The following is a 144,179-nucleotide window of genomic DNA, read 5'->3' on the forward strand; positions in this document are numbered from 1 at the left end:
GAAAGGTTCTTCACTTCAGTAGGCCACAAATTATCAAAAGAACAGACACCTGAACTTCAAGCTCTTTCAGATAGGGGACACCATTTTTCATAAATAAGCACAATTTGCAAGCTCTTCCTGACGAGGCAGTTCTGTTGATATATGATTCTGGTCCAGGAACAAAAGCAAAGAAACAAGTCTTAATTTTTAACATTTAAGAACGATTTTTAAGAGGCTATGGAACAACAAAATAAAAAAATGGGAACATTTTCTAAATAAGAATAAAGAAAATGTCAAATTTACTCTTTTTAATGAGGGTGGTAGCAACATTGCTTCATCTGTTTGTGGAATGTCTTTCAGATCTTAATAAAATATGTGGTTTTTAAAAGTTCAAGTACAAGCCTGGATCAAGCAAATACTAGGTTGACGTAGTAACCCAACCAGATTGAATTCCAGATTGCCTTTGATTCTAAGCTGTTTCAGAAACAAAAGGAAGGGGGGATTTTAAATTCCCAAGGAACTAGAAATTCAAGTTCAAAGGCACCTTGCTGAACTCTGTGTTAAAGTCACTTACAAAAGTCTACAGTTTCATTTCTGATTAACAGAGATTAAGTCCGTACTGACCACCACCATCTGATAACCTCTTCACCATATTTTTCCTCCCTTGTCAGAAAGAACTTACTCATTCTTTATTCATTCAGCAAATATGTATGAATTGCTGTGTTACACCATCGATTCCTCTACGCCTGCAAATACTGACGCGAGTAGCACAGGTTTCTGACTTCACAGCGCTCACAGTTAGTGGAGGGCCAGATCAGAACACCCCCCGTGAATCATCGTCTAACAGCCCACAGATGAGGACAAGCCCGGCCAGCAGGGTCAGGAGGGCCCCGAGGAACGGACACATGGGAACTCAGGCTGAAGGACGTGTGGCAGTGGGCCTGACGGAAGAGAGCCTTCCAAGGAAAGGGAACATCACGTTCATCCAAAGGCAGGGAGTGCGGAGAGCCCGGGGATGATCAGCATTCCAGGGTGCGTGCACTTGGCAACGGGAAAGAGAAAGAGGCAGGAAAATGAGACTGTCCATGTGTGGAGAGAGCGTCCCAAAGACCGACTTCTGCCAGAGGCAAAAGATGAGGCTTCAGGAAACAAGAAGCAGAATCTGATTATTGTTATGGTTTGGATCCAGAATGTCCCCCCAAGAGCTCATGTGTCAAGCAATTGAGCCATGTCCAGAGGTGGACCTTTGGGAAGGTGATTGGACATGAAGGCTGGAACTCAGCAGTCGATTAGTCTGCTTGATGGATTAATAATTGGAATGGACATCTGTGTGGTGACTATAGACAGTTGGGGTGAGGCTGGGAGAAGTGGGTCACTCGGGGTGTGGCCTTGGGACTACAGCTTTCCTCTCCTTTCTGGATGCCGTGACCTGAGCAGCCTTCCTCTGCCACACCCTTCCACCGTGATGTCTAGGGGCTGGCCAACCAACCATGGCCTGAATCCTCTGATTCTGGGCTGACATGGATCTTTCCTCTTCTAAATTGTTCTTGTCGGGCATTTTGGACACAGTGATGGAAAGTTCACTGACACAATCATGAGTCTGCAAATTCACATGGAAAGCCATGGGACACCCAGAACTGTTATTTAATAATTCAAGTCAAGATTGAGAAAGAAGTGTTAGAAATGTTATTCTGGGCACCCGGACTCGGTCACCTGGCTCTGACACAGGTGGGGACCCTTCAGAAGTTAGGATCCAGGTTTTCTCAAAAAAATAATCAAAAGTAGCACCCAGGGCTGGGGATGTGGCTCAAGCGGTAGCGCGCTCGCCTGGCATGCGTGCGGCCCGGGTTCGATCCTCAGCACCACATACCAACAGAGATGTTGTGTCCGCCGAGAACTAAAAAATAAATATTAAAATTCTCTCTCTCTCTCTCTCTCTCTCTCTCTCTCTCTCTCTCTCTCTCTCTCTCTCTCTAAAAAAAATTCATCTGGAGAATATCTTTAAAAAAAAAAAAAAGTAGCACCCAGTTGCTTGGACAAAAGGTGAGGTTGCGTAGCACCAAGCCCAAGGGGCGGTTTGTGGTGCAGGGCAAAGTCATGGTTTGTGGGTTGGGCAGACACAATGCCAGGTGTCCTCAAGTTTACAAAAGCAGCAGGAAACAAAGCCAAGTTCCAGTCCTAGATCTCCAGGGTCCAAGCCCCGTACTCTCCTCGCCGTCTTCTTGCTACAGAAGTGGTCTCACATAACCGCTGGAGCTGACGGTGTGATGACTTCAAGTCACACAACCTGAGTTCAGGCTCTAATCATGCCATTGTTAAGTTTCCTTGTCACCAGCGACTTTCATAGGGCTCAACCTCTTCGTGGATAAAAGGAATGGATCTGGGCTACAACATACTAATGTGGTTTAGAAATCAGATCATGTCCCCGGCACCACTGTGGACACGCATGCCTCCCACTGCATGCCTGGAGGACTCTAACGGGGAGGAGTCAGGTCAGACTGGCTGGACCCTGGGTGGCCAGTTCAGAAGGCCATTGCTGACAGGAGGCAGCAACCTCAGCTGCCAGAGATCCACAGAGATCTCTCCAGCACAAAAGGAAGAAGGAATGCACATGTTTGTCCCCCACTGGTACGTGGGAGCTGTCCCATGACTTCAACTAGAAAGAATCAACCTCACGTGAAAAGCACAGGGAGGTCAGGAGAACAGGACAGGGACCCCGAGGGGTGGCAGGCAGGGTGGGAGGGATGTGTTGGGAAGGGATATCGGCCAGATTCACTGTTAAATTGTGTGCTACAACAAGCCACCATTATCTATGACTACCACACACCAAGAAATTTTTAAAAAAATAAAAAAAGAAATGCTAAAACAAAAAATTGATCCTATAACTGAGGGGCAGTAAAGGGAAATTAAGGATTAGGTTTCAACATATAAGTTTTGGGCAGACACAAATATTCAAGCCATAGCACCATTTTACAGATTTTTTTTAAAAAAAGCCTCAAAATCTGAGTACAGTTGGCCCTGCATATCCAGAGCTTCCTCATCCTCAGATTCAACCAACTACAGATTGAAAATACTTGGGGGGAAAAAGTCATTTCTGTAGTCAACACATACAAACCTTTTTCCTTGTCATTGTTCCCCAAATAACACAGCACAACCTCGGTGTTCAGAGCACTTACACTGCATTAGGTATTGTAAGTAACGAAGCGAGGCTTTAAAACACACAGGCGGTGCCCACAGGTCATATGCAAATACTGCACCGTCTTACAGGAAGCCCTTGAGCATCCACAGATTCTGGACTCCACAGAGGTCCTGGAATCAAACCCCTGCAGACACCAAGGGCTGGCTGCGTCACTAACTTGCCCGGGACCACACAGTCATCACGCAGCCAGCCAGGTGACAACCGATGTCACGTGATTCTGGAGCTCCCTGCCCACCCGGCTACTTCACCCAAGTGAGAAAATGAAAATGTGACACACAAACAGGAAGCGGGGACATGGTTCCAGGGAAGCAGAGTGCGGGCACAGATGGTGAGGGACTGTCGTCACAGTCCTGACTCGTGTTTGCATGACACTTCATAACTTAAAAGCGCGCTCGGATGCGTCTCGCTTGCTTCCTTTCACCCCGCGAAGCAGGAACGTCATGGTGACCGAGGGAGAGGGCTGGACCTGGCCTCCCTCTCTCTGCGCAGGTTGGGTCAGCGCAGAACTGGCGCTGCCTGCAGGCACGTGGAGCTCCTGCGCACACCCCCACCCAGGGCCAGGCTCTCAGAGGCACGCGTGTAAGTGTGTCCCTGGCCTCTGTCCATCTGTAAAACAGAGATAATACTTCTGCAGGTTCTACTGAGAAGGAGGAAAGAGACATTCAAGTGCCTAGCACAGCTGGCTGGCACATCCCGCATCACCAAACATTACCAAGGGCCAGGCAAGTGAAGTGTAGCTCTGCTCTCTCTGGGGGGGGGGGGGGAGAATTAACCTAATGATCAATAAGAGGGAAATGGCTAAGTAAATTATACTAGGCAAATTCAGTAGATTTAATAAACCTTTTTAAAGGGTAGATTTAAAAGGCCATAACAAATTTTAAATAATTAAAGTAAAAAGGCACAAAATTCTAGATCTACTCTAATATTAAACATAGTCTGCACTGAAAATACACATGGAAAAATGAAGAGTGGTGAGATTATGGACTTTTAAAATATTCATAATGGTGCCCAACATCATAAGTTATTAGGAAAATATGAATTAAAACCATAGTGAGACAACACTATCCATCTGAAGTTAAGGGGCAGATAAACACATGGCAAGGTTGAGGGGCAATTCCAACTTGCATATATTGATGTAGACAGATAGATAGACTCATTCACCAGTTCAGAAACCAATTGACAGTATCCACTAAGCTAAATAGAATTATGATCTCTGTTCTGACTCATTCCTAGGTATAACCCCATGAAAATTGAATGGCTAGCATTACTAAAAGAAGAAAAAGAATGTCCACAGTAGCACTGTTCAAAATAGTCCCCAAACCAGAAACAACCCAACTGTGTACTACAGAAGAACAGAGAAATAAATGTAGTATATTTGCAGAGTGGAATAGTACACAGCACTGCTGCACACAAAGAGGATCTCACAGGCATAATGTTGAATATAAGAAACTATTCACAGAAGATTTCCATTTGTATTGTTCAAAGCAGGCAACAGTAATCTATAGGATAGGAAGAGGCCAGAGAAGTGGGTTATTGTAGGAAAGGATTGACTGAAAGCGGTATTAAAATTCTGGACAGCTGGAAATAGTTAATTAACCACTTAAGACTTATTCAAGGCTGGGCACAGTGGTACACAATTGTAGTTCCAGCTTCTCCGGAGGCTAAAGGCGAAAGATTGGAGCTGGAGGTCAGCGTGGATGACATAGGTGACCTAGTGAGATTTATATAGCTTGGGGTACATAAGCCACATACACCTCAATTTAAAAATCAGGGCTGAGGGTACAGCTTAGTTACAGAGCACTTGCCCAGAATACACGAGGACCTGGGTTGAATTGCCACCTTGCCCTTAAGAAAACCTAAAACTCGGAAAAGTATTAAGTTAGTATCAAGGTTTTTAAAACTCAGAATCAGGCAAAAATTTAACATGAAACCTGCCTGACTTCCTCGCCTCTTTTCCCTTGAAGTTCTTTGGAGAATTACCTGATGTGCTACTCAGTAGGAATATATTTCTGAAACAAAAACAGTTGGACAAATAAAAAAATAGAAAAAAAAGTTGGACATTTTAAAAATATTATGCAGAGCATAATGTGGTGCAATCTCTTTCTCTCTCTCTCTCTCTCTCTCTCTCTCTCTCTCTCTCTCTCTCTCTCTTTGGATATCACCAGTTTTTCATTGTATTCTGCAATACTGGACAGTCTTTTCCTGTCCTTTCTCTCTGAGCTGCAGTTTGTCCACCTCCATGAAGGTTGAGAAACTGGCCTCATCTGGGCCATAAGGATTTAGGAAGGAAAGCCTGGTGGCACTTAAAATCCTCAGATGCTTGAAATGTGTCCATGTTGGTCTTTCTATTTAACCAGATCCCAGTTCTACCAGGAGTTCCCCTTATGTAACCTCTATCTTTTGAACATATACAGGTTGAAGCATTCCTAATCTGAAACCCCAAATCCTAAAACATCAGGTGTTTTTTATGTGTGCGTGTGCTGGGATCAGATCCAGGGCCTTGCACATGCTAAGCACATCCTCTACCGGTGAACATGCCCCAGCACAAGATCTGTCTAGAGTGCCAACATATTGGTGGGAAATCCTACACCGTGAAACTTTGTTTCATGCATAAAATTTAGAAAAATACTATATAAAGTTACCTTCAATTTACATGTATAAGGTATATACGACACAAGTAAATTTCATGTTTAAACTCAGGTTCCATCCCTAAGATATCTCATTTCTTATATGCAAATATTCTAAAATCTGGGCGGAGAAACAAAATCCAAAACACTTCTGTTTTGCTAAGCATTTCAGATAAGAGATAAGGGATTCTTAATCTGTGCTACATAAATTCTTAAAAAAAAAAAAAAACACGGATGGTTGGGGGTATTGCATGCATGTGAAAGGCCCTGGGTTCAATCCCCAGCAACAAAAATAACAGGAGAGAAAAAGAAAACAACTTCTGATAATTTACTGAAACATTCTAATGGTTTCCTGAACTCATGCTTCTCTCCTGGAGTGAAATTTATGGTGGTATCTCAGCTCAGGCTGCTATAACAAAACGCCCTAAACTGGTGACTGACAAAGAACAGAAATGCATTTCTCAGAGTTCTGGAGGCTGCACAGTCCTAGATCAAGGCATCAATAAATCCCCAGCTGGTGAAGGCCTGCTTCCTGGCTCACACAGGGAACCTTCTGACCATTTACAAACACAAGACAGAGAGCGAGGCAGCTCTACGGGGTCTCCTCTATAAGGGCACCAATCCCCTTCATGAGGGTTCTGCCCCTGACCTCGTCACCTCCCAAAGGCGCATGTCTAACACCATTCATTGCCTTGGGGGGTTAAGAGTTCAGTATGTGAACTTGGGGGGGTGGGGAGCATAGACGTGGAAGCCATAGGAGGTGGAGTTCAGAGATACACATCAAACTCCACGGTGAAGTTCACGCGTGTGTGGTTTAGATAGCTCTGTGCCTTAGACAGAGGCTGGCCTTCAGGAATCCTGTCAATCAGGGTCAACAATTCACCCCCACCACCTCAGGGAAGGGTCCAGTAGGGAAGACTTGCTCCTGCGGAGTCCTCTGCAGATACTCGGTAGGTGGCATCTCCTGACTACAATGACCTCACCCACAAATAGACTGATTGGCTATTACCATTTCTTTTTCTTTAATTTTTATTGTTGGTTGTTCAAAACATTACAGAGTTCTTGACATATCATATTTCACACTTTGATTCAAGTGGGTTATGAACTCCCATTTTTACCCCGTATACAGATTGCAGCATCACATCGGTTACACATCCACTGTTTTACATATTGCTCTACTAGTGTCTGTTGTATTCTGCTCATGGTTATACAAAATTACATACAAGAGGAAGTGAGGAGAAAGGGGAAAAAAAAACAGGGGGAGAAATGAATTACAGTAGAGGGGGTAGAGAGAGAAGATGGGAGGGGAGGGGAGGGGAGGGGGGATAGTAGAGGATAGGCTATGACCATTTGTTAGGAGCTAGAATGGTGTGGCATTCCCCCAATTCTTCAACAAATTCAATTTACATATTCATCTCTCTATGAGATAAAGACTACAGCTCTGACCAGTTCCCCTAATGAGATGTCTCCCCGACTGGGGAAGGAAGGCTGCACCCCAGCCGCCCCCCTGCACATTCTTGCCTGGCCCCCTCCTGCCTGGAAGCCCCTTGGTCCTAGGGCTCCTGCTGCGGCTGCTGAATGAAGGCACCCGGTGACTTAGCGAGGGAATAAGGGCATTGACCATTCCTGACTGGTTTGCCATCAAAAGGCCCTAAGCCTGGGGTCCTCGGGAATGAAGCTGTTGATAGAGGTTACCATGAACACACCAATCCTGGACTAGAATTTCCAAAGAAAGCCGCAGCCCTCTGAATAACTGTTACCACAAGTGCAAAATCCAGAGCGCCAGACTAAGGCAGGGATTCAAGGGATGGCATGGGCTTGCAGGCCCTCGGGGCTGGCAGAGTCCACACACTGCCTCTCTCCCGGGGCTTGTCCCCGACACACCTGGGCAGCCAACACCACCAGGAGCAATGACAGGAGGCTCGAAGGTGTCACTTCCTGACATCTGCAGGCTCGAAAATAAACAGTCTTGAAAACCTGCAGCTCAGCCCCCGGCATTTCACCAGAACTCGCCCAATGCCCACAAGCCAAACTTGGTTTTTATTGTGCCTCATTTATCTTTCCCAGGAGAAAATGTGATAACGACTAGAGACCATGATTAAGAGGATTCATAATGGACAGGTAAAATGATCCTGGAATCATAGTTGCTTATGAAAATTCTGTCAGGCCTCCGTTTTTCTGGATAAGGAATGATCATCTTGTTCTCCAACTTTTATTGTATTTGATCTCCTCATTAGTTAGATTACTCAAATGTCAGGTACAAGCAACACAGCTGAACAGAGAGACCGGAGACCACACGTGTCCTAGTATAACTCATTACAGAATCATGAAGATAAATGTCAAAGTATTGGTAACAGCGTACTTTTAACCAGGAGGGACAAAAAGATTTGGTGCTGTCTTTATAGCACATAGAAAATTCATTTTTGTTTATCAAGAAGAAAAGCAATAAAATTTGATTTGACATAGTCCTTTTAATTAAAAAAAGAGAAATCTTCACCATGACAGGGAAAATCTTAACAACTTAACATTGTGTTCTTATTTACATGTTTCCTTGTCGAAGCACAGATTTCAACTGGCCTTGTGTGGTCAGATTTATCTCCATGAGACGCGTCTGTGAAACCTCTGTACGAAGGTGCTTCACCACGGAGGTGCAGCGGCAGCAGGCTGGCCAGCGAGCTGTTGGATTTTAAGCATAGGTGTGTATAATTTTGACCAAAGTTTAAATGCTATCAAAATATTTTAAGATATTCAAGTCAAAACCAAATTATTATCATTTCCAGGAAGTCCTAACAAAATGGGATGACCTCTGTCATCTGCTTGTCAAATGACCCAGCTATATCCAGCTGCAGGGGCTAAGCATCTTCCTCTGTAAGCATTTGAAAATGTCCCCTGAGGTTAACAGGTCACCCAGGCCTTGGGCTGCCCAACAGCTCCTCCAATTACTGCTTTTCCAAGTACATGCAGGCACTGAGCAAGAAAAGCAGAAAGCTGTCCTCACTGAGACCACCTGTCCTTAGAGCAGGTGTTAATACTGTCACCACCTGATCGGAAAACAAGAAAGCTCACCTGGTGGCGGTGGCACCCATGTGGATCCCATGGAACCGTCCTTCCTGCCTGACTTGCGCTACAAAGCGGGTTCCTTTCACAGGTTCCTGACCAAGAGAGCGGCCGGACTGGATGCCTGGTTCCCAGAAAAGCCCAGGTCACCCCGGCCTTTACACACACATTGACTCAAAAGACAAAAGAGCTCTGGCAAGGCTGGTGGAAGCCACCAGGACCCATCACAATGACACATAGGACAACTCGGTCATCACTGGGGAGGCGACAGCCTAGATCCCAAATCTGTGCCTCTCACCTCCAAGGTGGGAAAGCAAAGGCCAAAGGACTTGCCACCAACCTGGGATGAAGGTATGTTGCCTTTCCTGTACAAAAATAAAAATTAAAATGGCCTTAAAAAAAATCAGCCTGATAGGAAGTCTCTTCACTCTTCAGATCCACGCGGTGCCTACCCTGAACACACAAGTTCATGAGCATGTACGACCCGCTGTCGTTTATTAACTGGGTTAATGTGGGGGACCTGTCTTCTCTAGCTGGTTTACAATTGACCTTCCCATGAAATGGACTTGTCCTTCCGCCTTGTGTTCTATGGAGGAGGCCTCTCCTGGCTCTCTCTCCCGATAGACTGCAAGTTCACCGAGGGCAGGCCGCGTAGGGTGCTCGTCCTTGGGCTGAGATCTTTCTGTGGTCGGTGGTTAGCTCACACGGTGACCCAGCACAGTTCTTCCGGCACAGTGAGGTGCAGAGGCTAACACAGGGCCCCAGGGAGCTCCCCCTGTGCCCACATCTACATCTACCCAGAGCCTCTGCCTCTGGGTGCTGTCTAACACAGGGCCCCAGGGAGCTCCCCCTGTGCCCACATCTACATCTACCCAGAGCCTCTGCCCCTGGGTGCTGTCTCGACTCTGCAGTTGGTGAACTGGCTGGCAGTTCTCAATTCTGCCACGGTTGGCTGTTTGTTCCACTCTCCAACATCCATGTTGAGACTAAATCCCCAGCGTAACAGCAGGATGAGGCGGGATCTAGAAGAGGTGACTGGGTCATAAGGGCGCCTTCCTCATGATTGGGAGTTAAGGCCCTTGTAAAAAGGCTTCCCACGGGGTATGGCCCTAATGCCTTTCTGTCTTCTGTCACACAGCAGAGAGAACAACCCTCACCAGAGACCAAACCTGCTAGCACCTTGATCTTGGGCTTCCAATCTCCAGAACTGTGGGGGAAATAAACTCATGTTCTTTATAAATTACTCCAATTCAGGCATTTTGTTATAGCAGCACAAGTGGGCTACAGATGTAGAGACAAGACTATTAATGAGAGTTAGCCTAACACTGGCCTGTGCTGCAGTAACAAATAGATACCCAAATCTCAAAGGTGCAGCAGAGCCAAAGCTTCTTTCCTTTTCACAAAAATGTCTAATGTGGGTTAAGATATCCCCAGGGACATGCTCCTTCCTGTGGTCATCCAAGGATAGAGGCTATTTCCACCTGTGGCTTCTCCATATTCAAAATGGTCACCATCAAAGGGAAAGAAGATTTTGGAAATCCTATGCTTGTTTTTAACTGCCTAAAACCAAAAGTGACAAAAGTCCTTTTTTTTTCACATGATCCATTAGCCTGATCTAGACACAGGGCCCCAGTTCAACTACGAGGGATAATGAGAACTAGGGACTATTTGGTGAACATTGCTGTTCCAACCAGGCAGATCCAAGAGACCACTTTCAGATGCTCTTGTATAGGGAACTGGCTCTGCCAACAAGGTGCATGATAATAATGTACTTTTTATTATTTAATTGAATCAAGAACTCTCTGTGTTTATATTAAAATAAGGTCTCTGTTTATGTGATTGATTTTTTTTTGTTATTTTCAAGAAAAGCAAGTCCTGTAAAGAGAATGTGCTTTATAATTCATACAAAGCAACGAGGTGCTGTGCCTTGGCTCTGGAAGAAGGTTCTTAAAATACTATATCAGGCTCATCTGTTGAGGCCGTCCCTTCTGCTTGCTATTGCCCAGTTTTCCATCTCTTATAATAGTAACCAGCTTTGAAGCCAAAATAAACTCACAAGTTCTCGAGAACACCCCATCTGCCTCATCCTTCAACACCAGGAGTCCTTCCAAGGCGCTCAGTGGCTGAGGCCACGCATACTATAAATCAGTCGTCAAGTGGCTTCCTTCCACCGGGGCTAAAAAGATGTGCCCATTTCACTCTTGTTGCCAGAAGAAATTTTTAAATCTCATACAATGATTTTTCCCAGATCACTAGCTTAAAGACTATCTTTGGGATGGTAAACAAAAATAGTCACTCCCCGCGTGGGAAATAATCTGTCTCTCTAAAAGCTTCTCCATTGGGATCAAAATAATAGCCAAAGAGAACAGTCACAAAAATAAGTGTCACATCTATTAACAAACGCACCCATCCTATTCATATGCATACAACAATCATCTCATTATGGTCCCTTTCTTAGTTCATGCAAAAACATAAAGAATTGCAAAGCTCTGTTTTGTAACTTATAAGTAATGGGGTTTTTTTTATAACTTGTAATTCTGATAATTCCTTAAAGGCTATGACCAGAAAAAAAAAAAATGTTATACAAATCACACTGATGCTTTCCCAATAGCAGAGAAGTTTTGAAATTCAAAGAGAAAAACATAATCATAAATGGCATGCAGTCAACTCTCCTGCCTCTGATGAGGCTCCCTGGGGGCTCAAAGGGAATTTCAGTCCTTCTAGCATCTTGCTCTGTGTTGCACGATAGCATGGTATTCAAATCAAATAACTAGAGTTAAGAAATGCTGGCAGCTGGCAGCATTTATCCAAATTTCAGAGCCACTAACATTGGGAGATGGTTACCCAGCAGCAGAGCTAGGTGAACACACACTCATACCCACAGACACTGATTAAACATGTATGTGCTACAAAAAGTGTCTCTATGACCTCTTTGTCTTTTTACCAAATCCACTCACTGTCGGCCAGATGCTTTTGACCTTGAATTGGAGCACACAAACCCACATTGTCACAAACTATGGGGAATTAATGGACTCGCACACTATTGACCTCTAAAGCAGTGCTTCTCAAAATAGCTGGTGAAGAACCGTGTTGCTGTCTTCTTCATTTTTTTCCAATCCAGTGCAGACTGCTGTGCTGTCCACATGCACAGGACCTATAGGCAATCTGCATGACCTGCAGCTGACCCCTTGGCTGGGCAGCGCCCAAGTTGGTCTACAGCTGGTCACACTCTTAGAGGTGACAGCAAGGTCAAATGCCTACACAAGCTTCTAGGCACTTACTCTCAGTTTCTGTGTTTGTGTCACTGCAGGGTGTAACACAGTATTTGGGGTGGCACTGACCTGGAGATAGGGTAAGCCTTGGCATGACTCTTGCTCCTTCTCCTGGCGTTCTCCAGGTTGCCCTCCTCTCTGTTCCAGCTGCCCCCTTGGGCTGGTAGGGAGGGATGTGCGTTGGTTCCAGTCTAATATGTATCAACGTCCAGAAGAGAGATTGCTTCAAGGCTACAACAAAAGAGCAAAGAACTCCGCCTGGAGGCTCTGGCAAACATCTGCACACCTCCCGCCACTTGTTGGGTTGCATGCCTGTTTCTGAACCTTTAACAGGTGAGGAAAAGGGGGCTCCTCAACAGCAATTGGGCCCACTCCTGGAGCTTGGGGTGGGGTCCCGTTCTTCAAGTTCATGGACTGCACAAAAGGAATAACTATTAGACATTAAAGTGAGTTTATGTGGTGGAAGAAGGAGAGAGGAACACATGCTGTGTAGATAATCGACAGTGGGAGAGGCATTCGAGCTAAGCTGTTTGCATGATTATTAGTTAACCAAAGGGTATTAATAAATAGTCGTTAATTCAGTAGCTACGTATTGACCCTGGCACAGAGAGCCCGACTTGTCCTAAAATCCCAAACAGCTGATGAAAGAATCGATTGACCCAACTTTCTCCAATCAGTGTGAACAAAGGGACAGGATTTCATAAAACAAATCTGCTTAGGAAGGGAAGTGAAAGGGAGGGGGAGGGCACCCTCTGGATCTGAGAGAAGGAAGTTCCTAGGGAACAGGAAGACATGTGAGTCGGGCGGATGCTTCAGAAAGTGTCTCCTGCAAGAGTACAAAAATGAACCCCACTGGGGCTATCGCTCGGTTGGTAGAGTGCTTGCCTCACCTGCACAAGGCCCTGGGTTCAATCCCCTGCAGCACAAATAAATAAACCAATAAGTAATTCCACAATTATCTCCTCCTTCAGCGTGAGCTTTGTGTACTGACTTCCTCCTTCCCAAGTCACAGATATGGAAGGGGGTGGAGGAGTGGAGAGTGACTGTAGAGTGGAGAAACTTCAGCCAGGTGGCCAAGGTCAAATCAACAGTTATAAATCCTATTGATATCACGGACCCTCGATGTGCTATGACTGCACCGCTGTGGTCTTGTTCCCAGTGACCCACAACCCCAGTCCACCATGAGGACAAAATTAAACAAACCCCCGCTGAAGATTCTTCAACTTCCCCGATACTCCTCAAAACTGTCCAGACCAACAAAAACAAGAAAACCCTGAGGGACTGTCACAGCCGGAAGGCACCCGACAAATTGTATCCTAGATGCAATCCTGGAACCAGAAAAGATCATTAGCTAAAACCAAGAAAAATCTGAATAAATATGAACTTTAGTTAATATAATTTATCAGTATTGGCTTAGTAATTTAACAAATGTATCATACAAACGTAAAACACTAATTAACAATGGGGCGGGAGGAGATGGGCATTCTGTACTATGGGCTCAAGTTTCTGCAAATCTTAAAGGTCTATTATTTTTTAAGTGCCTGCTTCTAAATAAATGGTTAAAAGTTATTGTTTAATAGATTCAGAGTTTCAGTTTAGGATGATGACCAAGTTCTGAAGACGGATATTTGCACCACAGTGTGAATGTCAGTTAATGCCCTGAGCTATGCACTTTATAAAGGTTGAAATGGTCAATTTGATGTTAGGTACATTTCACCAAAATAAAAGAAGCATCACGTTAAGTGCTCTAGTCTGGATCCTGAATACCCCACAAAGGCCCATGTATTAAAGGATTGGTGGAAAGAACCTCTAAGAGGTGAGGCCTAGATGGAGGTTTCAGGGCACTGAAAGTGTGTTCTCAAAGGAGATTGGGGAGCGCTTATCTCTTCCTCTTTCTTTTGCATTTCAGTCATGAGATGAATGGGCTTTTTGCTCTGCCTTGATGTGCTGCCTTGTCCCAGGTCCATGACCAATGGGTCCAACTCACCATGGGCTAAACCTCTGAAGCCATGAGCCAAAATTAAGGTTTTCCTCTTTGTAAATGGATTATCTCAGGTTATTTTGATATAGTGACACAAAGATAACACAGTATGTGTTGGTCAGCTTTTCATCTCTGTAACAAAATACATGAGAAAAATGTCTTAAAGGAGAAAAAAGATTTGTTTTGGCTCCAGGTTTGTGAGGTTGGGTCCATAGTTGACTTGCTTCACTGTTTCTGGGCCTGTGGTGAGACAGGACATCATGGCAGAAGGTGTGGCAGAGGAAAGCTGCTCAGCTCATGGCAGCCAGGAAGCAGAGAGAAAGAGGGGCCAGGGACAAGAAAGACCCCTCCAGGGCATGCCCCCAGAGACCTACTGCCCCCAACTAAGTGCCCCCACAGCCCCTCCCAATAATGCCATTGGCTCCAAACCCCTCGATGGATTAAGTCACTGAGGAGGCCAGAGCCTCAGGGTCCAGTCACTTCCCAGGAGCCTCGGATACTGAGCCTTTGGGGAACATTCCAGACCTGATCCTTGGCAGGACGGCACACGTTGCTCTGGTGGGATTGCTCAGTTTCGGTGACAGGTTTCACAGGTATCAGGTAAGTTCCCTGCTCCACGCAGGTGGGCGTTCATGTGATGTGTACCTGAAGGCTCAGAAGTGCTGATGGTCAAGGTCAGGGAAACTTCCCAGGAGCAGGGTGACCTGAGGTTCTTCCAAAACCAAGAGAACTGCCACTGAGAGGAGGCATGGGTGACGCAGGGTCCAGCAACAGTCTGAGAAGAGTCAGGCTTCTCACTGGCTCTGGATTTGAATTAGACTGCGGAGGACTCGTCCTCAAAACCTGGTACCTCTGGCTGACCTGTGGCTGCCCACCCCCGCCCACGCCTGTATAAGCAAACCTTGGAGTGGCCCAAACGCGAGTCTTGTTAGAACCCTGACTGACGCACGGAATGAAATCGTCAGCCCCCAAGTTTGGGTTCAATCCTGAAAAAAATGAAAAAGAAGACCACAAGTCACATGTGTTTCACGGGAAGCCTTTGGGGCAATCCCACGTTGACATCCAGGCACCAGCGTGTGCTCTTGTCGTAGGATGAGGAGACAGAGAGGGGGCCATGGGGTGGGGTGGAAAGGGTGGAAAGCGGATCTGGAGGGGCCCAAGGAACTTACCCAGCACATTCTACAAGCCTGGCCCTCCAACTCCTCCCCACGGGAACCAGGGCTTCTGCCTCCCCACAGTTTAGGGAGGGCATCCATGCTGATCCTGGGGAAGTGACGGGGAAAACATCACAGAGATCGTAAGGAACATCAACTGTGACACTTTTGACTATAAGAAAGACTAAACTTAATAAAGGTAAATAAATAAACAAATAAATAAATAAATTTAAATAAGAAGTTTATTATTTTTCAATAAGCCGCAGGTTCAAGGCTGGGTAAACCAGAATCCTACTGTGTGCATGGGGGCTGTGCACTTTTCTACCTCATCAACATGAGAAGGTCTCCTCTTAGTGCAAGATGGCTGTAGGTGTTCCAGGGTCAAACACCAATCCAACGACATCTAAGCGAGACAAGGAAAATTTTGGTCCATAGTCTACTTTTAGCAAGAAAAATCTTCCCCCCAATCTTCTAAGGGGATGCCTTCAGATACCCTTGGCCAGAAGTAAGGCTCAGACCATTCCTTCACAAGGCGAATGAGGGTGTCACTTAAGTTAATCATGATTTACACCCTGGGGCCCTGAAGAAGCCACCGATTCAGGGCTCTGCCAACAGGAAAAAGAGAGGGGTCATGTCCAACGTGCCCACCTCAGGAGAGGATGGTACAACACTCTTCCTTCAAAGAGGATTCCCTGTAGCTTCATCCTGCCCCACCCCCCACAAGTAGAGACCCCGAAGTCAAGGAAAACACGGTTGTAAGAGACTAGAAATTCCTCTGCCCTCCCTCATCCTGCCTTGAAGGAGGTGCCCACCCACGGGGCCTTTGCTTCAACTTCTCTTCTCACACATTCATTCAGCAAGTCTCTGGTGACCACTTACTGTGTGTCTGCCTGTGGGGATAAAGAATCAGTGAGGCAAAGTCCCTGAAGGCCAGGAGCTCGCAAGGGATGTCAAGAGGGGGAGAGCGGAACCGCTCTAGGTGCCGAGGAAGGAGACCCAGCAGAGGCGGCCAGTAGCGCCTTCCCCGCTGGAGAGCCGGGCGGGGCCCTGGCTGTCCACAAGGAAGTCGGAGGCAGTGGCTTTGGACACCGCCTTGAGAAGGACGAAGGGAAGGCCTATTGGGCAGGAGGGTGGCGGGGAACGGGGCGAAGCTGCGGTGGACAATATTGGGTGTTTGACAGAAGCCCTCCTGAGCCCTCCGGAACCCAGGAGGAACAGTGGTGACTCATGAGGACACGGCAGGGGTCATGGAACACGCCAACCCTCAGAGCCTGTCAAGGGACCTCCCAGAGAAGGGACCAGGAGCAGCAATGGAAACTCAGAGCCAACTGCACACGTGTGAAGCATGCTTGTGACACAACAGAGGGAAACGACGTCTGCTACCACACCATGTGCCCTTCGCCCATAAAGGAACGTGCTGGTGGTGACAATAGTAACAACCCAGCTGGTGGCTGCCGTCCCCCTTCTAAGTGGGTAGGTTCGTGTTGGATTTCCCTTGACCACTCTTACAGTGCCACCTACAGGTCAATTTAGGAGAGATGTGGCCCTCTCCATGCCTTGACCCATGAAGTCTAGAGACCTGTTTGATGACTGCAGAGCAGGGCACTGTTAAACATTTGGAGAAGGCTTCGCAGTTGGGTTTTCATCCACACCGACACAAGCACTAACATTCTGCTTTTCAAATGCTCTCAGCTCAGAAAATTGCACCATCCCGCAAGTTAATCGGATTTTCTATACATAGTTTCTTCCAGTGTGTAATTACTGGCCCGGCTTTACATTATTTTAGGATAGTGTCAGCAGCTAATTGTGGGACAGTCTGAATGCTTTGAAATGAGCTCGGCTGAGTGTGGGAATAGCTCAGCAAATTTAGGGCTGCGTGTGCATCATTTTAAAAGTCTATTGTTGAGCAGGAGCACGGCAGATGAAGGCTAGAGTCCAGTTCAAAGGCGAGCGCCTGGGGAGTGTGACCTCCTCACGCACTGAACTTCCAGAGCTGCCCGTGCTCTGTGCGTCCGTCCGTCCTTGACGCACAGAGTCCTGCTTCAGCCTCCCAAGATGCTGGGATTGCAGGCGTACACCACTGCAGCCAGCTTCTTTGCTTCTTTTAGCAAGCGTCAGGACTCCACACTCGTTTCCCAGTGGACGTCTGAGCTGCCCCAAGCAGGGAGGCCTGGGCCCTGGCATTCCACTGGGTCCCTATCATGGCCTCAGGCTCACAAAAATCAAACCATTTGACCTGACGGGAGAGGAAGTTGTTCAGCACCTCAGGCTTCCATGAAGGGGAGGGACTTTCCTTGCCATTCCCCTGGAGGCAAAAGGTCAGGAAGAAGGCTTCTGGCCTCTGGGGCTCACTCCCTCTGGGTCCTGCCGGGCACAGGCACACAGCATCTGAGGGATGAGCACCGCTGAGTCGGCCCCTCCACTCCCTCTGTCCTTGTTCTGTTCTCGCGATGCCGATGTCCTCCTCTCCACCGGCCCAGCGACTCTCCACAGCGGCGAGGCCTGCTTCACTCAGGTCAGGTTGCCTTGTCTCGACAGTTTCACTGGTGATTAAGAAGGGGATGTGAATTCCGCAAGTTGACTTAACCAAGCGTTGTAGCTCCAGTGGGAGGATGGGAGACAGGGAGCAGGACCCCAGGGCTAAGCACAAGAGGAAATTAACAGGTAACGTCTAACGTTAATGAGCCAAAAGGAATCACCTGTCCAAAACCGCAATAGGATAAATAGCAGGAAAACAACAACAACAACAAAAACAATAAAACTATCTTAAATGGTCGCCACTGGGGAAGGGGATTAAAGAGAATGGGAGAGGTGGTTTTGCCAGCCTGTGGGGCTGCCACAACACAATACCACAAATTGGATGGCTTGTGTGGACATTAATTTCTCCAAGTTCTTGAGGCTGCGAGTCCAAGGTCAAGGTGCTGACCAACTTGGTTCCTGGTGAGAGTCTCTTCCTGGATTGAGGACAGCGGTCTTCTCTCTGTGGGGTCCTGCGGTCTTTCTTCTGTATGCACAGAGGAAAAGCGGGCTGGGTTTCTCCTTCCTCCATGAGGACACCAGTCCTGTGGATTTGGGGCCTCATCCCCATGTGAGCGCTGCCATAAACTGCTGTTTTCTAGCAAGTCAAAGGGGTTCCAGAGACACAGAGATACTAGCAGAGAGGCCAGGAGTCGAGAGGGCTCCCTCTTAGTGAGCTTTCAATAGGCTCCTCGGAGCCCCTTCCTGACCAATCCTTGAGTCTGGCGTTAGCAGGAATGCTGCTAAGGCAGTCCATCAGGAACCCCCACTCCCCCGAGATCCAGTCAGGCACCTCTCCCTCCACCCTAGAAACTAACCAGTTCCTCTCCCTCACCCACCTTTTAATTTTCTTCCTCCTCTCCCTCATCCTCTTGACACCTAAGGTAGCCTCATGGTGGTTTTCCATTCTCTGTGCCCATTGGCTGTAATCCCCTCTTATCCCTGTTGTTTATGGAGTTGAGCTTAATACCTCACCCCCATCGCACTAGTCTTGAAGAAAGTCTTGCTTTTTTTTTTTTGTACTGGGGATGGCATCCAGGGGCATTTGACCACTGAGCCACATCCCCAGCCCTATTTTATTTGGAGAGAGAGTCTCAATAAGTTGATGAGGCTGGCTTTAAACTTGGGATCGTCCTGCCTCAGCATCCCAAGATGCTGGGATTACATACACCACCGCAGCCAGCTTCTTTGCTACTTTTAGCAGGGGTCAGAATAAACTCTCCATGATACAACATAAAGCATACTTTCAATTGCCATTTGGTTGCAACCAAATGGTAAGAAAGAACTTGTAAATTAAATGTAAAATAGAACTAATTCTTCTTCTGTCACCAAAATAGCCCCCTCTCCAGCCCCATATGCCTATCTCTTGCTCCTTCTGTGGCATGGGGCTCTTAAAATGGCTCTCAATGATCCCACCTCCTGGTATCTGCTACCTGGTCTAATCCCTCCCTTTGTGTGCAGGATGAAACCGGTAGCTAGGTTCTCATAAAAAGAATATGGGGAAAGTGACGGGATGTCACTCTGAGCTGGGATTAAAAGACTATGGCTGCCATCTTGCTTTCAGTCGTTCTTGTCTTCTTGGTTTGCTTGTTTTGATAAGGCAAGCTGCTGTGCTGGTGGGACCCATGAATCAAGGAACTAAGGGTGGCCTCTGGCCAACAGCCAACGTGAAACTGATACCTCCAGCCAACAAACAGCCCATGAGGAACAGAACCTGCCAACAACCATGAGTGTGCTTGGAATGGTCCTCCCCTAGCTGAGCTCTGAGACAAGCAGAGTCCTGGCCAACACCTTGCTTACCACCTGTGCGAGACCCTGAAGCCCAGACCTGGCCAGGCCTCTCCAGGCTCCTGACCCACAGAAGCCATGAGACTGCAAGGGAATGCTTCTTAAGCTGCTGTACTATGGGGTACTTGGCTACACAGCAATCGATAACTAATACTCTTCCTTGGCCTTCTTATCATCGACCAAACAAAGCCTTTTGTGGATGACTTAAGTAAAAACAGAAACCAGTGCGACACACATTTTGGGTAGTTTGAGGGCACGTAAAATCCACTCCACCATCTTGGGCCAGCAATATTCTGATTTAAACCTGTCTCAAAAAAAGAAAATGCTAGAGATGATTTCAGATTCCAATATCTCAGTATCTTCCCTGGTCCTCTCTGAATATGGTCTCTTTCTGTCACATGAAAATGCACATTTTGAAGTAAGGGTCTAGGGTTGGGGGAATGGGGAGATCTTTAACATCCCTCTAGTACCCACAAGTCATCCCTCCATCCCTTGCTGTTCAGAATTATGTTTATTTATCCAACACTTAGTAAGCACTTAATAATGTGGCACTGTTCTGGGTAGGGGGACGCAGCAAGGGGTAAAGACTTTGCCCTCACAGAGCTCATATTAGTGAAGGGGACAACAAGAAAAAAATATATAAAATATATGGCAGACTGTGAGATATGCTATCAATAAAAATAACTTGAGGGGAGCAGGACAGTCGATGGCAGAATGGCTGTGGCAGCAGGCACGGGTGTTTTGGGAAGGGTGGCCCCAGAAAGCAGTTCTGCTAAAGGACTCTTTTAGCAGGGACCTGAAATAATGGGACCAGACATGAGAAAATCTGCCAAAAATTATTCTAGGCTGATGAAAAAAACAGGCACAAAAATTCTGATAATGGATCAAACTGGGAATGTCAAGAAACACGGAGAAAACCATCATGGCCAGAGTGGGGTAAGCAGTTAGGCTGAGGCTGAGGCTAAGAGATGGGAAGGGCCTGTTGCAGAGCTCTGGTGGCCAGTGCAAGGTTGAGGTTTCACTCTCAGCATGACGGGAAGGCTGGAGAGAATCTGGGTCTAGGTGATTCCAGACTGCCTGACTTTTACCTATGGAGGGAAGTGGGTTCCTAACCCTCTAAGATACCTCTGGTTGAAAGGAAAATCAGAGATTTTGGTAGGCTCTGAATAAATTGAAAATGTGCATGATCTATGATCTAGCAATTCCATTTACAGTACATGACAAAGAATTCACCATGCTTTTGCACAAGGAAGTAAAGGATGTTCATCATGGTATTACTGTAATAATAACACAACTGAAGTGATAAGGAAATTATCACTTAGAATACATTGACTATACAGCTTTTAAAAGCAAGGAATAAGATCTATCAATACAAACATGTGCCAGGCATGGTGGTGCACTCCTGTAATCCGCGTAATTCAGGCAGCTAAGGCAGGAGGATCACAAGTCCAAAGCCAGTCTCAGCAACTTAGCAAAGGCTCAGCAACTTAGTGCTCTGTCACAAAATAAAAAGTAAAAAGGACTGGGGATGTGGCTAAGTGATAAAGTCTCCCCCCCCACACACAAACACACCATTCAATTCCCAATTACCCCCCCACACACACACACACCAAAATAAATATATATGAGAACATGGATATGTTTGAAAAACAATGTTGAGCAGATAAACCAAAATGTAAGTCATTATGTATTCTATGACATCACTTATAGAAATTGAAGGCAACACCCATTTGGGTTAAGTGTCACAAAGCTTACTGTAATATTTTACTTACTACAAAAACCAAATGACAGAAATATCCTCTGTTGATTCTAGGTGGAAAGAAACTAGTGCTTTTTATATTATTCTTTCCACCTTTCTATCCACGTAGGAAATAGCTCAGCTATAAGGAAAGGGTTTTTTTGCAAATGTATGGCCACATGAGATTATTCTCCCTGGAGGAGATAATATCAGATCTCTGTTTAAGACTCAAGAAAAAATTAAAGTGTTTTTCCACTTTTGTGAGTAACAGTCCTCATAATTCACATGAGGCCTGGCGTCCTCGGCAGCCCCCTGGTTCTGTGACTAAAAGGCCCCACCAGAACAACTGTAGAGGAGGTAAAGGGCTCACGGTTTACTTTAAGGCTCACAGTTTCAGAGGTCTTAATCAATAGCAGAACATCATGGTGGAAGAGTGTGGCAGAGGGAGGCAGCCCACATGGTGATCAGGAAGCAGAGAGAGACTCCACTCATCAGATAGAAATGTCTACCCCAAAGCCATGCCCCCAATTCCCACCTCCTCCAGCCACACCCCACCACCTCAGTTACCACTGGGTTAATCCCTATCAGGGGACTAACTCACTGATGGAGTTAAGGCTCACAACTCAATCATTTCTCCCCTGAACCCTCTTACATTGTCTCACACGTCAGCTTTCGAGGACACCTCACCTCCAAACCATAACACCCCTCTTCTCAGCACTTCCCAGCAGAGCTGGGGCTCCACCCTCAGCACCAGGGTCAACAGCACCCCATAGTTTTATGTGGAGTGCTCTGTTCACAGGGTCCTAAAACCTACATCTAATGAGTCCACTTAAAAGAATAAAACCTCTCCCTCCCCGCATGAGATCCAAGGGATCCTGTGGGCTGAGAAAGTCAACCTCACCAACAGATGTAAGCTTTTAAGCCGCTGAGTTCATTCGGCTGGAAGGCCCCAGGATGTGGAGAAAGAAATGAGCAGATTGAAGTCCACGTCCACCTCGACCCCAGCGCCCGATGTGATCCAGGAGCACCCGAGGGGAGGGAGGGGAGGGCGTGCACCTGGAAGGGCCGGTCAGCCATTTCCATTTCTTCCTCCAAATGTGTTTTCCCAAAACTCTAAATTTACTTAAATTGATTTACAAACATGACCTCACATTCCTTGAGCTTACCTCAGTCACATTTCTACCAGATGCTAAATGTTTTATGCTAAGATTTCAACTTCCACTAGCAAACTGCTCTGCATCATCCCAGCGCTCAGTTCCCACCAGTAAAGAGGAGAGGGAGGAAGAGAAGGAGGGGGAAGGAGGAAAGGGAGGAGGAGGAGAAGAAATGCTCACCTGCTCTGAGACTTTGTAACAATGGTCCACTTTATGCTTTGAAGATAACACTTGCTGCTATTGCAACTTACTTTTTAAATGGCCATGTTTCTTTCTCTTCCTCTAATCTCAGGGGAAACAGAGTTATCTTTCTTCCCCATCCTAGGCCCAGTCATCTGTCCCCCAGTCCACACCCACCATAGGAACTAAGTAATCTAGACTTTGGGGATGGCACCAGAAGATCTCAGAAATGACAAGTGAACTGCAACTCCAACAGAGCCCATGAGTCACCTTTTTGAAAGCCCCCTGTTCCTGCTCATGGGCAGAATCACAGCCTTTGGGGCAGGAGCCCCCTGTGTTTCTCCTTTGCTAGAAAACCAATAAATCTTCTTTTTCCTTCTTCTCAAAACCGTGTCCTCATTATTAGATTGACATCGGGGACAAGAACCGAGCTTTCGGCAACGACTTTTACTGCTCAGAATTCAATTCAGGGAAACTTCACATTTCTCTCCTTTTCCAAGTCAGGTAAACCCACTTTTTCTGAGCCAGGGCAATCCTGCCCACCCCTCAGTGGGAGAGGATGTCTCCCACTTTTTACAAAATTATGTAAGAATTCTGGTGCCAGAAAATCAGGACAGGGCTGGCCTGGGTCCAGAGCTTTTGCCTCCTCGCTGGAGCACTGCCTGGGCTGCTGCCCACGTCCTCTGGCAGTGGGCAGCTCTAGATGTCACATGGACGCCAGGGTCTCCAGGCAGCCCACCCTGTGAGGAGCGATTCCTCCCCGGAGCCCTGGCTGCTGCCAGGCTTGGCTGCCCACGGGTTCTCTGCACAGAACCCCACTCAAAATATGCCAGCAGGTCCGTTCCCTCCAGGAAAGAATCCTGCCATGCCATCTGTCTCAGTCCCTCCAGGCTGCTGTAACAAAGCAAGTCACACTGGGTAGTTTGTAAACAACAGAAATTTATTATTCGTGGTTGGAGAGGCCGAGAGTCCAAGCTCAAGGTGCCAGGAGACTCGGGGAGCCGTGGGGGCTGTCTGCCTGGCAGATGGGCCTTCTGGGAGTTTTCACCTGGCCTTTCACAAGGCCCAGGGGAAGGAGGCTCACTCCCTCAAGCCCTCTAGTGAGGGGCCTCCTCGAAGGCAGAGCCCTGGCTCCTAATCCCCTCCCGGAGCCCCTGTTCCCCATCCTGGGGTTCAGCCCCGGTCCTGGAGGCTCAGGCCACGACTCCTCAGCCCCAGCCCTTCAGCTTCCCCGGCTCTGGCCCTTTTGAGGAAGAACGTGCTTATCTCATTCCTGTTCTCACCCAGGGGAAACGGGGTTATCACGGTACACCCAGCCATTGAACCTGCTTCTCTAAATGTCCTGGACCTTTTTTTCCCAGACTCCCACCCGAGGCCCTGGCTCGAGAGCGCTTTCCTCCTTTTTAGGAAGGACGGCAACTCCCGGCTCTTCCCACAGGGTGACTGCTCCACACAGCGAGAGCACCACAGGCCCCAGAGCTTTATCCTAAACAGCCCGGGCCTGACCCTGCGCTCCACAGCTGGAAAGGACTTGGGTGTAAAGCGTTTCTGCTTCTGCAGCGGTTCAAGTGCCTCTCTTTCAATCCAGCCCGAACCTCTCTCTCCTTCCTCATCCCCCAGAGCCCCTAAACCTGCCTCCATTTCTCTCTCTCTGGGATAATTCTAACAGGCCCAAGGCTCTCTGTGGGGCTTTACAATAAAACACAGCACACGGCCCCTCCCCGGGAGAGCAGCAGCAGCTCTGGCAGGGACACCCAGGCAGGTCCCTCTGGATGGTGTCTTCTGTCGGTGGCCCCCCGCCTTCACCTTCCCTCTTCTCCTGGGACCCCTGCCTCCCTTGGCCACAGCTTTGACCCAGGTGGCCCCCAAGTTGAACTGCTTGGGTTCACGCCCACCTCTACCTCTGGGGGCCTTTGAGCAAGACACTCACACATCCTGCCTCTGGAAAATGAAGTTGATGATAAATTAATAAAATGATCATTAATAATGGGTGATTCATTATAAGTAAATTATTAATAATTAGACCTTTCATAAGGTGGTTGTAAAATCCTTGGAGAAAAAGACAGTGAAACACAATGTCCCTGAGTGTCCTCCCTGTTCTAAACAATCCAGCCAAGTTAAGGAACAACGAGAGTGCGTCTGGGCCAGAATGTGCAGATACACATTATCTTGAAGGACAGGGCTCTCTCCCGCAGGCTGGGAATTAGGACAAACTGGTGTTATCTGGAGAAAGCTGCTTTCTTGTGTGCACACCAAGTTCCTGGAGTGCTGGTCTGGTGACGTCACTACATCTGTAGCCCAGGTTATAAAACCCACCTCCCTGTGGTGACTGGCACCAAACTGAGGACACAGAGAGGGCAGGTGTCACTCGTCCAGCCGGATGCCACTGGAAAAAGAGTCAACAGAGACGGAGGCACTGTTTTCTGGAGTCATGTCACCAGAGACATTACTGCACTGCAAGGGACAGAGGTGCCCCACCCATTGCCCTCCCTGCAAGCATTGTTCAACAAAGTTCAACACCCGATGTCTCACTTCCCATCTTCTTTGGTCTCTTAGCACCCTATCCTGCTGCCCTAGCACAACCGGGCTGTGAATGTTACAGTGGTGATAAGAGTTAAATTAGCTAATGCTAATAAACAACGAGCGATGATTGGCACTGGGAAAGCTATGCTACCTGTGTTAGCATTGCTACTGTCGCAGCTCAGCTGACCTTTTATCTCCCCAGAGGATGCTTCTCTCACTTGTCCAGACTGCCTTCAGCATCCCTGGACTGTTGAGAGCCACAGCCGAAGGGGCAACTTCTAGCTGCCAACTGATTGACTCCTCTGCGGTGATGCTCATTGGGCTGTTTCCCCGCCCTTTCAGACCACGGAGCTGCTCATTGGGGGACGTTTTTTGGCTCCGCCCACACGACCCAGCCAATCGGCCTCAAGAGCAGGAGGAGTGTGGGAGGTTGAGAGGCTTGTGGGAAGCCGGTGGTGGCAGTTGGGCTCTGAGGGTTTTCCTGAGGAGCTGTGTGGTTTGGTGTGTGTGTGTTCTAAAAATAAAGTTTATTTCTTTTGACAAGTGGCTCCTGAATTGTGCCCAGCCAGACTGCGGCACTGGACGTCCCCGGCTCTGTGGCACTGTGGTGGTTTGCTTCACATCAGACAGTAGGTTCCCTCAGATCAGTAACTTCTTTGTGACGAGCCCTGTGGCCTTTAGTGGCTGGGATGGCAATAAATACAGCATGGAAACCTCCCTGTTAACTCCAACTGCACAGCAGAATCACTTGGGGAGCTTTTAATACACTGCCTGGGCCCCAAGCCAGAGGATCACACTGGCATCTCAGGGTGAGGCTCAGGTTCCAGTATTGTTGAAAGCCTTCCCCAGGTGACCCCAGTCTTCAGCCAGGATTAAGAACCACTGACCCACACCAGCTCCTTCCCTTGGGGAAGTTATTTGAACTCTGAGTCTATTCCCACAAGGGCAGGATGTGGATTAAAATGTCCCCCTGAAGGTCAAGAGCAGAGTGTGCTGCCTTCACCCCCCGCCCCCCCCCACGCCAGTGCTGGGTGGGTGGCTGCCTGTTTGTCCCCCGACTTCCTGCCCTCCTTCACAAATCAGGGACAGACCCAGGAAAGTCAGGGTATTTCTTTCCTGCCTTCCACCCTGCAGGTCACCACAGATGTCCTGTGTCCCTGTACCAAACGGCACAACCACCATGGGGCATACCTCCCCTGTGTGAAGCAGGCGCCACGCCTGCCCTGGTCTCCTCAGGTGCTGGGGGAATGGCCTCCCCACACTGTGTTCTCTGTCCTCTTCTTCCCCTCACTCTGCTCACACATTCATAATCATCCCTTTATTAAACTCAAGTCGTCCCTCCTCAACTCATTTGAGTGCTCCCTCTGCAATCTGCCCCATGCCGACAGCGAACCAATCACCCCAGAGAAAGAAGAGGGGAAGAACTAGATCAGGTAGAGAAATCCTTAAAAAGCAAAAATGAAAGTGCCAGGCCTCTTCCTTCCAGTCTTTTCCTACAGAACAACCCCAGGAAGCCCCGGAAAGCTTGGGAAGTTCTCTGGGTGTCTGTGGTTCCCCATCCTCAAGTGTCTCCGCGACTGTGTCTCAGGCCTCTGTGTGTCTAGTTGTTCACTTTCTTTTCTTCGAGCCTTTTGTTCTTTTCATAGTCACAGAAATCACCCTAAAGGAGTCCTATAAAGATTGAATGATATAATCTGGGGGGAAAAAAAGCTCTCTCTGGAACAGTATAGTAGAACTGGCTCATGCCAAAATAGACCTGAAATTTGAATCACACTCTTGGTTCTGTAACTAGGACAAATCGCTTATTGCTGCTGAAAATGGGGAATTAATTTTACTAGGTTGTTGTAAGAGGCCACGTTATGAGAATCATAATGGTTTAATAATGTTTAGCTATTTTATGTATCAGACTTTGCTGGGGATTACTGGGGATTGAACCCAGGTGCACTTAACCACTAAGCCTTTTTATTTTTTATTTTGAAAGAGGGTCTCACTAAGTTGCCTAGGGCCCCATTAAGTTGCTGAGGGCTGACTTTGAACTCGAGATCCTGCTGTCTCAGCCTCCTGAGTCGGTGGGATTACAGGCCTGCTCCACCGTGCCCAGTTTGTATCAGATAATTTGATAAAGGCCTTATATGCATTACTTCACTTAATTTCTCACAAAAACCCTATGAAGTCAGTGTTATCTTTAATCCTTATGTTATAGATAGGGAACTGAGGATCTGAGATGTTAATAATTTGCCCAAGGGGCTGGGGATGTGGCTCAAGAGGTAGCGCGCTCGCCTGGCATGCATGCGGCCCGGGGTTCGATCCTCAGCATCACATACAAAGATGTTGTGTCCGCCGAAAACTAAAAATAAATAAATAAATATTACAAAATATAAGGGTGTGTATGTTTTAAAAAATAATAATAATAATAATAATTTGCCCAAGGTCAAAAGGCTACTAAGTGAGAGCTGAGGAGGTCATGTATGAGGCCAAGTGTCTAGAGTGCATACTGGGTACACACTGATGACCTTCTCTGATATTTTGGTAATGATTAATATCCCTCCTCCCCACACACCCCCTCAAAAAAATAGGCTGGGGATGTTGCTCAGTGGTACAGTCTATGCTTATAAGTTATGCACAAAGCCCTGGGTTCAATTCCCAGCACCACATTAAAAAAAAAAAAAAATACAGGGTGAGTTTGAAATTCCACTGTGACCTTGTGAAGTTTCTGAGCTCAGTAACTGCCCCCACTGTTTTCTTAACTCAACCATCCAGAATCCAAGGGCTTCTATTTAGAACTTCAAAGTAAATGTAATGCCCAGTATTTTCCCTCCTAGGAATTTTCCCAAGAAAAACAGATCCACAAAAACACATATACAAGAAGGTTCACAGTAGCCTTAGTCATTTTGTTTGTTAGTTTTTTGGTGCTGTGGGTTGACCCCAAGGCCTCTTGCATGCTGAACACTTACCCAACCACAGAGCTACTCCCCTGGTCCGCAACCTCAGTCTCTACCATAGGTCTTGAAATTGTTCTAAATCCCCACAAGATGAAAAGGTCAAAGAAGTGATATATTGATACAATGAAATACTATTCCACAATGAAAAGAATGAATTGATACACACATCCATGGATCTCAGAAACAGTTTACTGAGCCAAAGGAATCAGCTAGAAAAGAATTCCCCTTGTGTTATTTCTGTATTATTTCATTTATGTACAGTTGAGAAACAAGTCAAATTAAACTGTTGATGGAAATCAGAAAGCCTGGGTCAGGGCGGAGGGGTCGGCTAGAAAGGGGCCGGAGGGCCATGTGTAGGGTAATAGAAATGTCTTGTGTTTTGCTTTTGGTTTGGGTACAAAGTTAACAATTGTCAAAGCACATCCAACTGAACTGCCAAGGCCAATGTCTCGGCTTGGCACCAGAATCACGAGCCACCACACACACCTTTGTAGGTTCAAACAGCAATTCTTTATTCCCGCTCTCACACCGCCTCCACACAGGTCCAGGGGCAATCGCGTTCTGCCGTCTCCCGCACAATCCACCTACTCCACAAGGCTCTCTCCAAATCCCATTTTAATCTCACGAGAACTCAACGGGAACAAGCAACAGGAACACCCTAATCCCAGCAATAATCTTCAACCTCTAACTTCCCTAAAACCCATTATCTTAAACTGGCAACGCCTTAAACTCAAGGAGCCGGTTACTTCCTCAAACCTGATGAGCTCTAAACCCGGATCAGCCTTGGTCCTTGAGCAAGGTCACCTTATTAAAGCATGCATGCAATGTCCCATCGAATGTCCTCTAAGCAGCATGGGGTACGCTTGGCAAGGAAATTTCGATGCGTCATTCCTACTTGGTAATGGTCCTCAGCACTGAACATTTAAAATCTGAGCGTTTTATTATGTGAAAATTATATTGCACTAAAAAGAAATCCAAAACAAAAGCAGTGAACACAGGAGCTATGTAACTGCATTCTGGGCAAACGGAATGCCTTGGAAGTTTTATTTCTTAGACACTCTGCCCTGCAAGTAATCAAAATCCAATGGAAAAAAAAATAGGTGGGATGATAAGGAATTGTGACCTCCTTGCTGCTGCCCAACTAGAGAGAGTGTGGGGCTTCCGTTACTCCCTAAAGCACAGACAGAAGGCTTCCCTAGAAGTCTCCAGAACACCCTCTTGGCCACAGTTGGGTCACTCACCTGTTCATGAACCAAAGCACTGGTCAAGAGGTTAAAGTATTCTTACACCCATGAGGCCCAATCAGGCCTCCCAAATTGTACTCAGGCCACTCAAAGGAGAGGAATAGGTTCTGTAGAGACAACTGTGACACCCACTAGGGTAGCCGCAGAGGGTAAGGCTCATGGGTAAGGTTAACCCAGACTTTGGGACACACATAACCACCACCTGCGGAATTTAACAAAAGTTTAAAGAGAACAACAAGGTCACCTAACACGTCTTGAAAGACGGCATGGGTTTGAAGTCCCAGGCTTGGCCCAGATCTGGCTCTGCTGCTTGCTCACTGCATGAGCTTGGACACACCTTGGGCCACCTTTCCCTGTCGGTAAAGTGAGAAGAATAATGAGGAATCCCTATGACGTTATGCTGTGGCTTATCCATGGAGTGTATCTGGAAGACTCCTGTGCTGCAGGCTGGGTCCCCTGCAGCAGTGTTCAGAGGTGGGGCTCCGGGGAGGGGCTGGACCTCGACTGATCTGACTCATGGGTGGATGAACCCATCGACAGCCGAGTGGACTATCAGTGCTGGGGGAGGCTGGGGAGCGGGGCCAAGTCGGAGGAAGTAGGTCCCCTGGGGGGTGGGGGGGTGCCCTGGAAGGGTATTTCTTGTCCAAAGTCCCTTTCTCTCTCTTTCCTGGCTGCTATGAGTTGAGCAGCTTTGCTCTGCACACCGTCCACCATGATCTTCTGCCTCTCCTCAGGACCAAAGCCATGGCGTTGGCCAACGTGGATTGGAACCTCTGGAACTGGGAGCCTAAATGAATCTGTCCTCTTCTAAGTTGCTCTTCTCAGGTATTTGTCACAGTGACAGAAAGCTGACTAATGCACATTTTTATGAGAATTATCAAATGGCAATGATACTTATTATCAATCTGCATTGATCAATGATTTGTTAAACACCTGCAAGCCAATTGAATCACACGGAAGAAGAACAAGAGATACAAAGAACCGAGTCCCTTCACCGAGCTGTGGTTGGCTCCCACTCTGAAAGTCACTTCTGGCTGTGCATCGACGCTTGGACTAAACCGAAGCCAGCAGTCTACGTTTTCTGCATCCTTAAAGAGGAATGTACCCAGGCGCTACTCCAGCACCACGGGGGAGGAGGAGAGCCGCTCTACACTGGGCACCAGGGTTCGGTCACCAGGACAGTCTGACCCCCACTCTCAGAGCAGAAATTGTGCAAAGAGGGCCCCAGGAGAAGGACGCGGAGCAGGCCACACTCCCCTGTAATCGCTCTCCCTTCCCTGGATGAGAGAATTTCACTGTGAGGCCCATGGATACTGAAGGGAACCAAATCTGGTTTTTGTTATTTCAGAATCTCTTTAAGGAAAGAAAATTGAAAGGCAAGCTTGGGCAGTTTTCCCTCAGCACACTTCCAAAGCTGAGACTGAAATGAAATACAATCTAGGAACTTCCTGAAGCTTGAAGGTTCATGGCATTCAGGACTGAAATATCTGCCTCCACAATATGACGGAGCAAAGAAAAACAGCCAGAGGGTGAACAGTAATTAACAAAGCAGGAATTACAAATGACCAAAGGGGGCAGGGTGGGGGCCATGCACAGAAGAATCCCAGCTCTATCCTAATCGGAGAGATCCAAATATAAATAACAATGAAGCATCTTTTTTCACCACGCAAATTTATAAGGATGAAAAAATACAGTAATGCCATGTAGGGGGATTTCCGAAAACAAGAAGTGGGTCTTTATAATTATCTATTTTCACAACTACGGCTTTAGTGCCAGAGCTATAACATCAGTACAGACTTTTAGAAGGCAATTTGGAGTAAGTATCAAATTCTTAAAAATATGTATACCCTTTGTACCAGCAATTCTATTTCCAGAACCATGTAATAAGGAAATAACCAGAAATGTGGCTATGTTTATATTCACAAAGCTAATTCATTGTAATTGCTATTTATAAGTGAAGAATTAGAAACTAAATATCCAATAATAAAGAACTGTAATGTGTGATCATTAAGTGATCACAGTGTAAGAGAATATTTTGCAATAACATGGGAAACATACAAACAAGCCTTTTAAAAGCTAAAAATTATGTCAAAAAACGTGACTGTGTATATGGGGAGAGAACAGAACGGAGGAATCTAGACAGAATGCTATCCTTGGCTACAAACCTAGAGTATTAGAATTAAAGAAATACTTCTTTTTCTGTGATGATTTGGATAAGTGACTCCAAAGTTGCATGTTAAAGTCCTGTCCCCAGCCTGTGGTGCCGCTGGGAGACGGTGGAACACTTGAGAAGCAGGGCCTAGAGGGAGGTCGTAAGTCATTGTGGGAATGCCTTTGAAGGAAATTCTGGTGCCCAGGCCCTTTCTTCTTCCTCACTCAGTCATGTGGAGAGTCCTCCACCATATACTCCCACCATGATGTATCTGCTACCACAGGACCAAAGCAATTGACCATAGGGCCAGTCATAGGCGGAAACTTCTAACATTATGAGCCAAAACAAACCTTTCCTCCTTATTAATTATCTCAGGCATTTTGTTACAGTAACAGAAATCTAACACTTTTTTTTCTTTTGTATGTTTTTCAGGTTTTCTACTATGAATATGTTTATATAACAATGGGAAAACAAAGAATACTTGTTTTTTGAAACATAAGGCTGTGATTCTTAAGATTTTTGTAAAATACTTCTTTGTCTCAACCAAAAAATACAAAATGAAGTTTAAAATAAGACAATAGCTCATTATTATGTTACTTCTAACAGTTTCTTGAGGAAAGGCCCAATTCTTACTACTACCTGCCATGTTGTAGCTCAGATTCTTTTAAATTTATGCAATGGGATACACTCAGTCCTCAATATCCACTGGTTTTGCATCCACATGTTCAAACAACCCTGGATGAAAAATATTTGGGACAAAAAATGCATCTGTACTAAACATGTATGAACTTTTCTTCTTGCCATTATTTCCTAAATAATACAGAATAACACCTATTTACATTGCATTGGGTATTATTAGATTAGTAATCCAGAGATGATTTAAAGTACAATCAGTGTACCTATGTTACATGCAAACTATATGCCATTTTATATAAGAAATTGAGATATTCAGGTTGGGTATCCATGGGGGGGGGTTCTGGAACCAATACTTCTTGAACACAAGGGATGACTCTACCGAGTCTTCCTGTCTCTTGTATCATCTGTACCCTCAAACCCATGGTCCACTCTACTGCCAACATTATCCTTTTTTTATTAAATTATTTGCCTGTACTTTAGGTGTGTAACATGTGTACTTGGTACAAATATCAAACTATTAACAGGTGGCTATGCATCTGAAGCATTTACACAGCTATTGCCTTCAAACCTTTTTGCACAAATGGTAGCACTTACCTTTTATCACGTGGATGTAGCCTTGCACTGGTTAATCCTAGCTTGATGCCACTGCCAAGTGTGAATTCCCTACTTTTCTGGTTCACTCTGTTTTCAACTGTTTCTTATGAACAACTGAGTTGGGTTTTATATTGTAATTCAAAGTCTTTTATTGTTATAAGTGAAATTAACACACCTACATTTATTAACATGGGAGGTACGTTTGGTCTCAATTCTATCATCCTGTTTTGTTCTATTCTCAACATTTTCTTGGCCTTAAAAACACTGGCGGGCTGGGGATGAAGCTCAGTGGTGGCCACTTGCCCAGCACACATAAGAAGGCCCTGGGTCAATTCCCAGCACCTCAAATAGAATATTTTAAAAATTTCTTTACATTTTTGGTGTGTATTATATAAGAATTGAAAAACATGATGTTTTTGTTCTAGTCATGATTGTATTCATTACCATATTTTATCTTTCTTGTTAGTTTTTATTTGCCTTTTCTTCTGGTTTTTTAATAGCTAACGTATAACATGGCACAAACTCAAAAGGTACAGAAGAGAATGCAGTGAAACACAGGCCTCTCTCTTCTCTCCCAGGCACCTAGTTCTGCATTTTAAAGGCAGTTATAAAATACTTATACTCTAAGCTTATGCAATTTACCTCATCATCTACTTCGTAATAGGAGTACTCTGGACTCCCATTATGAGTAATAATAAAATTAAATACATTTCCTTTTTTTTTTTTTTTTTTTTTGTCCTGGGGATTGAACCCGGAGGTGCTTTCCCAATGAGCTACATCCCCAGTCCTTTTTATTTTTATTTTGAGACAAGGCGTCGCTAAAGTGCTGCAGCTGGCTTTGGACTTGCGATCCTCTGCAGGATCCCAGGTCACTGGGATCACAGGTGTGCAACCGGCAGTATATTTCTCTTTTATTCCACTCTCCCATGCTGATTTTTGTTTATTTTGTTATCAGTAGTCAGTATCTCCTTCTCTGGAAAAAACCACACATCCAACTTTTCCTTCACTCTCTTTTTCTTTTTTAACTACATCTGACATCTATTTATTGTTAAACTGTTAAACCAGATTTGAATCCTGTCTTTAACTGTTGAGACCCCCCGCCCCATGCCTCACCCTCCTAACTTGGGATAGCTACATCATTTGTGTTTATAGCTTTTATTTTCCCTCCTCAACCATAAAACAAGACCTGTTTTTGCATTAACCCTACACGTTGGAGCCACAGTCACACTGTTACTTTTCCATAGGGCTTTAATTTGGCTAATGTTTGTTTTACAGATGTTTAAAAAGTGCTCATGGACGTCATCGTCCTTGCATCCTGGATTTCCCAAAAATGTTGGTGAGCTGCCCTTATGTCTGAAAACTGTAGCTGGGGAGAAGGTGCTGGGGTCCCTCATCCTTCCCCGTCCTTCCCCAGGGCTCTGTGGACAAACACTCCATCATTCTGAACGCGGAATGTTCCCAGGAAGACCCGAGGCCAGCCCAACCTTCCTCCCCACTGTCAGGGGGCTTGAGTTTTTCCTCCCCACCAAAATGCCAAAGACTCATTTTTTTTTTTTTTTACTTTTTATTCTTATTTTAGTTGATACATAAAAAATTGCATACATTTATGTTATAGAATGTGATTTTTAATATACGTATAATCACAAAATGATTAAATCAAACTAATGAATAAACCTATAGCGCACATACTTATCCCTTTTTCTGATGAGAACATTTAAAAATCTACTCTCGCTCTAACTATGTTCACACGTAACTTTACCAAAGTGTGCATTGCTGTGGATGAGTCTCTCAAATTTTTCTTCCTATCAAACTGTAGATTCATGTCTCCAGTAGTCAGAATCTCCTTCTCTGGAAAAAAAACACACATCCAACTTTTCCTTCAGTCCTGGAAATGTCTCCTAGTCATTTAAATATCTTCAAATATTTTTTTCTTGTCCATTATTTTAAAGAAAATATTTTCCTATTTCACTCTTTTTTTTGGGGGGGGGGGGTTCCAGAGATTGACTCCAGGGGCACTTGACCCTGAGCTACATTCTCAGCCCTTATTTTTTTATTTAGAGACAGGGTCTTGATAAGTTGCTATGGCCTTATTAGGTTGCTGAGGCTGACTTTGAACTTGCGATCCTCCTGCCTCAGCCTCCCAAGCCACTGGGATTATTCCTTTTTTGTTTGTTTGCTTGCTTGCTTAATCTACTTATGCTCTAAACATCCTTTGTCTGCTGTAGATCCTTCTCTCCAATTGTCCACAGAGGTGCCTATAGAGGCTTGCACTTGCTTTTCTCAGCATGCTGACCATATACTCCTTGAGCTACTGTGAGGCTTTTCTTTCTTTAACAGTAACTATTTATTTTATTCTCTATCCCTTTAATCTGATAGTTTGTTTCTTCCCTGGTTGCCCTACTCTATTTTTCTTGAAACTTCTGTATCTTTTCTTTGAGCTCCTGTTTTAGACACACACACTTGAATCAAGCAGTAATTCATTTTCTTTTTTAGTTTCTTAATGGTGGGGTTTGGCCACAATTGTCAGTTGCTCTGAGGTGACTTTTTCTAATGAGAGTTTTTTTTTTTTTTTAACCCACTCTTTATTTTCCTCCTTCCCTTGTTCTTCTAGTACCATTGTACAATTACGGTGACTGTTTACTACAAAGTGTGACAAGTAAGAAGTTTCAAATTACTGATTTGGCCTTAGTCACTGTTGAATGCTCCAGTTCTTCTGATAATATATGACTGAAGAAGTGTCATGGGAGACTTCCAGAGTATCTAGTTTAGTGATGGTCCCTTGACCCAGGGCTTTGGGGTTTTCTAGCTTGTTTGCTAGTTTCAGTGTCTATTTCTCCTCCCAGGCTGCTCAGACTGTGACTTGGGTAGTACCTGTAATCCAGAACTTCCCTCTGCCATTCCTCTTCACTGGCAAACTGCTTCCTACAAATATGGAGGGCGTTTCCCTTTGTTCCAAATGAGGCATCTCTGATTTTGCTCTGCTGACATTCTGAGAAATCTCAAAACTCTCTTGACATCCTAGCCCGTATTTCACCAGCACTGAATTTAGCCACCCTGCCTCATATAGTGTGGCTCAGCATTATAGCTGTCCCTGGTTTATTTAAATATGCAGTTTCCTTTCCTTTTCCTTTTGTGTGGTGGGTGGGGGATTGAGCTACATTTGCATTCCCTGTTTGTTGTTGTTGTTGTTGTTTGTTTTTTGCTTTTGTTTTGTTTTTTGAGACAGGGTCTCTCTAAGTTGCTGAGTCATGTTAAGTTGCTGAGGCTTTTTGGGATCTTCCTGCCGGAGCCTCCCTACTCCCTGAGATTACAAGTGTTGACCACCACACCCAACTCTTTCTATTTTTGCTTGCATACATTTTTAGAGACCAGAGAAGAACTCTCTTATTATGCCATTTGAAGTAGGGATATCTCATTATCTTTGTAAAATACAGATAGATTATGTGCTTTTTTTTAAACTATTGCATAAAAGTATAGTGTGAAATCCTGCATACCTTCAAGCTATTTCATAATCAGACTCCAGCCTATTTCCTCTTCAACTTCTGCAGTTTCCTCCCACCACTTTTTTTCTCTGGCTGCAAGATGATTCAATACAAAATTATCTGTGACACATGTGTTTTCTTCTCCTGAAATTCATAATATAAAAACTATTAAACAATGCCAATCATGGTTGATAAATATTATTGAAATAAAAACAGGATTCAAGAGAGAAAAGTTTGTCAAAGGGTGATCAGAGCTGTCACAGAGAAAATATTTGACAAAATCAAAGTGAATTTTCTCTTACAGACACTGTGGTGCATACATTGGAGCATCCCAGATTTGGGGGGTGGGAGATCCCTAACTTCTACTTTCTCAAATTCCTTTTGGAATGCCTCTTTAAAAGAAAAAAAAAAGAAAAGAAAGAAATGTTTCTATTTAAGTACATGAGATAGATAAGTACACACGTGATAAGTTTAAAATTGAAAGGTTATCACAAAATGAGCACATCTGTAACCCTGACCCATAACCTCCCCACTGTCCAGAAGACGACACAGGCCACTTCCTAGTCACTACTGTGTCCTTCCTTGCAAAGATAGTTTTCACTGTTGTAGATGCTAGTGATACAATAGTTTTCTTTAGCCTTTGCCTTTGCCTTTTGTTTTTTTACTGGATACTATGTTTCAGATTTATCTATGTAGTTCTTAGAGGAGTCGTTTCTCATTTTTGTCCTGTATGTTGTGTATCACAATGGATTTATGTATTCTACCACTGATGGAATTTGGTACTATTACAAATATGTTGCTATAGACATTGTTTTACATGTGTTTTGGGGAGAACATGTACATATTTATAGTGTTTATATCTAGAAGCAAAGCTTCTAAATAATACCTAAATGGCCAGCTTTTAATGATACTACCTCAGATTTCCAAAGTAGTTGTGTTATCAAAAGTTCAGTCCTTGTCCCCAGTGCCAATCCAATAAGGAAGACACTTTTTTTTTTTTTTGGTACCAATGTGAGAGAAATAGAGTATGTAGCCTTAACTGGGATGTAAGAGCCAGTCGTAGCCATTCTGAGCTTCCCATCCTGTGTCCATTTGTAGCCATTTTAACTGCAGCCCTTCCCTTTGCCACAATCCCCTCACTTTAAAATTAGCCAGTCACTGCAGACTGCAACCTCCAATCCGAGCAAGCGGCAGTGGGGCCTTAGGGATGAAAGCAGATGAACTGCTGGCCCAAGTGTGCTGCTCCCCAGGTTTTGTGAGGTTGCGCGCACTTCTGCAAAAGTAAAGTCTTGCAGAACTGCTTCTGAGCCTGTGTTTGATCCCTTGTGCCACCCAGCTATTTCTAATGCTGGGGATTAAACTCAATCAGCCACATTCCCTGTCCTTTCTTTATTTGTTTTATTTTGAGACAGGTCTTGCTAAATTGCTTAGGATTTTGCTAAATTGCTGAGGCTGGCCTTGAACTTGCCATCCTCCTGACTCAGCCTCCTATATGCTAGGATCACAGGCGCGGGCCACTGCACCCAGCAAGGACACAGTTTTGAGAAAAAGAAAAATGAAGTTTTATTGCTTTGCTAGCAAAGGAGAAACAAAGGGGACTCCTGTCCCAAAAGCTCTTGATTCTGCCAATCAGGGAGAACAGGGAGCTTCTAAAGAGGTGACTCAAAGGCTACATTCCATGTAGGGAGTCACAACCCATTTGTTAATTTGGGAGATAGTCATTTCTTAGATCTTCTGCTACCATTTCCAAGTCTGACTTACTTCATTCCTGGGAGGGGTGTGTGCTCAAGAACAGATAACTGCCTGGGATGGGGAAGAAGGGTAGTCCTGTTCCCCTGAGGTTAGGGAGGGGGAGAAGATTAAGGAGGTGGCTGGAGAGAGGCAGAGAAAGAAACACATCCATTTTAAAATAAGTCTCAGTGGCAGAGCAGCAAGGGCTACTCAAAGCACAAAGTGGACCACTGTTAGGGTTGGGAGACTTTTCTAAACAGATATCACGCCTGTGACGAATCTGCATCAAGAGCTCGTATTAGTTACTTTGGGGCCATAACAAACCACACCAGAATCTGTGGTTTCTGTTGTGCATTGACTTCTCACATTAGGACAGCAAGAGGCAGGGACCATGATGTCTCCTGAGGCCCAGACAGGAGGAATATGACATCACCACACAGCTGTGTCGCACAAATCCAGTCTACATGAAAGGGAAAGGGCATGGCAAGGGAGGATGAACTCGACTTTTCTGTGTGTGCATTATAGTTTTACACAATCACACAAGCATAGAATGCAGTTGCTCCACTTCAGGCCCCAGTACGTCCCCTCTACCCTCCCCCTGTTCCCCTTCCACTCCTCTGCTGGCCTTTCTTCTATTTATTTATGGTTTTTTAAATTATGCTTGATAGCTTTACATGAAGGTGGGATTTACTCTCGTACATTCATATATCCACCTCTTGATGGGAGAGTCAGGAAAACACCACGGCTATTCCTTCTCAGTCTACACCACCGTCCACCTGATCACCAGCGTTTACTTTCCCCTCACAGGCAAAACATCCTCATCCCACCCCTGGAGCTCCGAAGTCTCCCCCAACTGTGCTATTCTCTGCAGGTGTGAGGTTTCCTCATCTGCGTCAGGTTGAAATGAGGCTCCTCCAGTACACTTCCTGGGGCGAGCTCCCCACAGTCTGGATACCTACAAAATAAAAGTCAAGGTTTCCACCTCGTACCTAGAAAAATGCCCTATAAGGCAGGAGAGCCACGATCAGTATCTTAGTCAAACAGGTAAAAAGAGAGGAGCATGCACCCCACCTTCCCAGGGCAGTTCTGGAACGCAGCTGGGTGCCTGTGGCCAGACCCCCCTCAACTGGAAGCTGGGAGGGTTTCCATCAGAGTTCACGGCTGCTCAGCTTCTCCAGTGGCTCTTGACTCTCAACTCTGGGCCTTTAGCTCCCTCTCTGAGGCGATTTTTCTAGAAGAAATGGCCCATTTTGAGTTTGAGGAGCTTCCTGGTCTGCTCCAGACTAAAGGAGAGTAAGGGTCCCAGAGGTCACGTATCAGTTTGGACTATTTTCTTCTTTTTCTTTTACCTTACCAGTACTTTTGCTGGTAAAACTCCCTTGAAATTTTCGTGGACTTCCTGTGACTCTGCTGTCAGTTTAACTAGTGGGGGCGAAGTTACATTGGTCATTCCTTTTGAGACAGGTCTCTTCCTACTTTGGGTCATAAGTCAGGTAGTGTGGGCAATACCCTTTTGTCCATTGAGAGAATCTAGCACACTGTCTTGAATCTTCCCGGGATCTTAAATTCGGTGTTGCAGCTATTATTCTTTTATTTGAGATTTGGCCCCAAGCTTCATTTCATTTGGGGAATCTCATTGCCTGTGGAAATCAAGGATGATACACAATTTTATTTTCCAACCGAGCAAATCTTGGATCCTTTATTTTTTCTCCAATTTCTACTTTCAAATTAAACCACTGCTTCTTGCCTCCTCTCCGTCTTCTGATTCCCCCATCGTATCCACTTAGGACCAATGAACTAACACTGCCAACATTCTGCCTGGTGATTTCTTTAGCCAAATGAAAAGCTTATTGGAAACATTTGCCATCTTCCAAGTTATTACAGACAACAATCTCGCAAGTCATCATGCCACTATAGGATGCTGGTTCCCATTACCCAGGGGCTGTCGCAGTTCCTTCACCAATGACCACTTTGACACTTATCCAGTCTTTATGAAAGGTTTCCTCATCACTGTCTGGTCTTCGCCCCAGGCCATTTCTCAGGATTGCTTATTCTTCTGGTGACTTTGAGAGAAGAGATGCTACCTCTCTGGGGACAAGAAACAGCCCTATTTACTTTCTTTAAAAGTGGTGGACTCCCAAGCTCAGCGGGTGCCTGGGTAGCCATCTCCTGGGTCAGATCACATTGTCCCCATAGGACTTTAAGGCAAAGAGAACCAACACACATGTTGATGCTCAGGCTGCCTGCTCTGCCGTGAGCAACAAAGCCCTTTATCTCTGACACAGGAATTTTTGTTGGTTGGAACCATCCAGGAACCAATAATAGGCTCAGTTATTCATTTGTAAATTGGGAAAAATCAAATGCCAGTTCCAACAGTCTGCATCTCCAAAAGCATTCCAAGTCTAATTTCCAATAAACCTGAGCTACTACCCAAATCTTGTGACTTCCCAAAAATCTTGCTTCCCTAAAACATAATTAGAGACAAAATGATGATGACAGCACTTTTACAAATTCAAAATGAATTCAAGATTCCTAGAGAAGAGCCTATTAACACCTCTGCACTCATGTCCCTGTGTCACTAGAGATCAAATGAAATACTGTAGCACGGTTGGAAACTGTCTTCTTTTCAAGAAAGTTTTCTCTTTGGGAGCATTTCTCAATCTAGCAAGAGAAATTTTCAAGAACTGACCAATTTCAATGTTTCACATAAAATCTGAACAAACAAAGCAATATCGATGATTCCCAAGTAACATCTACATTGCAAAATAACAAGTCAAAGGAAGCAGAGGAAAAAAGGTGAGTAGTATTAACCCATCATCTACCACATGCCAAGGAACCATAAAAAGCGCTTTGCTGGCATTTATGGGAACCCTTATTGTTGTCATTGCTGTGTTGATTACATGAGGAACAGTAATGCTTAGAACCTAGGAACACAAACCCTGGGACCAGACCACTTGTTTTTGCAGCTCAGCTTGCTGGTGGGCCAGGTGACTCTTCTTCTCCATACCTTTGTTTCCTCATCTGTAAAATGGAAATAACATCCATTCCCACTTTATAGCGTTACTAAATATTTAAAGGAAAAAGAACTAACACATGTAATGTTCTTGTAACAGTGCCGTTTGGTTTCAATAAACAGTATCTTGAGGAGGATGAGAGAAAGGAATAGGAAAACACTCTTTGGAGAGCGTGCCCAGTAAGCCAGGAGACCTGGCTGGAGGAAGACCGTCTTCAAATGTCTGGATTGCCAGGCCAGTGCAGCCCGACTCCAGAAACCTTGTGCATCGCTCATCTTTCCAAAACATACGAATCTAATTTCTCTGATTTGAACTTGAGCCTCCAAAACGATGAGACAGCCAGAAACGGAGATGCACACCTGTGATCCCAGCCACTGGGGAGACTGAGGCAGGAGCCTCACAAACTGAGGCCAGCCTCAGCCACGCAGTGAGACCCTTCCTCAAAATAAAAAGTACAAAGGACTGGGATTGTAGCTCAGTGGTAGAGCACCGGAGCCCTGGGTTCAATTCTCAGTACTGCAAGAACAAACAAACAACAAAAACCCGTGAGAAACTGCCTTTCTGTGGTTTATGTGACCTAATCTGTGAGGCTTTATCCTGGCGGCCCAAGGAAACGAATAAAATATACTATGCTAAATTTCCTCCATTTATTTTTTTACCTTATTCTTTTTTTAATCAAGGAAAGACACTGTACCAAAGGGCTTATAAAGACAAGAAACAGTATCCTACCCCATTCCTCTTCCCTCTCGGTAACATCCTGAGGAGCCTTTTAAAATGGCTTGTAAATTTCCATTTCTTCTAAACCTTCCCAACTACTGGGAGTGAAGTGGGGGTTTCTGGTTGCTAGTCAACTTACTCTGATATGAATGTTCCACTTTGCAGTACATAAAACGCCTATGCAATGAATATGCATAATAAATTTATTTTCCCCCAGTGCTTGAACTATTCCAGTCATTCTGCTTTGGAAGGAGGTTTGCTTGTGGAGGGCCATTTTGCCTGGAGGTGCTGTGGACAGGTGAAAATAGCACGGGCATCACACAGGGGCCCACCAAACTGGGTGCCCACCCAGCCACCAGCCAGGTCACTTCAGTACCTTCCTTGTGGGTGCCTTGTTTCCAAAAAAAAAAAAAGGTGATATATCTCAGAACATTAATCTCAGTGCTTTCTTTTCTTGATTATGGTTCTGCGAAATGTGAAACAACAGAGCCACCTATAAAAGATATATAGGTAATTCCAAAACCAGTTCTAACTGGTTAGTGACTACTACCTAAGACAGACCAGAGGAAGTCGTCCTTCCTCCGTGACGTCCAACACCACCGGCCACGAGGGGAGTGCGAGCCAAGGCCCTCAGGATCCATGGGCACACACGTGGGAGCAGCTCAAAATAAACACAAAGAGCCGCCATACAGATGCTGCTGAGAAGGCACAGAAGCGGGTTTCTCACGCGCCGCTGGTGGAAGTGTCAATGTCACAGCCACTCTAGGAAACAGGTTGGCAGGCTCTCACAAAACCAAGCACATACGTACCATGAAGCCCCACAACTGCGCTCCTGGAACTAATTCAGAAAGTGAAAACAGATACCCACGCAGAAACCTGTACGTGGATGTTCACAACCAAAACCTCCATCAACAGGCGAATGACTGCACAAACCAACCGTGGTACAGCCGCACAGTGAAGTGCACCTGGCGGCAAGAAGGGACGAGCTGCCAAACCTGAGAGGCAGGGACAGTGTCCCCGCCCACGCCCCCCCACACTCAAAGCCCTCCCCTGACACGCGATCACAGGGGGAAATCTTAAGTGCGTTCAGCTGAGTGGCAAAGGCCACAGAATGGTACCATTCCATTTATAGAATAGCCTCGAAATGACAAAATAATAGGGAAGGAAGAGGGACTGGTGGCTGCCAGAGGCTAGGGATGGTGGCCCAGGAGAGGCTGTGGAGGGGACCATCAAGGGTGTGCACAAGGACAAAGGATGACGGACAGGCTCTGTCTTGGGTTGGATTTGGTGGTGAATATGTGAACAGGACACGTGATCCGAGAGCACAGCACTAGATACATACGTTGGACTAGTGTCACTCTGCTTTAACTGCGTAGGGGTATCTCGGGGTAAATGGGGTGAAGGGTGTTCAAGACTTTTACTGCCTTTGCATCTTTCTATTAAACTGCAGTTATTTTTAAACCTTTTTTACTGTCAAGTGCCACCTCTGGGGCTGGGGCTGTAGCTCAGTGGTATAGAGCGCTTGCCTAGCACGTGTGTAACCGGATTCAATCCTCAGCACCACATAAATATAAATAAATAAAATAAAGGTACTGAAATGCCACCATCTGAGCCAGAAGGTAGAAGAGTGTCCCTGTCCCACACTCCTCCATTCTCATAACCCTCTCCTTTCACATGACATTGTGATAGTCAATTCTTGCTTTCTGTTATATACTTACTACCTAGGCATGCTTTTCTAAAAATATGCTAATTTTTGCCTAATTTAAACTTCAAATTGAAGCAATCATATAAAATCACTGCCTTTTTGCTGTTGTTGTAACCAAGGATTAAACCACCAAGCCCTTTTTACTTTGATTTTGAGACAGCGTCTCGCTGAATTGCTTAGGGCCTCACTAAATTGCTGAGGCTGCCTTTGAACTTGTGATCCTCCTGCCTCAACCTCCTGAGTCACTGGGATTACAGGTGTGCATTCAGTGGCCTTTTTCCACTAAACATGATGGTTGTGAATCTCATTCACAGTGCGTACCTGTAATTCTATATTCCAGCAAATGAATATACCAAAATTTACTTGTCCACTTTCTTACAGATGACTCTTGGAGTTGCTTCTAGTTAGGAGCAATGCTGTGGTGAACACCCTTGCACCCTGGGGCCCCAGGCGTTTTCCTGGAGAACGTACCCAGCGAAGAAACCACCAGCTCAAGACGTGTATTTATTTTCAACATTATAAGAGGATGGTAAGTTATTTTCCCAGAGCTCCCACTACTTTCCCTTCCGTCGACCCTGTAGGTGAGTCCTGGTTCCTTTTTCAGTACTGAAAGACAGTTTAGCCATCCTGGAGGGTGTGTGTGTCTCACTGAAGCATTAATTTGCATTCCCCTGATGGTTTTTCGTTGAGTGCTGTTTCATTTATTTGCTGCTTGGATTAGCTCTGTGTGAAGTGTCTGGCCATGCTTTTGCCTGTCTCCATCGGAGGGCACGTCTCCTCCTGGGAGAGTTGAAGGGATTCTGGTATATTCTAGACATTAGCCCTCAGTGCCAGGATAAACCCACACATGTGGGTTTTTCTCCCATTCCCTGTTCTGCTTTTTCAGTCAAAGACATTGGTCATCTCAGGCAAAAAGAATATCAGCAATAGGAATGTAAAGAACCATAAACAGTATTAACAGTATTTAACTTTCAGTTTCCTTAATAGAGTCTTTTTTTTTTTTTTTTTTTTGGTACCAGGGATTGAACTCTGGGGCACTCGACCACTGAGCCACATCTCCAGTCCTATTTTGTATTTTACTTAAAGAAAGGGCCTCACTGAGTTGCTTAGACCTAGCCATTGCTGAGGCTGGCTTTCAACTCGAAATCCTCCTGCTTCAGCCTCCCGAGCCGCTGGGATTACAGCGTGTGCCGTGGAACCCACCCGATAGATCCTTAAGCACTGCTTATCACAAGTACATTAGTAGCAGCATCACTCACAATAACCCAAATGTGGAGGCCACCCAAATGTCCACGGGCAGATGAGTGGATAAATAAAGTGTGGTACATCCACACACTGGCATATTCTTTTGCCTTATAAAGGAGGGAAATTCTGACCTACGTTACAACTTAGCACGAGCCTTGAGGACCTCATGCTAAATGAAATAACCCAGCCACAGAAGGACCAGTACCGTATGAACCCTCTCACAGGAGGCATCTGGGGGAGTCCTTCACAGGGACAGGAGGTCGAATGCTGGTTGTCAGGGGCTGGGGAGGGAGGAAATGCAGAGTTTGTTTTTAATGGTACAGAGTTTACAACATGAGGGGCTGGGGATGTGGCTCAAGCGGTAGCGCGCTCGCCTGGCATGTGTGCGGCCCAGGGTTCGATCCTCAGCACCACATACAAACAAAGATGTTGTGTCCACCAATAACTAAAAAATAAATATTAAAATTCTCTCTCTCTCTCTTTTAAAAAAAACTCATTACTTACAGAGTTTACAACATGAAAGAAGTTGTGAAGATGGATAGAGGTGCTGGGTGCACAACAATCCAAATTACTTAGTGCCACGGACCTTAGAATGGTTAATAAATTTACCATAAAGATGGTAAATCTTGTATTATGTTTATTTTATCACAGTAAAAGAACCATATCAGTATAGTTGTTATCTAAAAATAACTTTCACTAATATATAAAGAAGAAATTTCTCTGGTTGAAAAAAAGAAACAACATTCAAAAAAAGCGAGTAAAATTTTTCCATTTCCACTACACTTACTGTGACATTAAATGTGGGACCTCCTGGATCTGAAAATGGTCTTATACTGTGCATGTTTTATTATCTGCTTTACTGAGCACACGGATTCTATATATCTGCACTCAAAAGTACTCTAATCGACCCAAACATTGTTACAGAGCTGGGGCCTTCCTAGAAATTGAGGCTCCATGAAGACCCCCCCCCTTCAAACCCCGATTCTTGTGATCAAGTCAGAAAGATTTCAGACATGTCACTCAGAGCGACAGGAATGGGTTTATTGAAGGGATAGGAAAAGGGGAAGGGGACACTCTCAAGGGAGAGCGTGGGTCCTCTCAGAGAGGACAGGGACAGGGTGCCTCTCCTGCCCTCCAGTTTCATTGGGGATCCCAGGGAAGTTTCCAGAGAGTCCACCTAGGCCCACCTCTTGACCTTTGACTCACAACAGGTGACCTCAGACTTTCAAGTCCCTACTGTCATGGCATCTCTAGGTCACCTTGGCCCATGCTCACTGGTTCTAATTGGATTCTTAACCATACACTCTTGCCGATTTTAGGGTTAGAAAGAACTCTCCTTATCTCTCAGAGTTTCAGGATCTGGCCACCAAAGTGTCCTCCTTCCGCGTGATCTGGGTTCCTCTTACCAACACTATTTCTGCACTTCTCCTGCAGTGAACAGGCAGCTTGCTGAGGAATGTGATATATCTTATCCACTTAGGGCGGGCAGGGCTGCAGGTAAATTTTCTTGGAAAAGAAAACATGTGGGGGTCAGCACAGTGGGCCCATTTTATAGAATTATTCTCTTAGCTTCTTGGTCCCACCATTCATATCTGCCTGTCCCCTAACAATACTAACAATTGTCTTAAGGCCTAAACCTGGTCTGTGCACTTGCCTAGCATGTGCAAGGCCGTAGGTTAGATCCCCAGCACTGTACAAAAAAGAAAGAGGAGGAGGAGGGGGAGGGGGAGGAGGAAAGGAGGTAGGGAAGGAAGGAAGGAAGGAAGGAAGGAAGGAAGGAAGGAAGGAAGGAAGGAAATTTAAAAAGCTGGGTTTTGTTTTCATTCTTGGTTTTTGGAAAGACTCAGAAACCATGGAATTCATCCTGACACCAGAGCTTGAGAAGCCAGACTCCCCTGGGGAGGAAGAGAAAGCTGGGAGGATCGAGCAGGAGGAAGGTGTGGCCTTGAGCTGCCCGGCCTCTGCCTGTGCCCTGCAGGTGCACACCTGCGTCTGTCCTGAGAGGTGACGGGCCTCCCTGACACCAGCAACTCCCGCTGCCATTAGCAAACCAGGTCCCTAAGTGGGCAGCCCAGCCACAGGGAGCACAGTGCCCAGAGACCAGCAGCAAGAGTGACACCGAGAGCAGCTTTGCACAGCCCACCTGGACTCACTGTGGCCCTGGACAGGGGCATACACCCCCTAGCTGCCTCTGTTATTGAGAAAAGTACTGCGGATCCACAAGGGTTCTCCCAAGGCAGGCACCGCACACAGAAGCATGCAGGACGGTCCAGCTCATGGACATTTGGTCTCCCTCTTCTTAGGCAGGCCTGCACCTAACTCCATCATACAGTGATGAGCACAGGGCCCTTGTTACCTGGGAGGCATCCATCTTGATGATGAACCACATGAACCATGAGCCACCTCGGGTGACGATGGGTAAGGAGCGTGATCCTCCCGAGGGACGCAGCCGGCTCGGAACACGAAGCCAAACGGGAGTTTCCGTGCTGCTCTGAGCACAGGTGGTACCACGGGGAAGGCACAGCCTCCCTGCTTTGCAGATCACCTCTCTTGTGAGTGTGAGAACCTGATGACTGTTGTTCCGCCTTCCTGGAGTCCAGGTGATGTCATTGATCACATGAGAGTCGTGAGATACTTGTCATGGCCTGGGATTCTTCAAATCAGCTTTATGGTTCTTAGAAAATTCTATCTGGCTGCAAAATTTTCATGTTCCTGTTTACATTTAGCAGTTTAACCTCTTCCATTGCCAGGCAACAAATAACCTCAGTATTTACCGGGTAAATACCAGGTATGTGGCATTGTTACAAGCACGGAGGTGTGACCCAGGAGGGATCAGATGTGTTTGCTTGACCTCTGGTTTCTAAGATCTAATTTAAGAGATAAGACAGATTAACAGTGGGAGTGATACAGACGTGGGGGAAGGGTCTGGAAAAAATGTTTTAGCAATTTTTATACTTAATATACTGTTTTCTTTTTTGGTTCAGAGGATTGAGCCCAGGGGTTCATTACCTCTGAGCTATGTTCCCGTCCTGTTTATCTGTTTATTATGAGACAGAGTCTAAGTTGCCAAGGCCAGCCTCCAACTTGTGAATCTCCTGCCTCAGCCTCCCAAACTGATGGGTTTGGAGGTGTGTGCCACCAGATCCATAACATAGTATTTTACACAGCTGAACTTGAAAGGATTCCCCTGCCCCCCCTTACACACACACACACACACACACACACATACACACACACACACCTGTGCTCATTCAAGGCAAGTACTCTCCAGCACTGAGCTCCCTTCTCCACCCTCACACAGCTGGATTTGAAAGGAAAATATTTTAATTTTTAAAATGTTCTTCTTTAGCTTTGTTCACATTAATTGTGGTCTCTTTAAGCTTTTATTTTCACGGTTGCTTTATGTTTCACTCTGTCATATTCATTAAGTTTAAAAGGAGATGAAGACATCAAAGTGAAAGGGTTCAAAAAACTCAGGTAACACAGATTTCCCCGTATGAAAGGTCTGTTTGAATTTCAGCACTTTTGAATGCAGTGTTGTCATGGTCTCACATCTCGATGGTACGTATTCATTCAGTCTTTCCTTAGGAACATCCTAAGAGAGAGGTTATATGATGCCTATTTCATATAAGAGAACATGCACACGGGGGTCATGGGCTTCTGCAGACTCTTACCCTGAGTCACAAAAGCAGAGGTCAAGTCTCCAGACTCTCTTCGCCCTCTGCTGTGCATCCAAGGTGCTGTGTTCACTGACTTTAACACTCAGCCACCTCCACCAGCTTCACCCTCTTCTCAACGGCAGACGACAGGCATGCCCTCTGAAAACACCTTTGCGTTTCCACATTCACGTTTCCCTAAGAATACCGACATTCATCCCAGGACCTCAGAGCTGGAGAGGGTCTCTGAGATCTGGTCCAACAGTCTCATTTAATAGATGAAGATGCTGAAGCTCTGAGTGGTTAAGAAGCTCCAAGAAGTGCACAGGTGAACCACACAGTAAAATGGCCCTCTGGGGAAAGGTAAAGGCACCAAAATGGTTTCCTCCAAATGGCTCAGAATGACCTTTGAGTGTCCAGGAATTATGATTCAGGACAGGGAGTTTTTCACCTCTTTTCCTCTACCCAAAACTAAACAAGTTTTGATTAGTGTAAGCAAAAAGAAAAAGGCTAAATCTAAGAAAGAGTTTTCTAGCAGCCACTATGATTAAAAACTAAGAAGAGAGACCTAGAGAAATCTTTCTCTTTCCTTTTTTTTCCCCCCAATTTCTTTTTTCAGTGTTTGGGATGGTACCCAGGGCCTCGTGCATGCTAGGCAAATGCTCTACCGCAGAGCTATAACCCCAACCTTCTTTCTTGCTCTTTTTGAGATATGATTTATATACCATATAATGCACCCACTTAAAGTGTACATTTCAATGGGTTTTAGTGTATTTACAGTTGTGCAATCATAAACACGATCCTTTGTGTGTGTGTGTGTGTGTTGCTGGGGATTGAACCCAGGGCCTTATAGATGTGAGACAAGCACTCTACCAACTGAGCAACATCCCCAGCCCAAACACCATCCATTTTAAAACATGTTCATTAATTCTTTAAAAGCCCATTATACTCTCCAGCTCTCATTCTCTCCTCTCAACCACCCTAACCCTAAGTAACTACTAACCTACTTTCTGTCTCTCTAGATTTGTCTATTCTGAATACTGAATATTTCACATAAATGGAATCATATATGGTCTTTTGTGGCCTCTTTCCTTGAGTATACTGTATTTTTTTTCGTCTAATTAGTTATACATGATAGTATGATGTATTTTGATACATTGTATATATGAAGAATAACTTCTCATTCTTTGGTTGTGCACGATGTAGAATTATACTGGTTGTGTAATCATATATGCACATAGGATAGTAATGTCTGATTCATTTTACTATATTTCCTATTCCCATTTCCCTCCCTTTCCTTCATTCCCCTTTGTCTATTCCAAAGTACTCTTATTCTTCCCTAACACCCCATCCCAGGATACTGTTTTTGAAGATCATCCCATGTAGCATTATCAGAACTTCAGTCCTTTTTGTTGCTGAATAATATTCCAGTGTAGGATTTAGACCATATACTATTTATCCATTCATCACTTGATGGACATTCGGATTTATTTTATTTCCATTCTTTGGCTTTTATGAATAATACTGCTATGACCATTCATGTACCAGTATTTGTGTCAACATACTTTCTTTTCCTAGGAGTGGAATTGCTACTCCTAGGTATTAACTCTCTGTATAACTTTTTTTTTGGGGGGGGAGTACCAGGGATTGAACCCAGGGGCACTTAACCACTGAGTCACATCTCCAGCTTTTTTATATTTTTATTTAGAGACAGGGTCTTGCTAAGTTGCTGAGGCTGGCTTTGAACTCATGGTCCTCCTGCCTCAGCCTTCTGAGTCACTGGGATTATAGGCATGCTCTGTTTAACTTTTCAAGCAACTGTGAAACTGTTTTCCAAATTGTCTGTACCATTTTACATTCCCACCAGCAGTATAAGAGGATTCTAATTTCTCCAATATTCTAGCACTTCAAGGGGTGTGAAGTAGTATCTCATTGTGGTTTTGATTTGCATTTTCCTGATGACTAACGTGAAACATCTTTTCATGAGCTTATTGGCTATTTGCATATTTCCTTTGGAGAAATTTCTACTTGGATATTTTTCCACAAAAATAACTTTTGAAAGGTTAAGTACAGATTAGATTATTCTCTTCTGGATTGCTTTAGCTCTACTCCTTTTATTATATGAATTACATGAGTCCTAATTGTATGAACTAGAATTCTTTTGTTCCTTTCTAGTTCAACAAATCTGCAGATTAAAAGGAGTTTCATGTCTGAAGTTTTTGTCAGTCTGTTATTTATTTTCAATGCTGGGGATGGAACTCTCTTAGCTATGACCCCCCCACCCCTGAAGTTTTGATTTTTCACAGAACAGAAACTGAGGACAAAGTGCTACACAAGGTCCCCACTCTCCCTATAGATGAATTTGTGAGCAGTGGGTCTGTGGGGCTGTATCTCAAGCCGGTCCTTTGTTTGAGGGGCAAGTCCTGCGGAGCTGGCTCTTTGTGTTGATGCACCAGCTAGCACAGAACGAGCCAGTGGCCGCTGAGCGTCTCTTCCTGTGACACTTGGAAATTATTGCCTGGAAAAATAAACCCAGGTTTATCTCAATTACAACATTCAGGGGGGTCCACCTTCAACCCAGCTACAAAGGGATTGCTGGGTTGCCTCACCAAACATGTGACCAGCATGAAGCCGTGCTGGGCAGAAAAGCCACCCAGCAGGGCCCAAGGACCAGCACACACAGTGAGGGCGCAGGCCTGGGTGGGAGCCCCGCTTCCCTCCATCTCTGCAATGAGCTGTAATGAAATGTGAGTATTTAAATGATTTTTTAAAGTAATTTCCTTTAAGTCCATAGACACCAACATTCCCCCAAATAAAAGCAGGGATGGAAGGAGGGGAATAGCATGTATCGTTTGTGGGTGGGTCGATGGAGTTCAAGTGAGAAATCCCGACTACTTCCGGGTGGCTGAATGCTGCACAGTTGATCACTTGATCAAAGCACAAGCCCATCAGTGTTTTAGCTGTTTTAAGGACAGCTGATCTTCTGATTCATTAACAAAGGGCCCTTTATGTTATCCACCATGCACACGGCCACCCTGATCAGGAGTATTGAAGGGGACTTGTGAAGGCCATCTGACCAGGCAGAAGGAGCCAAGCTTAGTGTTAAACTGAGAAGGTCAGCCTACCTACCTGACATTTTACAAAAGAGAGCAGGTCTTGGGATTTTTCCATTATCCAAGACTCCACTGTCCAATTGTGCCTAGTTATGAGCACCAGGGTCATAATGCCAGGTAGCCCCCAGTCCTCTTACTGCCTGATTCCCAGCCTTCCTTTATCCACTGTGATGCTTCCTATTCAGTATTCTCCCATGGTCATTTTTTGTGTGTTTGCTGATGAAAAGATCAATAAATTTTCCCCTTAGTCCAATCACTGGAGTAGGTTGGGAATGCTCCAGGGTCAGCCAGGGCAGACAAGGTCCACTAGCAAAACCCAAGCAACTGGTCAATATCCTAGAGGCAGGAGGAAATTCCAGGATTCATCCTTGCAGAATGTTCTCCAAACATTTCACAATCACCTTGTTACCTTGTTAATCACTCAGTCATTGTTTTGTTGTTTTCTTTCTCCAGTACTGGGGATTGAACCCAGGGGTGCTCCACCACTGAGCTACATCCCGGTTCTCTTTATTTTATTATGAGACAGGGCCTAAGTTTGCTCAGGCTGGCCTCAACTTGCAATCCTCCTACCTCGGCCTCCTGAGTCACTGAGATTACAGGTGTGTGCCAGGGGGCCTGACCTGGCATTCATAAATTCTGGTTTGGGACTCTTGGTAGGATCCTTGATCAATATGCCATGAGGACACCTGCCCATGAGCCAAAATGTTAGAACAAACATCATAAGACGCAAGTGAGGACTAGGAAGCGAGAGACAGTGCTAGAGAACCTGCAGGCTCAGCGGAGAGACCCTGGCAGAGGATCTCATGCGGCCAAGAAAAAGCATGACCACAGATAGGAGTCTGCACAAGGCTCATGAAACCAATAAAAAATGTGGAGTTTGGCTCTTAGTTAATTCTCTGAGTCAATGAGCAGAATAGTAAAATACTAAATGTAGCAAAACTGGGGTATTAAGAACCAGGACAGTATAAACCTGTTTAATATGGAATTTCCTATGCCTTCCATATAAATTCATCTTTGACTACTGGAAAGATCAGTTCCTCTTTCAGTATTGAGAAGTGAATAGAATCAAATCTACAGGTAAAGAAGCCACTCATACAATTTCAAAACCAAAGTCAATGACACAGCAACGCCCAGTCTGAACCGCCCTCAACACCATGAGTTTGGAGACCTCAGGGGCCAGGAGCTCCCTTCCCTACTATGGTTTTGGCCAGGCTCAGCCTGGCCCATTGGACCTAAAGCCACAGTTGGGCTGGCGAGGCTGAAACTGAACTGGCCAACAGCATGAGGCTGCTGACCTGCAACGGGTCATAATTGTGGTCAGGTGTCTCCACGGCAACCTCTCTGAGCCACGAGGTCAGAACTGTGGGGTTAGTGACATCCCATGACCGGGGCACCATAGTGCCGGGAACAGCCCTGGCTACTGTAAGTAATCCCCAAACCTCACCTTTAGCTGAAAGGATGGAAGAACTTAATTCACACCAAGAAACAAATTAGTGTGATACTGGAAGGAAAGTATTTCTGTGAGAGATCTAGAAGGTTCCTTGAAGGCTCTTGTCTCCCAGAGTCAGGAGAGTAGGACCTGGGAGAGAGGGAAGATCAGAGAAAGGTTCCAAGGAACCTCCGAGATTAGGGGGAGGAATGAGTGAAGATATCACAACTGCTCACCGTTCCTTGGGCTTGAGCCTTAAGTTGGCTGAATGGCGAAAGCACTGCTTGACTAGGGTCGCCAGAGACATAGGTCACTGGCCTAATGACCTGTGAGCCACCCAGAGCAGTGAGAGACGAGTTTTTCTTTCACTCAGGTGGTTCCGGGGAGAAACCTTTCCAGGACCCATGTATGGGCACAGCTGTTTTCCCTGATCAGGACCTTTGCGGCACCCAAGTAAGTCTATAATCACCAGATGGATTTTGTTCCGGCCTATTTGCAAATTCTATTCTTCTTTCCCCCCCTAACAAAAAAGCCCTTACTATTTTCTTCTACAATGATAATATTTATTTCTTGATCATTTTACCTTCTGTTCACCAAATAATCAAAATCCAAAGCGGCAGAATTTCCCACTCTGTTTTCCTATGGTAAAGAAGTGCTTAAAAGTAGACCGAGTCTTAGTGGCTTTAATTTCTCAAGTGTCTCAAGATGTTCTGTTGAAAGACTTTGGAGTCCTTATTTTAGGCCTTTTATAGTATGCCCTTCTACATTCTGTTCAAAGGCTAAGCCCATTTTATCTTAGTTTTCAGAGGTCACTAAGTAAATGAGGGGAAAAGGTAAATCATCGTCCTTGTGGGGAAACTAAATCATCATTAAGTAGTCAAAACACTACTTACTTAATGATCCCACCTGCTCAATGGTGCCACGTAGAACTGATCCTCCTAACTAGGTGTGGAGCCAAAATGTCATTTCACAAAGGCATTGGGCAGGGGGGACAGACTCGTCAAGTGGCAATGCCTTTAATAGATGTTCAATGCAAACCTTCCTAAACAGTTTTGCCGTATTGTCCTGTCACTGAAGAAGAGGTCATGAGTATGTATGTTGGACCCTCAGGGATAGCGCTAATATGGGAGACAGCTTTGGGTTAGGGCACTGGTCAGCTTTCCAGGAGAGTGAAAACTCTGGCACGTGGTTTTGAAACCCTCAAACAAAAAGTACCAAAGTGGCCAGATAATTGCCATAAAGGTCATGCATGCTCTCCTTCAGGAACTACACTCTGTTTCCTACTCTGTACCTACTGCACGTGGCCATCTGGTTTCCAGGACACATAGTAAACCAGATGAGAGTAGGTGACGAGTAAAGACAGCTGTTATTTTATGTGGGCAGCTACAATAAGTGACAGCTGACTGGCGGGGGGAAGAAGTGGGACGGTGGCTCTAAAGAGCAGGCAGAGGACTGGGGATGAAGCTCAGTGGTAGAAGGTCTGCCTGGCATGCAAAAGGCCCTGGGGGGAGGGCAGAGAGAGAGGAGATGGAAGAGCTCAAACCCCAGAGACCCAGAGCACCTGAGCTCCAGGGCAAGCCAGCCCTGTGAACTCTCTGGTCATCCCTCTCTCACAACAGCGTGATCACTGACTTGATAATGCTCAAATGCTAGAGCTGCGAAGACACCAGGGATCTAGTCCAACTCACAGTTTACAGATGAGGAAACAGGCCTGGGGAAGCACAGCTGGTTAGGGGTACAGCTGCAGCCAGGAAACTTGGGACCCCATGGGCCAACTCATACTCTGCACCCTCCCTCAGAGAGGTGAAAATGATGCATAGCTTCAAAAGGCTACAAAGGATTTAATAAAAGTTTAAAATGTTTTCCTGACAAAATGGCTGAAGCCTCACTGATTAAATATAAGAATTAAATATGATAAAGTACAAAAGGCTGTGAAACAGAGAGATTAAAAACTTGTTAGCTATTATTATGAATGTAAAATCTAACATATGAAAGTATTTGAACATTTTTCTACTCATACTTTAAATAATGTGTCTCTGCCAGAAATTAATTTTCATGAAGCCATTGATAACATTGCAGATGCTACAAGCTCACCCTCAGAAAATTCTCCCCAAGGCACCTACTTTTAAACGTGCACTTTCACTTTCTATCTTCTTGCTTTAATTTAGTATGCTTCGGCCAATACCGTTGTTATCACAGGGTTCCAATAGCTTTCTGATTCTACGAGACAGATAGACCTTAAACATATTCCGCTGGGTACAGTGGTGCATACCTGTAATCCCAGCGGTTCAGGAGGCAGAGGCAGGAGGATCATGAGTTCAAAGCCTCAGCAACTTAGTGAGACCTTAAGCAACTCAGGGAGACCCTGTCTCTAAATATAACATAAAAGGGCTGGGGACGTGGCTCAGTGGTTAAGTGCCCTGAGGTTCAATCCCCAGCACCAAAAAAAAAAAAAAAAATTCGACTTTTCCTATTATATTTGTACATTTTTTAAGTGAATAGGGGCCATTATCTCTGAATAATCAAGCAAAAATGGAAATATAAACAAACTAATGACATCGATACTTAGATGAAAATGGGAGGATGGAGTGTTTTGATAACTGAGTGTTAATTTGATCTAATTTCTTCAAATGATGATTTTTTAAAAAAAAACTGGGAATTGAAGCCAGGGCCTCAAGCACACTAGGCAAGTGCACCCCCAGTGCACTACCTCCCCCACCTTTTTATTTTGAGATAGGATGTCACAATTTCCTCAGACTAGCCTCAAACTTGAGGTCCTTCTGCCTTCCATCACTGCCCAGGTTGTAAATGATGATCTAAAGCAATGTCACTAAGTGAGAGGCAGGGAAGTAGATTAGATGGTAGGATGGCTAAATGATTGAGGAAAATATAATAATTTCTTTCACACCCACTAAACCTCACTCTCCTCTATCAAAGATTTTGTCTGTGATTGACTTCTCTTTCCCTTCATGCCTGTGTGTTCCTCCAACTATCTTTACATTCATTGGTGAATTCCTAAGTGTTAAAAGAAATGCTTCCAATCATTGCAAGGTAACCAATGTCAAAGGTACCACCACCAGATCCTCCTTATATTTGCCTTCCGTATGAGCCCTAAACCTCCTTAGCCTGATCACTAAGTGTTGGGTTGTCTTTGGCTGAGTCTCTTTTCTCTTCCCAAAGTGATGTCATCCACTTCCACCAACTTTAAGTGCCATAAAGTGATGACTCGACATTCCCAGCCCTTCCCTCTCATTGGTCCTATGCCTGCTGTTCACCTGCTTGCTGGACATCACTTGGCTGCTTACTGTGCGCCTCAAACTTACCATGAAGGAAACCCCAGTGCTTGCTTTCTTCTCTCCAGGTCTCCCCTAAAAACCTCCTCCTCCTCCTGCATCCCAATGGCATGCCAGTGGCTCAGGCCTGAGTCCCAAGCACCTTTGATTTCTCCAACCTCACCCCCCACTGAAGGAGGCTTCATCATGAAGCTCATGAAGTCTACCCTTCAGGGTCCTTCCCTTGCTTAGGACCACCCAAAGCCCTCCGTGTAATTTTGTGTTCAGTTTTTTTCATTTTTCTTAGAGACGGTCCTCAAATTGTGTAAGTTTCAGGTCTCACAAAATTTGGGTCTACCTCTGCATCCAGCTTGATTTTCAAAAGGAAACTAAAACTGACCATTTGGGGCACCATTATGGACCAAGCCACGGTCTCCTTGCAGAGCTGCGATGGACTTCTGATGCTCCTTCAGCTTCCTCACCTTCCGACCTCTGGTCTCTTTCCATGCAGCTGGCAGGATGACCTTTTAAAACTGTTTTTTTAGGTCATATGTCTTTCTTAAACCTCCAGTGACTTCCAGTTCCCATCAGGATAAGGCACATCACTGAGCAACCCCTAGGTGACCTGCCTCTGTTTACCTCCAAGCCCTCCCCTCCTTGCTCTCTGCCCTCCAATGACACCCCCTTTCCTTCCAGAAATGTGCCAGATAAACTTTTGCCTTCAAGCTTTTGTACTGTTTCCTCTGCTTTGGAGAAACTCTTCCATTTCTTGTCTCATTTTTCAACTCAATTCTCACTATTCCTCAAAAGACTGTGTCCCTAAAGTATCCCCCCACCCTACTCTAGTCTTTCTGATCCTACTATCCTTCTCTTTCACTTATCATTAAATGAAATCATCGTCCTTCTGTTTATTATCTAACTTCTCTCCAAAGATTGCAGGCTCCATGAAGATGAGAACCCAGTCTGCAGGCTCACTGCAACCTAGCCTAGCAGTGCCTACCACAGAGAAGGTGCCTGTTAAATAGTCATCAAATAGTCATCAAAGGTGCCTGTTAAAAAGTCATCATTTTAATGAAATGTTCATTAAAAAATACTAATGCAGTTCAATGTGGCACAAAACAGCACCACACATAGAGTGGATAATTGAGTATGAACTATTATAATGTCACTTTCTTCCTCTTGGACTATAGACTGCTAAAAGTCTGTCCTGTCAATATCTGCAAATTTGAGATGTGGATTGATGTCACAATTCTCTACCATCTATGTCATCATAATGCATAAGGCAAAATGAGCATGCCTTTGTGTCCAAACTGTAAGATATTTGCAATAAATAGCCAAGAGGTGGGAAGAAAAATAGGATAACTCATATCTGAATTGCCTAACCCCCTCTCCCCCAGTACTGGTCAGGAAGGCTCAGGGGTTCAAGGGTTATGAATGTTATCCATACACTCTCAGCCAAGTAAAAATACTGTGAAAGTAAGAAAAAAAAAGCAATTGAGGACTGCATTGATTTCCTTCAGCTCTATAAGGAAAAGCATTTTAAAAAATAATAGCTGTATTGATATATAAATTACATATCATAAAGTTCATCCTTTAATGTGCACAATCGAGTTCTAGTGTATTGACAGTTGCACATCCATTATCACTATCACGTTTGAGGACATATTCATCGTCCCCCAAAAGAAACTCCACATTTGTTAGCAGTCTCTCCTTCCCTCCCCTTCTGTTCCCTACCCACCCTTCTCCATCCCCAGGCACACGCAACCACTAATTTTCTGTGTTTATGGCTTTGCTCATTCTGGACATTTCATGTATATGGAACAAAAAAAATAACTGATATTTATGGCCAACTTATTTCATTTAGTATAATGACTTTATTTATTTGCTCATTTATTTACTTTGGTACTAGGGATTTACCACTAGTCACATCCCCAGCCCTTTTTATTTTTTTTTTTGAGATAGGGTCTCACTAAGTTGCTTAGGCTCTTGCTGAGACTGACCTCAAACCTGTGATCCTCCTGCCTCAGCCTTCTGAGTCACTGTGATTACAAGCATGCACCACAGTGCCCAGCCTAGTAGAATGATTCTAAGGTTCTTCCTTGTTATATAATGTATCAGTAATGTATTTCCTTTTAATGCCACATAATATCTCATTGCATAGTTATAGCATATTTTGTTTACCCATTCATCAGTTGATTGGTTTGAACATTTCCACTTTCTGGCTTTTATGACTAATGTTGCTATGAACATTCATGTTAGGTTGTTGTGTAAATATGTTTTAATTTTGCTTGAGTGTTTATCTAGGAATGGAATTGCTAAATCATATGGTAACAATGCATAACTTTTTGAAGAACTGTCAGACTGTTTTCCAAACCAACTGCAAGATTTTTACATTCCCATAAGAAGGGGGTCTGAAAGAGTATGAGGGTCTGAATTTCTCTACAATCTCACCAACACCTGTCATTGCCTTTTTTAATCAAAGCTTCCTAATGGATATGCAGTAATATCTCATTGTGATTTTGATTTGCATTTCCCTAGTCATTAATGATGTTGAACAATTTTCATGTGTTTACTGGCCTCAGGTATATTTTCTTTGCAGAAATGTTCATGCAATGTTTTGCTTACTTTTTTAACTGGATTGTTGTTCAATGTAAAGAATTCTTCACACTTTCTGGATACAAGTCCCTTGGAAGACACAGGATTTGCATGTTTTATTCCCTTCTATTTCGTGTCTTCACTCTTTGTTGGTGGGAGGGATACCAGGAATTGAACTCAGGGGCACTTGGCCACTGAGCCACATCTTCAGTCCTATTTCTGTATTTTATTTAGAGACAGGATCTCACTGAGTTGCTTGGCACCTTGCCATTGCTGGGGCTAACTTTGAACTCGTGATCCTCCTGTCTCAGCCTCCAGAACTGCTGGGATTACAGGCATGTGTCACTGTGTTTCACTTGTCTTCACTTTTGATGGTTTTCTTATGAAGCATAAAAGTTTTTAATTTTGTGAAATCTAATTTAACTCTCTTTTGTCATTTTTGATTTTGTTTCATGTCTAAAAAACTATTGCCTAATCCAAGACCATGAAGATTTAGTCCCATGTAGTCCTCTAAGAATTTCAAGGTTCTACCTCTTGTGTTTAAGTCTATGTCTCATTTTGAGGCTTTTTATAAGGTGTGAGGTAAGGATCTAGCTTCATTCTTTTGCATGTGGATATCCAGCTGTTCCAGCAACATTTGTTGAAAAGACTACTTTTTCTACATAGAATGGCCTTGGCACCTGTTTAGTCAGGGTTCTCCAGAGAAACAGGAACAACAGGAAAAATATTTATAGATTTATTTTAAGGAATCGGTTCATATCATTATAGGAGCTAGCAAGGCCAAAACCTAGAAAGCAGGCCAGCAGGCGAGCAAACTAGACACTAAGGTAATGGTCTTGAACTTGTAATCTTCAGGACAGGCTAGCAGGTGAAAACTCAGGAAGAATTACTATTCTTGTGATCTTAGGCATACTTGCTTCTTCCTCCAGAACCTCAATTATTTCCTAGTTAGTCTTCCATTGATTGCCCACCTCATGGAGGGTAATTGATTTTGCTTAACAACAACTAATTATAAATATTAAATCACACCCACAAATACCTTCATGGCAACATCTAGACCAATGCTTGACCAAACAACTGGGCACCACAAACTAGCCAAGTTGGAACATAAACTAACCTTCATGGCACCCTTGACAAAAATCAACTGACGACACTTGAAAGGTTTATTTCTGTACCCTCCTTTCATTCCATTGACGTGTGACTATTCCTATACCAACACCACAGTGTCTTGATTATTGTAGCTCTGTTGTAAGCTCTGAGTTCAAGAAGTATGAATCTTCCAACTTTTTGATATTGTTTTGGTTATTCAGGCTCTTGTAATTCCATATGAATTTTAGGATCAGCTTGTCCATATCTTTTATTAAAAAAAGCAATTGGAATTTTGATACAGATTGCCTTGCATCAATTGAGAGAGTGGTATATTATCATCTTAATAATTTTCTATTTTTCAACTCATGTATAGGAAATGTGTTTCATTCAGATTTTCTATACTACTTTCTTTCAATAATGTTATAAATTTAATGCATAACTCCTACACTTCTTTTATAAATTTGTTTCTGCTTCATTCTTTTTTATGCTATTGAAAATGGAATTATTTTTATTTCATTTTTTGATTGTTCATCTTGCTATTCTACCCAGGCCGGCCTTGAATTCATAATCCTGCCTCAGTCTCCCAAGTAGATAGGATTACAGGTATACATCATAATGTCCAGTTCCACAGTCGATTTTTATTATTGATCTTATATCCTGCAACCTGTCTGAATTAATTCTATTTGTTCTAAGTGTGTGTATCCCTTAGGAATTTTCTCTATATTAAATCATGCCACCTGTGAACGAACTTCCAGCACAATGAACATTCTTGTCTTATTATTGATTTCAGGGAGAAGGCATCCAGTTTTTCTCTAGCAAGTATGATGTTAGCTGTGAATTTGTCATAGATGGACTTTATGAGGTTGAGACTGCTTCTCTTTATTACTAGTTAGTTGAGTGCTTATATCAGGAAAAAGTATTAGAGTATATGAAAGGCTTTTTCCACATCAGTTGAAATGATCATAAGTTTTTATACTTTATTCTATGACTATGGTGTCTTTCACTGATTTTCATGTTATGCCAATGTTACATTCCTGGGATAAATTCCACACGTAAAATACAACATATAGAAAGGTTGATCATCCTTTTTATATGGTGTTAGACTCAGTTTGCTCATATTTTATTGAGAATTCTTATGACAACATTGCTAAATGTTCATAATTTGGTTCATAGTTTTCTCGTGATGTCTGTCTAGTTTTGGTGTCATGGTCACACTGGCTACATAGAATGACTGTGTCTTCATGCTGCTTCTATTTCTTGTCAGAGTTTGAGAAGTATTGGTATTCATTCTTTAAATGTTTGATAGAGTTCACCAGTTTAGTCATCTGGTTCTAGACTTTTATTTGGGTGGAGTTTTTTTAAATTATTATTATTATTTTACTTGTTATAGGTTGATTCAGATTTTTCTACTTCTTCCTGAATAAGTCTTCAAAATTTGTGTCTTTCAAGAAATTTATCCATTTCATCTAGGTTATCTAATTTGCTGGCATATAATTGTGACCAGTATTCCTTTATCTTTCTTTTATGTCAGAAAGTGTGGTGATGATGTCCCTTCTTTCATTCTTTAGTATTTGAGTCTTAGCTCCCCCACCCTACCGCCATCATCAGTATAGTCAAAGGTTTTTCAATTTTGTTGACAAAATCTTTCAAAGAAACAATTTTGCATTGTTTTTTCTTTATTGTTTTTCTATTCCATATTTTATTTGTTTCTTTTCTAGTCTTTAGTATTTCTTTCTTTCTATGTGTAGGCCTGGTATGCTTTTCTCATTATAGTTCCTAAGAAACTAAGTTAGGTGTTTACAGATCTAAATTTCCATATGAGCACAGATGTCACTACACCCCTTAAGTTTTAGTATTTATACTTTTGTTTTCATTCATCTCAAGGTATTTTCTAATTCCTCTTGTGATTTATTCTTTGACATATTTGCTATTTAGGAGTGTGCCTTGTATTTGCAGATTTCTCAAATTTCCTTTTGTTTTTGATTTCTAATTTTATTCTATTCTGGTTACAGAACACACTTTATGATTTCAGCCTTTTTAAATTCACTAAGATTTGTTTTATGGCCTAGCATATGGTCTATCCTGAAGAATGTTCCATATGTACTTGAGAAAAAAAATGTGTACTCTGCTGCTGTTGGGAGTGTCTTACATGCTTCTCTTGGGTTTAGTTGGTTCATACTGTTCCTCATGGCTTCCACTTATCATTAATCTGCCTAGCTAACCTAACAATTATTGAAAGTGAGGACTGAAGTCTCAAACTATTTTTTAAATTATTTCTTTCTTTCTTAATCCTGTCAGGTTTTAATTTTGGGTCTCTGTTGTTAGTTGCATGTGTTTAAATTTGTTATATATTTCTAATTGACCTTTTATCATAAAAATGTCCTCCTTTGTCTCCAATGACACTTTGTTTGGAAATCTATTTTGTCTGATGTTAATGTAGCCATTTTCAGTTGGTTCTCTTTTGGATACATGATGTGTCTTTTTCCATTCTTTCACTTTCAGTCTATTTGTGTTCTATGAAAAAAAACATTTAAGTTCAAAGAAAAATTCCTCTGCTGAGTCTATTTTTGTTTCAGGTTTTAAAATGCAACAAATGATGTTTTATAAATCCATTGACAACATTTAAATGAAAACAATCAACATCAAGAAAATAAAAGATCTATTTCTTTTCCTGTAACTCTTGACCAGTCCTAGATTTAATTTATACTTATTCTACAAGATAAAATTTGATCTATTCTTAATTACCACCTTAAGGCCCACAATTCTGTTTGTCAAACCAACAGGTGAAGAAAATTCCTAAGCAAGGAACACTGCTCATAAACTACTGTACCATGTCTCCAAATCCCTAAGAATCAAGTTCAAAAACTGGACGCAACAGAAAACACTGTAAGGTAATTGATTTCACTTTGTTGAAAACTTATTTCCTTAATCTAAATGTACAAATATGTAGGAAAGCCATGTGTACAGCTAGTTGTTTACTTTATTCTCTAGCATAGTACTGTCCATTCAAATAAACTGTGAGCCACAAATGCAAATCACATATGTAATTTTAAAAATTAAAATTTCTAGTAGCCATATTTAACAAGCAAAAAGAAACAGGTAAAAATATCAACATGTTTAATAATATGGTTTATGAGTAAATATTATTAATATATTTTATTTAATTCAAATTATTATTTTTCCACATCTGACCAATATAAAATTGTTATTAATTTCTTAAGTTTTTAAAATTTGGTATACATTTTACCATTGTGCACTTAAAGCACATCTCATAGCCATAATTGCTAGTAGCTTCCATACTAAACAGTGCAGCTGTAGTATTTAAAGCTGGGAATGAACTTTAAGTGCTCTGTGATGAAAAAAATTCAAACTTAGAAATTATTTTTTTAACCATAATTATCATGTAACACTATAAAATCACTGCTTATATAATGGGAGTATAAAAATGTGATCATTTTCCAGGTGCACACTTGTAATCCTAGCAACTCAGGAGGCTGGGACAAGTGAATCCCAAATTCAAAGCCAGCTTCAGGAACTTAGCAAGGACCTAAGCAACTTAATGAGACCCCAAATAAAAAACAAATAGGGCTGGGGATTTGGCTCAGTGGTTACAAAAAAAAAGGGGGGGGAGGGGGATAATCTATCAGGTAGATGTGCAATCAGAATTAAATTTATAAATTTTAGAGATTTCAATCTATATTAGTAATGACAGCTATCATTTAACATTTACTCTGGGCTAGGCACTATGCCACTGCTTTTCAAAGAAGAGGAAACTAGGGCTGAGAAAGGTTAATTAACTTGGGCAAGATCACACAATATACATTGTTCCAACTACATCTTAATGTTAGAACTGCGGTGATTAGTAATATTATAGTGCATATTCCCATTTTATAGATGAGAAATTGAGGCAAGGTCACACAAATAGTAACAGACTGAAGATCCAAACCCATTAGGCTTAAGTTCAAGCCTCTTGATCTTCTACAATCTGAACTCCTTGAGAAATAAATAAACCTATTTTCCTGTAGGATAACTTTATAGAATATCTGAGTGATAATAAATAATACTCTTGTAGAACAAACAGGATTCCCTCTGTGGGAAATGGGCTTGTTAAGTGCAATAAATTGTTGAAAGTTTCAGCATTACAAAATATTCCAAAATGGCAATCCTGCTGCTGAAAATAAGAGACCCACTTAGTAAGTTTTCTGGATACCAGAACTATTCTATTGTCAGGAAGCCCACTATTCAGTAGAAATTCCAGTTGGGGATCTCATTATTCGTTAACCTCATAAATCTTCCTCTTCCCTTTTGATTGAATATTTACAATGTGAAAGTAGGACTGCGATGTCATTCTTCGATCTAGCAGTTGATGTAGTAGTTACTAATACAAAATTGTTTTATTTCTAGCCTAAAATAATTCCAAGTTCATGCTTTGCCTCATCAAAAAAAAAAAAAAAAGTGCCCCAATATAAGCATGGTGGCACACACCTGTAAGCCAGTGGCTGGGAAGGCAGAGGCAGGAGGACCACTAGGTTCAGTCAACCTGGGTAACTTGACAAGACACTGTCTCAAAAGTAAAAAGTAAAATGGGCTAGGGATGTAGCTCAGTAGTAGAGTACCCCTGGGTTCAATCCTCAGTACAAAAACCAACAAAAAACAAGCACACTTATTTTGACAAATCCACAAACTTAAGTTAGCATATCTAATATTTAGATATGTTGAAATATTTGAGAATTTTTCACTGTTACCCTAGTTATTGAAAATGGTTGATTTAGTATGTAATGCCTTAAATTTTAAGAAATTTGGGTGAGGAAAAAGCCTCCTTAGAATCCTAACATGCTTGATTTTTGAAGAAATAATGTGACAGATGAAAGAAAAAAGAAACTTCAGATCTACAAATATAGGTCCTTAAACCTCCTGAAGAGAAGTTTTCAAAGCTAAAACACTGCTACAGATAAAACTTACTGAGGGAATTCTACTAATCAATTTGATTCCTTCATAAAAATCTTGGCTGGCTATCACAACTCCATGTGGATCCCAGAGCCTCATCCCAGATTCTGCACACAGTGGCCAGGAGGTGACACAAGGCCAAGTTTTAAAATCATCTAAGAGCAAATGTTTAAGAAGACTTTCAAAGAGCAGAAATAGCCAATAGGAAATTAAATTCCCTAAATACTACGAGCTGCCAGAGGTGTAGAACTCCTCTCCATCTCACCCCACCTGGACCTCCTCACTAGGAATACAGTGTCCTTTTGAGGCAAAAGTGAATTATTTCCTTCCACTGTCACCCCTCAGCCCAATCAACACATAGACTGAACACAGCAGGGTCTCAGCAGAAGGAAGATGGTGTGACACCGATCTCGTGGCCCCTGGCAGCCCGGGCAGTGAGGGCAGCCTGGGCTTGTATGCACCTATGCAGAGAGCTGCCACTCAAACCAGGTGTCTGGGCCCCTGGGCACTGGTGGACTTCATTAATAGAGGTCAGCCCTACAAACCACTGCCTCTCCAGGGAGGGCAGTTTCTCAGTCATTGAAAGAACGGGACCCCAAACCAGGGAACAGTCCAGGCTCGCGGGGCGGGGGCGTGCGAGCTACGTGGACGTCCCCCGGCCTCCGCGGGCGGGAGGCCGGGCTGAGTAACCCCTCTTCCGGGCAAGCCCAGGGCGTGAGTCACTGGTGAGCGCGCGGGAGGAAGGGGCGGCCTGAGTCATGGCCCCGGGGGAGACCGGAGGGTCTGACACCGGAGGCGTCGGAGAAGTGGGGGAGCTTTAAGGGGAGGTGTGCCTCGAAGGGCTCCCTTATCGGGGGGTCGCGGCTAGAATCCTGGGGGCGGGGGACCCAGAGGGTAGAGCTCGTTCGCCGAGCTGCGGGGAGGGGCTGGGGGCAGACAGGGAGGAGGCCCACCAGCCGGCGGCGCCGAAATCTCCCGCGCTCAGGAGCCGGCCCCTCCTCCCCAGCCGGGCCTCTGGCCTCTCGCCGCTGCCAGGCTTGCCCGCCGACTCCTCCCGCTTCCCACCGTTGCGACTCGACTCTGGTCGAGTCCGGGACCCGGCTCTAGCCTCAGTCTCAGCTCCGGCCTTAGCCCCAGGAGGGAGGCTAAGCCGTCGGCCGCCCCCCCACAGCTCAGCCGGCGGCCCGCCGCGCGCGGCCAGTGACGGCACTGCAAGGAGCGTGGCCAATCGGCGCGGCCCCCGAGGAGGCGGCCTCAGCCCCGCCCCCCGCCCCCTGGCCAATGAGGCGCCGGCTCCAGCGGCCGCGGCGGGGTGAAAGGGCGCGAGGCCCCGCCCTGTCCTCCCCTTTCCCCTTTGCCCCGCCCTTTCCCGCCAGGCCCCCCAGCCCCGAGCCGCCTCTGGTGCCGGTCCCCGCGCTGGGCCCGCCCCCGCCCCTCCCGCCGGCCCGCCAGCGCGCCTCACGGCTCCTGTCTCCCCTCCCTCCTTCTCTTTCTCACGCCTAGCGCAATGGCGGCGGCCGCGGCGGAGCAGCAACAGTTCTACCTGCTCCTGGGAAACCTGCTCAGCCCCGACAATGTGGTCCGGAAACAGGCGGAGGTAAGCGAGCTCGCCGCCCCGGTCCCCGGGCCCCGGCCGGCGTGCCGCCCCTTCCCGGACGCCGGGCCTCAGCCACTCCGCGACGCCACGCAGGCCGGGCCGGCGGGCGGGCGGCGGCCGCAGCCCACGTGTGAGGCGGCCCGCGGCTCTCGCCGCGCCCCGGGCCCTTCCGGCCCTTGCAGCCGCGGCGCTGGCGCCGGTTGCCTCCCGCCGCCCCGCGCACACGTGCGGCCGCGCCTGACACGCCGCCTCCGCCCAGTGTGGAGCGGCCGCGCCGAGGGGGTGGGCCGCCGGCGGGCCCGGCCCGGCCGCAACTTGGCGGGCCGCCGCGCCCGGCCTCCCGCTCTCCGGGTCCGCTCGGCGCCCAGCCCAGCCCCCGGGCCACCCGGACCCACACCTCGCTCCTCTCCTGCCTTGCTCTTGCTCCCTCCCAGCCCTGCCTTCGCTCCCTCACTTCTTCCCATTCAGCCCCCGAGTCCAGTCGGGTCAGGAGCCGCTGCCCCGTCCACGCAGCCCAGTCCTGAGAAGTTGCCTTCGGGGGTGCTTCCTGAGCGGCCCCTCCGTGCCCTGCGCGCCCGCAGACCGCTTTTCATTGATCTCTGGAGATTGGCGGCCTCCTAAGTGGCCTGCACGGGACTTCCGTTGTCCAACTGGGCCAGCACCGTAGGTTGGAGTCTCCGTTTCATTAGTTCTAACCTGCACCTCTCTCCCTTCTCTCGGATATAGTTCAAGAGACATTATTTGAAATACACCTGCGGACTAGCAAGCAGTAAGACACGCTGGTTCCGTAGAAGACATTGTCAGTGTCCAGACCTGGGCTTGTAGGAGATACTTGGAGGAAAGGGAGAAACTTTCCAGTCGACCCTCAGACTTATTATTCGTGGAGTTCTTTGCAACCATGTGATTGAAGATTTTTATAAGATTCACGGAGGGATTTTTGAGATACTTTTACAGAGCTAAAACTTACTTTACATATAGATAAGGAAATTGAAGGAGGAGGGTCTTTATTTATTTTTACATATGTGTGTGTGTGTGTGTGTGTGTGTGTGTGTGTGTGTGTGTGTATTCCCCCCGCCCCCAAACTGGCCTGAAGAGTTGAGAGTTGTCTTTTAAACAAACGACAATGTTGTTAATATGTGCTTTGAATGGGGTAGGATTTACACATCATACTTAATGGTTTAGTAATAAGTGAAGTTAATATACTGGAAATTCACTTTTGTATGGGAAAAAAAAACAACACTTTAAAACTGTTAACTTTGTCCTAATAAATTTTTCATTGTGCATGTAAGGTATGTTCAGGGTAAAAATTCAAAGGACACAGATAGTTTTTAACCTATTCTTCAAGTGTATTCTGGATCATTCTTGAAAATGTGTGTTTACAAACATAGGTGTATACATTCATTTTTTTCTTGAATGGGCTTACAATACACATTATTTTGCAGCTTGGATTTTCACCCATTGTATTTCATGTTACCACTGAAGAGGTTTTTTAAGCAGCTAGAGACTTCATTATATAGACAAGGTGTATTATCTATATAAACAGCCCCCTATGAATGGATAATTATGGTTTTTATGTTCTGTTCTTAATAATAGTGCTATATGTGTGCTAACCTGTAAGCCTGTCTTTGCATACTTCGGGGGTGGGATTACTTTTAGAATACTTAAAAGTAGCATTTATATTTAGAAGTAATATGCATATATTATTACATCAATTTTGCTCTCAAGATATGATGATCCTAAAAAATATGTTGATGCTTTCTACTAACTCCAGAGATGACTTTTCCACCAAAGTAAATTCTTAATCCTAACCCATAATAGAAATTTCCATGTGTTACAAAGCAGAACAGCAGTGTAATTAGTAAGCTAGTTTAATTCTCCCTCTTTCCTCCACTTGCTTAAGTCTCTATTGTCAAGCCTAGTGGGGAATCTTTCTTCTATTGAACTAAATACCAGTGTCTGGTTCAGCTTGAATTCCAATTGGTGCCTATTGTAAATCTTTTATCACTTACATCACTTTGGGGGTAGTTAACAGCATTCAGCACATTTTCTCATAAAGAACAATTGGAAATAAGTACTGTTAGTGTCTCTATTGCTAGTGAAAACATCTAGATACTACATTTTTATTTTTTATTATTTTTTTAATATCCTGAGAATATATTTGTATGTGGAGTAAGTATTGAGATACAGAATTTTCTTAATTTGTCAAAAAAGTAAATGCTAGCAGCAAGCCTCTTAGTGTTATATAATTAGTACTAAGTTGGTCTGTGAATAGAGCTACTTAGGAAAATATTTGAGAGAAACTGACTGCATCTAAGGATATCTCAGTACCTGCCTCCATTTTCTTTGCCTTATGAAATAAGCCTTTTATGAGTAATCTAAATAAAATTCAACATCAAATCTGATAAAGCAAATGTAGAAATATTTCCCTTGAAGTGAATTGGCTTGTACTTAGTAAATATCTTTGTAATTTACTTGGTTAAAATAAAAATACTTAGTTGGCACATACATACCAATTTGTTGACTAAAATGATTTGTATTCAAATATAAAACCAAATACAATAAAAGATTTTATTATATTTTGTTGAAGGGCTACAGAACATAAGTTTTGAAATTTCTCCTATTGTATAAGCTTTTTTTAGGCTTTATATTTCTACTTTTAAAATATCTGCCAGAAGCCAGGTACCATGGTGTATGCCTGTAATCCCAGTGACCAGGAGGCTGAGGCAGGAGGATCTCAAATTCAAAGCCAGTATCAGCAATTTAGTGAGGCTGCTAGCAATTTAGCAAGATCCTGTCTCAGAGAGGGCTGGGATGTGGCTCACTGGTTAAACACCTCGGGTTTAATACCCAGTACCCCCTCCCAAAAAAAAAAAAAAACCTGCAAAGATTTTTCTTTTTAACTTTACAGAAAATGTTTCCCATGCTTGAAGAAATTATTTGAATGTCTTCAAGTATCAAAATACAATAATTTGCCTGAATAAACAATTGACAAGTAATTCCCAGTTGACTGTCAACAGTATTCATGACTGGACATTTTTATATAATATTAGCTTAAGTATTTTATTAATTATATGCATGGGTTTTATATGACTCCTCATGATTATAATGTAGAAATTAATCATTCGGATTAAGGAGAATAATATTGAAAAATATGCCTGATTGTTGAGGGACCAAGATGAATTAAGAGGTAAAAGTAGTTTGTTCTTCCATCTTCTCACACAAGGTAGGCTCATCATAAATATTTATGGAATGAGTGAGAAGAATACTTACAAGCATTTTTCCTTTGTGGGCAGAGAAGTAGGGAGATGAAATTTGGACTTTGTGGTAGAATCAAATGAAATTAAAATTTATCACCACACTGGTAACATTTACTGAACCGATCTAGATTAGTGCTAGGCACAGTCTTAGAAATATTCTTTATAGCAATTGCTGTATTCTGACGTACTGGAGATATACCATCTCTGCCCTTACAAAATTTGCCTATTTAGGCTGAGACTTTAAGGCTGTATGCAATGGTGAGAACCTCAGGAATTAGATGCCACTCATACATGCTAAACACTACCAACACAATCTAGTATGGAATTGTATTGAGTATTTGATGTCATGTTTATAAGTCTTTACTGGAATTGGCATAATCACATCCATATCCTTGTTCTACGTGAACAAGGATAGAGATACAGAGATCTTCAAAATTGTTAGCAGGTTTTCTGAAAGTGATTGATAGCTTAGTGAAGATTTTGTTTTTTAAAAACTATTTAGAAAACTGGAAATTTAAGCGTAAGCCGTTTATTGCATTTACAGTGTATCTGGGGCTATGCCACATGCAAGGAATTAAAAGAGATTTTTATTTTACTGTAAGAGACTTTTTTTTTTTTGGTGGTGGTGGTGCTGAGGATTGAACCCAGGGCCTCATGCATGCTAGGCAAGAGCCATATCCCCAGCTCCCTGTGAGAGACTGTTTAAATGAAGATGTTTTACTGCTTTTCTAGTTGCTTTGGAAAAATTAATTGAAATATTTCATGTTACATATTCATTTTTGCAATCAGCTTTTGAATATCTTTGCATAAATTATCTCATTTTGGAATAAATAAATTCAGACCATCTTCTCAGCCATGAATGCTTTTTGGCACAGTTTTCAGCATTGTTTTAATCCTGTGTACTTTTAATTAGAGTAGAACTTGAGGTTATCAGAAGATCTTCCTTAGAGATAGGTTTGAGAAGTTTGAAAACCGTAGCACTGCATAAATAGAACTGTGCTGTTAAGTAGAGTGAACCTCCAGGGATGAAACTCAGAACCTTCAGTGCCAGAGATATTTAGGGTATGGTTGGCCTTAGAAGACTAGAGTTCTGTCTGTCATTTGTTATTATCTTTGATCTTGGCAAGTCATGTAAGGTATAAGCTTTGATTCTATCAATATCTCAGGGATGCCATCTACCACTTAAAAGATATGAGGTAACCCTGGATTTTAAGTAGCCTTGTTCATCTCGTTGCTTTTGTCCATAGAAGCCAGGTGATTATAAAAGTGCGATGTTAGAGAGCAGGCAAGGTCTTTGAACTTAGATGGCTAAAAAAAATTTGTTAACTACATTAGACCCTTAAAGGAAATAGAATGAGAGTGGATGATATTTATTATTTACGTACTAAGAAGATTTTTAAGGGGAAATATTCCAAATATTCTTAAATTGATTTCCAAGTAGTTGATTTCTAACCCCCCTAGTGTTAGAATTTTTGAACACACACAAGAATCTATATTCCCTTCAACTTCCTTTATGACCAGCATATAGTTGGGACTTGGTTTTTGTTCCATATTGACAATCTTCTAATTGATACCTGCTTCTTATTTAGTTTCTTCTGATTTTATATTATTAACAAAGAGAAAATTATTCTGAGGCATAAAACTTTTTAATAGATCTAGAAATGTTATAAAAATCTCTTGACCAGATTTCTCTTAAATGTAACCATTTATTTATGTATATAAAATAGTTTTAATATAATCCTTGCTTGAAAGAAAACATAGCATAAAGAATTTGAACACTTTCCTTTCTTTGATTTGCTTAATCTGAGGTATATATCTGGTGCTGCTTAAGTAGTAGTGATTTAAACTAATTCTATATCATTTAGTCTAACAAATGTTTATAAGTCATTCCCCAGGATATAAGGTTATGTTAAGTTGAACACTTATTTTTCAGCAGAATACCTTAAATCATTTTCTACAGTATTTTCACTCTCTAATGTATTAACCAGGGAGCCCAAGGTAAGAAAATATACAGACACCTTAGAAACATGTATAAGAAAGCTAGGTAGAAAAGAATATGTAAATGGATATCCTCTTTCATAACCTACTCAAAGTATATTTTCATGTCACAATAGAAATTGTTGACACTCTAGTCATAACCAGTAATAACCCAGATGGCTTATGCATGGGTGCTTCCCATTTCTCATTTCATTTCTGAGTTACAAACTTTTCTGACTTTATATTCTAACCTTTAATTTTTTTTTCCATGTAGGAAACCTATGAAAATATCCCAGGTCAGTCAAAGATCACGTTCCTCTTACAAGCCATCAGAAATACAACAGCTGCTGAGGAGGTACTACCTTAATATTTGAGAATATTAAATTCTTACTAAACATTGATTAGGATGATTGTCAGGAGAAGATAATGAGAATTATTTATTATTACGTTTTACTTAAACTTTGAACTTTTTGGCTAAGAACTACCTACAGATTGTGATGTGAGTTTTTAAAGTACTACCTATTGTATGAGCATTTCCTTTTTTCCAAATAAGATGATATGTCTAGGGAAGGTAAAATTTAATGGCTTTATAAATAATTAAGTTTTAAAATTGAAGTGATTTCTAATCTATAAAAATTCTTTTCATTGAAGCTTCATTCTAAAGGAGGATATTCATTCAATATTTTAATGTTGTAAATATTTTGAAATATATTTTATCCATAAAAATTTATGATTATAATCCTGTCTAGATGAATCTTTAGCAAAATGGTTTGGAACAGAGACACTTTCTAGAATCTTTTGAAATTATGGGTTTTTTTTAATTATTATTATTTTTTTTTTTTTAGCAAGTTATCTAGTATGCTAAATTAATGTTTGCTTGAATTTTAAGTCTCCTTTTTCCTTATGATAAAACAGGGCTATTTAAGTATTAGGATTTTATAGTTTTCTTACTATTCTTCCTTTGCATTTAGTGTATTTGATTTTTTTGTTTATACAGGTAATACCCTGTAAGTATTGAGTGTCATTGACTATCGCTTTACTTTGAGAAAAGGTGTTGAAGAACTCAACTCTAGAAAACTTAAACTTTTATGTTTCACCTGATTTCTTCCACTCAGTTCACACTGGCAATTTCATGTTGTCATAGCACTTAGAAAGCAGTATGACAATACCCAAGTTTTTCTTTAAATAGATGACAAATGGTGCTTCTTTACCTTAGTAACATATTTTTTATCTGTAACTCAAATGAATACCAAATATGAAGAAGCATATAAAAGGTAAACATCTAGCAGTTAAACAAATGGCTGTTTTGATCATTGAGAGATTAATGCAAGTTATATTCCTAAACAAATTTTAAAGCCAAGAATAATATGAAAATTATTTCCTTTTTAAAACTTGTATTAAACTTTTTTTTAATCTTAATTTGATTTAGACCCAGATGAGGGGCTGGGGATGTGGCTCAAGCGGTAGAGCGCTCGCCTGGCATGCGTGCGGCCCGGGTTCAATCCTCAGCACCACATACAAACAAAGATGTTGTGTCCACCGAGAACTAAAAAAAAAATAAATAAATATTTTAAAATTCTCAAAAAAAAAAAAAGATTTAGAACCAGATGATGAGTATTTTTAACCCCATCTATGAGAATTTTAACTGCTTTGAATTCTTTCTAGAGCATATATTAAGTTTTTTAAGTTTGCTACCTACCATTCATTGCACAACAAAAGGATTTCTTATTGAAAAGCACGAGAGAAACAACTGGAAGTTTTTATTTGTATAGCTTACCTTTTGTTGTTGGTCACAGTCCCAAAGTATAGTGATAATAAGCAGTAATGATCTGAAAAAAAAATGAAAGCAGGAAAGATTTCAGTTTGATATTCTCAATGATTTATTGGTTTGATAGGATAATATTTATTTATTTTGGTGTCAGGGATTTGATTCAGGGACACTTTACTGCTGAGCCACATCCCCAGCCCAGCTTTAAATTTTGATTTTGAGACAGGGTCTCACTTAAGTTGCTGAGGCTGATTTTCAACTTAGAGATCCTTCTGCCTCAGCATCCTCAGGAACATCTTGCCTCTGAACTACATCCTTGCCTTTTTTTTTTTTTGAGAGAGAGTCTTGCTAACTTGCCCACCCTATCAGGCCTTCTGTTTGCAATCTTCCATTTGATAATCTCGGGGAATGTTATATAGAAAACTCCAAACTTAAATATATTTCATAGGTTTAAAAATAGGAGCCGGGCACAGTGGCACATGCATATAATCCCAGTGATTCAGGAGGCGGAGATAGGAGAATCTCGAACAAAGCCAGTCTCAGCAACTTAGCAAAGCAAAGAATCATAAAGATAAATGGATTTCATAGCAGAATTTCTAAAACCCTAATGAAAAAGAATGGTTATATAATAAGATAGTCTGAAAGCCTAAAACTAAGGTAGGAAAAATACTTTTGTTCTAGAATGAGAACCAGATAAAGAGTTAGGAAAGAGTTAGGGTTTATAGTTTAAGGTATTTCCCCTAAGTAATGTATTAAAAATATGAATTATAGAGTTTATCACAGCAAAACTATTCCTACTGAATTCTAATGTGCTTAGGAGTTTCTCTCACTTGTAAGTAAAATGGCTTGTGGTATGGCATTTTCTATACATACTAATGTGGTTTGAAAGAGTTTTATTATATGTTTTGCTTTTTAAAAAATAGATGCTTTGTGAATAAATTATAAAAATAGGATAGTGAAATACATCAATGGTAGAGTGAATCTGTTGTAAATATTTTCTTTAGTAAGACATGAAGTTATAACACTGTTATCTATTTAAAGGCTAGACAAATGGCTGCTGTTCTCCTAAGACGTCTTTTGTCCTCTGCATTTGATGAAGTCTATCCAACTCTTCCATCAGATGTTCAGACTGCCATCAAGAGTGAACTACTGATGATTATTCAGATGGAAACACAGTCTAGCATGAGGAAAAAAATTTGTGACATTGCTGCAGAATTGGCCAGGAATTTAATAGGTGTGTATGCAAGTACATGTATAATTATGTTATAGAGAAAAAGGAATATTACCCCCTCCCTTTTTTTTCTTTTTTTTTTTTCCTCTATTGGAATCTTAGGGAAGAAGATTCTCAGTACAAGTATGGTTTATTCTATTCAAAATGAATAAGATTATAGATATTCAATTACAGCCAAAAATTATAGGTACTTATAAAATCTAGTCATAATACTTACCTATTGGTATTTAAAACATCCATATGGAAATATAGTTTTGTAATTTGCTTGAAAGTTGCCAATTATATTTTCCTCTTTAATCTGTGAAGTTTTGGAAGCACAGGCTAACTCCTTGTATAAAGTACTTTGTAATTTAAGATTACCAATTGGCAACAAGTTCAAGGCCAGTCTAGGCAACTTAATGAGACCCTGTCTCAAATTATAAAATTTTCAAAGGACCTATAAAATAATATATTTTTAAAAGGGCTGGGGATGTAGCTCAGTGATAGAGAACTTGCCCTAGCATATACAAGGCCCTGAGTTCAATCACCAGAATTATTAAAGAAAATAATTAATTTTTTAAAACTTGCCAATTGAAGTTGAAATCCATGAACTCCAGGGGCTTTTGCAACTATATAAGTTTAGTGATAAATCATATACATATGTACTACTGTATTATGTGTGCATTCTAAGTACATGCTCTGTCACTAAACTACACCCTCAACCCATACTTTTTTTTTTTTTTTTTGGTATTGGGAATTGAACTTAGGGACACTCAACCACTAAGCCACATCCCCAACCATATTTTGTATTTTTCTTAGAGACAAGGTCTCACTGTTGCTTAGTGCTTCGCTGTTGCCCAGACTAGCTTTGAACTCGCAATCCTCCTGCCTTAGCCTCCCAAGCTGCTGGGATCATATGCATGTGCCACTGCACCCGGCTGCATACATTAATTTTGAATAGGGATTCATAGTTGTGATTGCAAGCAGAATTCATCTACATGGCATTTTAATAATTAAGAGGATTACCTCATGAAATAGGGGTTACATAGGAGAATATTAGCCAGGCATGATGGCGTACGCCCGTAATCCCAGCGGCTCAGGAAGTTGAGGCAGGAAGATCCAAAGTTCAAAGACATCCTCAGTAATTACTCTAAGCAGTCCAATGAGACCCTGTCTGTAAATAAAATGCAAAATAAGGCTGGGGATGTGGCTCAGTGGTTGAGTGCCCCTGAATTCAATCCCTAGAAACCACTGCCCCCCCAAAAAATATAACATTGTTGATTGTGCTTTGTGTACATTATGACACTAATTTTTTAATTTTGTCAAACAACTAGCAGATTATCATTTTTTCTGATATCTACAAATTTTTAGAAACCAGCAGGAAATATGTTTTGGATTTTTGTGGGGGATGTCCTGGGGATTAAACCCAGGAGTACTTTACCACCAAGCTACATCCCCAACCTGTTGCTAATTTGAGATAGGATCTAAGTTACTAAGGCTGACCTCAAATTTGTGATCCTCCTGTCTCAGTCTCCCAAGTTACTAGAATTACAGGAATGTGCCACTGCTGCTGGCTCAGATTTTTATTTTTCAAGTAAAAATTGAAAATCCACTGAACTTTAATTTGGAATATTTTAAATTCGAGTAGATAATTCATTTTTCAGCTTTTAAATGTGTGGTGCACAGGTTTATAGGTGACATTTCTTGTTCAAAATTATTTAATAATGGAAACATTTTCAAATAATTTTTTTTAAAGCAAACATCTTTATCCACTTTAAGGTATAATCTTTTATGTTTTATGCTGAAGGGGCAGTTAAAAGGGTATTTTATTAAGGCTAAGGATATAACTCAGTGGCAAAAGAAGGCTTGCCTAGCATGCCTGAGGGTCTGAGAATGGGGTATTTTATTTTACTGTCTGATCAAATATCACACTGACAATCAGCTTTTGGGAGGGGGGTATTACTGAGGACTGAACACAAGGGCACTCTACAGCTGATACTATAGCCCTAGCCTATTTTATTTTCATTTTGAAATGAAATTTCACTAAGTTGCCTGGACTGGCTTTAAACTTGTGATCCTGTTACCTTAGTGTCTTGAGTCACTGGGATTATAGGTATGCACCAAGGACCCCCCCCCTCCATTTTTTTATTATTATTTTAAGAAATGGGGTCTTGTTATATTGTTAGGGCTGACTTGAATCTCCTAGTCAACCCTTAAGGTTTTTGTGACAATATAACTAATGAGTCTCATAAGTGGCACAATAGCTTTTGTGGTTCTACTCATTTTTATTACAAAGTATCACAAAAATTTAGATTTTTAACTCTTGTTAAAAAGTAAACATTGATACTATCCTATAGCACTTTAAAACTACAAAAGTATGAACACCCTTTCTCAGTCCTGAGATTCTCAACTTAGTGAGACCCCCATCTCAAATAAAAAGGGCCAGGGATGTAACTCAGTGTCCCTGGTTGTTCAATCCCTGGTACCAAAAATGAATAAATAAATATAAAATGTTACTCTGTGCTTTTGTAACCCATATACAGAAATTATAAACCTAATATTTTATATAAAAAAATACCTTTAAATTAATCTTTGACCATTGTTATGATTAAAGAACTCAATTTTATTGGCATTTTTAAAAATACAGAACAAGTGACATACTATTACATATTTTGAATGCGGCTTATGAAATAAAGGGATTCATCATTAATATTTTGAAGTTTGGCTTCAAAATGGACTTTTTTTTCCCTTTTAGATGAGGATGGCAACAACCAGTGGCCTGAAGGTTTGAAGTTCCTTTTCGATTCAGTAAGCTCTCAAAATATGGGACTGCGGGAAGCTGCCCTTCACATATTCTGGTATATCCATTGATCTTGTTTTATTTCTGTTATTGTCATTTTTAGCTTAATGTCATGAAAGTCCAAAACACATTTTAATTGATTGTTTTAGCCTAATTTTGGTTTGAGGACTTAGAATAAAAATTAGGTCTTCATATAAGCTTTGTATTTGAATTAAAAGCAACATTGGAGGTTGGGAATGAAGCTTTTCATTCACTCTGCAGTTTTCTGTTTTGTCTTAGGATCCCAGAATTTTTCTTGAATGGCTTTTTCCCCTTTATTTGGAGGTTAATACACTACCAATTGTAGCTTTTATAAAACCACTTTAATTTTGGTATCTTCAAAAAGAAAATGAGAGTGCTAGTGAATTCCCAGTGTGTTTTCTGGGTCTTCTGTGATATTTTAACAAACTTCTGTGTGTGTGAACATGTGGTTTAAGTTTAGAATTAGGTGATTATTTTTTGTCCTACAGTGTTCCCATAATTTTCTGCTGTTTAAAGTATGATTAGTTCCAGATACGGTGGTGCATGCCCAAAGTAGGACTGGATGTGGCACAATCCACGGTACTGCCCCCACCAAAATGATTAATATACGTTAGATTTGTAACTTTCAGGTGAGCCATTACATGTATAGCTTTTAGTCATCATTTTCTACTTCAGTTGTCAAGTGTATGTTATTTTGTATATTATTTAGAGAAGTTTGTTAAAATATCACAATATTTTGCTTATTTAAGTAATTCAGATTATAGAAAGAATGAAAAGCATTCAGTTGATTTGTTTACTACATTTAAAAGTAAAATAGATCTTGAATTCCCTGGTCACTAAGACTAGGAACAGATGGTCTGAAAGCATGATTACTATAGTTACCATCTGAAACCTTTTGCTCTTGTCCAATCCTATGCTTCAGGTCAGTTTCCAGCTGCGACGTAGTGGTAAAGATAAAGCATGGGCTGGAAATAGGCTGCTGAGTAATCTGTATGCCCAGTTCAAGCTTTTGCTGTGTTTGCTGCCATTCACTCAACCCAGAAAGAGAATTCCTTAGAGCACGTGTATATATTTGGCCTAAACATTAATGCATGTTTTGAGCCAGGTGAACAGTTCATTAGAGATTCTTACTCACACTTTACAAGGATAAAATGTAATTTTAAAGAGTATTTTTGGATCATTTCTCAGGAACTTCCCTGGAATTTTTGGGAACCAGCAGCAGCACTATTTAGACGTCATCAAACGGATGTTAGTTCAGTGTATGCAAGATCAGGAACATCCATCGGTAAATTATTTCAATTCCATTTCTTAACATCTAAGTTAATCCACCTTGTGAAATTATGTAGTAGAAGATTGTAACTGCTAGTTTTACTGAAAATAATTTCATCCTGAATTTAAAAAAAAAAAAAAACTTGACCTTGAATATATCAAAAAAAGTTTCTCATGTTTGTCCTCTTTTACTCTCTTCATTTTAGATCAGGACATTATCTGCTAGAGCTACTGCTGCATTCATACTTGCAAATGAGCATAATGTTGCTCTGTTCAAACATTTTGCAGATTTGTTACCCGGATTCTTACAGGTAAAAACAAATAGTATAGAATAAATAATAATTACATTCCATATTGATATTCATTAGTTTCAAGTTTTCTTTAGGGTTTTGAGGTATATTTGTTTATTTATTAAGTAAATATTCATTGCCTATTATATGCTCATACAAGTCTTACAATGTAGTAAGTGGTAGTATCACAAATCAAACTACAGGATCATAACACTGGTCCCTATAAGAGTACATTGTAAATTAAGTAGTTTGTTATTAAAACTACATTATTAGTACTCAAGGACAAGTTAATGTTTTAAGGATACCTTCCTGCCTAAATCAGCAAAATAATGTTGGATAAGGTAGAGTAGTGATTCTTAACTTTTCAAAACTCCAAACTGTTGTTTTGACAGATTTTTGCTACTTCCCATATTTTATCCTAAAATGAAACGCATAAGAAGTAAAACTCATGTATATTTTTAAATACCAATATATGGCTAAAATTAAATATAAAGAAATAAAAAGTAATGTATAATAAAATGGTGTACTTTTCCAGATATAAAATGCTGAAACATTACTAAAATTCAAAGTGGAGTAAGTGATTTCTAAGGGATATATACAAATGCAGTAGCTAAACAGGGGAGGTATCATTGGTAAGTCAAATACCATGCAATACTGCTCTATTATATATATATATAGTTCTTAATGGACACAATACCTTTATTTAGTTATTTTTTTTAATATGCTGAGGATTAAACCCAATGCCTCATATGCTAGGCAAGCACTTTACTACTGAGCTACAACCCCAGCCCCTACTCTTACTATTTTCTTTTTTCTTTTTGCTGTTGTTTGTTATTTATTTCTAAGAAATAAGCATTTTCTTAAACCACAAGTCATTTTATATTTGGTAACAGACCGAAATTGTACATTTAGACAATTGGTAATAAGAAGCTGTAACAGGGCTCCAAGAGAGGCTGCCTTGGCTAAAAAAGCACAGGCTCTTGACCTAGACTAAAACATAAAACACCACATGCTCTGGGTCAACTTAAGCTGGAGAAAGCTTGCCATCTCTGTCTTCATTTTTATCTGTCTGCACATAGTAGGCAGTGTTCATGTAAAAACTAGCAATGCAGCCAATGTTTGTCAGCCCTAAATACACCCAATCTCTGTCCTCCCCTTAAAGACTGAGGCTGCATTTGGAGCAGCCTGTTGAAGACCCCTGTAGTCATCCTGGGATTACATTCTAGGATTACACGTGAGAAAAACAGGGAAGGGAGGGAGAAGAAAGGGAGAGAGAGAGAAGGAAGCAGTCAGATGGACATGGGGAGAGGGAAACAGGCACACTCTGAGTAGAAAATGAAAATTGTCCCCATGGAGTCATGAAGACTTCTCTGAAGCTATCTCCAAGACACATAAAGAGAGACCAAACTGAGGGGGATAATCAATGAGACCACAGTCTGAGCAAGAGCACTTAATGGTGTCCTCAGTCTGGTGTTGTGGTTCAGTGGTAGAGCACTTACCTAGTATGCATGAGACACTGGGTTCAATCCCAGCACCACATAAAAAACAAAACAAAACAAAAAACCTAAATAAACAAAATAAAGGTATTTATTTACTTATTGGGGGAAGGGGTAGCCAGGGATTGAACTCAGGGGCACTCACCCACTGAGCCACATCCCCCAGCCCTATTTTGTATTTTATTTAGAGACAGGGTCTGAGTTGCTTGTGTCTCACAAAACTGATGCTGGCTTTTCGATCCTCCTGCCTCAGCCTCCCGAGAGCCACTGGGATGACAGGCATATGCCGCTGTACCCAGTCATTTATTTATTTTCAGTCTGACTTCAAGGTATACACAAGGCATACACTGCCAGGTGTAGGAGGGATATACACAATAATAACAGTTAAATCTTTCAGAAAGCATAAACAAGCTAGTGTTCAACTAGTTAAGTAAACTCAAAATACATACATGAAAACCAGACAGAATTAAAATGAAAGATGGACAAATCAATTATGGCAAGGAGATGAGAACACTCTTTCCTTAGCAGCTTATGAAATAGGCAATAAATAAATAGAAACAAAGGACAGTGGAGCTACATCATGAACAACCTTCACCTAATGGGCATGTTCTGAACACTGCAATGCCACAACTACACAGTATGCATTCTTTTGGAGTGAATATGAAATGTTTACCAAAGTTGACCATAAAAGGGAATATAAACCAAATCTCAACAAAGTCTAAAGGATGAAATCACACCACATGTCTTCTCTGAATACCATGAAAATAAGCTAGAGGTCAGGCATGGTGGCCCCTGCCTGTCTTGGGAGGCTGAGGTGAGCAGAAGCATCCCAAGTTCAAAGCCAGCTTCAGCAATTTAGTGAGATCCTTGTTAACTGATCAAGACACTGTGTCAAAAATTAATAGTAGCAGCAGTAGTAGTAAGTAGAATACTAGTAGTAGTGGTAATAGAATAAAAATAAAATAAAAAGGGCTGGTTTCAATCTCCAGCACCCAAAAAGAAAACAGAAAGAAAAAATAAGAAAAAATTACATAACAATCAATATTGTTATTAGGCAAAGAAGCACATTTTAAAGTATTGTGTCAGCTGAGCAGAACAGCACACATCTGTACACTTGAAAGCCCATTCTTCAGAAGCCGAAGCCACAGGATCCCAAGTTCAAGGCAAGCCTGGGTAACCCAGCAAGAGACCCCTTTTCCAAAACAAAACCAAAAAAACCAACAATGTCTGTGGATGTTGTTGGGTCATCCAGTGCCCTTGAGTTCATCCACCCCCAACACTGTAAAAACAGATGAACCTTTAAATAATAAAGAAAAATAGAATAACAGGAGGCAAAGAAAAAAAAAACCCTACTCTTACTATTGATTATGTGAAGTAATGAAGTTCTAGATTTCTGAAACAAAGTATCCATTCTGCAGTGCCACAGTTTATACAGTAGTTACTTTGGGGAGAAGTGTCACTATATATTCATCCCTTTGTATCCTCAGGTTATTGGTTCCAGCCCCTTTGCCAACACCAAAATCTAAATGCCCAAGTCCCTTATATAAAATCACATAGTATTTGTATGTACCTACGCATATCCTCTTATATACTTCAAGTTCTCTTGTTACTTAGAATACCTAATAAGGGATAAATGCTTATACATAGGTTTTATGCTCTATTGATTTAGAAAATAATAACAAGGAAAGAGTTATTCAAGTTCAGTACAAATGCGAATTTTTTCCATGTATATTTGATCCTTGTTTGGTTCAGTGTACAAATAGTCAAGTGTACATTAAAACTAGGCAAAAAATGATCTGTGACTCTAAGAATTTCTAGATTCAGATCATTTTTATAAACATTTGACATTTGTGATCATGTGAGTTGCATGATGAAAAGATTGTATGAATCCCTCTAAGCTTTTGGGTCATAGGATATCAAGTATCTCTGGCCTTTTCTCATCATTAGCTCTGTTTAGAACCACTACATTAGGATGTAAGACATCAGATGATTTTCGTGTGATAAAAAGATACTAATAGAATTTATTGACTTTTCTCCCCAGGTTGTCATACTGAAAAGATATTTTAAGTCTATTATAAAACTTTAGTGTAATATGTTATCTGGCTGGGGATGTAGGGATGTGACTCAAGCAGTAGTGCGCTTGCCTGGCATGCGTGTGGCCCGGATTCGATCCTCAGCACCACAAACAAACAAAGATGTTGTGTGTGCCGAAAATTAAAAAAATAAATATTAAAAAAAAAATTCTCTCCTCACACATACACCTCCCCCTCTCCCCCCCCCTCTCTCTTTAAAAAAAAAATGTTATTATTTGGTACTTTATCACCTAAAGTCGTGTTACTCTTTTTATACCTAATTCCAGAAATTTTTATTCCTTTGGAATAATGGTAGATTAAAAAAAAAATGGGGGCTGGGGATGTAGCTCAAGCCGTAGCACACTCGTCTGGCATGCATGCGGCCCAGGTTCAATCCTCAGCACCACATACAAAACAAAGGTGATGTGTCCGTCAATAACTAAAAAATAAATATTAAAAAAATTCTTTCTCCCCCCCTCACTCTCTAAAAAAAAAAAAAAAAAATGCCCAAGTGCCACAGAGACCAAACTCAGTATCAATGAAAAATAAAATGGGTAATATTGAACACTTTAATGCATATCATAGGATCTAATATTTACTGTATGTATGAAAAAGACTGGGACATGAATATAGAAAAGACAGAATAAAGAGATATTTGGTTATTTTAAAAAAAAGTTCCCTAATAGCCTTCAGTCTTTGTTGTAGTTATTATAGTTTTATTGGTTTTAATTTGACTTGGGTTATCTTAATACTTTTTAGTTGACATATTGTAATTGCACATATTTATAGGGTACAGTCATTTCAGTACCTGTATACAGTGTGTAATGATCAAATCAGGATAATTGGCGTATCTGGCATCTTAGACATTGATTATTTCTTTGCACTAAGAACATTCAAAATACTCTCTAGCTATTTTGAAATAAAATATGTCATTGAATGTTATCTACTGTAGTTATTCTACTGTGCTATACAAAATTAGAAATTATTCCTCCACTCCATCTATACCCCTATACACATTAACCACTCTCTCTTCATCCCTTCCCCCCACACATTTCTGGTAACCACTATTCTCTACTTAGACTTTTTTTTTTTTTTTTTTTTTTTTGCTGGTGCTGGGATAAAACTCTGGGCCTTAGGCCTGGTACACAAGGATGATAAACTTTTTAACTCCCACATATAAGTGAGAATATGTAGTGTTTGTCTTGTTCACCTATTTTAATTTAACATAATATTTTTCATCAGTGTTACTGCAGATGATAGAAATTCATTTTTATGACTGAATAATGTTTCATTGTGTGTATATAACACATTTTCTTTATCCATTCATCTGTCAGTGGACACCTAGGTTGATTCTTTGCTATTACAGATGATGTTGTAATTCACAAGTGCAGATGTATCTTCAACATATTGATTTTAATTCCTTTGTGTGTATACACACACAGGATAATTGCTGGATTATATAGTAGTTCTATTTCTAGTTTTTGAAGAACCTCTATACAGTTTCCCATAAATGGCTATACTAATTTACAGTTCCCCTTTTTCCACATACTCACCAGATTTATTATTTTTTCACTTTGATAATAGCCAGTCTATATGGGTTGATATGATATTTTATTGCAGCTTTGATTTGTATTTCCTCTGGCTCAGATTTAAATGGTTTTTGTTTCTAGTTGATAGTCCTCAAAACAAGGGTGTGTATGTGTAGAACATTTGCCTAATATAGACTGTTAAATTATTTGGTGGGGGAAAAGGTTTAGTAATATTATTCTGCTATTGGCTGCCTTTGGGGGGATGTTTTGGTTAAGTAGGCATAAAATGAGTCTTGAACAGAGACTTTTTTCTGTTTTATCTTTTCTAGGCTGTAAATGATTCGTGCTACCAGAATGATGATTCAGTCTTAAAGTCTCTTGTTGAGATTGCAGATACTGTTCCAAAGTATTTGCGTCCTCACTTGGAAGCGACTTTACAACTAAGTCTAAAGGTAAATTAAACAGTTCAGTAAATATTGTGCTTATTATTTTCAAGTAACAACCTAAACTATTAAATGTATACCAATACATCTTCTTTGTAGTTGTGTGGAGATACAAGCCTCAACAACATGCAGCGCCAGCTTGCCCTTGAAGTGATCGTTACACTCTCAGAGACTGCAGCTGCTATGTTAAGAAAACATACTAATATTGTCGCTCAGACAAGTAAGTCAGAGGTCTTCAAACAGTTTGTGTGTAATGTGGCGAAAATGTTGGATTAATGTACTAAGGATTATGTGATTTCTCAGATTTATTTGAGAATATAATGGATGTCTTTTAAAAATCAGATGAACCTAGGGAAATAGATCTTTATATGTGTATGCATGGACCCACTGTTACGGCTATTTTTTTAGAGACTGCAGACCAGTAGAAAGCCTGCTAAGTAAAATTGCTATAGTGAACAGTGTGATAGACTACCATTTATATGTTAAAATATTGAACAAGTCAATAGAATTAAAAGTAATCAGAGAATATCTAGACATCTAATAGAAAGCTGAAAACTGAGATAACTTAATTGTGGTATTTAAAGTGAAGATAAGATTAGAACACAAATCTAACACTGATAAGAGCTCTCTTTATTATGTTGCTTTGTTTATACTCTTTGGCGGAGAAATTTACATGACTGTTGTACTGTGGAAATACTATGTTTATTGTGTCTAGGGTACAGATTTACAAACTGAACTGATGGTTTCTGACCTAGCTATTTCTGAGCTAATTGGTATCTGAACTATTAGTTTAGAAAATACATCACCAAGGTTGTTTTTGGTTTTGGTTTTGGTTTTTTGGGTTTTTTGGTTTTTGTAGTGGCACCTGCCTTTTATTTTACAAAGAAGTAGCAATTAGAATTTAAAGATAGGAACAGAAAAGTATTCCCACTATCACTGTTTCTGTTATGCTGACAGTTCCAGACATTGTCAAGATAATACAAGTAGGGCTAGGGCTGTAGCTCAGTGGCAGAGTGCTTGCCTAGCATGTGTGAGGTACTGGGTTTGATCTTTAGCACCACATAAAAATAAATAAAGGCATTCTGTCCATCTACAACTACAAAGAAAATTATAAGTATTGGCAAAAAAAAGATAAATATTGTTTCTTTGTAGGCTGTGTGCTTGTCTACAAAAAGATAAAATAAAAAAAATTGTTAGAACTGATTATTTTAAAGTTGAGCTGGGACTATAGTTCTGTGGTTAGGGTGCTTGCCTGGAATGGACAAGGCCCTAGGTTCAATTCTCAGGACCTCAAGAAAACAACAAAACCAAAAATAATAGTGTGCATATGAACTAATAAGAATCACTTAGAAAATTTACTAAGAAAGATCACGTAGTCTAGGCATGACTTGCTAATACCTAAGAATAAATTTAAAAGTATAAGACCTTTGTGGGGAAAAAAAATCAAGTGACATTAAAAGACTAATAGAACTAAACATCAGTTTTCCTCAGTCACCCTATAAATCCAATATTATTTTAGTCAAAATCCTAATAAAGTTGACCTTAAGATTTTTGTGAAAGACTATAGCTACCAGAGCAGCAAAGTTGATTTTTTAATTAATTAATTTGTTCTCACGTTGTCATGCATGATAGCAGAATGCATTTCAATTCATAAGCAAAACTGATTTTGATGAAAGTATTTGAGCTCTTGCCTTATCAAGACTTAAGAATTCAGAATTCATTGATAGTACTGGTACAGACAGTGGAAATGAATAGAGTAGAGAGAGTAGGAGCAAATCATGCACATGGAAACAAAGTTGAATTAAAAGGAAATTCACCAAATATGGTTGGGTTAAGTAGTTATTTTTAGTAGGAAAAAATATCCCAATTCCAGATAACATAATAATTTGGGGTGGATGAAAGGCCTCAATATTACTGGTACATTTCACAAGTAAAGTTTAATAATGAAGAACTTTTTTTTTTTAAGACTGAGTCACAATCCATAGATACAAAACAGATTTTTTGGATTAGGTTAATACATGCTACATGAAAATAAAAACCCACAAACTGGGAGAAAATAATTACAGTGTGCACAGTCAACAAAATTTTGGTATATTGAAAATAGATAAAGGCTAAGAAGAGGAAATTCACAAAAGATAACTCTGACATAGTTAATGAGCACTGTTGAGCCCCAATTGAACAAGTGTAGTTGTGGAGTACAACATGTCAATTGTTGAAAGGTGTGGAGCCAACAGAGCTCTTACTCTCCAGGGCACTTCCCACATTTTTGTGAAATAAGACAGGCCCTCTCTTCATCTGATAACAGTGGAAGTTTATGCAAGTACTGTGGAAAGCAGTTTGATTTTCGTACTATTGAAGATATTTGTAACAACTTCTTATTTAGATTCATAACTTGTCAAGGAGGAGATATACGTAATAATCTCATCGAATTAAATTTTCCAAGTGGGAGGAAAACTGGAAACAAAATGTTCAGCAGGACAATAGGTAGTTTGTTGGTATAATAGAATTCTGTGAAATCTATGATTGTTGAAAAACAGATTTCCAAAAAGTGCAAACATGAAACCATTTATCATATTTTTAAAAATAGAAGAGTACTATAATTTTATGTATAGATTCAAGTATAAAAATTAGGAATGAAACATTCATTTTGTTATGGGACATGAGAGACTGCAGTAGGACGTTCAGAGGAAATTTGACTGTTTTCCCTAATCCATTATGTCCCATTTAATCTATAGAATGCCTATAAAAACTTAAATGGAGCAATTTTTTTTAAAGATTTCTTAAAAATTTTTCATAGGTTTCTATTAGATGTTCTTTATATAGGATGATGGGACATAATTGGTTAATCTTGACTTTTAAAAAAATTTTAAATGTCGTTTTTGTTACTTTAAAGGAAAAAAAATAAGATCCAAAGCAATTATCACAAGAAGTCAACTTTTTGGGGAACAGACAAATATAGTTGTCTCAGTATCTGGGGACAATACTAGGACCTCTTGTAGATACCAAATTTCTTAATGCTGAAATCTCTTATAAAATGGCATAATAACTATATGTAACCTCGTATCCTTTCACTTTTAGCCTTTTTTAGATTACTTATATCTAATGTAATAAAAATGTTATGTAAATTATTGTTAAAATGTATTGTTCAAGGAATATATGACAAGGGGTACAAATTTTAGTACAGGCAGTCCCCCCATCAACCCTGAATATTTTTTATCTGAGTTAGGCTAAAACCCACTGATGAAGAACCTGTGGATGCAGAGGGCCTATTATATTTGTTTTATCTTACTCTTCTTAAAGGCAAAGTAAAACTTAAAATTCTTAATTATAAATGGTGATACTGACAAAGTAATAAAAGCCACAGTCTTCAGGAATGAAATAATTCTTCACTTTAGTTCCTCAGATGTTAGCAATGATGGTTGATCTCGAAGAAGATGAGGACTGGGCAAATGCTGATGAACTAGAAGATGATGATTTTGATAGGTAATCACATCGATTACTGGGTGGAGCTGGGTCTAGGGTGGTAGTGAGAACTTTGGGGCTACCACTGGATGCTGTTAAACTTCTAAATTTGGAATATGGGACACTTTGCCTTTCTGTTGTATGCATTTCTGAATAACATTTTCCAAATTGTATTTTATTTATTTTTCTTAATGTAATTTGAAATTAATGTTTAATGAAAGTTCTTAAGACATGGTTTATTTTAATTGTAAATAGTACATAAAGCTATATTCTATAAATAATCAGGAAAGCTACCTATAACAACAAAGAGAGTTATCTTTTTTGAAAAAACTAGAAACGCAAAATGTACCTCATGTACACCGAGTGACAGTAATACTGTGTGGTACTGGCATGTTTTAGCTTAGGTAGGTCCCATGAATCTAAATTCCTATGGAAAAGTGAACCAAAATCTGTATTTGCTGTGCATTACTGATGATGATACCTGACATATGAAAAAGCACTTCAAATTCTGTTGTTTTAATTTCTTTTTTTGGAGGGAGCACTTACTGGGGGTAAACCCTAGAAACCTTTACCCCACTGAGCTACATCCCCATCCCTTTTTATTTTTTGAGACAGGTCTTGCTTAATCCCTGAGGCTGATCTTAAACGCTTGTGATCTTCCTTCCTAACCCTCCTGAATTGTCTACCACTTGATTTTTTTCAGTAGTTCCTAATATATATTATAGATGGCAGAAATCAAAGAGTGAAGATGAGTTATTTGTCCAGGGTTACATAGCCAGTTAGCAAGCTGAGGTTTAATATTAGTTTTCTTCTTGTTCTTCCTAGTGCATCATTCTACTACCTTTCTTATAAAGAACTTGAATTATTTTCCCAAAAGACTGGTTACATGATAAGATGCTAAATTAACCAAGATAAAAATTTTTAAAAATATTTGTCTTGCAGAATATTTGCTGCATTTTTCCCACTTTTTATTGGTGCATTGTAGTTGTACATACTAATGGAACTTGCTGTTACATATTCATACATGCACACAATACAACAATATGCATGCTGCATTTTTTGAGGCTTAATCACATTGTTGAACTCAAGACTAATTTCTGGCTTCAGTACTGTTTTGAAGTGTATGAAAGTAAACCTTCATTAGGCTAAAGGGGAAGACAGGTTAAATATTTTCCTTCTCTGGTTCAATTACCATAACATGCTGCTACCTGTCCCCTAATTTGCCTTGTAAATGATATTTAAATTTACATTAAGCTTACAAAACATTTTTATGGATTTAATGGATAAGATTTTCTTATCTGTGAATAGGCAGATCATAAATATATTTTCAAAATAAAAAATTTTAGGGGGCTGGGATGTGGCTCAAGCGGTAGCGCGCTCACCTAGCATGCGTGCGGCCCGGGTTCGATCCTCAGCAGCACCACATACCAACAAAGATGTGTCCGCCGAGAACTAAGAAAAAATAAATAAATGTTAAAATTAAAAAAAAAAAAAAAAAAAATTTTAGGTCCAAAGTCCTATTGTAAAGATTATTTTATATATAATAAAAACTTTTATTGTTTATAATTTTATCTTTGTAGTTTTGTAAACTTCACAGAACAATTAAAGATTATGCATATGACAATATACTATTAGTCTTGGCAGCTGTGAGCAGAATAAACGTACAAATGCTTCTGTGCCTTGATCTTTTCAGTGAAAACAGTTGCACCTGTGCATAGTTTTGGCAGTGCACTTTGTATTCCTTTAAAGATGAGTAATAAGTTAATATTGAGAAGTGGACAATCCTGTGTTTCAAGGATATCTTTAGGAAGGGAGATACACAAGGTTCATCAACCTCCCACTTTTATCTCTGAATTCTGAAAAAGATTCAGACAGGATTTTTTCGGGGGAGGCGGGTGGTAACTAGGGATTGAACCCAGGGACACTTAACCACTGAGCCACATCTCTAGCCCTTTTTATTTGTTTTTTTGAGAGAGGGTCTCACTCAGTTGCTTAGAGCCTTCATAATTGTTGAGGCTGACTTTGAACTGCCTCTGCCTGCCAAACAGGTATGCTATTATACCCAGCAAGACAGAAGACTTATTAAAAAGTATCATGGTAGAGCATGATCAAAGTTTTTATTTATGCTTGCCCCCTCCTCTTTTTTTTTAAGCTGTAGGGTTTCTAATATTCAACTTCAATATCACATGCAAAAGGCTGCTTGAGTTCTTTCTCAGTCCCAGTTTAAAAACATGAATAGAAGTATGTACACTGCAACATTTTTTGTGTCTTTGATTACATTATTTTGTTTGTGTATCTAGCAATGCAGTTGCTGGCGAGAGCGCTTTAGACCGGATGGCTTGTGGACTTGGTGGAAAGCTTGTTCTGCCAATGATCAAGGAACACATTATGCAAATGCTTCAAAACCGTAAGCTATCTGCTTCAAATGCTACCATAGTAGAATGGGTCTTTCTAAATGTTAAATTCTTAACAAATGGCGTTTGTGGAATATTTAACCTAATTCTCGTATTCTTCTGATGAAATTTTTATTTAATCATTTTTGGGAACATTCATTCAGTCACTAGCTAAAGAATATTTTTCTCTGTACTGAAACAATTATTCAGTTTTCTCTTCACAAAGTTGGCATCAGTGTTTAGAAAAAAGTATGTAAAATCCAAAGGAAATTATGGTTAACTCTGTAGTTAGAAATATTTAGGTTATTTACATGTAATACTGTGTTAGTTGTCAGCCCTTATATGTGTAGTTTTTATCAATACCAAAATTAAGTGTATGTTTTATTTTAATTTGTGGGGTTGTTTTTAGTTGCAAAGTTAACCTACATGATGTATTTTAATTTAAGTCCTTTACTTCATATTCAGAAATGGCCATTGTTGTTAGTTCTCTGAGACTTCTGATTTCATTTATTTATGTGTGTGATGTTTTTAATGTAAATATATAATATGGATACAGAGTATTTAACTAAACTTTTGTTCAACATTTTATCGTATCACCATGTAATAGTCTGCCTCATTTTTTAAAGTCACATAGCATTCAACAATCCCTTTCAAATATTAATAGATTTGTTGATTATAAATAATGCTAATGCCAACATTTTTCTACAGAAGTCCTGGCTTATCTTTTATGAGTATTTGTTTTGTTTTTATGATGCTATAGGTTGTGCCTAGAAAGCTACATTCCTAGGACACTGTATATGAGTATTTTTATCTACATGGAATAGATTGCAAGAGCCAGGCAATGAGAGTTAAACCATAGCTAAAGGATCTTATTTTTATTAATTTTATTAATTAGTTATTAATGCTAAGAATTGAATTCTAGGTCTCCCGTATGCTGAGCATATTCTCTGCTTCCACCCTCAGGATTATGGAATCCTAAATTAGTAAGATTCAGTAATAATAGCAGCTTTGAATGATTGAGTACTCCTGCTCTTATGATATTCACCTAGTTTCTTATCCTTTAAGATTCTTTCTTATCCCAAAAAAGGCATGGTCAAAAACCATTGCCTCTTTTTAAAGATGTGATCCTGATTCTGGTTCTGGAAAGTAGTCTCCACCCCAGTCCCATCTTATAGAGAATCTTTTCCCAAAGGGATAGGTAGGGAAAAAAAGGCACACATTGCTTGACCTATAGGAGCTGCTAGAAAGAATAAATCTAGCCTTTTCTCTCTGCGCACCACCCCCCCCCCATTCTGGTGATGCTGGGGAGTGAACCCAGGACTTTGTGCATGCAAGGCAAGCACTCTGTCAAATGAGCTGTATCGCCAGCCCCAGTCTTTTCATTTTTAAGATGAAGAAAATTAAGCCCAAAGACAGTGAAAAATTGCATAAGGCCAACAGTTTTCTGTTTCTCTATTGATTGACACAGTTCTTCAAGTGGATTTATTGTGACTGTGGTTGTGATTTGTAGTTAAAGAGTTTGTCTATTACAGCTCACTAGATTATGGGCATGCACCATCACACTGGCTGTGAACTCTTAGTAAAATTTTGTTGTTTGCTAAGTGTAAGGCTTTTAACAAGTCTTCTGCATCTCAGTTTTCTGACTATACAATGGGAAAATAATAATTGCCCTACACCCAGGTGGGAGACTGGGATTTATTTTATATATGTGAAAAATGCTTTAATAGTGGAAAAATTATACATATTTTCTAGTTTGAAAATAATATAGTAATTAATGCTGTAGAAGAATCATTTACATACATTTTTTTCTATACAACAGTCTTTTTTTTTTCCTTAATTGGTACCAGGGATTTAACCCAGAGGTGCTTAATCACCCTTTTCTATCTTTTATTTAGAGACAGGGTCTTTTATTTAGAGACAGCTGAGGCTGGCTTTGAACTCATGTGATTCTCCTGTTTCAGCCTCCTAAGCCATTGGGATTACAGTTGTGCACCGTCATGCCTGGCCACAGCCTTCTATTTTTTTTTTCCCTCTCTAAATATATTCTTTCTTTACCATATGCTACTTTATTTCAAAAAGATTTGTTGCTTTTGCTTTAAATAATAAACAGTAAAGTTTTTATCCTCTTACCAGTGCCATCACATTCCTGCTAAACATACTTCCATAATTCCATACATTGGAAATAAATAAGATTATATTCAGATTCTCTGAATCAAATATGGATAGCTTTCTAGATCATTAAGTGTTGTACATTGGCCTTTCTTCTTTAATGTTTAGTATGTAAAGATTAGTATCACATGTTCACATGTTCTCTTCCTGAGTTTATTGCTCATTTGAGATTTCTTGACTTAATAGTATATAGAGTTAGCTGGGCCCAGTGGCAGCACGGGAGGCTGACACAGAAGAATCCTGAGTTCAAAGCCATCCTTGGCAAAAGTGAGGCACTAAGAAACTCAGACCCTGTCTCTAAATAAGGCTTAGGATGTGGCTCAGTGCCCCTAAGTTCAATCTCCATCCCCCACCCTACCCTCCCCCCCCCAAAAAAAAAAGGTATATGGAGTAATTGAAAATACATATACTGTTAATATTATGTGAATATTCATTTAAAAATGAAAAGCTCATCACGGAAATAGCATTACTATTAAGAATGACTGTCCATCCCACCACCACCAAAATAGCACAAAAGACTTGCATTTTTGTAAATACTTTTAAATAGATTAGCTAAATTTTTGTCAGTTTGACCTAATGAATTACCCTCAACCCCAGACCCAGAAAGGACATTGGGGATTGGGGAATTTCGGGAGTTTGGGGTCCTAGTTTGAGAACCATTATTGCTCTCCGTATACTCAGACCATGACCTATGTTTTATTTATCTTGCTTTGTTACACAACAAATTGGAAGAAGCATAGCTTGTTATGACTGTTTTATAGTAAATAGAAATATTTAGAAATGAGAGGAAAAATTATACTAAAATAGGCCAGTAAAATAAGTATTGTTTAGTTAATATTCTATTAACCTAAAAGCAAATAGCCATTGTTACTATTAGAATACAAATAAGTTTCAATAAAAATTCTTTAAATTCTTTACTTTAAATTTAAAGTAATGTGATCATAGTAATCAATAAATCTGTATTTGATAAATAACAATGTATGACAACAAATCCAGGTATTTATTGCTTACAGTAAATTCATGGAAAAGTTTTCGGAATAAAGTGGTGTTACAAAACTAGTCTTACAAATGAAATAGTCCAGTCTGGCACTTTTTCTGTCCATTTTTCTAATGTGTAAAATGTTTTGTTATTTTCCAAGCAAGAATATTATTTGCATACTTTCCACTTCCAGAATGATGTTTGCAGTATCTAATTAATATTCATTTGGATGTATTTTTTTTGGTAGCTGACTGGAAATACCGGCATGCAGGATTGATGGCCTTATCTGCAATTGGCGAAGGGTGCCACCAGCAAATGGAAGGAATTCTAAATGAGATAGTAAATTTTGTTTTGCTTTTCCTTCAAGATCCTGTAAGTACCAGTAAATACTTGATTTGTAATCATAACTGTAGTTTCACATGGAACCCTGTTGTCCTTACTAATACAAGGGAATATATTCCAGCATCCAAGAGTAAGATATGCTGCCTGCAATGCTGTGGGACAGATGGCTACAGATTTTGCACCTGGTTTCCAAAAGAAATTTCATGAAAAGGTAAATAACAAGTCCTCAAATACTCCAGTCAAACTGTAAGAAGAGGGATTGGCATTTAAAATTATATGCCTATTTATTTGGTTTCATTTCCCAGGTGATTGCAGCTTTGCTCCAGACCATGGAAGACCAAGGCAACCAACGGGTACAGGCCCATGCAGCTGCTGCTCTCATAAACTTTACTGAAGACTGTCCCAAGTCTCTACTTATTCCATACTTAGATAATTTAGTGAAACATCTGCACTCTATTATGGTACTTAAACTTCAAGAGGTGAGTTTTAAGATTGGGTGTCAGGGGTGTACAGGGATTAAACCCAGAGGCATTTAACAACTGAGCTGCCTCCCCTGCTCTTTTTTTATTTTGAGACAGTATTTGCTTAGGGCTTCACTAAGTTACTAAGGCTGGCTTTAAACTTGTGGTCCTCCTGCCTTGGCTTCCAGAGCTGCTGAGATTACAGGTGTGTGCCACTGCACCCAGCAGATTCTGTTTAAGATCTTTTTATAGATTTATAGATTAATTTAGATTAGTTATTGGATAAGACCTGGAGAAAGAGGGATTTTAGTAAGACTATCAACATAGAAAGTTAGAGCCAAACTATTCTCGGTAGAGTAATTCAGGCTCAATCAGAGAACAGGCCAGTATTGAAACTGAAACACACAGCCTAAATGTTAGGTAAAATTGGTGTTGTGAGTTGCCTTGAAAACAAAAGAGAAAAATTTCTTGACTTGTTCTATGTAAGTTTGAAGAACCATTTTTTGTTATTTTGTGCTCAGCAAATGGTAACATCATAGTAGTTAAGGAATATGGTAACATTGGGGGGCATAAATAAAAGGTGGAGGGAAGGTTGAAAGTAAGGTCATCCCACCATCATTGTTCGGGGGGGCATAGATGACAATGGTGGAAATAGATAATTCTCATATGTGACAAAGTATCTTTGAAAATCAACTTAAAGGAAGAAAGGTCTTTTTGTGCCACAGTTTCAGTCTGTTCAGCTGGCTCCATTGCTTGGGTCTGTGATGAGGCAGAGACTCACAATAGAACTGCCCACCTACCTCATGGTGGCTGGAAAGCAGAGAGGGAAATGAAGGAACAGGCTAGAGACATGATATACCCTTTAAAGATGTATTCCTAGTGATATGCTTCATCCAACTGGGGCCCTTAATCCACTTACAAGGTCAGAGCTCTCATAATTCAATCACTTTCCTAAAGCCCTGCCTCTGAATATTGCTGCATGAGCCTTTGGGGGAGATTCCAAATTCAAACTATAATAAGAAGCAAGTAAAAATGTATTAACTGTTCTACAGAGTGACAGAATTGAGACTGTATAGAAAAAAAAAATCCTTTTTTCTGTAAATAATTTGAATTTTTAAAATAAGGCTTATTGTCTAAGTAGTTGGTTCATAACTATAGTCTAAGTAAGCGGGGGGTGTATGCTGAAATAGTTAAGTGATTTTAGTATAGCAGTGTGCCAGGAGTATACTATCAGGTGTGAGAGAGGACACAGATAAGAAAAACAAGGATCAAAGCCCAATTTGTTGTTAAGTAGAAAAAAAAAATGGAATTTTGCTATAAAAGTGAAATGAATAATTCTAAGAGAATAAAGATTAAAAGACTGGTTTTTTATGGGATTCAATATATGTAAACTTATCAGCACATTGTTATAATCATTTCTGATACCCTCAATTCCTATACTTAGTGTGGATTAGTAACAGTTCACAGACTACCATTTGCATAGCACTGTCAAAGAAGAGGAAAATGAGAAATGATTGTTAAAATCCAAAGAAAGTAGAGTTTCAAATAGACCTGAGTTTTCAGTGTCCAGTGAACAATAGACTAAAAATGTGCTCAGCTATGGACCCACATTGAAGGCAGATAATTTGGTTGGTAAATCACAAATAGTTGGGTCCAGTACAGTTTCACAATTGGGTTTGAATAGAGAGGGCTGCAGTGTGAGGAGTCTGTCTCCCTGTCATTCCTTCAAGAGTCCAGTATTTTAAAGACTGAAGGATGGAGTTTGCTGAGATGAGGTGAAGAGGAGGATAATGTTCAGGGTTGTTTGAAAAGAGGGTAGCAGGAGGGCCCAAGACATTAAACATAGCAAATGCTGAAATGCAGAAGAAAGGGAGTTAAGATAACTTCTTTAAGGCTTGTACAATTTGTAATACAAAGGGAAGTGCTCTACTGAAAGTATACTTTTTATTGGTGAAGGAAAGGGAAGAAAATTTTTGCTAGGTCTCAGATATTTCCGAATCAGAAATTATTTAGAAACTTGCAAGGTGACAGCATGGGCTCTGCTACAGATGCCCAGGAAGCATTGTTGCAAGCCTAGGAGGCTAGAGCATGTTGTAGGCCTTTGCTAACAGGGAACAGCATCATTTCTTAAGCTTCAGCATGAAAGAGAAATGTGTTCCAGAGAGGGCACCAGAATTCCTAAGTGGGATCCTCCAAGGAGCGTTTTATTAGAAAATAAAGGAATTCCCCAAGAAGTAATTTTCTCCATAGAAACATAGTAAGTCATGACAAAATATAACAGTATAGTGGAAATCAGTGAGTAAAAGATAAGAACAATAAAGCATTAAGGTATATGGATACTAAAAATTGAAGTGGAGTCAAGGTTAGGACTCTAGAACCAGTTGGTTGGTTTTTTTTTGTTTTTGTTGGGTTTTTTTTTTTTTTTTTTTTTTTTTTTTGAGATAAAGCAAAAACAAGGTGTTCTTTGTTAACAGAAGAGAGAGAGAGAAAGCCACATAAATAGTTCAACATGAATTTTTTTATAGAAATTTCTTCCAAAATGTACAGTTTCCTTCTTGCTCTTTGGAGAGGTAATTCAGAGAAGCCTTCAAGAATTGGAAGAAAGTAGCAAATTGAAATGATTTCTGGTTTGGTTGTTGTTTTATTTTCATTTAATTCATTTATTTTTGTTTGTTTTTTTTCTAGTTGATTCAGAAAGGTACCAAGTTAGTTTTGGAACAAGTTGTGACATCCATTGCATCAGTTGCAGATACTGCAGAAGAAAAGTTTGTCCCCTACTATGATTTATTTATGCCATCACTGAAGCACATTGTTGAGAATGCAGTTCAAAAGGAACTCAGACTTTTGAGAGGGAAAACTATTGAATGCATCAGTCTCATTGGCCTGGCTGTTGGGAAGGAAAAGGTAAGTGACTCGTATTATGTTAAATTTGCTATATATAATTTGGCAGTGGGGTGGGCACTGAGTGAATTGGAGTGTTTTTCCTTCTGGTGAATGGTTTTCTGGATAATTGGGGTTTTTTGTTTCATCTTTCCTTTAACATTACTCCAATTTCCTATATAAATAAATTGTTGCCTGCTTTTTTTTTTACTTGTGAATATTAAGGATTTTTCTTAACTCAGGATTTTTCTTAACTCAGTTATATGTTTGTCCCCCTTCTCTTCCACCATACATTGTTTGTGTAGTTCAACATCCTCATGTTTAGTTCCACTTAAAAATGTTCCATTTGTTTTCTTGGTGATCCAGAAGCATCAAATGTCTATATGTGCATATAACTCTTGATAAAATAATTAGCAAGGATCATTAGGCAAGTGTGTTTATTCTCACCAACATCTCAGTTGTCGAAACTGATCCAAAAGTTTTTCTGTCATGGGCATTTTGCATTCTGATCCTCAGAACTTAGCATGAAACCTCTCTGTTTTGCCTTTCCAAAACCAGCATTATTATTAACTTTTACTTTTTGTGTTGTATTAGGAATTGATTCCAGGGAATGCTTTACCACTGAACTGTCCTAATACCTATTTTTTTTTTTTTTAATTCTCATCTGTTATATATGACAGTAGAAAGCTACACAAATGGAGCAGAATTTTTAGCTTCTCTGGTTGTGCATGAATAGAGTCACACCATATGTGCAATCATACATGTACTTAGGGTAATGATATCTGTCTCATTTAGCCATCTTTTCTACCCTCTTGCCCCCTCCTTCCCTCCGCTTTATGCTATCCAAAGTTCCTCCACTCATTCCACCTCCCACCCCATTGTCTTCCTTTTTTATTTTTTTTTTAATATTCATTTTTAAAGTTTTAGTTGGACACAATATCTTTATTTTACATTTTATGTGGTGCTGAGGATTGAACATGCTAAGTGAGCACTCTGCCACTGGGCCACAGCCCCTCCCTCTTTTATTTTTTGAGTCGGGATCTCACTAAATTTCCCAGGCTGGCATCTAATTCAGCCTCCTAAGTAGTTGGTATTACAGACATGCTCTACTATGCCTAGCTTAATTTTTCTTTTAAGTTGTGGGACCATTCTAACCAAACATTTGTATGTTCTGTACTATATATATCTAGCTTTGAAAAACCATTGCCTGGTCATAACAGTGGAAATTGCCAGAACTGCACAGGTTATATGAAATCATTTACAAAATAAAATCTTTGTGAGTTAATTCTATGGAGCCATTTAAAATTTTCCTTCGGATTTGAATTAAATTCTACTGTTTAAAATACATGAGCAATAGACCAAAGCTTGATTCCATTAGAAGTATCTTTTTAAACTGCAGTTTACTTTGTCCTTCAGGAGAAAGTATGTTTTCCCAGAAAGAGCATTAAATCTGTTAATACAGATGAAAGTTTTTCAGTACAACATTTATCTGTGGAGTTTTAACCCATGTAGAAAAGATAGATTTTTTTTTTTTTAAGTTTTGCTATTACATAAAAAACAAAATTAGATAGCGACAATGGTGCTATGGACTGTTAAATACCTGTAAATGATTTTCCTCTAGTTCATGCAGGATGCCTCAGATGTGATGCAGCTATTATTGAAGACTCAGACAGATTTCAATGATATGGAAGATGATGATCCTCAGGTAAGCAGTATTCCTGTCCTTACCTTGATCCATTTATAAGTTGTGGGGCAGCGCAAGGTTAAATGTACTTAAAAAAAGAATGATAGCTCTCTTGAGTTACATTTTCAGAGATTCTTTTCACTGGTTTCTGTTCTTCTGGAGTCGGGTTTTCTTACTCTGTTGTGACATGTTTCTGCTTCTTTTGACTCTTTCAAGTCAAAAGAAGCAGAAACATGTCACAACAGAGCCCTTGGGCTCTGTGCAAAGCTCTTACCTTCTCACTCTCCTGGAAGCAGTAGCACTCATTCATGGCTGCAGGTTACCTCTGTATACTTGTGACTGCAGATCAAGGTTCACTTGTCAACACCCCTTACTAAATATCTCCACTTGAGTGTCTCTTACCCCTTTGAATGCCAGATGACTTGTCTCCCCTACCAGGAGAGATAACTACAGAAACATGACCATTTCAGAACCTGCAGTCTCCTCTCTGCACAGGAGTAGACACACATATTCTATTAACTTAGATGAAACTCCTGCCACCACAAACATATATGCCTGGCTAAGTCCTAGTCATATTTTTCCACCTCTACAAGAGTTCTTTCTCAGTATGGGCATTTAACACTTGCAGCAACATCATAGATGTCTGTCATAATTTTAAAGGTATTCTTAGTGCCTAAATACGTAAGGCACTTGTTAATTGTTGGATTAAATTTTTATTTTACACAGCCACAATGTAATTGTTTCATATAGCTTAAAGAAGAAAATATCATTTTACAAAGAAAGCTTGTTCTGTTTTTGTTTTGTATTTACTTTGTTTTTAAAGTGGTATATAAATATACTTTATCTTTGTATCTGTGAATGTACAGAAGTAAATATCTAGAAGGACAGTTTGCAAACATTAGGAATATTGGTGGGACAGTCAACTGCAAGGAGGGTAGTGAGAACTGTGGCCTTAGCCTTTGAATCAGCAAATCATAATACACTTCATGTGGAAAAGAGCCAGTACACATTTGTGGAATGAGTGGACTTTATTTTATAATTGAAAAAAAAAATTTTTTTTTTTTTTTAAGAGAGAGGAGAGAGAGAGAGAGAGAATTTTTTTTAATATTTATTTTTTAGTTCTCGGCGGACACAACATCTTTGTTATGTGGTGCTGAGGATCGAACCCGGGCCGCACGCATGCCAGGCGAGCGTGCTACCGCTTGAGCCACATCCCCAGACCCTGAAAAAAAAAAATTTTTAGAAGTGGAAAGTGGGCTGGGGCACCTCATGATTAATTAATTAATTAATTAATAAGTGAGTAAATAAATAAGCAAACAAATGACTAAAGGTATTTAAAAAAAGAAGTGGAAAGTATATCTGTACCTGTGCAATAAATAAGCATGCAAATAGAGAACTGTATTCCATGGGTAATAGGTAAGTGCAGGTGAACAAAGTGGTAACCCAGAGGTGTCTTTATAACCAGGTACTTACAGCATAAATTATAACAGATAAAAAGATAGGATATTTTGTTTCTTTGGTTTTAATAATGTCTAATGAATGAGGAGCCAGGGAGTAAAGATAGAAAGTCATATCAGATAATGTTTCTGCCTCAAAGAAAACTCATGCCTAGGAGTTGACATATTTAGTTTTATTCAGATGATGCAGATACTAAGAAAACTAATTATAATTGCCTCTTGGGGGGAAAAAAAATAAGCCTTGCCTGCTGTTTCCTATATCCCAGGGTTGAGAGTTCACAGGATTTCATTATTGATTCAGAACATTTTTTAATACATAACATTAGGAATTACATTTACTAAAGTGCCATGAATGTATCAAGAAAACATTCTCTGTGAAATAGAGAAATAACTTTATTATATTCTGTGTACCCATTACTTTAAAATCTGTTTTAATTTTTTTCCTTAGATCTCTTACATGATCTCAGCATGGGCCAGAATGTGCAAAATCCTTGGGAAAGAGTTTCAGCAATACCTTCCCGTGGTTATGGGGCCTTTAATGAAGACAGCTTCAATTAAGCCTGAAGTAGCCCTTTTAGATAGTAAGTGTCTTCACAAGGACATATCAGTTGTAATATTTCTGCCTTTACTATTATTTTTTAAAAGCATTTGTTTCCTTCCCTGTTAATAGCCCAAGACATGGAGAATATGAGTGATGATGATGGTTGGGAATTTGTGAACCTTGGAGATCAGCAAAGTTTTGGTATTAAAACGGCAGGACTGGAAGAAAAATCAACTGCTTGCCAGATGTTGGTATGAGATTCATAATTGTTACTCAACTTCATTTATATCCTCTCTAGTTTTCATAGGAATGTTTTTAATAAATATCTGGAAAAGAAATAATTTTAAAGATTCAAGAATATATTCCTTAAAAAAGAAAGTGTAGATATTTTTTGACCATCATTTTTACTTCTGGATTTTTGTCTGAACAAAATCATCTGAATTAAACCCTTTCAATATTCATACTATTTCTAATAGTAGAAACAGTGAACAACTTGAATGAAAATGACTTAATTGCTATGTCCCTAGAGTATTATAAAGCTGATACAAAGGGATTAGAGTATAAGTTGTGAAATGAGAAATTTTATCTGTTTTGTGCTCAATGTAAATAACTATGTTTTGAATGAATGAACAGAAATGTGATTAGGGGATTAAAAGTAAAGCTAAATTCGTATGGTTTTTCTTAGAAGTCTAATAATTTTATGTCCTATATACAACTTTAAATGTAGTCCTAGTCAAGATACAACATTTTGGGGCTCATGGTTTTGCTGGGGGTTTTTTTTGTGTGTGTGTGTTGCTGTTGTTTTTAATAAATACATCAACACCTAAAAACAGGGCTGGAGATGTAGTACTTACTTTGCATCCACAGAGCTCTGGGTTTGATCCAAAACCAGCTCCACCAAAAAAACAACAAAATGAATCTTGCTGGGCACTATGGTACCTGTAATCCCAGCAGCTTGGAAGGCTGAGGCAGGAGGATCACAAGTTCAAAACTAGTCTCAGCAACTTAGTAGTAAGACCTTGTCTCAGAATAGAAAAACAGAAAGGATTAGGGATATGGCTCAGGGGATATTGAACCCTGGGTTCAATCCCCAGTACCAAAGTAAAAAAAAAAAAAAAAAAAGAACATGAATCTTTATTTCTTTCTCTAATATTTTTGTTCAGGTTTGCTACGCCAAGGAATTAAAAGAAGGTTTTGTGGAATACACCGAACAGGTTGTCAAGCTGATGGTCCCTTTACTGAAATTTTATTTCCATGATGATATCCTATACAGTAGTTGGATGTAAAACATCTAGATTGAATAGAAGTATAGTTTCTTCGGTTATTATAGTTTTGAGAGGTATAAATCACCATTATTATTTGTGTCCTAACCTAGTTTTACTCTGTAAGCTTGGTTTTCTGCATATACTTTTTGTTCACCTTGTGTCAAAATCATGGAAGAGAAAATGTTAACTGCTCTTGTTGTCAGTTTTCTTTGGTCTACTTAAGGATTTTAAGGATTATTTTTTAGCAAGTATAAGTTAATTTTCTGTAATAGAATCCTACATTACAAATGTGAATAGTACCTCTGAACATTATTGTTTTGATCCTCAATTTAACAATAGTCATAATGTGTATAAGTATAAACACTTAATTCCATAGCTGGGTAAAGTTAGCACAGCCAAACAGAGGGGTAGAAAGAACACAGATCAGACCCAAGCTTTGGAGTCATTCCTTGTAATGTCCTAACAGTGCTGTACTCTGTGGAGATGGCTTTGCCCAGCAGACTTCCAGTGATGCCAGGGATGAAGCAGAATTGCTTTTAAGGAGAAGTTATCATGATCTTATTTTATAAATGGTATTAGATATGGAAAGGTGACTAAATCTTTATTGAAAACCATCAAAGCTAGTATAGAAATAGAATGGTCTCAGTGGTTTTCTCATAGAGACCCAGCTTCAGTTACATTTATTAGAAGAAGTGTATTACCTAAAGTTTTGGATAAAGGTGCAATTTGAGAAATGCTCTCAGTTCTTAAAGATCACAGGTCTTTCACAGCCCTTATTGAGTTTGGGGATATATTTGAGCAATGGGATGCCTATCTTGTCACTGGACTCATCCGTCCAGGTATGTCATGTGACCATGGAGACTTCTGTTTTTTTATACACACTTTATATTGAACACAATTTCTTATCTTAAATAAACAAAAAGTTGCCTAACATTCCTCTTAACACAAATGGTACCTAAGGCTTAAGTAAGTAGAATGGCAGCCTTTTGAAGTTCTTTAATGATCACATTTCCTTAACAACAAAACGTGTTCGTGTGGCAGCAGCGGAATCCATGCCTCTTCTCCTGGAGTGTGCACGGGTTCGGGGTCCTGAGTACCTCACCCAGATGTGGCATTTCATGTGTGATGCTCTAATCAAGGCCATTGGCACAGAACCAGATTCTGATGTCCTCTCAGAAATAATGCATTCTTTTGCAAAGGTGAATATTTTTATCTTCAAGAATATTTGTAAGGTTGTGTGTTTGTTTATTAATCTTGCTAAATAATTTAGGAGAAAATTAGGGCATGCAATTTAAAATCTTTCACTGAAAAAAATATATATATGTATATTTTAATATTTTGGTATTGTCACTGTTTTTGTTTGCTTAGGAGCAGACACTGGAGAAATGGTATACATGCCCTGGAGAAGGGCATTACAGGTGCAGGGAGTAATCTGGGCAAAGGCATGGAAACATGCATTCTTTGGAAACAAGAAATTCTGAATGCTCTTATACCAGTCTTGATAAATTCCTACCATCATACACCTAATAATCAAACTGCAGAAGTTTAGGTATCAGCTCATCTTCAGTTCTTGTCTAACTCCTGTCCTAGGCATTCTTCCGCATTTCCACCTCCCCGACAATGCACATTCCCATTACCTCTTCTCTTGTCTGTGCTATTGAGAATATCCTCACTGGTCTCCTCCAGAAGTCTCTCTTCTTTGTTTCCTCCAGTCCATTCTCCCTTGCCTTAACTTGCTATTTATTGAGTCCTTTCCCTTCCATCTTCAGTGGCACCCCCACCCTGCACAGCTCTGTAGCTTGCTTCAAGTTTTTATTTAAATGTCTTCACTTTGTCCTCATTCACAGTCCTGAAGTTCAGAATTTCTTGTTTGCAAAGAATTTCCTTATCCTTCCCTCCATCTGTTATCCCCTTTCAAGGCACATTTCCCTTTCTTCAGTGCTCTCTTTATAGGTTGTGCTCCTTAAGGGAGCCAGTTTACTACTTCTATTCCATCTTGGAATCCTCAGTGCCTAGCATAATTAATGATTGTCACAGTAGATATTCCTAGTACATGTTTAAAATAAAGGTATTAAGTTTGGGGTTGTAGTTCAGTGGTAGAGCACTCATCTAGCGCATGTGAGGCACTGGGTTCGATTCTCAGCACCACATAAAAATAAATAAGTAAAATGAAGGTATTGTGTCCATCTTTTAACTAAAAAAAAATTTTTTTTTTAATATTATTTGTATTTTCTCTTTTTAACCTGTTAAGTCCCAAGTGTTCAGGTCTTCAATTTTTGTAACAAAATTGTAATGGGCTCATTAAAATAGGTTGGAAATCATTATGTGGAGCTTATATATTGTATTATTAATATTATATAATTATATTATACTGCATTTAAGGTTTTTTATTTCTTTTTTGCATTTAAATTTCTTGTGGGGCTTTTTTTGGGGGGGTAAATATTTATTTTAGTTGGACACAATACCTTTAGTTATTTTTATGTGGTACTGAGGATCAAACCCAAGGCCTCAGAAGTGCTAGGCAGTGATCTATCGAGCCACAACCCTAGCCCCTGCATTTCAGTTTTTATAAAAGAAATTCTGCATCTGATATAATGGAACAATGAATTAAAATGCTATTATTGTGACAAATACACCAGTATATACATATTTAATCATTAATCTCCCTGGATATTGAATTATGTACATTTTTATTAGACATCCGTATGATTCTTAATATGGAGTAAGCTTTTTTAAATACTTGTTTTTTAGTTGGACACAATACATTTATTTCATTTATTAATTTTTACATGGTGCTGAGGATCGAACCCAGGGCCTCACACATGCTAGGCAAGCGCTCTACCATTGAGCCACAACCCCACCCCCTGGAGTTCAACTTTTGACTCTAAAAAATTTTAGAGATTATGGATTGCTCTTTTTTTTAATCTCATTAGTGCATTGAAGTAATGGGAGATGGATGCCTAAATAATGAACACTTTGAAGAACTGGGGGGTATACTGAAAGCAAAACTTGAAGAACATTTTAAAAATCAAGAATTGCGGCAAGGTAAGTTTTCACAGCTTTTATTTCTGAAGGAAATCCTTGACCTTTTTGGTGATCATTTAAAAACATTTATTTGGGTGTGTTTTAGTTAAAAGACAAGATGAAGACTATGATGAACAGGTTGAAGAGTCACTACAAGATGAGGTAAATTATTCACTTCAGAACTTTATTTACATGACCATTTGCCTCTGAAAGATTTTTAAATGCTTGAGTTTCTAATTCATCTTGTCATTCTGATGTAATTATCAGTAATCTTTGGTATAAGAATCTGGCACTCATTTATTAATTTATAGAATAAGTAATTTAAAATTAACTGATTTTTCTTCTTGGTACTGTGAATTTTGTTGTATATAGCTTGCACCCCCAAATGCCTTAGAGTTTACCTGTATTCTTTCTACATGTTGCTCACAGCACAATGAGTGGCCTCGAACTCCAGTGTTAAATGATTGCCCAAACAGATGTACAGTCTAAGGCCTTCCTCACTGTGTTTCTCAGTTCCTTCCTCATCATACCATGTTGCTCCATCAAACATATTTCAACTATTATAGGGTCAGCACCTAGGAAATGTGGCCAAAACTCCCATGCCAGTAGGTCCACATTGCACCTATGTGTGAGACCTCAGCCAGTTCCCCACCATCTCACTCTAAAATGAGGAATATTCTGCCAAAACCAAAAAGTAGTAATAGTACTTTAAAGATAATTTTTCAACTGTGTCCCAAAGAAAGTTTTTACAATAAATACAGTATTTGCCACACAATTTTCTTTTTCCAAAGACGGTTAAGCGGCATCTAGTAAGGTTACTTCAGTCTCTAGATTTCTTGCTGTGCCCTTAAAGTCAGCAAAGGAAAATGCTATTTTTTATATTTCTTAGATATTTATAAATGTCATTATTGATGGTAGAATGTTTTTTTACCCATCTGAGTGTGTGTTTTCTGTTATTTTTTTCTTAGGATGATAATGATGTTTATATTCTGACCAAAGTGTCAGATATTTTACACTCAATATTCAGCAGCTACAAGGAAAAGGTGTTACCATGGTTTGAACAGTTTCTTCCATTAATTGTCAACCTAATTGTAAGTGTTACCTCTCTTGTTATTTTGAAATTGTTGACTTGGAATTCTTCCATTGTAGCTTATAAAACCTTATTCTTCAGGTTAAAATGAGTCTCAGAAATGTGGTTTCCACTGTTTTATAAAGTTTATTGCCTTATATAGTTTCCCACTAAATATGTATTCTTGAAAATTGCTAATTAGGTTATCCATAGGCCAATTATAATGTCTTCTAAAGAAATATAAGTGGTTTTTCATTATTTCAAATATCTTTGTCCTGTTAATAAATGGATATAATGATTTATGTTTTTTTCAGTGGACCATAGCAAATTTATCTATGATCCTCATATACAGTTAGAAATTATGGATAATAAACCCTTATACTCAAGTTTTAAGTATTTTACAGGCTTTATATCTTAGAAAAGTTTTAGATTTGTTGTTGAGTGGAAAGTTCAAATTTCCCATATACTTCTGCTCCCACATATACATAGCCTTCATTTATTCCCCACTAAAATAGTTAATGTACTTCAGTTGATAAACTGCATTGACATTATTATATAATAGCCTTATGTTTTCTTCAACTTTAAAAAATAATATAAATTAAAAGCTATCTTCAGATATTGGCACATTTGAAAATATTTAGGCACATATAACCTAATCTGTTGAATCAGTGCTTTGAACTTAAGATTGTCCCAACTTTTTTGTGGGGGAGGGGTAACTGGGCTTAAAAAATAATATAAATTAAAAGCTATCTTCAGATGTTGGCACATTTGAAAATATTTAGGCACATATAACCTAATCTGTTGAATCAGTGCTTTGAACTGAAGATTGTCCCAACTTTTTTGTGGGGGAGGGGTAACTGGGCATTGACCCCAGGGGCACTTAACCGTTGAGCCACATATCCAATCCTTTTTCATTTTTTATTTTGAGACAGAGTCTCACTAAGTTGCTGAGACACTGATTTTGAATTTGGGATCCTCCTGCCCCAGCCTCCTGAGCCACTGGGGTTATAGGCTTGTTATACAAGTCTTTTAATCCTGAATTTCATTAAATTTGTGTCTAATAACTATTAAATACTAATAGTCATTAGAAGTGGTTGTTGTTACAGGTTGGTTTGTTTATTGCCTATATCAGGTATATCCATGTAACCACATAACTCTATATAAGTCAATATTTATTTCTTTGTATTCGTTAAACCAATGTTTGTGACTTAAAAAGGCATCTCTTTTGTAGTGTCCACATAGACCATGGCCAGACAGACAATGGGGATTGTGCATCTTTGATGATGTCATAGAACATTGTAGTCCAGCTTCATTTAAGTATGCAGAATATTTCTTAAGGCCAATGCTCCAATATGTATGTGACAACAGCCCAGAAGTCAGGCAAGCAGCAGCATATGGCCTGGGAGTCATGGCACAGTATGGTGGAGATAACTATCGCCCTTTTTGTACAGGTACTTCTGTTTATTGCACTGCATACATTTCATTCTAGCCATCCTTTTTGTTTCTACATCGTTCTCTTCACCACACCCCTAAACATTATGTGCCTATTTTTGCTTTATTCTCTTCTCCCTCTTCTTCAGATACATCATCTATAGCACTTAGGAATTTATCATGTTTATTCTCAAAGAAATTAAAATGGAATCTGAGTGAAACAAAAGCCTTCCCTACCCTAGCCTTCCAGGGCACATTGCATTTGAGATTTGTCTTTATGAGTGCTAGTGCCCCATACTTGCTGAGGCAATGCCTCCTTGTTACTGTTCTGTGATGGTGAAGCCAAGAAACTAAAGTCCTTATACTTTTGCATTTTTTCACCATAATCTTTAACTGGAACAAAGATAAAGGTTCATTTGCATGAAAATGACCACAATCTTTTTCCCCCCCTACAAATGCTTCTTTTAGAAGCACTACCGCTGCTTGTAAGAGTTATTCAGTCTGCAGATTCTAAGACCAAAGAAAATGTGAACGCTACTGAGAACTGCATCTCAGCTGTAGGGAAAATTATGAAGTACAAGCCTGACTGTGTAAACGTTGAAGAAGTCCTTCCACATTGGTTGTCTTGGCTTCCACTACATGAAGATAAAGAAGAAGCTGTTCAGACTTTTAATTATCTCTGTGACCTGATCGAAAGGTAAGAAAGCACAGACTGGCCTTATTTCATTCTCCTTTTCAGAACAGTGCCTCCTGTTTGTGCATAGCCATCAGTTATAATATTATCTGTATACATTGTGCTAAGAAACTGTATCAGTTAAAATTTACCTTTATGATAAGATCGAATTTTGAGTTCCTTTATGGAATTAAATTTAGTAGTTAGGAACTTGAGACAATAATGTTTTCAGAAAGTTATCTAGTGTACACTTGTTATAGATCAGAATTGAAATACATTGTTTATAGCATTATTTGATCTTGTGGAATTCTTGTGTTTTTCTCTGGATTCAAGAATCAGTGGGTTATGAGAAGTATTCCAGATAGGTCACCATGATCTAGCCCTGGGCTATAGTGTTACCAATGCTGTTTTATGCCCCTGAGTATATCTAAGAGTTGCAACAATAAAGGGAGGTTGTAGAAATGTTCAGATCAAAGTGATAATCTCTGGTGTCTGTTTTTCTAAGCCCACCTTTCCCTCAGTATTAATTCAGTCTTGGCTCTGTCACTTTAATTACTATTTTTAGTTTGGGAAAAATTCCAAGGGTACAGCTAGTGGAGTTTTGTACCAGTAGACCAACATATTCCTTCAAGCCTGTTTAAGTTCAGGTTCACACAAATACTGTGAGTGTTCCCATTGAGAACTTTAGTAAGAGAAATGTGGTAGTCACCCTGTAGACTTCACCATCCTTGCTAAGTCCTGCATCAGTCAGGCTATTTGATCATTTCCTTGGAAGTGACTATTCTGAAATTCTCTAAATAATGAAGGCAAAAATTCTGCTTCAATTCACTGTTATGTTTCTTTTCATTAAACCTGCCAAGAGTTTATTTCCCTGCTTATTACTCTGTTTGTTTTGTTTTTTGGTTCCAGGGGTTTTACTCGGGGGGCACTCATTCACATCCCAGACTGATTTTGTATTTAGAGACAGGGTCTCACTGAGTTGCTTATTAGCGCCTCACTTTTGCTGAGGCTGGCTTGAACTCCTGCCTCAACCTCCCAAGCATCTGGGATTATAGGCATGCGCTGCTGTGCCCAGCTCCCACTTACTCTTGAAATGTGCATATAATCCTTTTGAACTTTTGAGTTTATTGTAGAAATTATGTACCTATGTTAAGAAACCTAATGGTAATATCTTGGATTTGTCTGTTTGTTGAGGGATTGAACTCAGGGGTTCTCAACCACTGAGCTACATTCTCAGCCCTTTTTTGTATTTTATTTAGAGAAAGGGTCTCGCTGAGTTGCCCAGTGCCTTGCTGTTGCTAAGGCTGACTTTGAACTCAAAATCCTCCTGCCTCGGCCTCCCGAGCCACTGGGATTAAAGGCATGCACCACATTGCCCAGCTAATATCTTGTGGGTTTTTTTTTTTTTAACACATTGCAAATTATTTATAAAGCACATTCTATTTGGCTCTTAAAACACTGCTGAGAGGTGAGCCAAGTATTTTTCTTGGGTTAAGATCTAACATGAAATTATTTGGTTTCATTCCTGTTGAGTTTTAAAGATAGTTGATTTTCATGAACACATAATCATTATGTAGGGAAGGATATAGTATAGTATAAGAGCTTGAGTGATTTCTACTTATAAATTTCATTTGAAAAGGTTTTTTATTTCTTTATTTTTTTCTTTTGTCAGTAATCACCCAATTGTTCTTGGCCCAAATAATACCAATCTGCCCAAAATATTCAGTATAATTGCAGAAGGAGAATTGCATGAGGCCATAAAACATGAAGATCCTTGTGCCAAACGTTTGGCTAATGTAGTTCGCCAAGTACAGGTGAGCAGATTTGGTTAAATTGGGAAAGGAGAAGGGTTTTTTGTTTGTTTTTGTTTAAGTAGTAGTTGTTTTCATATTCTGTATTAGAAGAAAATGAGAAATCTAATGAGCCAAAGCAATTATATTGTTTGTATTCTCTATCTCTAAGCATTGAAAGGATTATACTTAATATAATCTGTCCATATGTTCTGTTACTTATTAGAACTAAATTTTTCATCTTAAACTTGAAATTAAGTCTTCCAGTTGGTACTTAGCATATGTTTATTATATAATAGTTTTCGTGCCTATCTAGAAGTAAAGTAGATGAGATTTGATAATAAGTTGTCAAATAGCAAAAAAATTAATTTTTGCTTCCTGGATTCTTATGGTGTATAGGTAACTTTGAGGTGTCATCTGTTAGTGTAGCTTTATTAATGCAAAAATGAAAACTTGCTGTAAACAATGAATTTTGAGGAAATGGATAGATATATTGCTTTTACAATAATTTCCTTCAAACTAAGATACTTAGAAGGTGTTTTGGCATTGTTACAGTATCTACGCAATGATTATTAAAATCCTTCCGGATGATTGCTTCACCTTATCTAAATTTGTGCACGTTTTTTTCCCTAGACTTCTGGAGGATTGTGGACTGAATGCATAGCACAGCTCAGTCCCGAGCAGCAGGCAGCCATACAGGAGCTCCTGAACTCTGCTTGAAGGGCCTTAATACCACCCACCAGAAAACTAACTCCAAATAAACGTTTACCCTTTTTGTTTAGGTTTCTTTGTTTTGTTTTTGAGCAAGAGAGCGGTAGTGTTGTGTGTAGGCCATTCTTCTGGAGATCCACAAGCAGGAAGAGCATCCCTGTATGTGGAGTGGAGTTGCAGTGGATTTCTATCAGATCACTGAAGGAGTTCCCCGTAAGCCCTACAGTAGCACTGAAGAGTATTTTTCTATTGGTATATCCCACCCATGTGAAGGGGAAGGGAAATAAAATTAACTTTTCTCATTAGACATAAGGAAACTTAAGGAAAAACAGCTTTAAGATCAGTTACTCAGCGTAGGTGTGTGTTAAAACAAATTGCTAGACATCTAGTGTTCATTCTATTAATTGGAGTGGAGTCTTTTTGTGGGGTAAAAGGAAGCCTTCACCCCAGCAAAGCAGTAGATGCAAAAGTTGGGGGGAAAAAAGAAACCTGATGATAAACAACACGCATGAGGCTGTCACATTTGATTGTCAGTTTTGGTTGTTTTTCCCAAAAGGCTTATACAGGGACTCAGTTGGGAGGCTTTTCAGCTTCCAGCCCTTGAATGTGAAGTGTCGTTGGCATGTCTGGCAGTAGTCTCTCATTCACTCCTCAATAAACAACATTGAAATACAAAAGAAGCTTGTGTAAAAATTCAGTACTGTCTGGCTTTGATTCATTTTAGTGTTTTTAATATAAAAATGATCTAATATTTTTTTAAAGCAATAGCTATGGCTCTGAATGCTTTTCCCTCTAATATTTTCCTTGTGCAATTCAACCTTAAAAGCGTCTAGTTTTTACTGTCTTCCACATTAATTTAAGCTAAGTTATGATACACCTATTCCGTTCACAGTTGGTATCCTTCGTAAGGTTTCGAATTTCGACCAATCGTTTTTTTGAGCTTGGATTGTTATGGTTAGATAAGAGAGATTTGGCTTAGTGTTTTCATTACAAACTGTAATTGCTGTAGAGCCACACACAACTTTTGAACTTTAATTTGCATTAAGTATTATGGCTAAAATTACTTACTGAAAATTTCAGTAAAATGTGTGAATGTTTTTTTCTTTATGTATTAACCTTATAGCAGTAAATGACTTGCTGTTGTTTCTTTAAGTAATTTTTCTAAGGGATCTGAATAGATTTCTGTTGAAAACTTCAGTGTTAACATTTTTATAGTTTGTACTAAATTTAACCGTGATATGAAAATGAATTTTATGCATAGATCAGAATTTTAAATTAAAGTTTTTTTTCTTTAAATGATTCGCATTACTTTATTAAAACTAAATCTGAAATGGAATAGAGAAGAGGATGGACTATATTTAGGTGGTTCACTTGTTAGGAAATTCCCTTCAAATATGTTTTCCGTTTGCAACACAATGCTATTAGTCTCAAGGCTTTGGTGTTTGGCAGAACAACATTGCATAATTCCACCAGCATAGTCATTGCTTTGAATGGGTGGTACCTTTGGGGCTCTTGTAAGGTGTTTAGACCTACCTTTATCCTTTATTCCTGTGGTAGAAAAAATGGGAATTGAAGTGGAAAACATGACATGCTTTTTAAGTACAGGTGGTGGCAGTACGGTCAGAAGGTGTGTGGGTTTTATGGAGAAGCTTGTGTTTGCAAAAAGAGCACTGTGCTAAAAGTACTGTTAGAGCAAGAATCTACTTCCAGTTAAACCATTTCAGGTTATTCAGAAAATGTACCTGTAGTAATTAAGATCTAAAATTCCTGGAAGAAGAGCTCAAATGGGTATATCTGCTAAGTATAGACTGTATATACCCCTTTTGATAAAAGTGCAATAGCAAAGGAGTGATGGAAATAGAATCAAGTTCATAAGAATGGGTGGCATTAAAGGTTGCTAATGCCATGTGATCCTGAAACCCAGAGCTCAGAACTAACTGTAAGATGATATTCTGTGAACTAACAGTTCTTTGACATAAACTTGAAACCTTTTTTGATAGCTCCTCATTCTGTGTAAGCAAAATGGGGAAAAATATTTTTTTTCTTTTGTATCACATTTAGTGGCCTTGTATGTCAGTAATGCTGTATTGTTTAAGAATCTGAACCATTTCTGAGGGGGGGACAATGTGTGTGGCTCTTACATTTTTGGAAATTTTCTAAAAGAATTCAGTTACACGCTTATTAGAAACTTTTAGCATAATTCAATTTGGAATATTTTTTATGATGTAAATTTAAAGTAAAATTATCTTTTAAGGTAATTGATCATTCCTGTAACAACAGGCACTTTTTTCATAACTATGGAATTGTGATCTGTTTATAGAATTATCAGTAAATCCATAAGAATAAATATTCTTGATGCACGTGGTCTCAATAAATAGGGGGTTCGCATGTTTATAGCCTAGTAAACGTTGTATTTTATGATTTAGTCATATTGAATGATTGCCTGTTTGGAGTTAAGAATTGGTGATCTTGAAAGGCTAAAACAAAGTTAATTATCCACTAGTACACACGTCAAACTTAGGGATACCCTTGGGTTTTTACTTTTAGCATTTGGAACTTCTGAAGGGGGAGCACGTATTTAGAACAGAGGTTAACTTCTGAATCCATCCTGAATTGGACTCTCTGCCCTTAATCACATACAGCTGTAATCCTGACAGTGTATGCCACATGATATTTGGACTTACACTTCTACATGTATTAATTGTGTGTATATTAATGAAAAAATATACATAGTGCAAACATTTTGGAGGTAACATAGCCTAATTTTTCACTCCTAAATACTCTTTTTCCATGCTTTCATGTTTATTGGTAATAACATTTGAAAAGGTTTTTAATTACAGTCTAACAACTTGCTACTGTATGTTTAAAATATACTTTAAAAGATCATAATATTGCATAGTTAAGACCATGGATTAGCCAACTCATTCTGTGAAGACTCTAGTACATATTTTAGGATTTGCAGGCCACGATCTGTTGCAACTACCTAACTTTGCCATTGTAGCATAAAAGTAGCCACCGCAAATGATACTGAACAATTAGGTGAGGCTGTTAGTGAAATTTTTACAAAAACAGACTAAAAAATGGTGGTTTGTATATCTTCTCACTTGGACTTAATGGTTCCAAATTCACTAAACTCTGGATCAACAGGACTCGTGTCTCATACTGACATGAACTTGGTACTTGGGTAGGGTGAGGTCACTATCATTGCCATGTACCTGAAAGGAGAGCTGGCATGCCTTGCCAGCTATCTCCCCACCCCTGTTCTTTCTACCTCAGGACCCAGTGAGCTCCAAGTAAAGCAAAGGGAACAGCTGCCCCCTAGGCTATTGTAAGGCCTACGTCATTACATGTGAAGCATCTAGCCATGTAGACTTGCTATGATGTGTACATGTGCTTGAATAGATGGAAGTAAATTGGTATAACATCTGTGTCAGATAAATGTACAGCATGGAAAATGAAAGTGATTAGTAACCAATAAGTGACATTACACCACTGACCAGACTCTTTAATTTCCCAGTGAAGTGCTGAGGTAGACATGGTTTGTGCTAACGGAGTACACGGTTTCATAAACAAAGGCAAAGTAGAGGGTGTACCGAGTGTGTGGTATGAAGATGGGGAAAAGATCACACTGTGTATTTAACACTGCCATTAAGATGTGCATCCGGGAAATTATAGCAAACTACACCAGAGATCAAACAAGCACTCCTAGTCATGGAGAAAATACAGCCTGGGGTGACATTCTCTCCAGCCTTGCCACCCACTGTTGGGGTTGCCAGAGGGTCTGCACTGTTTTGGAGGATGAGCTCTGCCAGACAGGCAGAAGGCCAGGAAAGTAGTCCTCTTACCTGTCACCCACCTGTGGATCCTTTCAAGGGCAAATATTGCTGCAAGCTAGTTTCCTTCTAATTATAATTAGAAGGGTTGACAGTGGAGAAAAGAACATGTCAGATTATGGGCAAACCATTTAGAGAGTTGACCCCTACCCCCAAATTTAAATTACTTCATTCATCCATACCTAGAAATCTAGTAGGGCAGGTGGTCTCCTTTGGTGTGTCCCAGCTGTAATCTTCTATTGCCTAATTTCATGCACCTATATTTCCTCAGAATTTTGGTCTCAGCTTACACACATGGTATTTTACAAATTAAATCCCCTTGGCCAGGAAATGCTGAAAGTAAAAATATTTAAGCAGTTAATCACCCTTAACTTCATTAGCTAATTAAATTATAGTTTAAGAAAAATGTAAGGGAAAAAATTCCAACATTTTAAAGAAATATGAGCTATTGTAAGAAAAATATGGTCTAGCAATATTTTTATTGTTCTTAAATTGGTTCTTAAGGGAAAAGGTTACCAAATGTAAAAAGACAAATGCCATAAGACAAAAGCTCACATTGTGGCTATTAGAAAAGAGTAAAAATATGAAACAGCAACACAAAAGGACACTTAATACTAGAGGAAAATGGTTACTGTGATCAGTTCTTGAAAGAATAGTGACTGTCCTAATAGCAATGGAGATTGGGATTTAGATAGAGGGCTAAAGGGGAGACCCCGTCAGTGCCCTCCAGGAACAAACCTCAAGAGACTTGGGAACTGGGCTTGGGGCAGTGTCTTTGGGTGTGATCTATTTTCATTCAGCCCAAGGGCCACTCAGGCTGAGTACCTTCCCCCCAGTGACTGCTGGACTATAGTGCAGTGGTGAACTCCAAGGAGTCACTTGGCAAAGGTTTGCAAGAATTTAAAACGCCCTCTCCTCCAACTCCAGTTACTTGAAGCCCCTCCCTCCTGAAGTTCCCAGTAGCCCCAACTGGCTCCCTGCCAATTAAGGAGCCCATGCCCACAGGCTTTCTGCAGTTTCCAAAACTTCCTGGCTGCAGGTAAGGGGCAGTTTTCCCTCTCCCCTTTGGTACTGAGATCCTCTGTGCCTTTCCTGCACCTGTGCCCACTGCAGTGCTGCCCCTCAGCAGCAACTCCTCAATGGAGCTATTGGAAGGATTTTGTCACTTCTAAAAAGTTTCTCGAAAATGTGTCCATTCTTGTGATGAGAATGCCAGTAGGCACAGTGGCTCACACCTGTAATCCAGCAGTTTAGGAGGCTGAGATAGGAGGATCATAAGTTCAAAGCCTGCCTCAACAGCAAGGCGCTAAACAATTCAATGAAACCCTGTCTCTAAATAAAATACAGAGCTGGGGATGTGGACTCAGTGGTTGAGTGACCCTGAGTTCCATCCCAGTACAAAAAACAAAAATTAAGTGGAAGAATGGCTCAATGCAGTAGCCATTGTATGACAACACCCAGGCCCCCAAGCATTCAGACATGTAAAAACTGACCAAATTGGAGCATCTGTGAAACCCCTGACATTTTTCTTCCGTGAATTGACAGGGTAATTAGAAGTCAGGATCACTTTCTTTGCTCTTTATACGTGACAAAATATGTAGGTGTTTTGAGATAAGGCAGAAATTCTAGAGACTGTTGCTTTGGCCTTTTTGTTTTACTTAATTTTATACAATAGGTCCCTTACACTCGGTTCTAACTTAAAGAATTATTTTTTAAAAAAAAGTGAAAAGTCTCTTCCAACTCTTGTTTCTCAGCCACCCCATCTGAAAGACACACATACTTGATCCAAATAAATCTTTTTGCTTGTATTTTGTAACCCCCTGGAGGGAAACTAGCATTTTTGATGAAAACGAATGTGTGTTTCTGAGGGTCAGGAGTCAAGTTGCTAGCCCTTCTGAGAAACTACCCACCTAGCCAACCTGGATGGCTGACCAGACATTGTGGCTTATGAAATGAATGATTTTTTTTCTCTAAAATGTCTCTACCATTAAAAAAAAAAAAGTTTAAAATTGGCCTGTTTGAGGTGCTCTTGCATTAAGTTTATACAACACTCTAGCATAACTTAATTGTATAAAAAGGACTTTTTTTAAAAAAAAAATCTTACCTAGAAGGAAAGATTATCAATTCTCAGGGGACTTTATAGATTAAAAGTTACATCATTTTGGCTAACAATTCTCTATATATTCTACCTTGTTAACAGTAGAGGCTTAAAATATTTTGCCCTTTCCAATAAATGACAATATATAAATTGTTACGAATTGGTGTTATCAAAATGTTACAAATAGCCTCATCTTGCTGATTTTAAAACCAGGGTCTTGCTATATGTTGCCCAGGCTGGTCGTAAACTCTTGAGCTCAAATGATCCTCCTGCCTCAGCCACCACACCCAGCTTTATTTCATCTTAAACTAAGTGGCATTGGCTGCATATTCTTTTAATACAAAATCAGCATGGAGAAGTTCCCTTTTCATTTTGGAGAATGCATTTTTATAAATGATCCTAATTCTTAAAAATTTAATAACATTCTGTAACATTTGTGTCACATTTCTATTTATAAAGATCGGTTTTTCATTTGTAGTAATGATTATAAATTTTCTTTAAGATATTTTTTTGAAGTCAGCTACAGAAGTGCCCACTCTTACCACTTCAACAGTACTGAAAGTCCTAGCCAGAGCAGTTAGTAGTTAGGCAAGAGAAGGAAACAAAAGTCATCCAGGTTGAAATGGAAGAAGTTAAGTCGTCCCTGTTTGCTGATAACATGATCTTACATGTTAGGAAAAACAAACAAACAAAAAAAAATCCTAAAGATTCCACCAAAAACCTGTTAAACTAATAAATTCAGTAACATTGAAGGATACAAAATCAACACACAACAATCAGCATTTCTGTACACAAAATGATAACTAGTTGAGATAGAAACCAAGACAACAATCCTGTTTACAGTAGTTTCCCCCCAAAAAAAGGAGTAAATTTTAACCTCTCTACAACCTTAAAACATTGATGAGCCGTGTGATGGCTCATGCCTCTTATCTCAGCAACTTGGGAGACTGAGGCAGGGGAATTGCAAGTTGGAGACCAGCCTCTGTAACTTTAGTGAACATGTCTCAAAATAAAAAGGACTGGAAGAATAGGGTAGCTCAGTGGTAAAGCATTCCTAGGTTCAATTCCCCAGTACCACCCCCAGAAAACCCTACAAAGCTGTAGTAATCAAAACAACATGGCAATGACATAGAAACAGAGGAAGCCTCTAAGTAAATCCACAGAGCCTGGGCTGGGGTTATGTAGCTCAGTGGTGGAGCACTTGCCTCGCATGCATGAGGCACTGGGTTCAATCCTCAGCACCACATAAAAAAGATTCTAAATAAATAAATCCACAGAGCCAACTGATTTTCAGTAGAGATGACAAAAACACACATTGGGGGGAGGGGTCTCTTCAATAAACAGTATCAGAAAGACTGAATATGCCGAGAAATTACTATGCCCCTATTTGATCATATACAAAAATCAACTAAAAATAGATTAAAGGTTTAAATGTAAGCTGTGAAAATGAAACTAGAATTAAACAGGGCAGTGTTGGGGGGGGGTGTTTTCTGTGGTACTAGGGATTGAACCCAGGGACCTTAACCATTGAGCTTTATCCCCAGCCCTTTCTGTTTTATTTTGAGACAGGGTGTCGATAAGTTGTCCAGGCCTGTCCTGAACTTGCAGTCTCCCACCTCAGTCTCCCAAGTCACTGTGATTTCAGGCATGCACCACCATGCCCAGCTAAGATTTCTTTTTAAAATAAGACCACAAAGTCAAAAATAAGTATGGCTTTGTTGAGAGCTAAAAGCTTCTGCACAGCGAACTAAATAAAGGGGACAGCCTACCGACTGCGTATCTGATGAGGTATTGACGCCTAAAATAACCTAAGAAATAAATACATAGATAGAAGAGACCTGATTTTTAAATGAGGCAAAAGACCTGTATACTTCCAAAAAGAAGACAAGTAGCAAAGAAGTATAAGAAAAAATGCCCAGCATCACTAGTTGTTGGAAATGCAAATCAAACCCAGAAGACACTATCTGGCCTCCCAGTGACTATTATCAAAAAAACTTCAGAGGGGCTGGGATTGTGGCTCAGTGGTAGAACGCTTGCCTAGCATGTGTGAGGCACTGGGTTCAATCCTCAGCACCACATAAAAATAAATGAATAAATGTCTATCGACAACTAAAGAAAACAAAGAAAAAATTACAGAATAGATGAGAATGTGGAGAAAACTGTTGGAGGGAATGTAGATTGGCACAGCCATTACCAAAAAAAAGTATAGAGATTCCTTAAAAATTTTTTATGTAGGCTAGGCGTGATGGTGCATGCCTGTAATCCCAGCAACTCTGGAGGCCAAGGCAGGAGGATCCCAAATTCAAGGCCAGCCTCACCAATTTATCGATGCCTAAAATACTTAACAAGACACTGAAAAAATTTAAAAAGGAATGGGAATGTGGCTAAGTGATTAGATGCCCCTGGGTTCAATCCCTATTATGGATAAAAATAAATTTCTTTGGTAGAATATCATATGATCCAGCAATCCCAAAGCAAATGAAATCAAGTATGTCAAGGAGACATCTGCACTCCCATGTTCATTACAGCACTTCTCCCAGATCAAGAGATGGAATCAACCTAAGAGTCCAGTAGTGAATCAATGGATAAAGAAAGTGTGTATATGTAAAGTACACTCGGTGTAAATACTTACGTGCATTTGTGGGCACACATGGAATACTATTAAACCATAAAAAGGGATGAAATTCTGTCAATTGCAGCATTACGAAAGGAACGTTTGAGGACATAAGTGAAATAAGCCAGACATAGGAAGAAAAATACTACTTATCTCTCTAGTATGTAGGATCTAAAAAGTTGATCTCATAGAAGTTGAGAGTGAATGAATAGTGGTTACCAGAAGATAGGGAGGGTATAGCGGGGGAGGAGTACAGTGTTAAAGTGAGACAGACGTTCTGGTGTCCTCCTGCATGGTGGGGTGGCTGTGTATAACAATGATGTGTACTTCAAGATAGCTTTGTCCTCACCACAAAGAAATAATAAATGATGTTTAAGTGATGGAAGTGCCAGTCACCCTAATTTGATCATGATGTTACATTGCACCTCTAAATATGTACACTTGTGCAAGAATCAAAAAGAAATTATCACAAACACCAGCAAATTGACTTTTCTGTTATAACCTAAACGAGGTGTAGTCTTTTCTGAGAGTGTGGCCAGAATCATGCAGAGGGAGAGCGCCAGCTCCGCACGGGCCACTTGGTCCCAGGCCTTCTGCTTTCCCGCCTCACTGAACTCGCCTTGCAGAGCAGTGAGTGAAAAGTAGAAAGATGGGTGTGATGGACATTTCCTAAATGCACATCCCACCCCTCCTGCAGACAGTCATCTGCAGGTAGCCACAGTGGGCCTTTCTCCACCTACTTTACATCACTTTCTTAAAAAAAAAGTTTTACATTGTCTGCAAGGGGACATTTTATATTGCCTGGCGAATTCTTTCATCTTAGAACAGAAATTTAGTAGATATGATAGTGGACATGATAGGATTTATAACATCATCTTAAAATCTAGTAACATTATATATGAAAAAATATTTTACCCTTTTACCTCGAAATGTATGCAAAAATATGATTTTAGTGACACATTTTAAGGATTCATCATCCCTGAATTGCACTGTTGGGAAGAAAGTAGCCAACCCATACAGGGAAGTGAGCGGAAAAGAGTATTACTGCTTTTTAATAATAAGTAGTCTGCACTGTTAGCAGCTTTGCATGGTTTTTAGGTTACATTTGGCTGGTATTTTTGGTTATTGAAAGATGTGTCTCTGGAAAAAAATGAGGATCTTGAGAGGGCAGTAGAGGCGCGTGGCTGCTTTAAAAACTTAGAGAACAATGACTACGATTATTGGGGACGAGAGGGAATACTGGCCTGTGTTGAAGCTGTTCATAAAGTGCACGGGTAACTCCAGGAGTGCCTGAGGCTGGGGACTTGTCAGTGGTAGAACCTGTGCTTCCCTTGTGTTCCATCCCCAGCATTCTCACACACACACACACACACACACACACCCCTGAAAGCTATGAACTCGTCAGTTGTCAGGTAAGCTATAACATGTCTGCCATTTTCTGCTGTCAGTAAGAACGTACCTTTGGCCTTCCCTGCAACTTTCAGCAAACAAAGAGGCAAGAAATGCAGGTTATCATGAATAATTAGACCATTCAGGAAAAAAAAAAAAAAGAGCGGGTGATTCTCAGCCCAGCCGGCGCTCCTCTGGGTTAATTAGTTGTATGTTTGCATTCTCTCTTTTGGTCCTCCAATGCTTTCAAGCAGGAGGATTTTTAAAACATCCTTTGTATTCATTCAGTGTCTAATAAATGGCAACTAATTATTTGACCTTCGTTAATACCTGGAAAGAATTCATTGCTGTTTAATTATCTAGCATTATTTTTAAGGCAATGCTTAGGTCTCAAGTTGTACACGTGCCCATCAGAATTATGGCCTCCAACACGGTAAAGCAAAGAAGTATGAAGAATTTGGAGGAAATGAGAGTTTTAAAACCAGAATGAATTTAAGGAAGTCATTGATGATAAATATTAGAAAATTTGGGATATAACATGTTACCATAAAATCCAAGTTGTACTGAACACATTTCTGAAAAGTAGTGTGTATACCAGATGGTGAGTAGTTTTGACATTATTAGAAATTTGGAATATGCCTATGAAGAAAATCATAGCCTTTTATATATGATAAAAGCACATGATTTTGATACCACTGGATTTGTTAAATTCTATCTTTTGTCATTAGTGCCCAATTTGAATGCCTTTCCCACACAGTGTGGGAACAAGAACACTCCATTGATTGCTTTCTGGATTCAGTCAAAGCTTGTGTGTTCTAAAGCATATGGTGGTTTTCTTTGTAGCCTAAAAGACAGTCCCATGACCCCCTGAGGGAGCATGGAAATTTCCCTTAAATGGGACCAACATTTTCATTTCCATTATTCTGGAAAGAGGCAGATCTGGCTTAGGAACTGCAGATCAAAGAGGCTTTGGATGGGAGGTTTGGGGACTTTGCGCTTTGGCAATTCCCCCAATAAGAGTTCAGTAGCCTCCACCCATGGAGCAGCCCCAGTGATTAAGAAGACATTTTATCCAAGATCTCCAGATGCAGGCGCTGCTCACAATTTCTGGTAGGCTGATATAGGTGAGCTGTGAGATGGACTTTCCCTTCATGGATTCCAGATTGTGGGGGTCGCACCCAAAGCTTTAGTCTAGTCTCTGCTCAACCACTTCCAGACCACCACAGAACAACCGCAGTGACCTCTGCGTGCTAGAAAGAGGAAGAAGGCAACCACAATCCTGTGGTCTCCCACGGCCTCTCACCACCGTGTTGGCTCTCAGTTCAGGCCCAGTGTGCAGGCAGCACAGGATGGAAGCCAGTCCAGTGAAACCCACCTCGGGGCAGTCTGGGAAGGATGGTTTACGCCCTTTCAGGCTTTGCCATACCTGAAGGCAGGCAAGAAAGAACAGGAGGAGGCTGAGCCAAGCAAAGACCATTCCTGCAGCACCAAGAGCAACTCTGCTTTGGAAGTGGAGCCTCTGAGGTTGGGGTCAGTGCTGCACTTCAGCCTGCAGGGAGATTGCCCGGGGCCTCGTTCAAATGCAGATCATAATTCACTCATTCCAGGGAGGGCTGGGGCTCGGAGTCTGCATTTCTAACAAACTCTCAGGTGGTGTCAGTGCTCTGGGTCCAGGGACCACACTTTGACTACTGGGACAGCCACTGTGGGTCCCTGGAAAAGCTGGAGTTTAACCCGCAGGTATAACCAACTAAACCCACCCTCATCCCGTGGTTGTGAAGACTGACTGAATTAATGCCCCTGAGGCATTTAGAACAGTGCCTAGCACAGAGTGACCCTCTGCAGAGAGGAGTCATTAGCAGTGGCATCCACAGAAGTCACAGGAGTTGCATAGTAGGAATTGTGGGAGCCATAGTCATAGCCCCAAGTGCTGTAGTCCTCTAGAAAGAGATGGAAGTGCAGATCTGCAGATGGAGAAAAGTTCCAGGTGGGAATGTAAAACAGTTTGGCTGCAGTGGAACACAGCATGGTGGCTCCTGAAAAAATTTAACCTAGCCGGTAGGGTGGTACACCCTTTTAATCCCAGCTGCTCTGGAGGCTGAGGCAGGAGGATCAAAGTTCAAGGCCAGCCTCAGCAACTTACTGAGTCCCTGTCTCAAAGCAAAAAATTGTATAAAGGGCTGGGAATGTGCAGCTCAGAGACAGAATGCTCCTGAGTTCAATGCCCAGCATATCCCTCCCCAAAATTAAACAGAATTACCCTAGAGTCCAGCAATCCCATGTCTGGGTATGTATCCAAAAGAATGGAAACCAGAGGCTTGAAGAGGTATCTACACTTGTGTTCATCGTGGTGCTGTTCATGACAGCCACAAGGGAAAATCAACCCCAGTGTCCCTCGATGGCGGGAAACCAAATGTGTTCGCACACACAGTGGGTGACTCAGCCTTCAAAGGGAAGCATGCTGCTCCACAGATGGCCCCTGAGGACATCAGGCTTATTGAGATAGGGCATCAGGGTGTGTGTGTCCTTGAACCATGTGAGGGCTTAGGACTTTATTCTGAGACTGCAGTTGTCACGGGTTTTGGCAGGAGTCTGACTTGCGTGTGGAAAGGATCACAATGGTGGGGGGCAGTGGTGAAGAGTCTTCTGGGAGGACAGAAGGAGGCAGGGGGCAAGGAGGATGGCTCTGTGAGTCATAGCCACCAGATGGTGGAGACGGCAGCAGCGGCCAGGCCAGTCTGCATACGTGGAGGGTGGGGCCCAGCACAGCTGGTGGCCAGATGGGGATGTCGAACAAGTGCCCGCACGTGCTCCGTGTTTTCCCATGTGCGTGTGGGGGGCTGGGTGTTGGATGCTCCATAGAAAACTCTTCCCTGAGGAGCTGAAGTACTTTACAAAGTCTTCATTCCTTGAACTGATAACACAAACAGATGCCAGCCTTTTTCTGCAGAGACCTTTTGGGGGCTAAATGAGGTATTTGAAGCCAGACCTAAGAGGAGAAGACTGGATGCTTTCCACAAAATTCATATTGAAACCTCAGCTCAAATGTGACGGTATTTGGAGGCAGGTCCTGTGGGAGATGATTAGGTCCCAAGGGCAGAGCCCCATGATGGCATTAGTGCCCTTATAGAGTAGACCCCAGGAATCTCTCACCTCTTCTGCAATGCCTCCCCCTCTCACCTCTTCTGCAATGTGATGATGCCTCCCCCGGAAAATAAAGTCATCTATGAAGCAGGAAGTAGACCCTCCCCACACCGAATCTGCTGGTGTCTCAGTCCCGGACTTCCAGCCTCCAGAACCGTGGGGAATGGGTTTGTGTCACCAGCGCTGAGCAGACAGAGCAGATGGGGGTGCCCCAGGGAAGCCTGCTGCAGAGGGTATTCCCGCGGGAGGCACAGTGCCCCCCACGCCTCGCAGCCAGAGCACCTGGGGCTGGAACACCAGAGGATGCACTTGTCCCCTGCTCGCCTCTCCTAGGTGGGTGACAGATGAGTCATAGGCAAGGAGATCTGAAAGACGCAGCGGCTTTTCTCCTCCTGGTGATTAACTTGAGAGGGATTCAGTAGCCGAGGGCGAGCTGGGGCCAGGCTGGCATCTGAATGCTCACACGCGTGAGTGAAAATGACCCCCGCTCACAGGGAATGCTGGAGAGTCAGAGATGGATGGCTCCTCTCTGTCTGCAAAGAACTCAGCCCCTCAGAAGGTCTCGTGTGGAGGTGATGCTCTAAAGCTGAGCTGTCCGACCACAGCCACCAGCGCACATGGTGTGGAGCTCAGGACGTGGCTGAGGAGTCCAGATGTGCTGCAAGCACAAAACACACACCTGCCTTCAGAAGACTTTGCATGAAAAAAAGAATCTCTTTAATAATCTTAATAATAAGATCCCACGTTAATATGATACCATTTTGGATATACGGGTTTCAATAAAAATACTACTAAAATTAATCTCATCTTTTTACTTTTTAAAGGATGGCTTACTAAGACATTTTAAATTGGATACGTAGCTGGCTTTATATTTCTTGTGCAGTATTGTTTTATAGTAAGCTTATCCTACCTAAACAAAATGCAAAGGAACTTGCTTAACAAACAGAGCCTTATAGAATTTTTTTTTCTTCTTAAATCTCAGGTCTGCTAGAACTCTCCATCTCGTGCTTGGACCTATATTTCTAGAACTTTCCAGCTCGCTTGAACCTATATTTCAAAATAATGTTCCCAATAGGTTTGTCTTTGAAAGTACGACTCTCAAGATTATGAAGTCAAGCTTTTTTTTCTTTTAAAATTTTTTAAAATTTTATGGGTCCTAGCTGGGCACAGTGGTGCACACCTATAATCCCAGCGGGAAGTTGAGGCAGGAGGATCGCAAGTTCAAAGCCAGCCTCAGCAATTTAATGAGGCCCTAAGCAACTTAGTGAGACCCTGTCTCAAAACATATTTTGAGGGATGTGGCTCAGTGGTCAAGTGCCCCTGGATTCAATCCCCAGTGCCACAAAAATAAAATAAATCATGGGTCTTTATAGCTCAGAATCTGAATGCTGCCTTCCCGGTTCCCTGCTAGCTACAGGGCTTGAGTGCAGCAGCACAGCTGGCGCCCATCTCAAGGGCCCTGGAAGCCCTGACTCCCTGCTGAGTTCTTCATGTGCTTCAGCCTTTGGCCATCTTCTTGTTTGGTCTTCTTTGTCCCAAAGCCCTCGATCCCCTTCTCACCCCCAGGGGCTCATCCTCACAAACAGCAGCCCTCGCCCATCTCTAGGGGTGGCTCACCCATCCTTCAAGTTCCAACGCTCTGTCCACATCCATGATATTTTTCCTCATGGCTGTGTCTAGTGTTGCCCATAGATGGGAAGTTTTCCAACACAGACACCCTTCACCAGCCGCTCTCAATGGTGACATCTTATCTCCCTAGCTACAGGACAACGTGCAGTTCTGGAAATTGACCTCTGTGCATTATTATTAACTAGACCTTATTCACTTACATAAAAATCCATTTATGTGTGTGTATATGTGTTTGTGTAGGCCATATGACTTTGTCACCTGTAGAGGCTGTAGGGAAATTACTACCCGAGGCAGACTCAGAGCTGTTACATCAGCAAAAAGGAATGCCCTGCACTGCTCTTTGTGTCAACACTGTCCCCGCTTGGCTGCAACAGTGGAATCAGCATTCTGTATTCCATCTCTACGATATCTCTACGGTTTTGTCATTTCAAGAATGTTACATAAATGAACTCATACAGTAAGGTAACCTTTTGAGGTTGATTTTTTTTCCCCCACCAAAGATAATGTCCTTCAATTCCATCTGGGGGGAGTCGTGGTTGTGTGATCGTTTCTTTTTATTGTTAAGTGTGCCATGGTATAGACATAAGAAGGTTCCTTCAACCATTCAGCCACTGAAGGACATTTGAATTATTTCCAATTGGTTATAACCAGGAAGGATGCTCTGAGCATCCATACAGAGCGTTTTTGTAGAAACAAATCTTTATTTTTCTAGGGGGAAGAAGTCTATGAATAGCTAGACTGAAAGAGAAATGCATGTTTAGCTTTGTTAGAACTGTCAACTGTTCTCCAGAGCAACTGGGCCATTTTACATTCCCACCAGCAAAGTATGAAAGATGAGGTTTCTCTGCATCCTCATTAGCATTTGGTGTGGTCACTATTTTGTATTTTAGTTATTCTAATGAGTGTGTAGTAATATCTCACTGCAGTTTTAATTTGCATTTTCCTAAAGGCTAATGATGTTGAATATCTTTGCATTTGCATATTTGCCATCCCTTTCTCCTGTTTGGTGAGATATCTGTATCTTTTGCTGTGCATGGGCCAAGGAGACATCCAGGGGCTGAAAATAAATCTGCAGACAGATTCTCTCTTCCCATGAGTCCTTAAGAACCAAGACATTCTTTGAAGCAAATAAAACAAACTCAGATTCTCTTTTGGCACTGGAATGCAATCATTTTCCCTCAGTTTTCTGCAATGTAAGACTTAAAAATAAGAGTTGCTGGTTTCACAGGTTAGTAACACAGGCAGCGGAAAAAGGGAAGCAGCAACCCTGATTTTGTTCATTCAACTTGCCGATGGCTTCCTGCGCCAGCAGACAGGAAGAGTGTCTCCTTCTTGGGATCAGGGCTCCCAGTGAAGGTAAAAACAAAAACCCAGATGGGGCTGGGGCTGGGGCTCAGTGGTGGAGCGCTCACCTGGCACGTGTGAGGCACTGGGTTCAATCCTCAGCACCACATAAAAATAAAGTTATTAAAATACACACACACACACAAACACACACGCACACGCACAACCCAGGTGATGTCTCTAGAAGAGAAGAATAAAGGGCCTGTTGTGCAGACTGAGATTTCACCACTGTGAATGACTAACCTGAGACTGATGAAGTCATATCATGGAAGGGAGTTCTCACCCATCACAAAAGGTAAGTTGGCCACTCACATTTTAAAGCTTTGGTTCTTTTTTTTTTTTTTTTTTTTTTTGGTACCAGGGATTGAACTCAGGGGCACTCAACCACCGAACCCCATCCTCAGCCCTATTTTGTATTTATTTAGAGACAGGGTCTCACTGAGTTGCTTAGATTCTCGCTTTTGAATCTGGGCTTGATATTTAAGTCTATGATCCATTTTCACCTTTTTTTTTTTTTTTTTTTTTGTCTGAGGTTTAAGTTGAGATTCATTTTTCAAGTTTATCTTTCAGTGTTCTCCTGGCTCTTCTTGCATGCTTATTTTTCACAGGATTCTAGAATCGCATTGTTGAACTCTAAAAGACGTCATGTTGGTATTCTTATTGGGTGGGATGTCATCAAATTTGTCAATTAAGTTAGAGATAATTGACAGCTTCAAGCTGTTGAGTCATCCTATCCAAGTCGAGAGGATGTCTTTCTTTTTATTCAAGTCTAGGTTTTGCCTTTCCAGAGCATTTGCAATGTTTCCTCCGCCCCTGTCTGCTCACCTCTCCTCCCCCTATTGGTCAGGGCAGCGCCCCACCCCACACAGTGTGTGAGCTGAGCACACCTAGCACTGGGCACCTGCACTGGCTGGCAGTGCATGAGTCACCTACACTTCCAGCCGGGAGGAGGAAGACACCGGACACCATGCAGAGCCCCACCACGTTGCAGGAAGCAGAGAAGACCAGCTGGGGCTCAGGAGGTGGCTTAGTAGTAATAAGCGGGCGGTGCCCTGGCTCCCACAGGACCCTGTGATTGGCTTCCCTGAATAAAGATGGGGAGGCTTTCCCACTGGGCGCAGGGGCTGGGAGGGTCTGAAGGCTACAGGAGACCTTGGCTGAACCCCGGGGCCTGTGGGCCTTAAGGTTATCAAGGCAGCCCACGGAATTTCAGTCCTTACAAGCAACATCTGTTAAATTTATTCCTCAGAAATTTTGCTTATTAGCAGCCACTGTAAATGGACCGTCTCTGTTCTGTTACTATGTTCTATGACTAAACAGTACTTTTTAAAGGTTAATGCAGGCACCAGAATCAAGTAGGTCCCAGAGATGTGAAGACAAGAAAGTCTCAATTTTACAACTACAAAAAAAAAAAAAAAATCAGGAAAGATATTTGCAGGGCGATTTAAGACCAGGCATTATCAATCCCAGGTCACTAGCCTGTCAAGCTGCTCTGTTTGAAAGCGGAAGAGCAACATTTTTAAGTCCCGGAGAACAGAAAGGGCTACCATGGAAAATCATTCATTTCAGGGATCATTAAAAATGGACAATTTAATTTGCATTTCAAACAGACTCAGAGGAAAGATAAATTTGTCAAGATGACTAATGGGGAAAGTTTGATGGCACAAATTATTATCTTTTGTCTTAATGGAAAATATAATATATAAAACGTCCCCAGAAAAGGAACCAAGAAGCTTTAAAAGCAATCATATTAATGACTTAACAAAGATAAGAGAGAAGACAATGAAACCAATTGTGCCTCAAAAGGAACTTCAGGCCATTTTCAAAACTCCACAAATGGCAAGATTCATATCTCATTCACTCATTTTTTTCAACAACCATTTATGGAGTGCTGGCTACGAGCCACAGTCCATTCTGGGAGCTGAGAAGCAAGGATTACGTCTATAGGCCTGGCCTGGGGTTGCTCACAGGCGTACAGGTAAGATGGGCAAGCCCGGGTGGCAGCAGTGCCACTGTAACAGGTGCCATTGGCTCCACTCAAGCTGCATGAGGAGATAGATGAGGAAGGAGTAAGCAAGAGAAGGCTTCTGGAGGGGCAGCCTCTGAAATGAAACGTCGAGGGCAACGAGGGCTTGTCCAGGAAAGAAAGAGGGACCCTAGGCAGAGGGAGAGGTCAGCATCTGAGGACATGGCGGAGCAGGAGGGCCTGACTGCGCAGGTGGAGGGTTCTGGTAAGAAGGTCCTGTATTCCATGAAGAGTCTGGACCCCATCCTGAAGGCAACGGGGAGCCTGGGGATCTGGGTAGAGAGAGGTGGGTCGATTCCCAGTTTGGGAAGACTCTCTGTTTTGTGCTTTGGGGAGAAGGGCAGGCTGTGGTGGGTGGGCTGAGCAGGGCCATGTGGCAGCAGTCCATGAGAAGAGACCCAGGGACTGGGGTGGGGGTTGGCAGTGGGATTGGAGGGGAGGCAATGGGACTGGACCTGGAATGTCAAGGACAGAGTCAAGAGAACATGGACACTGGCTGGACTTGAAGGGCAGGTGGCCAGGGGTGGAGGCAGGGCTGTCTGAAAGGCTTTTGACAGAGGACCAGGTTTTAAGGAGCAAGAACAATGGCAAATTCTACTGAACTGAACTTGAACTTGGAAGTGTTAAGGAGTTTTCACTAAACCTGCAGTTCTCAAATTTCCACCCGTGTAAGCTCACCAGGCAGTCTTGTTCAAATATGGATTCTGATTCCGTCATCTGGGGCGGGCCCTGGAGTGGAGCAGACACCACTCATCCACAAACCACACTGCAGGAGGCAAGACTTCAGACTCAGGGTGATTAAAGAATTATTTCTTGGTCTCACCTCAAAAGAATTAAGTAAATACACATTTTGTAACAGGTGAAATTTAATAACACAAAATAGGTATTTACTTAATTCTTTCGAGGTGAATAAACTCCAAGAAATATTGATTTTGGAGAAGTGCTCTGGGCAGAGCTTGGGGTAGAAGGTGAGGCCCTGCAGCCACAGGCTTCTGAGAGGAGGGAGCTGCCCTGCAGGGAAAGGGGGCAAATGGCAGCGTCCTGGGGGGGAGGAGGGGCTGTCATCCTTCTGTATCCTCCCCAGTCCTCAGAGGGGACAGATGGGTCGTTAGTGGTCTTGGTGGTTGGGGAAAGCGGGCTGTGTACCTGTGCCTGTGCGTGTTCACACGAGTGTGTGTGCATGTGCGTGTGCCCGCTCTGCGATCAGCAGCACACAGCCCGAATGCAGAACTAGCAACAAGGACAGAGGGACAGAGGTCAGGTGACATCTAGGTTACATAAAGAGCTTATCAACCAAGTAAGACACACCATGGTGAACTAGAGCGCCACGGGACAGTCACACCATGGACTAAATTCTCCTCTAAAAGGGAAAAGTCACCCAGTGAATTTGTCAATGAAATCCAGGATGTGATGGGCTCAGAATTATGTCCAAGGATATATTGAAAGACAAGAGGTGGATTAAAATTAATGCTCATGCAAATGTAAGAAAGGCAGGAGTTTTAATCACCATCCTGGACAAAACAGACTTTAAAGGAAAGCCTGGGGACATCGAAAGAGTGACATATTCAGTTGACAAACCCACACACAGCAAGTGCTTGTCAAGCGCCACACATTAGGCACCAGCAACAAAAATATCAATGGGCAGGCAACAGATACCCAGGAAGAAATAAGTGAGACTCTCTGGATTCCTTGGTACCCTGTTTTCAGAATATGACAGATGGAATAAACAACAGAATGTCACAAAGCCAAATGGCACCACTCGTAAGCAGAACCATCAGTTTCAGAGAATCTGGTGGAAAATATGAGACTCCACCTTTTTGAAAAGTACATAAACCTCTCTCACACCCCAAACAACTGCATTTTACATGAAGAATGTTCAAGTAAATAAAAAGAGCAGATCAACAGGCCGCCTGTTGGTAAAATTAGAAGAGCAGGCTCAGGTCCTCAGGTGACAGGACTATTCTATTTACAAATATGAACTCCGCGCCTTCACCAAACCCTGAGGCAGCTGCTGTTAGCATTTCCTGATGAGAGAACTGACGCCATGCTGAGTCACTGCCCAAAAGCCTCACTAGGAAGTGATGTCCCTGCCCGGGATGGGAATGGCTGTGCAGGCCAGCCTTCTCCATGCTGTGACCCTCAGGGGACAGTCCCCAACGGCCACGTCTGTGACACTAGATCTTCTCTCCATTCCAAAGCTGACACCTGACCCAAGTAGCGCCAACCAGATTTCTTTTCCCAGTAACTTAACCTGGTGCAGAGAGCGGCTTGACATGACTGCCCAGCGGGGTCCATTGAAGCCACGGGCCCTCGCGGCTGCAGGCCCCAGATTGCCGGGCGCCGGCTGTTGGGCTTTCCCTTCCTGGTTTGGAGCTGCTCTGGGCTCCTTCCCATACTCCCCATGTTTGCAAAAGTTATCCCCAAACTGAAAACGCCTTACCTGACCCCCCACCCACAGAATCACTCCCCACAGTGGCAATAGAGTCACCGAGAAAGTCCACGGAAATTAATCACACCCCACTTAAAGCACAACCCCACCCATCCTCATTCATGAGCGCAAGGTTTTATTCAGAAGAAAATGAGTTTCTCCAAATACATATGTGAAAAAAAAGATGAAAGAGGTACAAAGCAGACCTCGTTAAAAGATTTAGAAAAGGAGCAAATTAATGAATATTGTTCCACAAATTGGCATTGGACGAGCTAGAAACTGAAAAAAATAAAAGCAGAGAACTTGCACCAATGATTAATTCAAAATAATAAGATCAAGCAAAATAATGAACCATTGAAACACAATTTTTTAAAGAACAGGAAAAATATTGTTAGAAAGCTGCTAATTCCATCAGAGGAGGAAATTGGCATTAGAAATTAGACCACACCTGTGAAATACAAATGTCCGGGATCAGCTGCGCTTATATGCTTAAATCACACATTATTAAATCCGGGCATGGCTAAGCCTCACTTTAGCTTTGCTTCTTGTCAGCTAATTCCTTTGTCTTCGTTTAAGTGCCAGGTTAAAGAAACCTGCCAGGAATCAGAAATCAGAGTAGTGGAAGCTCAGAGGAAGGAAAGAGCTCATCCCGAGACCAGGTCTGGTGCCTATAGCAGTCGCAGGTCACAGGCAGCTGCACCCGTGGGCCCTTAGGTGAGTGACCCTTACACAACCTAAGCCATCCTCCATGGTGTCCCCAGGAGGAAAGTTTTTTGGGGGGTGGGGTACCAGGGATTGAACTCAGGGGCACTCGATCACCGAGCCATATCCCCAGCCCTTTTTTATATTTTATTTAGAGACAGGTCTTGCTGAGTTGCTTAGGGCCTCACTGAGTTGCTTAGGGCCTTGCTAAATTGCTGAGGCTGGCTTTGAATTCACAATCCTCCTGCCTCAGCCTCCGAGCTGTGGGATTACAGGTGTGTGCCACCATGCTGGGCTCGAGCTCATTGGCTCTTGAGTTCAGAACTTCAGGAAATAGTTTCTGTTATATAGAAATTACCAGATCTAAAATATTTTGCTAAAACAGCCCAAACTAACTCAAGGGCTCTTCTGTTTGTCCTGTGGTCACAAGTCACCCAGTGGAGCTCACCCTGGTTAGTTTTCTGAGGCACCCCCATGGGTGGCCTCCCAGGGATTTCCACAATCAGCATCTCCATGGGGCAGGTTTCCCAGGCGCCAGAGGGCGGAGACCCATTGAGTTTTGCCAGTGTGGGATCTTAGCCAACCTCTGCACAGTCCAGTGGGCATAGCCTCAGCCTCTTCAGCAAGGCCTGGATCTCAGTCCTGGCTAGAGGGATTCCTCCTCTTCTGCCAGGTTTCCTCCTGTCTTGGGTGCTCCACCTTGGCCCTGGAGGTGGTGTCTCTTTCCCTATATCCCTTAGGTAATCCTCCATTACATTGAGTAATTTGGGAGGGTGCTGAGGATTGAACCCAGGGGCATTTTTCCACTGATCGATGCCCCCAGCCCTTTTCACTTCTTATTTTGAGACAGAGTCTCACTAAGCTGCTGAGGCTGGCCTTGAACAACAGTTCTCCTGTCTCAGCTTCCTTCTCTGAGATTACATGTGTGCACCACTGCACCCAGTTACGCTGAATAAATTATATTAAAATCTTGTTTGGCCAGGCGCAGTGGTGCACGCCTGTAATCCCAGCAGCATGGGAGACTGAGGCAGGAGGATCAGGAATCCAAAGCCATCCAAGTGCTAAGCAACTCAGTGATAAAATAAAAAATAAATAAAATCAAAATAGGGCTGGGGTTGTGGCTCAGTGGCCGATTGCCCAGGAGTTCAATCCCCAGTACTACCCCCACCCAAAAAAAATCTTGTCTGAGTTGGTTTCTTTCTTCTGATTGGGCTATGCCTTGCTCAGTGAGTTTATTCCTATAATAATGTACAATAAAGGCTACCATGTGTTGATATTTCTTGTATGGGAAATACTGGGCTAAGCATGTTACGAATATTATCTGATTCAATCCTAATAATGATGCTATAATGTACATATAATCATCTCCATTTTCAGATGGGAAAATTACTTGTCCCAGGTAAGAGACAACAAGAGGCCTGATCTAAGAGGCTCTAGGCCAATGCTTTTAACCTGTGAAGAGCGGTGACTGAGGAAGCGAAGCCGTCCTGACGTGAGGCCCAGGTGCCACTGCGCAGGTTCTAGTCTCCTTTATGCGAGAGACAGAGGCCACATCCGCCCACAGCTGAAACCACAAGATTTCTTGGAAAACCCTGAAATCACTGAGATTGCCTGCATTGGTAGTTTTCATTCTATTAGCTCGCCCAAGCACAAAAAATAAGGATAGTCTCTGACGCACAGGGATTTCTACTTGTATAAACTTTGCCTTGCCTTCGTTCAGTGACAATTTGTACAGAATGGACCTGCCTTGTACACAGGCAAGCCTTGGCCATGCTCTCCACTAAATCCCCTTCCTTTGAACTGTCCTTTGAGGTTATTTTCAGGAGCCCGGCTGAGATCGGCAGCTCAGAGCTTGGGAGCACACCCCAGACCCCTTGTCAAGGTTTGCCTCATCTTGGGTCCACTGATGAGTGTTCTTATGGGCTCACTGAGCTCGTTGGCTTCTTTTTTTTTTTTTGGTACCAGGGATTGAACCCAGGGGAGCTGACCCACTGAGCACACCCCCAGCCCTTCTTTATATTTCATTTAGAGACAGGCTCTCACTGAGTTGCTTAGGGCCTCACTAAGTTGCTGAGGTTGGCTTTGAATTCATGGTCCTCCTGCCGCAGCCTCCTCCGAGCTGTGGGATTACAGGTGTGCGCCCCACGCTGGGCTCCATCTCCCTGGCTCTTGAGTTCTGACTTGACTTCTGGGCCAAATCTGGTTCTGCCCTGTCCATGGCCTCTATGTGGGGTGGGGAAGCGGCCAGGCAGGTCAGATAATGACAATTCTCTGGAAATGTGGCTTTGGGGGATACTCCAGAGCCATTCCTCTCCCTTCAGCGGCCCACAGTGGGCAGCCAGGGGTCACAGCCGCTGCGACTCGGAGACTGGTGGTTTTCAAGGCTACTGCAGAGTCACAGAGGAGGATGAAGTAGAGCAAATTAAAATGTCACGAGGTCATTGTTTTTACCAAGAGCCAGCTGGTTTTCTTGAATAATGAAACATCCTTGGGTTGTTGCAAGCCTTTGATGAATTTCCACACATCGGAAAAATCAAATCTTGACCGTTCTTGCTGGCCGTCTTCCTGCTTTTAGAAATGGGGGTTCGAGGGGCTGACTCCAATATTGCAGAAATGCTTCGACAACAAGGTTTATGTCATTCATAAATTTGGGCCCTCCATTTAAGTGACAACCTTTCTGAACAAATACATAGAAAACAGCACAAACCCGAACAGCAGAAGTCACCCATAAACAACACCTCAGAGACACCAAACCTTACCTGGGGACATGTTCCCGTTGTGTGAGTATGAAGACCTTTCTAAAGATAGATTTTTTTCTCTCTGTCTACCTCTGGAAGGGGTTAGTAAATTGGACTCTAAAATCTAAGTTGAAAGAGTTCCTATTCGGAGTGATTCATAGAGGCCAATAAACACTTTTACTGAACTGCCACCCAGAGATTTTTGTTTGTTTGAATCTTTCTCAAAGGGCCAGCATTCTTAAAGCATGTGGAGTTAAAATTTATCTCTTCTGTAAGTATTCCTTATCTTGAATATGTATTACCATTATCTTGAATTATGTATAAACATTTATTAGTCTCCATAAATTAAATCATCAGCCTTGGTTGTTAAATGATAAGATAAAAATACAAGTAATCAAGCTAAAAAAAATAGAGAGAATATTCAGAAAACATCAGAACTTTTCAATACAAGATACAGATTTTCAGGATTTTGGCTGTAACTACAAAAAAATTATACAAAGGCAAGTTCAGGTTGTGTTACTAACCATGATCAATCCTTGGAAAAGTTGTGCCATTTTGATACTTTAATTGAATTTAATTTAAATTTTTTTTTCCATTTCTGAGCCTCTAACCCAGGGCCCAGTACATACAAAGCAAAAACTCTATCAGTGAGCTATACTCCCGGCCCCAGACACTTTTGACTTAAAAAGAACTATGGCTTCTCCTTGATTTTATACAGAATATTTTTATAACAGAATATTTTAGCTGATGAAAGGCCTATTTTCTCACAGAAAGCTTAATTAGTCTTTATTTCTTAAATATCCTAGTCTGTTTCTCATGGTCAAATAATATTTTACTCATTGTTTAACTTATGTTATTAGTCATAATAATTGAAACCTTCCAAAATAATTACTGTTAGTAATTTCACATAATGTTAGAAAACATGTGAAAAACAGTTGCTTAGGGAGGCCCTAAGCAACTCAGCAAGACCCTGTCTCTAAGTAAAATATTTTTAAAAGGCTGAGGATGTGGCTCAGGGGTTGAACACCCCTGGGTTCAATCTGTAGTATCAAAACATGTGAAAAATAAATAAATAAATAAATAAATAAATAGAAAGAGTACAACTCAGTGGCTATTAGTATATTTGCAAAGTTGGTTGGCGTCACCACCATTGAATTTTAGAACATTTTTATCACCCCTAAAGAAACCCTGGACCCATTAGTAGTTGCTGCTAATTTGCCCCTCACCTCATCCTGGGAAAACACTGACCTACTTCCTGTCTCTGCAGTGGCCTTTCTCAGTCATTTTATATAAACAGAGCCACACAGCTTTTAAGTTTCATTCATGTTGAGCATGTGTCCGTATTTCCTTCCATTTTATGGCTGAATAATCCTCCTTTATATGGACAGACATACCGTGCTGTATCCATTCTTTACTTCATAGACATAACTGATTTTTCTCTAACTGTCTTTACCAGTCAGGTCTGTTGAGGAATGCTTTACATACAGTGAATCCACCCTTTCAATTCCGTGAGTTTTGATATACGCTATTCCAATACATGGTATCTGAGATTTTTGTGATGTATATATGATCCATGTGAAATCCTAAACGATCAGCACCTCCGGAAGCTCCTGCCTGTCTCTTCCACGTCCCTAGTCACTACCCTTCCCCACCCACAGTCCCTGGCAACCACTGATCTGTTTTCTGTTCCCGTCATTTGCTTTTCTAGGGTGTCATAAAACGCATCCCCACACTGTGTGGCCCCCTGTGGTGGGGCTCCTGGCACTTCACCTAATGCTTGGGAGTCTGTCCGTCTGTGTGTATCAGTAGTTCTCTGCCTTCTATCACTGACCAGTGTTCTGCTGTATGAAGGTATTCTGTCTGTTTATCTACCAATTGGAAGACATTTGGTTGTTTGTGGTTTGGGGTGATTATGAATGAATCTGCAACACTCATGTAGAATTTGGGGTAGATGTATTTCTGATTCTCTTGGATAAGTATCTGAGTGCGGAACAAGGGGTCGTGTGGAATGGGTGTTGTGCCGTTTAGTTTCCACGAGTGGCGAATGAGGGTTCTAATTTTTCCATGTACCCTCATCAATGCTTTATATTTTATTTGTCTTTTAAAGTCATTTCAATAGATAAGTAGTAGCATTTTATTATGGTTTTAATTTGCGTTTCTCTAATGATGTAAGATGCTAAGCACTTTTTATGTGCTCATTTACCATTCATTTGACTCTTTTCTTTTTTGGGACTGGGATTCAACTCAGGAGCATTTGACCACTGAGCCACGGCCCCAGCCCTATTTTGTATTTTATTTAAAAACAAGGTCTCACTGAGTTGCTTAGTGCCTCAAAAACAGGGTCTCACTGAGTTGCCTCGCTTTTGCTGAGGCTGGCTTTGAACTCACAATCCTCCTGTCTCAGTCTCCCAAGCTACTAGGATTTAGGCATGTGCCGCCACCGCCCCGGCTCATATGACTCTTTTGTCCATTTTTTAAATTAACTTTTTTTTCTGTTTTGAGGTATAGATTCACTTGCAGTTGTAAGAAATAATAGAGTTCCTCTGAAGTCTTTACTCAGTTTCCCTGTTGAGAACATCTTATGAAACTGCTCTACAGTCTCAAAATCAAGATGTGGACTTAGATGTAGTCAAGGTTCAGAACGACTCCCTCATCACAAGGCCCTCGTGTTGCCCTTGACAGCCACGGCCACTTCCTCCTTCCCCTCTGCCTTCTCCTAACCCCTGGCAATAGCTAATCTGTTCTTCATTTCTATAATTTTGCTGTTTCGAGCAAGTTATAGTATAGATGGAATCATATAGTATGTAACTTCCAGGTATTAGCTTTTTCATTTGTCATAATTCTCTAAAGTTTTGCTCAGGTTGTGTGTATTAATAATCTCTTCTTTTCCATGGCTGAGTACTACTTCATAGTATGGATGGATCACAGTTTGTTTACCATTCATCTGTTTTAATTGGGTTTGTCTTGTTACTGAGTTATCAATTCTTTATATAGTTCTCTGTCAGATGTCCTTCACAAATATTTTCTCCCATATCATGGCTTGACTGTTCATTTTCTGAACAGTCTTTCAAAGATCAAAAGTTTAAAACTTTTTGATCAGCTCTAGCTTATCAATTTTTGATTTCATGGTCCTGCTCTTGGTGTCCTATCTTTGCCTAATCCCAAGGTCACAAAGGCTTTCTTCTGAACTTTATTCTAGGAATTATGTAGTATCAGATCTTACATTTAGGTCAAGTTAATCACGTGGACATGGGCAGAAGGGGTTGTTCCAGGATTTGCTTATGGAAAAGAGGATCTTTCACTGTTGAAGCTCCTGGTTCTTTACTGACCCTCTTCTGCTCTGTCGACGAACACATCTTTACAATATTATCACACTGTCTGATTGTCGTAGCTTGGAAGTCCTGAAATCAGATACAGTGACTCCTCCAACTTTGTTCTTCCTTTTCAAAATAGTTTTTTTAAATATTTTTTTTTTTAGTTGTTGATGGACTTTTATTTTCTTTATTTATATGTGGTGCTGAGAATTGAACTCAGTGCCCCACCCTTGCTAGGCTAGCGCTCTACCACTGAGCTACAACTCCAGCCCCATCAAAATAATTTTTGGCTATTCTGGGATCTTTATATTTCCATAAAAATTACATCAGCTTTTCAATTTCTACAAAACTTCCTGCCGGGGTTGGAATTGCATTATATGCAGACAGTAGTGAATCTTCTGGTCAGCAATCTCTTGCAGTTTATAAACCTTGCTCCTATCTTGTTAGATTTATCCATAGGTATTTCAAGTATTTTATGCTATTTTAAATTTCAGTTTCTTATTGTTTTTTCTCATGCATAAAAATACAATTGATTTTTGTACATCGATGTTGTTTTACTTGCTAAATGCACTTGTTGTTTCTATAAGTTCTTCCTTCACTCTTTAGTGTCTTCTAAATAGACAAAACATGTTGTCTTCAACTAAAAGCAGTTAATTATTTGTTCCCTAAACTAATATTAAATTTGTACAATTAATGAATAATCTTTGGATACCAGGACAATTTCTAAGTGAGACTAAATTTATTAGTAAAAGAGACAGTGATGTACAAAAAGCATCTTTTCCTCCAGTTTGTAAACATTACATCGTGGCCATCATTAATCTTTTTTTAAATATATTTTTTAGTTGTAGATGGACACAATACTTTTATTTTGTCTATTTATTTTTATGTGGTGCTGAGGACTGAACCCAGTGCTTCACATATGTGAGGCAAGCACCCTACTGCTGAGCTACAACCCCACCCTACCCCCGTTAATCTTTTTATTTATTTGTTTATTTTCAGTTGTAGTTGAAATAATACCTTTATTTATTTATTTATTTATTTTTATATGGTGCTGAGGATCGAACCCAGAGCCTTGCCCATGCTAGGCAAGTGTTCTACCGCTGAGCCACAATCCCAGCCCCAATTTTTTTAAAGATTAAAAAGATATGCAACTCTTTGACTGTGTAAGTACTTACTTTTTTATTTTTAATGTGATGGACATGTAAATTAATTTGAGATATCATCACATAATGTATATCTTTATATAGTATCAAATATATATAGATCATCATTCATCAACTAAACATTTTTAATTAATAAAAGAAAGTATATCACATCAGAGAGTATATATGAACACCATAATACTGGGTTTTAATGGTGACAGAGTATACGCCAAATGATGCTGTTTTAGAAAATCCAGAGTTTGTTACTAGGTTAGCCAATGGCTGTTTTATTCTGGCTTCATAGTCGACTAGCGAGTGCTTCAGGGTGAGCTCTGGGCTGGCTGCACGGTGCCATCTTGGGGTCTTTTACCACCAACCTGGGTTGGAATCCATGCTTCTGTTTTTGGTGAGCTGGTGTTTTGGTGGAGAGCACTTTCCAACAGCTTTGTGAATAGGGTACGAAGAAGGTTGAATCTGTTGAGGCCTGGAATGTCTTGATTCTCTGCTCTTATTGGGCTGGTAGCTGGGCTTGGGCTGAGGTTCTCAGTTGGATGGCATCTGCCCTCAGAATCTGATGGCGCCTCTTCTTTGTCTTAACTTCCAGCTCTACCACAGGGAAGGCGGATACTCTCATCCTGGATTCTATGTAGCAAACCTATTCTTTCAGGAGCCTTCTGGGCTCCCCTCTTTCGTCCCTTGTTGAGGGCCACAGCCGAGTGGGGATGACACATGGCATTTTTGCCAGAAGTAGTGGTTGAGAGGTGACGCCAGCGAGTTCTCGCGTTGAGTTCCAGTTGAGCTCTCGCGGGGATTCCTGAAGAGTTCGCATTGGTTGGGGAAGTGCTGGAGGAGAGATTTTCCGGCTGCTGGTTCCTGGACGAGACGCGTGGCGTTCGGGAGAATTCCCAGGGAGCGTGTGTGGAGTGTGCTGGTGGAGTTCAGAAATAAAGTTTGTTCCTGCTTCAGTGGCTCATGATTTGTGCCCAGCCAGAGTGCGGCAGTCCCTGGTGTGCCGAAATCGTGATGATGTGTCTTGGAGAAGGTCTGTTAGTGTGGGACTACTTTTCTCTCCTGTCCTTTTAATCTGAAGACCCGTATTCTCTGAGGAAGTGTCTTGGGTCATGCCCTCTGTGGTTGGTCTCACCTCTGTTTCCTCTGTCGCTGTTTTCAGAACTTCCCTCTGACGTAGATGTTGAGGATCCTGAGCTGCTCCTCCATTTTCTTGTCTTTCTCCTCCACATCTTTGTCTTTATGCTTTGCATTTGGGGAGAGTTCTTCAAGTTTTATATTGAATTTTTCATTTCTGATCCTCATTTTAATTTCTAAATCCTCTTCTGCGTTATATATTTCTTTTAAAAATAGCTTTCTAACTTTGTTTCATGGATTCAATATCTCACTGTAAATTTCTAAGGGTTGTCATGATGTCGTTCCCCGCACCGTGCTCTCTGTTCTCCCCAGAATGCTTTGTTCCACTAGGCTACCCTGTTCTCCTAGGGGCAGCTGGGTTGGCTCTCTGCTCCAGGGAATCCTGGAAGACTTTCTGAATACTGTGTCCATAGCTGGCCTTGTCGACAGTGGGCATCAGGGTAGGGGGTTTGGCTTGGTTTACGTCTTTTGGCCGGTGTAAGGTCTTGTTTGAAGACTTTACAATCCCCTGCCAAGAGGTTGCAATGTTCCTGCTAGGGTTGGGGAGCCAGACTCGGGGGTCAGGGAGAAATGACCCAGGAAGTCGTGACACTAGCACAAGAACCTCTGCTTCTTCCCTCTGGTGTTGTAGCCCTGTCTTCCCCTGCTGTTCCACAGCCCAGGGCAGGTGGGTGGAGCTGAGAATTTTACTCCTTCACAAGCATTTTACCAATCATGCTGCCCTGCCCCTCAGCACCCCTCTTCCCAACTCTAGGTGAACAGCACTGCGTGGAGGGGCCCTGAGCGCACCCAAGTTGTCTCCCAGCTTTCTCCACTGCTGGCTTGTGATTCAGAAATCTGGATTCTAGTAATCCATTTGCCTCTTCTATCTTTTCCTGTCTCCAAAGTTTTGTTTGGTTCTCCTTCCTCGTTCCCTTTGTCCTAATGGTTTAGGCCTTGGTTACAAACAGAATCTTCCCCTGAGGATTTAGGATGTCGAAGAGACTACTGTCTACCCTCAACCTACCTTCTTCTTCTTTTTTTTTTTAAAGAGATAGATAAATAGATAGATAGATAGATAGAATTTTTTTAATATTTATTTTTTAGTTCTCGGCGGACACAACATCTTTGTTTGTATGTGGTGCTGAGGATCGAACCCGGGTCGCACACCTGCCGGGTGAGCGCGCTGCTACTTGAGCCACATCCCCAACCCTCAACCTACCTTCTTATTTGGAAGCCTGAAATCATCCCCCTTTTTGCATAGAATTGGGAAATGAAAACAATCCGAAGGACGTGACCATTTTCCCGTCCTTCTCCGTGTGATGAAGGACCCACGCACGGGAAGGTTTGGTGCAGTGTTTGTAAAAGCAAAATGTTGACTATGAAATGGTTCCGAGTCATGGCCCATCCAGGCCCTGAGGCGTGGCGCTGTGGGGAGGGATGGCAGGTACTTCAGTGAAGGGAGGTGAGTGGAGATGGGCTCCTGTGTATGTCAACTCAGGGACTCAGATATAGGAGTGCTCACGTTTATGAGGACTTGTGAGGGGCCAGCTCACTTTGAATACCTTACCTGTGTGAATTCATTTCAGCCTCTAACAGGCCTGTGAGGTGGATAGTATTATAACCCACTTTTTACAACTGAGAAAACTGAACTTGGCCAGTGTTGCACAGAGGGAGGCTGAGCAAAAGTCAAAGCCCAATACCCAGTGCCTTGTACCTAGCCATTAGCATGCACAAACTGCAGCACCCCCAGCCCCTCCACCACCCATCCTCCACCCCCCACCCCAACCCCCCAAACACACTCATATAAGCACACAGACTTTCTGGAAGGATCTTAGTAGCAATGGTGTGGTATCAGCAGCTGCCTCTAGGGAGGGTGGTGTTAGTGGGTGGGTGACCTGGGTGAAAGCAGAATTCTTATTAGTGAGCATTTTTTTGTGTCATAGATATTTGTCATGTTTTCCTTTCTTTTGATAACAAATATAATGGTAGTGCATTTTAACTAGTCACATGGCATAAAGAAGAGCAAAGCAGGGGCTTGGGCTGTGGCTCAGCGGTAGAGTGCGAGACCCTGGATTTGATCCTCAGCACCACAAAAAAAATAGATAAAGGTATTGTGTCCAACTACAACTAAAAAAAAATAATAAATAAATAAAAGAGCAGCAAAGCAGGAGGAGCACTAATATCTCACATCTGTGACTCCAGTGTCAGGAATGTTTCTTGTGTCCCTCACTTTTTACCTGAAGTTCTATCCAACCTGCTATTGACCTTAAATCCTGTTTCAGACTGAACTATTGTGTTTCTCCCAAATTCGTAGGTTGACGTGCTGACCCCAGAGTGATGGTATTAGGAGGTGTGCCCATTGGGAGATGTCAGGTCGTGAGGGTGGAGCCCTCAGGATGGGATTAGTGTTCCACGGACGAGTCCCCATCCCCCTTCTGCCATGCAAGGACACAGCAAGAGGTGTCTGTGAAACAAGCACCTTCGATCGTGGACTTTCCATAGTGTGCAAGCCACTCAGCCTGTGGTCCCCTTAGAGCACCACAAAAGGTCTAAGACATATCCCCAACCAAAAATAAGAATTCTTGCGAAAATGAATTTTTCCTATTTGGCTGCCCTTAATCACATGTTTTTGCAACTCCAGCATTGGAATTGCTTTTGTAACATTTGTATGATAAATATAATAATTCTCCTCTAGTAGTATTTATACTTCATTCTATAAACCAGCTACTAATCCCAGACCATTATTGTGAAGAAGGAGTTACAGCATTTGCCTGTAACTGGCAAAGCACAGAAGCATTGCACCCAATAAGCACGCACTTTGGCTTTTTAATAGATGATGTCACACGATGGACACCAAAATGTGACCCACCCGCCTCCTCATTCTCAGAATGCTGGTGCTGACAGATCAAGATGAACCAGTTCCACCTCCAGTGCTTGGCATGAGAAATTCAGTAAGTGGTTTATGCATTTCCTAGAGAATAGTCAAACTTGCACACAGCAAGCTGCCGAGAGGTGTTGGATCGGGCAGTGGAACATTGTTCCCCGCTGACCACCCAGCCAAGAAGTTCTTCAGGGATTCATGGAATCACACAGTTCCTCGTGAATTGGTGGCATCAGATCTCAAGTCTTTTGCCCGTCTACTCACTCCCAAATCTAACTGGTCATCAGAATCACTGTGGGGTTTGTTTTTATCATTAATATAGGTTTCTGGGTGCTTCCCAGAAATTCAGTTCCCCTGGAGTAGAAGCTAAGAATTTGCAATGCATTGCCATTGGTTTCTGGTGCTTAGCCAAATTGGGGGATCCCTGGTCCAGTTTATAAATGAATGTCTGAGTCTATAAATGAATGAGGTTTTGATTCATCTAATTGTGTTTTGGAGAAGTATCTGCTCAGCTGATGAACAATGAAAGCCCTACAGCACGCTTAACAACATGGCCTGCTGTGTTTATAGGGGCATGTGAATTGCACCACATGGAACAAGAATTCACGAGCGCGCACCGTTTTCTGGTTAAAGAAGGGTATTTCCCGTGTAAAGGAGGCAGGATGGGAGGGAGGTCAGAGTTCTTGAGTCAGGCTGTTTGGCTTCAAATCACAGTTCTTCTAATTTCCTGACTCGGTGACTTTGGACTAGTTTTATTTTTATTTTCCAACCCTCTCTGTGCCTCATTTTCTTCATCTCCAAAATGATGCTAGAGCTACTGCCCCTTGGGACTCTTGGAAAGTTAAGAATGACTTCAGACTTCTAAGCCCTTAAATGGGAGTTTGGTGTTTTGTAATTACTTTGCAGACGTTAACATTTTGTTTGATCTTCACAAGGTATATATCTACAATTTTATGATAGTAGAGATTGAAGTTTGG

At 41.3% G+C, this 144,179-nt stretch overlaps 1 protein-coding gene and 2 long non-coding RNA genes across 7 annotated transcripts in view; 2 read left to right on the forward strand and 1 right to left on the reverse strand.

Moving 5' to 3' along the window:
• Nucleotides 1–6,816: 6,816 nt before the first annotated feature.
• LOC144365200 (uncharacterized) lies at nt 6,817–66,545 on the reverse strand. 5 transcript variants are annotated; one of them, XR_013423494.1, is made up of 8 exons: nt 66,276–66,538; nt 15,595–15,672; nt 15,285–15,378; nt 15,017–15,101; nt 14,122–14,827; nt 13,338–13,462; nt 12,204–12,365; nt 6,817–8,481 (listed from the first exon to the last, which is right to left on the reverse strand). It is a non-coding gene; the product is annotated as an uncharacterized LOC144365200 (long non-coding RNA). The 5 variants fall into 5 exon arrangements; XR_013423495.1 differs by having other exon boundaries at nt 8,004–8,481; nt 14,641–14,827; nt 66,276–66,525; XR_013423493.1 differs by having other exon boundaries at nt 13,338–14,760; nt 66,276–66,545.
• On the forward strand, nt 66,094–110,862 carry Ipo5 (importin 5). Its single transcript, XM_078016235.1, has 26 exons — nt 66,094–66,329; nt 71,838–71,918; nt 74,373–74,565; nt 77,297–77,399; nt 78,551–78,647; nt 78,838–78,942; nt 84,348–84,470; nt 84,561–84,681; nt 87,857–87,944; nt 90,224–90,330; nt 93,712–93,836; nt 93,928–94,017; nt 94,112–94,285; nt 96,953–97,171; nt 98,769–98,852; nt 100,737–100,869; nt 100,959–101,080; nt 101,993–102,089; nt 103,121–103,293; nt 105,028–105,139; nt 105,225–105,280; nt 106,087–106,209; nt 107,419–107,638; nt 108,087–108,315; nt 109,964–110,105; nt 110,715–110,862. Exons 1-26 carry the CDS (start codon nt 66,240–66,242, stop codon nt 110,799–110,801), a joined length of 3,294 nt encoding a protein of 1,097 aa, XP_077872361.1. The 5' UTR covers nt 66,094–66,239; the 3' UTR covers nt 110,802–110,862.
• A 27,795-nt stretch (nt 110,863–138,657) lies between these two features.
• LOC144365201 (uncharacterized) overlaps nt 138,658–144,179 on the forward strand; it is a 6,988-nt gene continuing 1,466 nt past the window's right edge. The window contains exons 1-2 of the long non-coding RNA XR_013423496.1: nt 138,658–140,235; nt 143,155–143,272. This is a non-coding gene — a long non-coding RNA (uncharacterized LOC144365201). The remainder of the gene's footprint in view (nt 140,236–143,154; nt 143,273–144,179) is intronic.

The sequence above is a fragment of the Ictidomys tridecemlineatus genome, chromosome 6, assembly GCF_052094955.1.
Source record: "Ictidomys tridecemlineatus isolate mIctTri1 chromosome 6, mIctTri1.hap1, whole genome shotgun sequence".
NCBI lineage: Eukaryota > Metazoa > Chordata > Mammalia > Rodentia > Sciuridae > Ictidomys > Ictidomys tridecemlineatus.

What these genes read in the sequence shown, in the direction of transcription:
- Ipo5 (XM_078016235.1), top strand. Translation starts at nt 66,240, where the DNA reads ATGGCGGCGGCCGCGGCGGAGCAGCAACAGTTCTACCTGCTCCTGGGA. An exon ending in AAAAGAAATTTCATGAAAAG is followed by an intron (nt 94,018 to 94,111) that starts GTAAATAACAAG and finishes TTCATTTCCCAG; the next exon opens with GTGATTGCAGCTTTGCTCCA. An exon ending in ATGTAGTTCGCCAAGTACAG is followed by an intron (nt 110,106 to 110,714) that starts GTGAGCAGATTT and finishes TTTTTTCCCTAG; the next exon opens with ACTTCTGGAGGATTGTGGAC.